The sequence below is a fragment of the Ambystoma mexicanum genome, chromosome 2p (assembly GCF_040938575.1).
Source record: "Ambystoma mexicanum isolate Mex_15411 chromosome 2p, UKY_AmexF1_1, whole genome shotgun sequence".
Taxonomy (NCBI): Eukaryota; Metazoa; Chordata; class Amphibia; order Caudata; family Ambystomatidae; genus Ambystoma; species Ambystoma mexicanum.
Window position 1 is genome coordinate 51,484,299 of NC_090923.1, and position 144,179 is coordinate 51,628,477.

The 144,179-nt window shown below is 47.0% G+C and overlaps 1 protein-coding gene across 1 annotated transcript; it reads left to right on the forward strand.

The window, feature by feature from the left end:
* Nucleotides 1-3,734: 3,734 nt before the first annotated feature.
* On the forward strand, nt 3,735-120,627 carry LOC138566191 (probable peptidyl-tRNA hydrolase 2). The gene is made up of 7 exons (XM_069643233.1): nt 3,735-3,945; nt 14,381-14,503; nt 21,122-21,199; nt 21,641-21,715; nt 72,524-72,621; nt 105,970-106,084; nt 119,259-120,627. Exons 2-7 carry the CDS (start codon nt 14,390-14,392, stop codon nt 119,346-119,348), a joined length of 570 nt encoding a protein of 189 aa, XP_069499334.1. The 5' UTR covers nt 3,735-3,945; nt 14,381-14,389; the 3' UTR covers nt 119,349-120,627.
* The last annotated feature ends 23,552 nt before the right edge of the window (nt 120,628-144,179 follow it).

Genomic DNA, 144,179 nt, shown 5'->3' on the forward strand with positions numbered 1-144,179 from the left:
ATTTTTAGTGGAGCAAAATATGCATTCAATGAGTCAATAATTCCTTGGAATGTGTTTGTCTCACTGTCAGGCATCTCAAACACGATGTCCAGTACAATGGCCCCTAGGGAGTGCATTGATTTTCCTCTTAGGCATCTTTCTTCCCTGACACCAGGGCGTCAATGTAGATATTGAGTTCCTTTAGCCATCTGTTCCAGCGTGGTGCCATGCTGCTGGTATCTGATATGTCAAAGGGTGGGACGGCCTTTAGTTGGAGGGATTCATGCCCTCCCTGTTCCTTCTGTGCGAAACCAGATGATGATGTGGATGGGGTGGCCCGTGGAACTAATGTCTTCATTCTCAGACATTATGGAGGTGCACTATTGCCTGACCCCTGTGGAATGTAGCTGCTGTAATGTGAGTTTTTATGGCAACCCACAGGTGTTTCTGTGCGTACACTTGTTTGTTGACCATGGACCTTTTGTCCCAGGTAAATCACTTGCCCCGGCTTAACACAGATGATCTGGGCTTTCAAACCCATAAGGTGTAGCACTGATGACCCACTGTACCTTATGTATGCATTTGAAGACACGCTGGTAGAGGAGCGGGCAAATTGCTGCCCTTGTGTCTTGTGCCAGATGATTTCTAAATGATGCAAGGCCTGTCTTCCCTCTCCTGGCTGCCGTTTTGAGCGTCATCCGCTATAGGGCCTGGCAGCAGAGTGTGTGGCGCACGCTCTCTGCAGTGCCTGCAGGTGGCGGGATGCACTCTCTTCACCCGTTCCTGCTCCCGGCATGGAGCGAAACTGTCAGTGTGGGCCCACCAGGCCAGGGACTGAGGGACGGTCCAGTGGAGACCTCACGACCCCCGTGGAGTCATCACTCACTCATCGCTAATGGTATATACTCAATCACAGCAAATGTCATCATGCATCAGACATACTAATAGACACTTCAATAAGGCGAGAGACACGGAGCACTTGAATGTATGTCTCTTTACTATAAGTGTAGGCGCAAACTGCTGTGACTTCGCCCTGTCACCTGACCTGCTTTTCTGCAGCAAACTTGAGCACTGACATCAACAATGGACAGGGCATATGGACTGCACAGACATAGAAACAGGACATTACATCAAGTGTTTCAGAATGTTGGCATGTATGTGAAGGCACCTGTAGATGTCGATACTGATTGGTCTATCAGTGAGTGGTACCTTAGAATCCCTCTCCATTGCCTGTGTGTAGTGGCCTTTAATGTATACAGGACACCATGGGGTAGGAAGAGGTGTTTATTTTGGCACCTGGCACATAAAGGGCAGAAGGATATGTATGTATGTCCATGGATGGGGACTGGGGCATGCATTGCTCACAGCTCAGTTCCTGTGCCCCATGCAGTTAGCTTCACTGGACAGTATGTATGCTGAGGCATTGATGTCCCCTGCCGGCTGGAGATCCCATGAGACTGCCCTCAGCTATAGATTTACCCTCAGCTGGTGTGCAGGTGTCTGTACACGGGACAGACTTCATAGGGAGGCTCTTATCCTTCAAACAGGAGGAGCGCCGAGGCCCGACCGTATTTTGGTGCCTCGCTCCAGTTCTCACGCGTATCGTGTCCCTCACGCCGTGCCGAGATCTTCATAGCTCTCAACTCACACGCTTTTGGCGGGTGTCACCCGCCTTGTAAAGGGCTGACTCACCCGCCAAGCCTCCTGCACGCCCATTCATTCCAATGGGCGTTTCACCCGCCAAAAACAAAATCGGGTGATTTCACCCGCCTTTGCAGCACAAATGGTTGAGAGCTTTGGATCTTGCATGATGAATCCCCACACCGAGTTTATGCAAATTAGTTCAATGCTGGGTTCACCCTGTTTGCATGCCTGCATAACCTCCGTGCTTATCCCGGAGACTTTGGGTTTTCACGCTCTTCCCTGGGTCTCTGGGGAAGAGCGTGGAGTCTCTGGGTTTTCTGCCGCAGACCCAGTGTTTAAATAACACTACACATCTTCAGGCATTTTGTGTTAATTCTTAGTTGGGGCTCGATTTGCTGTGGTGTGGAGATGGGCAAAGAGCAGGTGGACCGTGTTTCAAGAGATAGAAATCTGCAACATCCTGTGATTAAAAGCAGCTGCCAGACACAAGGACCTGTGATTATCTGTCCATTAACATAGAAAACAGATGCCAGCGACGGACACAGCAAAGAGACGTCTGTGACCCCATGCACTCAACTAATCTAACCAACTTGAACCACATCGAGTCAAAGCACACACCGCACCAAAATGAGGACAAGCGCATTGAAATTAGAAGTGAAATGCTGCAAGTGCAGTGACAAACAGCGCATACCCATTATAAAAAATATACATTCGTTTTTTTCTTTTTTTATACGTGCCAAATATACACATGTAATTCACTTCAGTGTGACAAAATTAAGATCCAGGAAACCAGGGAGTCCTTTTGCGGCTTCTATTTACATTTCACCAGTCCGTTTGCCTCAGCAGTCATACGGGTTCATCAGGAGTTGGCCAGTAACCCTTAAATGTGGCGGTAATGCTACTGCCGCCGCATTTAAGGGTCCACCAAATCACGGGTTTGGCAGTATTTACCCCCAGCTCTGAGCGGGGGGGAATCCACCAGGAATTTTCAGCGCTATTACTGCGCGGCAATACTGCCGGCGGTAATAGCGCTGAAAATTCCCTGTTGGGTCCATTGGGGAATGGAGAATTCCTGAATGGGCCCATTGGGGAATGGAGAATTCCTGAATGGGCCCAATGGGGAATGGGGAACTACCGTTCCGTCAAATCTGTGATCCGGCACTAATAGCGCTGGACTGGTTGGCGGTAGCACTATTAGCGCGGGTGGTATCCCGGCAGGAATAGCCCCAGGATACCATCCAACTCGTGATGAGGCCCATAGTGTTTCCAAAAAATTTACAAACTACGGACTGGACCTTAACAATAGGTAGATACGCCTTGGAGAGCAAATGCCTGGCCCCCACCTTGGGAGTTTCCCCCACATGGCTGCCTGTTTCAAAGAAGTTAGTGATGTTGATGAGCTGAACCTGCTTGCAGCGTGTGTGTTTGTTGTGTGTTCTGCTTTAGCATCTGTGGTGGAGTAGTGTAAGGTTTCCAAATGCAAAAGGGCACTCCAAGAATTGTAAAGGCGTTTTTTGAGGGCACGGTTTCATTTAGTGCATTTTTGTGCACATAGCCATAGCTCTCAACTCACACGCTTTTGGCGGGTGTCACCGGCCTTGTAAACAACTGACTCACCCGCCAGCACGCCCATTCGTTTCAATGGGCCTCTCACCCGCCAAAAATAAAATCAGGTGTTTTCACCCGCCTTTGCGACACAAATGGTTGAGAGCTATGCATAGCCAATCACACAATCAATATAGTTTAAGGAACTGAAAGAATGAATAAAGTGCAACATAGGCAAATAACTTTCTTTTGGGGAAGCAGCTGTGTGGTGCATAGTCATAGAGCATAATAGAAATAGGGTTTCTAATACTGCAAACATGTTTCTATGGCAGCTACAATCACTGAGTTTACCTTTTGGACACGTGGGCGGAGCCTTGTACAATTGGTGGAGTCTTGTGTGGCTATGGGTGGGGCTTAAATCTCAGGGTGTTTGATTTTCAAACGTAGGCAGGCATGCCTGTTTGTTATATGGAGGGAGAAGCAAGTTCATTGCACAAGCTCTGAGTAGACCCTAACATTTCAAACGCGAATGAGTGACTGATATAGGGAACATGGATCTGCTAGGCAGTGAACACGCGACTGATCCGAGCAATATGGCGCCGCACTTTGACACGGGCGGCGCTCCCGTTAATAGAAGTTAGCATTCTAGTGCCTGATGGAAGCGCTCTGAGCCAATCAGGGACGCGTGTGCGCGCCTGCGCTGTGGACTGCTGGCGCCGCAGGCCGGCCGGAGGAGGGAAATAACTAAGCCCGGGGACGTGGAGCTGCTTTGCATCGGTAAGGACCGGCGCGCTCCTGTCTCGGGGGGGAGGAGAAGTGGGTGCTGCTCCCCCAACCCCCTTCATCTCGTCCGTACCGTCAAAGCGTGCGGGCGGTGGCCGCCTTTCCAACGGTTCTCCCAGAAGCGGCACCCTCCCCTCCAACGGGAGCAACTAAAATGTGCCGCCGCCAAAGCTCACGCTTTTCATTGCATTCTAACCTTATTTGGAATAATTGCCACTGATTTCCTAAAATAAAAGGGGCGCTCCTTTTATCCAGCACCCACGTTGCCGCCTCGTTAAATGAACCAGCATTGGCAATGCCAGCAGAGCCTTTGTGCAGGCTCTGGAAAGGCACTGCCAGGCCCTGCTGTAGTCATAGTCACTGGCCATCGATGAGAGCAGGTGCAGCATGGAGCGGGGACCTGGGCAGCTGATGGCAGTGCCTGCCATTGCCTAATACTTATACACAAGCCAGACCGGTTCCCTTTGCCAAAGCTTGTTAACAGGACTTCTGACATGGTTAAGACACTCGCATTACACCAGCACCTCGTTTACAACTCCGATTAGGTCATTAACTTGCACAAGAGAGAAAACACTGGGAGGCACTTCAAGCACGTTTGATGTTGGGGCTTGATTGACTCAAGCTCAGACAGTTCCCACGAGGAGGTGTTTTGGGCGGCAATGGCCATATGGATTTGCATGGCCATGGGCAGACAGTGGTTGGGCAAACAACACCTACACGTTGTGTGTCCCTCCTCATATGCCATTCCTCCTTATCTGTACTTTAATTGATGTTATCGTTTCGGCTTATAGGTGTCGCAAGCGACGCAATAGCCGAAACAAAAAATCACATTTATTGGGAGTCATTCCCCATCATTATATTATGCATACAGTCCTTGGTAAAGGCAAATAGTTTAGTTTACCATTTGAAATCAATGCGACCGGCGTTGTATGTTGCTATCGGATGTTTTTGTTAATGTATGTGATATTTATGCCTGTCAGGTGCATCTTAACACATTTCGGCACCCGTGAGCCCTCCACTCTCTCTGTCTCGTCTCGCCGTAAGCATGGGTGATAGTAGCCTCTCTGCGCTCTCCATTCTCTCTGCAGTCGGAATAATAGCTGGCATTTCAATGGCAAAGTTACCAGTTCGCGACCTGGGTAATGTGTTCATACAGGACAATAGCAGCCAAAAGCAAGACATGACGGCATGTAGTATCGATACAGGACACATATCAGTAGATGCATGAAACAAACATTGGCAATGCCAACAGTTTGTGCTTTCACGTAGGCATGGAGAAAGAGACTTCATAGGCACTACTGGTATTAATTGGCAATTGATGACTTGCATATATTGCGAATCTTAATAGCAGTGCCTGCCTTATACTTCTACACAAGCTTAAACTGTTGGCTTTGCCAATGCTTGTTTTTAACAGGTCTTCAGTAAAGGACACTCCCTAGTGCTTATAAATTGAGTGGTTGAAGGAAGACCTGGTGAAGACATTGATATTGCACCTGTAGTAGGTTTACAGTTCTAATTGAACCATGAACTCCTAGATGATTGTTTTAAAAAAATACTGGCAGGCACTTTGAGTGCAACATTTGATGTAAGGCTTGATTAAAGGGAGCTCAAAGAGTTCCAATGAGGTGTTTTGGGCGGGGAGGCGCACGAGTTGGGAGGGTTGGCAATAGTGTTTAGCATGGCCATGGGCAGTCAATAGGTGGGCAAAAAATCAAGCAACACCGTCAAGCTTTGTGACCCTCATCATATGTGGTTTCTCCTTATCCTGTACTCTCCTAAAATAGTTTCGGCTTATGGGTGGCTATGCCACCTAATAGCCCAAACTGAAATGTCATACCTAGGCGTAGACCCAGAACTCTGATTAAAAACCCCTAAAGTGTTCAAGTATGGGTACAGGACACTTGCTATTGAAAGCATCAAGAAAGCTACACATGCCGTAGGATAGATAGTGGCTGCGGATTAGAAGCTACCTGGAAGGCGTGTCCATATACAGGAAATTGTAGTGTGGCTTAGCACACCTAATTTATGTTGGCGTGGGTAAATAGGACTCAATTCCGATTGTATTTTAACCTGAATTGTAACTAATCTTATGTACTTAAAACATGAGGTATACTGTAACATGAGGTAACTACTACACACACCAAGTAATATTCCATAAAGTGTATTGTTTGAAGAAACATTTTATTATCTATACAAGACATATTGAATAACTGACTGAAGCGGAGTGCATGGGGCGGGAGTGTCCATAGGTTGTGGTGCACAGTTTATTTTCAGGCATGTCCGTATAGATGGAATTGTGAATGTTAGCATGTCCGCACCTAGATGGAATTGTGAAAGTTAGCTTGCCCACTCTTAGATGGAATTGAGAAAGTTAGCATGCCCACTCTTAGATGGAATTGAGAAAGTTAGCATGCCCACTCTTAGATGGAATTGTTAGCATGTCCACACCTAGATAGAAATGTGAAATATTAGCATGTCCACTCTTAAATGGAATTGTGAATGTTAGCATGTCCGCACCTAGATGGAATTGTGAAAGTTAGCTTGCCCACTCTTAGATGGAATTGAGAAAGTTAGCATGCCCACTCTTAGATGGAATTGTTAGCATGTCCACACCTAGATAGAAATGTGAAATATTAGCATGTCCACTCTTAGATGGAATTGTGAATGTTAGCATGTCCGCACCTAGATGGAATTGAGAAATGTTAGCATGCCCACTCTTAGATGGAATTGTGAAAGTTAGCATGTCCGCACCTAGATGGAATTGAGAAATGTTAGCATGCCCACTCTTAGATGGAATTGTGAAAGTTAGCATGTCCGCACCTAGATGGAATTGAGAAATGTTAGCATGTCCACTCTTAGATGGAATTGAGAAAGTTAGCATGCCCACTCTTAGATGGAATTGTTAGCATGTCCACACCTAGATAGAAATGTGAAATATTAGCATGTCCACTCTTAGATGGAGTTGTGAATGTTAGCATGTCCACTCCTAGATGGAATTGTGAATATTGGCCTGCGCCGCATCTAGATGGAATTGTGAATGTTAGCATGTGAAAGTTGCATTTAGAAAGTGTGCCCAATAGACACTCTCGAAAGTTGCATTTTGAAGTATGCCCAATAAGCTCGCTGTGAATTTAGCAGTGTCCACAATAACCACTCTGTGAAAGTTGCACTTAGAAGGGCGCCCAATACCCCCTCTGTGAAATTTAGAAGTGTACCCAATTACCCAATAACCTCTGTGAGAGTTACATTTAGAAGTGTGCCCAATAGCCCCTCTGGTAAATTGAATTTAGAAATGTTCCCAATAGCCTCACTGGAAAATTGATTTTAATAGTGCGCCCAATAGCCTCTCTGTGGAAAATTGAATTTAGATATGGGCCCAATATCCTCTGTGAAAGCTGCATTTAGAAAGTATGCCCAATAGCCACGCTTTGAAAGTTGTATTTAGAAGTGCTACCAATAGCATCTGTGAAAGTTGATTATAGAAGTGTATCCAATAGACACTCTGGAAAGTTGCATTTAGAAGTTTGACCAATAGCTTCTCTGAAAACTTGAATTTAGAAGTATGCCCAGTAGATGCTCCCGTGAAAATTGCATTTAGAAGTGTACCCAATAGCCTCTGTGAGAGTTACATTTAGAAGTGTGCCAAATAGCCTCTCTGATAAATTGAATTTAGAAGTGTACCCAATTGCCTCTGTGTGGAAAATTGCACTTAGAAGTTTGCACATTGAAAAAGCATACAACCCATCATATCACACCACCACGCTTACTCTCTCCTTTACATCACCACTCAACTAGAACACAGAGATACTATGACACCATTCGGTATAACTGTTCTCATACGAACATCCGCCGCTTACTCCACATCATTCTATGTAAACACTGCTGGTCTCACACCCCCAGCCAGGCGTTTTCCTCAGGCCTAACGCAGCCACATCCGTTCCGGATAAATCCTGCCAGAACGAACACATTCTCCTGATCTCTCAACCACCACACCTACCGATAAGAAGCAGCTATTACACAAGTACCGCACGAGCTGCACACATATCCGGTGCTCACACGCACCTTTTGACTCTCCCTACTCTCTCTACTGATCTGAACTGCGGTTCCCAAGGGCGTTCAACCTACCAGCGCCTTCAGACCATACCAATGGTATATAAGGCGCTATATAAGTGCAAAATAACATAACATATCCGTACATATATTGAGACTAATAGAGGGACATCGTTTTGAAGTGGGATTTATGATATGGCATTTATAACGTGCCTATACACAAGTGTTTCAAGTCGCGACGAGGCAAGGGAGGGAGAACAGAGGGAAGACAGACAACGATCTTACTAGGAAGGTGACATTGCGATCGCGCAAGTGCCGGGGAAAAGGGGACGGGGCAGTGCAGTACATGGGATTGACAGTAAAAAAATAAATAAAGCACTAAATAAAAGTGTGGCCAGCTGGTGGCAAGGGTAAGTGCAGATATCGGGTGTCTCGTGCTGGTAGGGAACTATAGGTAAACAGAAAACAGTCCCCAAGTGCGGGGGTTGCCAGGGAGGCAGTGCAGGTGTGCAACTGGTGGTGGAAGGGACCTGAGCCCGAGATATAGGGTGACCACAGCAGTTTCAATTACAGCTAGGAGTTCAGTAGGGGAGAGGAGGAGAGAAAGCAGAAGCAAAGAGGAAGGTTTTGAGGTGCTTCCGGAACCAGTGGTGTTTCTCCCCAAGTTTCAGGGAGGCTGTTCCAGAGAGAGAGGCCCCAGCTGAAGAAAGAGATCTACCACCAACGCTGCTTGGAGAAGCGACTGACCCAGAGGACGGTGGCTGAGCGAAGAGCTCGAGAAAGAAGCTATTTAGTAAGAGAGATTTGAAGGTATTCAGGCGCCGGGCCCAGAAGGCCTTGTGGACAATGCAGAGTTTTCAGTCCTGGAGAGATACGATCCTTGGGCTTGAAGCCAAGGACAAGTCTTGCACATATACTGACTCTAATAGTGGGACATTGTTTTGAAGTGGGATTGGGCTTTATTAAGCAAAGAAACAAATTACTTGTGGTGTGGAATGTCATTGGTCACTATTATTAAATATAATGTAAAGCTATCGGTGGTTAAACTAGGAGTCGATTTTTTTTTTAAGAATTCCATTGCAACTAAGTCACTTATGGGTGCTGACAATTTTGAAATATTTAGGGACAAACTAGTTTAATAGCACAGTTTAGAAGCCCAGGATCACACACTCAGTTTAATAGTTTAAACTGGGATTTCTGCACTTGACCAAACTGTTTTCTGGTTCTTGATGTATAGCAAGGTGAACATATTTATGAATGTTTGGTGTTGTGGAAGTAAAATAACCTGTTTCCTGGACCTGACTTGGAAAGGTCACACATCCCATAACAACTCAGCATGCTAGTATTTGAAAAAAAATAGACGCTTGTTATGCTGAAAGGAAATGATTGTAGCTTAACTTTCTCCATCATCAAGGGAAAATGTCCTAGTACCAGAATGCTAATTGATTTGAGCTTAAATAAATCTCATCTGGGGTTTTCTGTTGTATTGGATTTTACAGCTGTACATAATGACAACACACATGTGTGGACTGTGCATGTGATGTGCAGATGAATATTTATATATTCATGTTGTCAAATAAGCAGACCTGAAAATAAGCTTGCCATAAGCCTTACTGAATGTTCTGCCATACTCCTCCTTTGCCGCTCAAGCAATCAATATATTGCCCACAAAGAGGAGAAAATGCCACAGGAGTTTCAATGTAATAAACCCATAACCCTGTGTATACTACTGTAAGCATTACTCGTTGATATGAATGCAATATACTTGTCAATAGCCATGCAGCAGGTTTAGACCCTCAGATCCTCCCAATAAAATATTCTGACGTGTTATGTATATTTTGTCAAAGAAAAATGGGCCAAGACTTTTTCGTAAAAGGCTGCCAGGTGGTGGTCCCTTCTGTCCACCCAAAAAAGACGTGTCTAATGTTATCCATATGTGCTTTCAAGGACTGTGCAGCTATTTCCTTTGGGATGCTGCTTCCTAGAATCCAGGCAAGGAAGAGGGCACATGCTTTCGCATCTCACAGTAAAGGCTGCTTTTGTTTTGGAATACAGGGTGTAAACACTTCATTATAAACTAAGTCGTCGGGGGCAGGGTCGGCTGATGGATTGAAGGGGACAATTTCAAAATGAAGTATGACGCAGACTATACGTGGGTATAGGTACTGCCCCGCTACCTGTGGATACCCAAAATAAGAACAGCAAAGGCAGCAGTGAATGTTTTAACACCATACACTTGACTGTTTTCAGCCTTCTTTGCTCGTATTTTGCGCCTGTATTGCTTATGGCAGTACTCCAAATAAATGGGAGACTCAAGAGGTAGCACGAGAAACGAAATGTTGGTTAGAAAATGATTTCTTAAAATGAAGAAATCGAAGGCCTCGGGACCGAATGGACACCCTAGCGCGGCTCTAGTACCATGCAGGCCTATGGGCTTGGTTTCTTACACCGTTGTATAAAAAACGCATTGCAGAGTTCTTGGAAAACAGCGTTAATCATTTCTATTTCTATCTACAAAAAGGGAGAAAGAACCGATCCAACTACAGACTAATCTCCCTCCTTGATAGCGTGTCGGCAAAATTATTGCCTCAACTGATCTAAAAAAAGGGTCCAAGGAGACAACATATTTTCCTCTGAACCAAATAGGCATACAAGAGCAATATTCTACAGCCCAAAACATATTTATATTTCCACCAGTTTTTGTGGCTTTTGTAGACTTCTCCACTGCTTTCAATACTATTTGCTGAGAAGCTCCATAGCAGAGGATAGCACGATACATGGGTTGAATATTACCTACAGTACTACACCACTGTTCAAGTACGGCTAAATAGACTGGGTAATTTTACTCGAGGGTATTAAAACGGTTAAGGATTTGAGACTTGGGTGTGTATTAGCCCCTTTCCTGTTTAATGTATATCTGGCGGAACTACATGGTGAACTGATAAAGGCTACAACTGTACAGCACAAGATAGGTGACACTCATGTGCACTAGATATCCTATGTAGACGATGTAATATACTGCGATCACTCAGATTGAGGACTTCAAGCTGCCCTAAAACCATCTCGTTATTAAGCAACAATATCTTCCAATAAAAAAATGAAGCAAATATACGTGGTACTTAAACTCTGTAAAACTAGATTTAGGATCTTAATACCACCTACAGGAAATGACCGGCAATCAAAGTAATCTGTGGGACAAGAGAGGTCATAGAGGTGTGGTAATGAGAGGGCTGGATAAAATATTTAGTGGCTTCTCGCTTGCCCCGCTAAAAAGGCTTTACAAGAATGAATGAATTCTGTCCATATGACGTGGACTTGAAAGTATCTCAAATATTCACTTAAGAGAATCAATCAACTTGAAGCCCGTTTTTGAAGATCCAGTTTAGGGGTCCTAAATAGCACAACCCCAAGCTCCAATTAATTGGATGTGATCTAGGTTTATTATCCCTGAGTAAGCTATCCAGATAACCAATTTAACAATGAAAATGAAAATCCAAGCATCAAATGATTGCAATATTCTGTACATTGTAAAAGGGGCTTTGCTAAGGGAAAACATCTGGAAACAAAGAAATGCAAGGAATCGAATACACAATTCCTGTCACATTTTTGCCTAATGAGGAAGCCACTCTGGAAATTAATCTAACAAAAGAGATAACAGATTATGGGATTGGAGTAGCAACATTGACTACTTGCAATTGTTTAAGCTAAGTGTAGAATATTTAAAACACTTGCCAAATATGTATGGCGAATTACCTTATTTGGCCAACTTTCGATATGAAATTCAGATTAAACCTATTTGGGTCTATGGAGATTATAGGGCCTATAACGAAAATCATGACCAAGTCTGCTGACTCCAACAAATGCCCCAAAGCATTGAATTGTGAAAGCATCTGTTTCTTAAATGCCCTTTTGCGATTCAGCTCAGTATTGTTTACTTTGGTCAGATTGTTTGTAAACATGAAGCTTTAGGGAGAAAGTCTTCCTGGAATTGTTGCATTTATTTTTATTTATTTATTTGGATTAATAAAGTGCCCGGCGGCCCGGAGGCATCGTGGCGCTGTTGCAGAATGTTCACTTAGCAGGTTTTAGGGCAAACATTAGAAAGCAATAGTACAAAAAACAGAGACACAGAAGTAATGAACATTGTAAAAGGGTGTTCCGAGGTTACAGAGGAACAGAGTTTGAGACCATATGCTCGGCGTTCTAGTTGAAAAGTTCAGTCTTTAGCATTTTTCTGAACACTTTGAGAGATTCTACGTTTCTTAAGCTGCGCTGGAGGGTGTTCCAGGCTTTTGAGGCTAGAACTTTAAAGCTAGTGCTGCCAGCTTTGGCTCTGTTAAAAGCTGGGACTGAGAGTAGGTGAGAGTATTGGTCTTGTTTTGGTCTGTGAGCTGGTGCCTGGTGTATTCTTTCTGCTAGGTAGGCTGGGGCAGTCAGAGAGAGCCACCTGTGAGTGATCGTGAGGGCCTTGAATGTTATGCGTTCTTTGATGGGGGAGCCAGTGGGCATCTTTTTTCGCCTGGGAGATGTGATCTCTCTTTGGGATACTGAGGGCATTGTTTTGCGCAGTTTGAAGTCTGATGATGTTATTTACAGGAGTGCCTAGAAGTACAATGTTGCAATAGTCTTAAGTTTGCACCAATGGTGGCTCTGGCAATGTTGTTTTTGAATGTGTTGATGTAAAGTGTAATTGTTCATATATAGTTGACAAAGTTAACGGTTGCATCTTTTATAGGAGTTATATTAGCAGAACACTAGCAGCTCCTGGTTAGCTCTTGCTTACTGACTGTCACCGAATACCCATGAGCTGCTTTTAGCTCCTGCTAGTCAAATCTTTATTTCGATCCCTTTGTTACCATAAGCATCTTTCATATTTGGTGCAATGCTACCACACAGTGGCCAGCCAGCCATGCACAGTGAAAATAAAGTTTGTTTGCAGTAAATGTCAAATAAGTTTCAAACATCCTCATACTCACCAGCAAGCTCTAGTACCATGCAAATGGTACTCGCCCTTCATAAAATCTCCTCACCAATGTGAGTGGGCTAGTAGATTTTGTGATCCCAGCAATGGGTCGACCAAAATCCATAAAATAAGGCATAACCATCTTGCGATGAGGGCAATACAAATTGCACATTCCATAAAAGGACCTCTATCAGACCGCAGTGAGATAATAAGCCACTACTTTCAACACTTTTGTCCAGGGTTCACAGTTTGCACCTGCCTCTAGCCATTGGTCAGTTATATTTGACTCTTGGCAAGTAAAAATGGGGATGGGGTGCTTTGTGGATGTATAGGATTGAGGTAGCGTGTGACTTTTTTTTATGGCTAGCTAGTCGCTTGCACTTTGAATTTGCTCCCCCTTCTCTAGACTTTGATGGATGCGCAGTACTCGCAGTCCATTCTTTGACCTAAAAAGGAATAGGAGCTTATTCCACCTACCATCCGCAATAATGCAACCTTAAGAGTAAGACCTGCACTGTGATCTTGAGTATTATTTCCACTTTCAGAGTCTGCCCCTAGGTGCCTTGCTCCCCTTCGCAGTTAGCCCAGAGGAAGGCATCACAATCTAATCTGCATGTAGACATTCTAGCCCTCCTTTTTGTACGTCTCCATCCCCAATATGTTGTTATTTTTCAAATGCCAGGATGGAATGTTTGTGCTGGTTACCCAACACTGCCTCTCTTTTGGCCTTCCTAAATCTCTCCCGCACTTTCTCATGTTAAACTCTAGTATAGTGGCAGGAGACACCCACAGGTTTCCAGAGCTCAATTCATTCAAACAAACATTTCTTTGCCCAGTTCAGCTACGGAATCTTCATGCAAGCACCCACGCCTAAAATGTCTGCGTGTGGCTTGGTATACTCTGGCTACAGGGTTCCCCTATAGCCTCATTCACTTTGCAATCGGTAAGGGGCTGATACGATCAGTGATGGGACACATCCTTTGACAATGAAAAATAGGCTTTTCCGCCTATATTCCGTGTGGAACATGATGAATAGACCCAGACTTCCACCCCATATATCGCTGCAAGGACAGAATCCTGTTGGACCGCAAGTGTTTGTGGAGGGGAATTTCTCCCCCTTCCCCTTCCCCCCAATACCCTCCAACCCTTCAGATATCCTATTGAACCCCAGAACTTCGTCGGCTAATTGGCACTTTGTTATGCTGAACCAACCTCCAAAGGCTGGATAGGGTGTTGTGTGTGTGTGTGTGTAGTATTTCCATGTTTTGCAACTGGGGGCATCACTTGTTTGGAGGACTTGAGGTATCCATGCAACTTGATCTTTTTTAAGTGTGAAACCTGCGCAAATACTGAGGATTCAGTGAAATTTCCCATTAGGCTGACTCCTAAGTGCTCCGTCTATCCCCCTCTCTGTAGGTGCTGATCATGGACCCGTGCAATCAAACAGCAACTACTGAGGTGCCAAGAAGGATTGAGGCAAACCCTGAATATCTGCAGCAGCTGAAGGACTTGGATATCCCGGAAGAAGAAGCAAAAAAGGTATAACAATAATAGCCCTTTCAGAAGCAGAGAGGCAGGAAAGGTGGAATATTTCTGCTGCTTTTACAGTCGCATATGTATATTTAAACATTGCTTTCTTTTCTCACGTGTCTCTTTATGTATTTGTTCAATCTTTGTAGTATGCTCATTGCATCCCATCTTTTAGAAGACTCCTGGTTTATACTTTATTGTAATAAAGTATTTGGTTTTAATCAGTATGGCATAATTCCGATTGTACTGTGCATAATCTGAATTTGTGCTAGAAAGACGGGCATACAGCAACCTTGCCGCAGCGTTGGGATGACAGCCAAGGAGCAGGCGGATTATGAAGAGGAGGCCAGTGCTCTAGCTTGCAGGTGGAATGGGGGCAAACATAATAAGTAGCGATAGGAAGTGCAGAGCATCGCAGGCCGAGAGATCAACCGGGGACTCAAATCCAGGTTGAGTTGAACATTTATTTTATAACCGCAGAAACTAAGGGATCAGAGTTAACTCAATTTACTAAACGAGAATTCAACGTTGCACTCCAGTGAATATTTTTGAGATTGACTTGATTCACATCTAGAGGGATCAGTGTGATAGCACTGTGAGAATTAGCCTTCTCTGCACTGTGACAGGTCTGTGATTGCTAATCTGCACCGCGCCCTGGAGATCTGTTCATACTAACTGGATTCATATATAGAAGTTACCACTCATTGTTATAATACTACGAATGCAAGCCGGCTCCACACTGTGCTAGCACTGTGAGTGTTAGCCTGCTCCACACTGTGATGGTATTGTGACTACTGCTTGCGTCGCGCACTTTGGAACACTGTCTGAAGCCTAGGCCTCTCTCCCGATCTCAAGAGCCTCAATCTTAAACGTCCCAAATACTGCCTGCCACTGTCTGAAGCCTAGGCCCCTCCCGCTGTCTGGTCGCCTCAGATCTGGGTATTATACTGCTGACTGCCCCCCTCTGAAACCTAGACCTCCTCGAGTTATCAAGATGTCTCAAATCTAGCTATTCAAACTACTACTTGCGACCGCTTGAAACATGGACCTCCCTCTTGCCATTTAGATCCCCAATTGAAGCTTTAAGTACTGCATGCCATTCTTTATTATAACATCAGTGAAACCTAGGCACCACCACCGTGTCACCCGAACCTCTGAGAACCCCATCGATAGCTACCTTAACTGAGTCCTAGACCACCCAACAATCAAACACCAGTACTCCCCATCTCCCCCTCCCCAGACAGTGCATCTGCAGGAAAACACCTAACCCACCGACAGAAGTATAGACGGCACCCGAAAGCACCTAAGGATATCAACATCAGAGGAAACACCAATACTGCCCTAGCGCAAGACATTGCACCGAGAACCAAAATGCCCTGACGCAGGCATGGATGCTGAGAAAGGGAGCTGATTCATGCAACAATGGACACGGATACACAAATCCAACTGGCCCCAAATGCGGAAAACTCCACTCCAAACACTATCATCAGAACAAAAACAATAAGAGAAAAATCCTTATCTTACACCATACCTCTCGACAACCACAGAGCCTCGATTCCTCAACGACACTGACATCTCGAGACAAGCGAAGAATCCACCCAAACAGCCAGAAAAAAGAAGGGAGTACCCAAGAAGAGCGTGGGAAGATTCCAACCCCCTCACACATACATCACAAGAACAGAAGGGCACTATCCATACCCACAACATGCCATACAGGACGACAAAGCTCTAGTAATCAACAACCCAACCATTAACCTAACAGACTGATTCAATGAAGAAGAAGCTTTCGCTGATCTTCATCCAATCAACGTCAATACGGAAGCACCCTGATTGAACAACTACAAACCAAAACGAGGAACAACTAATAAAACAAAACACCAAAAAGATCCACTGCAATCTAATCAATGCAAGGTCAATGTCCAAACATGCCACCGAAATATACAACATCTTATGTGACAGAGGTGTCGACATCCTATTTGTAACTGAAACATGGCTAGACGACAACTACAAGATCAACCTCAACAATTGCCTGCCTGAAAACCTCAAATGCGTCAAAGCAAACAGAAAAACCAAAAGAGGTGGGGGACTGGCAATCATCCACAAGGAACTCCTGGCAATCAAATAGGAATACCCATTAAACATCGATAAATGTGAATCCTTAATCCTACACCTATCGGTAAACCCCAAAACAAACCTGAAATTCATACTGATGTACAGACCGCCAACCTACGATGCAAACTTCGTAGACGCCTTCACGGACAAAATCGCCATCCTAGCCATCAAGCATAATCATCTGATCGTCCTCAGAGATTTCAACATCTGGTATGATGAAGAAACCACAACCACACAAAAATCTCTAACCAGCCAACTAGCGGCAATGAATCTACAACTAGTCAAAGGAGCAACCCACTTGGCAGGGCATACACTTAACGCAATCTTTGCCAATAAAAAACTCGCACCCCCAATTCAAATACTCTGGAGCGACCACCTCATCATTCCCTTCGTAATCACACTGATCACTCCAATAAACAAGCAACAAGAAAAAACACCATCACCATGAATGAAAAGAAATTGTAGAACCATCAAAAACTCCAACCTAACTGAACTACTAGAACTCAGCAAACCACAGGCAGCAATTATGGAAGAAGCTAACTTGGACAAAAAAGTAGCTCTACTCCACAACTGGATCACAATAACGATCGACGAAATTGAAGACCAATGGCAAAATGTTACACCCCACTACTCAGCGCCATGAAAAGAAAAAAATAAACTAGAATGGAGGATCAAAAGCGACACTGGAAACAAATTGAAATTTCAACAACATATCCACTCATACAAAAAGTAAATACTATGACGACCAAATCTTCAAAGCACCAAATACCCAAAAAGAACTCTTTAAAATTATAAATAAAATCCACCTGGCTGCAGCAACACGCCAATACCATTGATGAAACTATGCAACAACCTAGCAGACCACTTCAAAAACGAAATCATTACCATCCAACAAAACAGACCATGCGATCAGACTACAGAACCCACCTATCCCTACGAGGAACACCCGAACAAGCTACGAATCTTCCCCGAGATATCAGTGGAGACTTTCGTCAAACTGGTAAATCAAAGCAACATAACGGGTTCTTCTGAGGATCCCTGCCCCACAGACATATCAAATCAATCCTCAAACAAGGAACTCACATGGAATACCACAGGAATGCCCTCAACCTTTAATCCCAACAGGGAAAGTGCCACAATCCTTCAAATCGGCGTACATCAGGCCGCTACTCAAAGATACAGCAGGAAACGTAGAGGACCTCCAACTCCATCTCCAACATCCCGTACACAGCCAAACTGCTTGAAACGTACATTTACAAAACAACCCAAGAATTCATAGAAGAGCACTGCCTACTAGATCAGGCACAAGTAGGTTTCAGACCAATGAGAGGAACAGAATCTGCACTCCTCTCAATATGGGACGACCTAAAAGCAAACACAGACTCCGACAACCGTACTGCCTTGATACTTCTAGACCTCTGCGGCATTCAACACAGTTAACCACAACATCCTCATCACAAGATTAGAAGAACTGGGAATAACAGACACCGCCCTACTGTGGATCAAATCCTTCCTAACAAACGGAACAGAAACCATATGGATGAAACCTTTCAAATTCAACCAAAGGGAATGCACATGCCGAGTAGCACAAGGATCACCCTTCTCCCAGTTATTATTCAACATCTACCTATCTCAACTAATCAAAATCATCAAAAGGCACAGCCTCACTTGCTACAACTACGCCGACGACACACAAATAGTCTTCAAAATACAAGACACTCAAGAAGAAAACACAACACTGCAGAACTGCCTTTGTGATGTATTCAACTGGATGAACTTGAATTACCTCAAAATCAACCCAGGCAAAACAGAAAGAATGATCATCACAAAAAACAGAGGAGACAACTACATCTCTTGGCCAAGGGAACTTGGTACAACCGCAGCCCCATCATGGACAACAAACTTACTCTAGAGCCACAAGTAAACGCTCTACTCAAGAAATGCTTCTTTCTCCTGCAAGCGGCAAAAAGGGTCCACCCGTTCCTGTCATTCGCCAACAAAACACTTACCATCATTGCTCTCGTCATGTCCAGAGTAGATAACGCCAATAGCCTAGTATGCCTAAACGACTTCTAAAAAAAAAAAAAAAATACAACCATACAAAATGCGGCAGCCAGATTGCTTCTCAAACTACTTCGAAGAGAACAAATCACACCTAAAAACACTACATTGGCTACCAATAAAACAACTTATCAAATTCAAATCAATGTGCATCACACAGAGAGCAATCCAAAACCAAGGCGCATAGTTCCTGAGAGACACACTACGCTTACATCAACCAACAAGAACGCTCAGATCAAGCAACAACATCCGCCTGGAACCGAAACCCTACAACAAAAGAAAACTCAGAGGATTTTCATCTCACCTCGCACCAAAAACCTGGAACGGCTTACCTAAGAACATACGTAACGCAACAAACCACTGAACACCCACAGGAGCACACACATTGCTGAAACAATGAGTGAAGATACCGATCCTGCCAAGCAATCAACTACAAACAAAATCTAAGGTAGACGGTCCACGACGTACCAAACTACAAACCGAGAGATAGCTATGATAGGATGACACTAAAGACTGAATACGTAGTCAAACCAAGGCGGAAGGACAAGGACGATTCATCAATCGCACCCTGGTCCCTGAACTACACCCAAAGTGCAACAGACCTCCGTTAAAATAGATAGCTAGGGAATAGGGGGCGGCCAATCCACAGCCCCAACACCAGAGGGGTAGGGGGACTAGACTCTTGTTGTAGACAGATTGTGCATTCAATAGAGCAATATAAAGAGTGAGATGTAGAAGTACACTGATGCTGAGTCTGCAAGATAGCGAGGCGCTGGCGGTAGATGCGATAAGAGAAAGTGTGATGAAAGTAAGGCTTTGAGTTTTTGTCAAGACCGGGAGTAGGCCAGTGCGAAGAGGGGTGACGCCAAGGAATAGAGATGATGGGGATAGGAAGAGAGATGAAATGGTTTTGAGCAAAGGAGAATTGAGAGAAGTAGAAGAGAAAGGAAGAGATTGTAAGAGCAGTTGATTGTGAGATCGGGGGCTGAACAAAGACGTAATTGGTACTCGCAAGCAAGGAGCAGGACACAGCAAAGCAATAGCTCAAAGACAGAGGCCTGAGATAACGCGGGAGGTTTGCCCTTAGCTGTTTGCCCATACCTTATTCCCTGCAGCTGATTCCCCGTCGCTGTTTGCCCGTAGCTGTTGGCCCGTAGCTGAGTCGCCTCAAATCAAGGAGTCAAGTACTGGAAGTGGTGAGGAGCATCCAATGGCGGGAAGAGGAGGTGGAACGACCAGCCTGCGGCTACAGAGCAGAGGAGTCTGGGAAATTAAGTTCAGGCGTTGCCGCCCTATTCGTCAGTTGATGGTGATGCAGGGGGCTGATGAGAGTGGACTGGATGTAGGATGCTGTGCTCAGAATAGCATCAGCGGCCAGGTGCACATCACGTGACTAGGCCTTATGGCAGAACAATGATTTCAGTAACCTAGCCAATCACCTAACAGCAACCCAAGGTGAAGAGCTGATCGAAACCCACATCTGAAGAAGTTGGAGTCGAAGGGGATGTGGCCAATGAACTGGGGGCTCATATGTAATCAGTAGTATGTATATAGGTGGCAGCCTATGAGGGTGGGGGATGAACACTGTATATCGTGTGTGTCACAGATGACGATTGCTGTTTGCTTTGAAGAAGAGAGAGAGCTCTTATATACAAATAAAGCTCTTGTTCTTCTTAACAAACCGGTGCACCAAGTCTTTATCTTCAGAGGATTGTCATTTATCTGTCTGAGGTTTACTTTACAATACAATCTTATGCGCTGTCTCAGGTGTCTGCAACTCTATACGTTGCTGCAGGCATCTGGCTTACAGAAGAACCTGAAGGCCTTTCTGCTAAAACTCCACTGGCAGTCGGCTTTCTAGGTGCTCCACCTATGTGTGTATCGTAGAAGGGAGAGGGGGTGATATTATTACAGCGGTTTTAATACATTGGAGGCAAGTGAATGTCGGAGTCATGCGAGATGGCTTGTTTGAAGAAGCTTGGAAGTTATGTTAGGATGGCCTTCTTCATAGAAAGTATGATACATTCATTGAACAGCCTTCTTGCTGCAAAATCAATGGGTGGCAGCCACAAGGGAGTAATTAATCATAAATGATGAGCGCAAATAACAAGAGACTTAAGAACTGACTATGACTTTACAGCAGGTGGGTAAATGTGCCTGTCCGTCTTCTTCGCTAATCAATATCGATGTATTTATGGAATGGGGTAAAACAAAAATGATCCTGGTCTTTCATTGCTCCAATCTCCATTGTATCATTGGATGCATTTGTACCGATTGTAGTAGTGTAATCAGTGAGAATTGTTCTATTACTTCCTGCTCTTGTTCTTCAATACAGCACAATGAGTTCTACGTTGAAATAGGTTAAATGCTGAATTTTGTGTGCTTGAAGTACACACAAGCAGTACACAAGACTTTAGCAGTCCTTTATTTTCTCTTGTCTGTTTTTCCCCACAGGCCTTAATTTTGACGGGAAACGTGTCTGCAGAGGAGGCTGCAATCTTCTACTTTGACAGTCTAGAAAACCAAAACCTGGTAAGCCAGTGACACCCATTCTCCTTTAGTTACAGGCATCTCAGGCAGAAGAGTCTGGGCCTTGGATTCAGAGAACGCTAGGACTTCTTTTAGAGTCCATGTGCCTTGTATAATATGTCAAACAAAAGGGGTGACGGCTGGAAAGTGTAGAATGAATCCTAACCTCTGGCATTGCTCTGGGCAAACTTCCAGAGCATCGTCTTTCGCCGGCTATGCCATTACAAAAGGGAAAACACCATATGCAAATCAGGCTTGGTCCCACCCCAAAAGGAGGCCGTCTAGCCCAATCTGGGCTAGACGGCCTGACATCCCTTCTGCACGAGACCACAAGCATCCCCAGACATGTTGTTTTGCACTTGTATAATATGTGCCACTGACCTGGCGGAAAGATGGTTTTCTCTTTTTAGGAGTTCTTGTTGTCATAGTTTGTTTTCTTTTTAGGAAGATGACGAAGACCAGAACTACTACAAAATGGTGTTTGTGGTGAACATGGAACTCTCTATGGGTGTTGGCAAGGTAAGGTTTGGTTTGATGATTCTGTGAGATTGGTGCTTGTGACTATTGATATTGACAATAATATTGACCATATGGAAGGTGCATGAGATCAACTGGGCACTCGTACCTATGTGACAGCTACATTTTGTATAGGATGCTTCAGAGTTATATTTATCAAAATATAAGGATAGCCTTCTGTTGAGATGGATTTCTAGAATCTGGCATGGTGGACAGATTTCAGGAGGCCCGCCCTACTTCTAGTAAACAAAGGGGAACTCTTGAGAGGTTAGCGGTAAGCGTGGAGAGGGATCAAGGCTCAGTATCAGGAGTGAGTGAGTGAGTGTGGTCAGGGGTCCACAATGAATCCACACAGTGAAGCACACAATTCTTCTTAGACAGGTAAGTACAAACATATATGTATGTATTATAGGCCCAAAACACACTAGAAAAGAAAAATGAATCAATCGGGTAATATCACACATTAGTCAGTTGTCAAACATATATGCAGTCTCCTTTGGTTTGTAGAAATGCACGCACTTCACTTAGGCACCTAAAAGGAAGGTAAGGAAAGCCAGTTCACAAGAGGGGAGGCTGAATGTATTGCAAGTACTCACCTCCCTGACTCGCAGGTCGACTGGGAGTCGCTGGAGGTAGGTTTTTACGCAGTTGGATCCAGTAGAAGATGCCCAGGAGCTGTGGGTGCAAGGCAGATTCCGGTTGGGTCACCCTTTCTGATGATGAAATGCAGCAGACACCGATGTAGGCCTCTTCAGGACACACTACCAGATGGAGGAAAGCTGGTTCCAGCGTCGGTTCCCGCACAGCAGGCTTCTCTCCAGTCGCGGTCAAAGACCCTCCAGGACAGGAACTCTTGATTCTGGGAAGCTAAAACTTAGCAAGAAGGCGACCTGTTGCTTGAGCTGGCAGCCACCGAAGTTCCAGACAGAAACGCAGAATTGTGACGCTTCTGATGAGGTAGACCAAAATGGAGCTGGTCATTCCACTGGGTGGTCCAGAGCCGATTCCGAAGGCTCCCGACTGCAGGATCTTGAGATGGCATCGAGGCTGATTGGTCCCATCAGTCCAAGGGTTGAAGCACTGCAGAGGGCCTTCGCAGATCAGGTAGTCCAGCAGGAACGCAGGAAGGGTCGTCAGGCCTCTTTGGGAGTCGTCCACGGATATTCAGTCAGTCGTCTGCTCTTCTACACCAATACTTGGCTCCTACCCTGATCTGAAGAAATGGCTGCAGGAGTCCTCTTCTTATCTTAAATCCTGACTGGAAGCAAGTCCAAGCCGACCAACATTAAGCATCTGTACCATTCAAACAGCCAGCAGTGGTCCAATCTGGGATCACTGCAAGTTTCACTCATGCACACGCCCCAGACTCTCTGGTACCACAGATGTTGAGTGGAACCAGCCAGTCCCACCAACTTCATGAGTCCACACACAAATGGCATGCTCTAGCCTGCGAAAACTGCAGTATTCGCGTGCAAATGCATGTCCATATTAGGGATTTCCTGAGAATACAGGAGGAAGGCCTGTAAAAAACATGGCCAAAGAATAAGCAAAAGGTCTTGTGGCACTGCCATTGTAGGGTACTAGCCACGTTTAGTAGACAGACAAGGTAAACGCGAATGTGCACACTAGAATACTGCAAACATGGTAAACATGTTTCTGATGCTTGTTAATCTTCCTAGAATCAAATGCTGTGCATATAGTCCAACATCTAGTGGTAAACGCAGAGTATTGCATCTTGTCTTTTCGAGGATCGAAAGGGGACGTCGACATATGCGTGCCTGTAACACCTGTGACGTGTAGTGTACCCAAAATCCCTCGTGCGTCAAGTTCCCTCAAATTGTTTTTTTATGCCCAGCTAGCTGGTCGCCTTATGCGGAGCTCGTCCAAATAATTGCAATGTTATTTCCCGACCTCCGGCCGTTTCCTCTCATCATCCTCCCCCCCCCCCCCCTTTAACGACTGATTCCAGTACCCCTGCCGAAGACTGCTGAGGACTGAATTTTCGCTGGCTGGGGCTCCGGTCGGTGCCGACGACCAAGGCTCCACTTTGGACGCCATTGACCTTACTCGGGAGCGTTCTCGCTCCACGCCGTCCGTCCCCGGCCCAATAGGCGCAATGAGAGTCCAGCTATGGGGAATAAACTTCCAGGTGGCAGGGATGCACACGATCCCCACACAAAGGACACAACCCCCAGTTCTGATTCGACAGTTTAGTCAAAGCGCTCCAAGGTGCCAACGGGTACGTCAGCCAGTTCGGCAGTACCCGCCGGTCCCCGTGATCAGCAGCCCTCCCTGCAACCACGTCATCGGCATGCGTCCGGGCAGTCCAAGAGTAAGGGCGCAAGCACCAAAAGCCATGTGGCCGTCGAAACGCCAAGTGCGCCTAAATTGACCGTGCAACCGCCTACACAGTCCGTACACCTCCCTGTGCCGCCGAGCATCGGCGATAGTATCGCAAAGATCATTTCGGCGGTGAAACACTAAGAACAGGGGAAAAACGTGTCGAAGGACACGTTGGAAGGCCAGGAGGGACAAAAAGATTACTCTGAGAGCCCTGTATCCTTATCTCAGGCTCTAGGTGAGAAATCTCGACGTTCTAGGGAAGGAGAGCGTCCTGAAGAGCCCTTTCCTCCTCTAGGCCCATCTGGTTCCTCTTCATGGACCAGAGAGACGTTTGAGGGGTGCATGAACTGACTAGAATAGTTTGTTGAGTTTTCTGAAAAGATTGCTGGAAGGAGGCCTCGTGAAGAGAGACCTTATACGCCTGTGGCCAAATTTCAAAGGACTTTTGATCCACATCATGAAGAAGCCATTTTGGACATCACTGAAGATGAATTCCATGTTGACACATATGTACAGGATAATGCCCCCTTTTGGTGATCTTGCTGATGACCCTTCTGATCCCAATCCGGTATGGGACAATGAACATCCAGTTGATGATCAGCCTTGAGCGTCCCCTACCCCGGAACACCAAAGCCTTGTGCATGGACTCCCCTCCCTCCCTCCCGATCAGTACGTCAGGCATCACCAGTTGACAACCAGATGGCATCTAACGCTATCTTAAAGACGTCAGCGGAACACTTCCAAATTGCCGCACAGGAGGCAGTGCCAGATTCAGACTTTGTTGAGGACAGTCCTAGATAGAGGGCATTGCAATAGACAATTTTAGATATGATCAAGGTTCGAGCCAGAGTCGCGCAGTTGGCAGTGGTGAGAAAAGGGCGACGGGCTGTGATGAGTTCATGTGTAGCCCAAAGCAGAAGTTACGTCGTTTGTTTGTCTGGAGAGTGAAAGGGTAGAGTCCAGATAGATGCCAAGTGTTTTGGTGTCATTAGATACCTTAATAGTATTGCCATCGATGACTAAGGATTTGAAGGATGGGTCAAGTCTGATAAGTCTGTGGTGGGATCCCAAGATGAGTAGCTCTGTCTTCTCATCATTGAGGCAAAGTTCGTGTTGGGCCATCCAAGCCTGAATGACCTGGTAGATATCATTTAACGCTTTTGTTTCAATCGTGTGGTCCCCGGTGATGGGGATGAGAATCTGGGTGTCATCATCGTAATTCTTATAGGTGACACCCAGATAGTCAAGGATATCAAAGTTGTTTTATAAACACGTTCTATTGTTCAGGAAGGAACTGATCCAGGTGGTCTCTTTGTCTGAGAAATGAGCGGCAAGATTGAGGTGTCGGCATAGTATTTGGTGATTTACCAAATCAAGTGCTGCCGATGGGTCACGTAACAGAGCCAGCTTCCCGTTGTCCTTAAGATCCTCAATTTGAGTTTTAAGGTCAAGGATGGCTGTTCGGTTCCGTGCCTGGGTCGGAAGCCCGATTGTCTGCAGCCCAGGAATTTGTTGGAATTCAAGTAGTCTTAAATAGGATTGTATACGAATTGTTCGTTTTACAACTGTTCGAATGACAATTGACCTTTTCACAATTGACCGAATTGTGAAGGTCAATTGTACCATATATGTGGGGGGAAACCCCCCACAACGCCAAACCCCCCAACACATACATATATATATAATGAAGAAATCAGGAGGACTGATTTGATTGCTCTGTGTACCAGGTGGATGAGCGAAGGTCTATTGGAGGATGATCTGGTTAAATTTCTTACTCCCTCATGCTACACGATACCTACCATCTACTTCCTCCCAAAAACGCACAAATGCCTCAGTAATCCCCCAGGTAGGCCCATTGTTACTCTTTGTGGCTCATTACTGGAACATCTAGCCCAATTCATCGATGAAACACTGGTTAAATTTGTCAGTGTTACCTTCCTACCTGAGGGATACTAAGGACTTTCTGCAGCACGTCTCTAATACACCCTGGGAGGAGGGTTTACTTTTGGCCACTTTAGAGGTAGTTTCTTTGTACACATCTATTAGTCACACCATTGGTATATCTGCATGTAAACACTTTTTGGACACGGACACCCGCTCGCTAAACTATCTCAGACACAGTTCTATGATTTTGGACATGCTTTCATTCTGTCTACACAACAATGTTTTTCTTTTTGAAGGACACTTTGTTCGACAAGTAAGGGGGACTGCGATGGGGAGCACCTTTGCACCATCCTATGCCAATCTCACAATGGGGTGGCAGGAGGGTACTTTCCTTTCTGATTTATTACTATCTTGCTTTCCGACACAGATCATCTCTTGGTGGCGGTATATAGATGATGTTTTTATCATTTGGAAGGGCACCGAAAGGGACTGGTTATTATTTGTACAGAGTATCAACAAAAACCAGGTCAATCTCAGTTTTACTGAATGCCACAGTCGCTCCAAAATTGTTTATCTGGATGTGACTGTCATGATGGATGACTCGGGGATTAACACTGCATTGTACAAGAAATCTACCAACACTGGGTTACCACTTTATGCTAACAGCTGTCATCCGACTCCTTGCAAAAAATCCATCCCTTATGGCGAATGTATTCGATATCGCCGTAACTGTTCCAACATTGCTTGCTTTGATCACTATTGTGCACAGGCAGCCATGGACACATGAAACAAGGTTATCATAAAAGAACGATTGAAACGGCATATCTTCGGGCCCGAGGCATGTCTAGGGATGCCTTACTTTATGATACCGGTCCCAAATCTGTGTCCAATGAGGATCCCAGACTCATCATCACGTTTGATACCTCATCTAATGATATTTGAAAATTGTGGCTAGACATTGGCATGTTCTTACTCTTGATAATGATTTGAAGCCCATTTTGGGCAATCGTCCCACTGTGACTTATAAACGTGTCCCTTCCTTGAGGGATAAACTTGTATCCAGTTTCTTATCCCCTGTGGGTAAGACACAGTGTCCTAATACATGGCTTCCAGCTTCGCATACGGGATTCACCAAGTGCATGAAATGTAAAGCATGTGCCCATGCTACTGCTAAGAAATCTTTTTTGCATCCCATCACGCAAACGCAGCAGCTGGTTTGCCATTCAATTAATTGTGACACCCACTTTCGTTGTTTATGTACTCTCGTGTCCATGTATGCGTTGGTATGTTGGCAGTACTACCTGCAACATTTTAGGGCTATTAAGAATTCTGATCCAACATACCACATGGCCAAACATTTTAAATTTGAACATAACAACGATGTGAAAATGTTAACTGTTTTTGCTGTGACGCATGTACCCCTGCATCCAAGGGGTGGTGATCGCGTTTTGAGGCTGAGACAACTGGAAACCAGATTCATTTTGGATCTTGACACAAAATTTCCTAGGGGGCACAATGTAGATGAGCTGTATACTTTTTTGGGTACTTAAGCCTGTGCCCAAGCCCATTTATTTGTATATATTCTCCTTGTCCTTCCTGCCATCTATGCTCTGTTTTTCTCCGCCCGGAGTTCTTACTTTCCTGATAGGATGCTTTCTCTAGTTGGTTTTCTTGCTTCACATTTGTTGGTTTGGTGCAGGTAATTTTTGATTCTAATTTGTTTTTTCTAAAAAAAATTATTTTTTTCCTTTTTTTGCTTCTTCTTTTTTTACCTGCTTGTCTTAGCTGATTATTCTGCAATATAGGGGGAGTGTGGTCCAATCTATGTCTTGCTGACTTTGGTTACTTACATGTGGCCTCTTGTTGTACACATTAGTGTTTTTTCCTTTATAATTGTGATATTGTTCCTAATCATTTTCCCATGTTTGGATCTTACTGGTCTGAGCCGATTTTGTGTTCTAGATTTGTCATATTGCCTTTTAGCTTTTGGCCTTATGTACCTTTTCATTATGGTCTGCTATTATTGCTTTAGCACTTGCACTTTGACGACTAGGCAGCTATCTTAACTAACTTTGCACAGTCATATTGATGCACTTGCACTTTAAACTATCCTCTTATTCTGAGGTTAGTTCAGGCACATTGATGCCTTGCTGCTCCGCCCCCTTTTTTGTGCCTATTTTCACTGTACTATTAACATCTTACGATCTAGCTGCTATCCTTGCATTTTTGATGCACTTGCACTTTAAACTATCCTCTTATTCTGAGGTTAGTTCAGGCACATTGATGCCTTGCTGCTTTCCCCAAACCCCCCCCTCCACCCCCCTTTTTTTTGCCTATTTGCACTGTACTATTAACATCTTACGATCTAGCTGCTATCCTTGCATTTTGCACATATGACCATGCTGGCTGTATTTTTATGCAGTATTTTTTTAACATTTCAATCCAGTTCATTGGTTTTAACCTCCCTTTTTTTCATCTTATTGTGGTCGACCAGTTTTTATTACCATCTGAGTGTTATTGGGAATAATTTATTTTCTTATGAGGTTCCTTGTTTATTTACATGGGGTGTTCTCCAATGTTGTTTTTTTTTTTTAGTGTGATCTGTCATTCTTTCTATGTTATATGGCCGTTTTACTATAATTGTATGCACTGTGCAAGTATTTCAAGTATGGCCAAGCACATAGAAATGTGTTTATTGAAATCAAGTGGTGGGTTTTCATTTGTACGTCTGACTATTAGCAGAGATTTTGGTTTTGGCACTGTGCCTCCATTCCTCTGTTATAACATGGACTTACACTCCTTTCCAACATGGCCACTCTTATTCCTACATGTTCTGTGTGAAGTATTGCCATAGACACAGTTAAGGGACTTCATGTTAGTGTGTGTACATAGCACTGTCTAATCTCCTCCCCCTCACGTGATCAAGCGCTCAGTATAGCGCGAAACGCGTTGTTTGCAGGCTGCCCTGCCTAGGCGTCCTGCTGTTTTGTCCTGTATGTATGTGCTGCTTTGTACGTTTTTGTGCCTTGCATTTTGCATTTGGCCTTTTAATAATTTTTTGGATTAATATTAAAAGACACCAGTAACTTTCAATGCTGTGTCTCTGGTGTTTTTTTTCGACCCCCCCACAGAACCTGGCACTTGTTTTGCTGTGCTTGCGGCGAGTGCGTTTTCATCTCCTCCCTCCCCTTTTTCCCTATATATATATATATATATATATATATATATATATTTCGGTCAATTGTGACCCTTTAAATAGGGTCAATTGTTCATTCGAACAATTGTAAACAAACAATTTGGGTAATACCTTAGACTGCACGGTCGAGAATTGTAAGCAGAAAGGGCACGGTAGTGATGGGTCTATAATTGGTGGGTATGCTAGCATCCAGGGTGGGCTTTTTAAGAAGGGGGGATAACCAAAAATCTTCAAGATTGTCGGGGACAATGCCTGTGTTGAACGATGCGTTTATACGGGCAGTGATGAAAGGTGCAAGTTCGTGTGAGGCCTCCTTGATGATGGGAGCTGGGCATGAGTCACCCAGGGATTTGGAGGGCTTGAGTTTATTGATGATACTTTCAACCTCAGGGATAGTTATTGCCGTGAAACTAAAGGGTTTGTGTGTGTGTGAGTGATGGGGCTGGCATTACCATACAGGGATTGAGATGTGGGTTAATCTGAAGGCAGATTTTTTTTTTTTGTCATTCATTTTGGCTTGGAGTGTGGAGATCTTAACAAGGAGCGCTTTTTGGATATTGGCACACCAAGCGCTGTCTTTGCTACAGGTGTCCGGGGGGGGCTGAGGGAGATTCAAGTTCTTTTCAGATCTCGAAAAGCTCTTTAGTGTTGGATTCCGCTTGTACAATACGCTTATTGTACGTATATTTGTTTAAATTGCATCTTTGTAGTTGAGAGATGCAAGGAAGAGGCTATCCTTATTAGTGTCAGTGGGGTGACTTTTCCAATGAGCTTCTGAGTTGGGTTTTTCTTTGTGTAGCGCTCTCAGGTGTGGTGTGAACCATGAGTTGAGGTGTGCATTTCCTGGATTTAATAGGTGCAATAGCGTCCAATGCTTTCACCATGGTCTGATTGAAGGTATCCACTAGGACAGTAGGGTCTGTGCAAGAAAGTGATATTTCGTTCAGAGTTGGAAGGAGGAGGGGGAGCGGTTTTTCACACGTTATGTCTCTCTTGTTTCTTGTGCAGATAGCAGGTGTAGTATCCTGTTGGACACAGAGGTCATTAGCTTTGATGTTGAAGGTAATTAAGTGGTGATCTGACCACGCGCAAGGTTGGTTAGAAGCAGTATTGATGCTGCAGTTTAGGTCAGCCACCCAGTCAAGAGTTCTCCCCTTTTTGTGGGTAGGTTCCTTGATACGGTGGGTGAAGCCTAGGTCGGACAGGGTATTAGAGATGTCTAGTGCTTTAAGGTCATTGGGGCCTTGGAAACCAAGGTTCAAGTCACCAAGTAATATAATTTGAGATTTAACCTTAGTTTTGTCAGCTAGGATGGAGGTAATGTCGTCAATGAAAGTGGTCATAGGTCCTGGGGTTCTGTATATGACATGTAAGGTGATAGTTTGGTTAGGTGAGATAGCTAGTTTGACCGATGGTAGTTCCGCCGAAGGGATCTGTTGACTATTTATGACTCTGAGGCCTAGGGAGTTTTTGTGAATGAAGGCGATCCCACCACCTTTAGATTGATTAGTGTTACGGTCGCATCTAATGATGGCGTATCCTGAGGGAATGGCAAGGGAGAGTAATGGACCTGAAGCTGCATGCAGCCAGGTCTCAGTGATGGCGAGGAAGTCTAGGTCATGTATGTATTTATTTATTTATTTATTTATTTATTTGGATTTGTAGAGCGCACATCTGCCTGGGGGCATCGTGGCGCTAAGAAGTCTTACTTGTTACAGGCATACATGGTGAATATACAGATATACAGATTAGCATAGACACGTTTTTTCATACATTTGCTGTTATTTCCATAATTACAGTGGTGAGAATACAGGTGAGGCGGGGTTAGTGGAACAGCGTGGTTTTGAGTAGTCTACGGAAGACATGGTATGATTTTTCGCTTCTTAAGGCGGTGGGGAGTGCGTTCCAATTTTTGGGTGCTAGGTGTTGGAAGCTGGACCCTCTGGCTTTGCTTCTTTTGAAAGTGGGTACATAGGTCTGGTTGGTCAGGTGTGACCTGGTAGGTCTAGTGGAGGTATGGAGGGTGATCCTTTCAGAAAGATAGGGTGGGGCATTGGCAGAGAGGCATCTGTGTGTGATGGCCATGGATTTAAATAGTATGCGTTCTTTTATAGGTAGCCAGTGTGCTTCTTTTCTGGCTTGGGAGATGTGCTCCCTTTTTGGAATGCTTAGGGCTGCTCTTAGAGCATTGTTTTGTGTGACTTGCATTTTTTTAATGTTTTGTGCAGATGTGCCCAGGAAGAGGGCGTTGCAGTAGTCCAATGTATGGTATTCAGGTCTGCGATATCCAGTGCATGAGCTGGTAAGGACCTGACATTGAACAGGGCGCCCTTCACCACGGTATCTTTGGGAGTGTGATAGGGTTGGTGTTCACGGTGCTAGGAGACAAGGGGGTCGAGGTGACATTAGTTGTGTGCAGTATGTCTTTCATGGTGATGATGTTGTTAGGGGCGTGACGGGTAACGCAAGGGAGTCTAGAGCCCAATCTATGGTTCCTAGCTTGTAATATGCATGGTTGGTTCAGGTAGGTTTGGTGGGAAAGTGTTCTAGCCAAAGGGCTGGGGAGTTAAGGTAGGGGTTGGTAGTAGGTGTGGAGGACATCAATGGTGAGCTATTACAAGGCTGCATGGTAGAGGGCAGGGTTGGTTTGTGTGATTGTTCACTCTGGGTAAAAGTCAAGTTGTAACCAAAGTAGGTGTTAGTGTGCATAATCAAGCAAACGGGGTATCTCAGTAGGAGTAAGCAGGAAATGTTGGACGGGTGGGAAGATGCAGTGTAGTGTAAGTAACCAAGCAAGGGATAGTAGCTTGATGCTTAGCCATTGAGTGCGGTCTGCAGCGTGGCATGAGGTGTGCAGCAAGGGGCATAGTGAGGTAGATAGCGTGGAGTGTTGGAGTGGGCCGAGCCGAGGACGCGTGGGATCTAAGGTACAGATTGGTGCATCCTGAGTGCTTAGGTATCCACTATACCCACAGTCTTACTAGTTAGTGCAGGGTGGGGTGACTAGGGAGCAATCTCAATTTGTATTTGCATGTGAACAAGGGCCACAGTCGTGGGATGACATGTGGTAGTGTGAAAGTATACCATCAATCGAGGGCAGGCATACATAACAACATGGTGGCCATTGTAATCAGTAGCGATAGCTAGAATAGACAAAAGGTAGGCAGACGAAAATAATCGGCAGGCAGGCAGGCGTAACAACAAAGGTAACCATAATAATGTATTGTGATCAATCGAGATAGGTTGGTAGCGTACGTGTTAGAATGATAACCGATAATATGAACCACTGAACACTGCCACAGGGAGTGGGAGATCTCGGTGGCAGGATAAGGAACAAGATAAAATAATATACAGTATTGTAGACATAGAAATACACAGTAATATGTGAAGGAAGTAGGCTACAGTGGGAGGTATGAGATGTTTGGGAGGTTGCAGCATGTGTTTGAACCTATGGGTACTTCTCCTTCCCTGTGAAAGAACAGTTCATATGTTTCTTGATGATGGATCTTGATTGTTTTTTCGAGGGCTATGACCCATGTCAGCTTTGTGATGTGTTGGGACCATGTTTGGGCACATGTATCTTCCATCCATTGCAGTCTTTCATCCGATAATCCGCATAGTGAACCATGTTGCACCTTCACATTTCTTTTTACACATGCTCTCATCGGGAGGAAGCAGTTGTAGTCTTAGTGTGTGTGCCTGGAAGGCACTCCTGATTCTACATAGTGCCAGATGAATCGGACATTGGGCTACTAGAGGAGTTTCCTGAGGTATTAAAACCTTGTGTTCCTGACGCATGAGGTATCGGTGAACACACATAGTAGCTACCATTCGTGGCCTGTCTCCCAGTGGCACTCATATCAGAGTACCTTTTGTTAGACTGGTCCGGATGACGGAGGTCTTCTACCTTATCCAACCCCAATCCATGAAACGTATCGTACTTGTACTGTTGAACTTGCCTTTTCCTTCTGGGGACCAATTGATTTTTAACATTAGCAAATGACCTTTTGGACCGTCTATCTGTGATACCTGGGAGTCTGTGTGCATTCATAATTTTCTGGCGGTATATTTGAAAAATACCAGTGTCCATATTTACTCTTGTGTCAATATTAAGCTGACAATATTGAGTACTTGGGAGGGTACTTGGCATAAAAGTGGGGAACATAGTGTGCACATTATCAACATTGGCGGTGGCTCCTCTGTTGGTTGTGAGACAGTTTGTGGCATTGTAATAATTGTTGGAGTGGACAATTCATAATTTCCATAATTTTGTACATATTACTCTTTCATTTTCATTATTTACTACTAAACCAGGCAATGGGATTACTTCTGTGCGATTATTGTGCAAGGTAGTGAGATTTGGTGGTACGTTGTGATCCCATATTAGTTTTACCCCATCCCATATTAGTTGTCCCCTCCCCCCCCTTCTTTTATGTCTCCCACAATAAAAGATATACTCAAATACATTCCAGTTGTGCCTTCCCATCCCGAGCAGGAGCTTGGGCCGAATCTCGCGCTGCAGGAGCAGCCCCTCCCACCGCCGTGGAGGTAAGGCATCTGCAGCTGTTGTAGCTGTCTAGATCCCCACTTGCAATGGCACCCCTCACCGCAGGATCCGAGTAGCTGCCCGCTACATTTACTCTCCGCATCTGCCCACCATCCTGACCTATCCGGACGCTTTCGGTACCCACGCGGCATCCCTCACAGCTTAATGGAGGAGCGATCGCCGAATTGACCGCACTTCAGCATTTGGTTACAGCTGTGCTGCAAACTCCATTTATCCAACCAGCATCAGCCGGAAGGCGCAGCCGGCTTCACGACCCAAGGCCGTAGACCAAGGCTGCTGACCGAGCTGAGCCTCTTCAGTTGTGCCTTCCCATCCCGAGCAGGAGCTCGGCCGCATCTCGCGCTGCAGGAGCAGCCCACCTCCCTCCCACCGCCGTGGAGTTAAGGCCTCTGCAGCTGTTGTAGCTGCCTAGATCCCCACTTGCAATGGCACCCCTCACTGTAGAACCCGAGTAGCTGCCTGCTACATTTACTCTGCCACACTCCGTTGCCCAGCTGGAACCTGCTATCCGCATCTGCCCACCATCCTGCCTGATCCGGACGCCATCGGCACCCACGCGGCATCCTACACAGCTTAATGGAGGTGTGATCGCCGAATTGACCGCACTTCCGGAATTTCGGCATTTGGTTAAAGCTGATTGGCTGCTGCGAACTCAATTTATCCAACCGGCATCAGCCGGAAGGTGAACCCGGCCTCACGACCCAAGGCCGTAGACCAAGGCTGCTGACAGAGCGCAACAGGCGCTAGGCACCGTTACGCTGCCCGCCACGCTCGCATTCTCTCTACTTCACAAGCCTTCCCTACTGGTGAGTCTGAACCATCAGTATACTCTCGCAGCCCATAACGCCTTCACTGTCCAGCCGCTGGGCTGTCCCTCATCTGATACCCAAAACTTTGCTGCGTAGTAAATCGGAACACCTCCACAGACCTGACCGGCAGATGCTACCCCCCCCCTCATAAATGAACGCTCCATTACCATGTTGTATGTACACTGCATGATATTATACCGCTCTTCTCCAGCGCCCCGTTGTTAGCATCTTTTTTCTCACAGGTGGTAAGTGACACGACCCCCAATAGATCATCCCACTGTATAATCTATCCACGTAATGTGTACCGTGCAATTTCATCAAATGTATATGTTGTTTGAATAACTATATCAGTGTCATGATCTCTGCTTCCAAAAGGTCAGGGTTTTCCCAACTCCCTTGAAAGCAGATCCATAACCCAGGTTCCGAGTGCCAACCAGTCCCAATTGGGACCTTTTGGACCCAGTCCTGGCGCCAGTGGCACCAGGCTCATAAATATGCCCAGTCCCAGCGCTGGAAGCGCCGGGCTCATAATGCTTGGGTGGACTTACCTGCAGCAGACCATGCTGCTTACTTGCCTGCCAGTTGAGTCTCTGATCCTCTTCTGTTTGGAACTACTTTTCCTGTTGGGTGGGGCAGGAGCCACTCCCTAGATTCAGAACACTGGAACTCTACTGGAAAGCAGGAACTCTTTTCTTAGGCGTGGCTGTGGAAGGAGACACCTAAGCACTACAGGAGGCTATTTAAACCACACCCGATGGATGAATCTTGCTTTGCGTTATTCTGCATCCTCAGCAGCAGAACGCTCATCGTGTCTTCTGCATCTGATCCTGGGCCTAAGGAAAAAGGCTTACCATTCTGAATCCAGTCTTCAGCAACACCTATAAAGACAGGAAAGAACAGGTTAGCATTACGGTCTTCAGTGACAGCTCTTCACTTACCTGGTCCATCGGCTGTCACCAACGCCTCGCGCTGCATTCCGGCATCTGAAAGACAAAGGCTTACCTACTCTTCGTGCGCTCAGGAGGTCTTCACACTGCATTCCGGCATCTGAAAGACAAAAGCTTACCAACTCTTTGCACGCTCCGGAGGCCTTCGGCGCTGCATCCCGCATCTGAAAGACAAAACAAGGTGCGTTTAAAGACATTGGGGAACTTTAATACTCACGTGCCATTACTCCTTTCCACATCTAACCCAGTGGGTATTCCGGCACCCTGCAGCCGCCCCGAACTTGTACCTGCAAAATAAAAAGACAGTTAGAGCGCATCGTGAAGCAGGCAACAAGCGCTTACTTACGTGCTTCCAGGCGCTTCTATTCATCACACGGGCTCCATCTTCAACTCACTTCAGCCCGCCATCCGCCATCGCCGGAACCCTGCAAAACAAGAGACATCATTACTAAAGACTTTAAAGACATTAGAATTACTCGAAACTCACCGTTCGTGCAGTAAACGACGGACAGCAGTCCTCTGAAGTCAAGAGGCCTGCTCCCCTTATCCAGTGAAGAAACTGGTTACAGCACCCAGCCTCGAGGCAGATGGAGAGCACGGCGTTCACTTACCTAAGACATCTTACCCTTCGAGCCAGACATACAGTGCACAGAGGTCCAGCCCAAAGAGCCATCCGTGTGTTACACATCACCTTTGAAGATACGGTATACGCCCAGTCAAGACCGGCGCCTCTACGGGAATCAGGTGAGCGTTACAGAACGCAAAGCCTACCACAAAACTCCCGTCCAGGCGCTATGGAAACCTCGGATACCGACCAGCTAGCCCAGTTACTTGGGGAACTAAGGGCAGAAGTGCATGCAGCCCGTCAGGAAACAAACGCTCTAAGAAGGGAACTGATTATTTCCAAGGACCGAACAGATGATCTCGCTAGACAATTGCTACAGTCACAAGCCAGACAGACCCCGTTACCCGCATCTGGGGGAAATCTTCCTTCTACATCCTCTATGAATCCAGTGCAGATCAACCTACCTGGGAATGTACCTCTGGCTCCGCGCGAACGATTTTCTGGTGACCCAAAGAGGTTTGCAGTATTTATCAATCAGTGCCGGTTGCATTTCTTATGCCGGCCAGCAGCCTTTCCAACTGATCAAGCTAAAGTAGCTTTCGTGCTTTCGTACCTTAGTGGCAATGCGGCAGACTGGTCGATCCCTCTAGTAAATCAAGATCCGGTCCTCCATGATTTTCAAGCTTTTCAGCTCAGTATGGAAAAACTGTTCGCAAGACATTCACAGGGGCAGGCCTTGGACAATGAGCTTCTTTCGTTGCGACAAGGTAATCAAGACCTTTTGGCTTATATTGCGTCTTTCAACAGACTGATAGTGGAAACTCACTGGCCTGAGGACAAAAGGATTACGCTGTTTTATAGAGGTCTACGCGGAGAGCTCGAAGATGTGTTAGCCCAAGTAGTGAATCCCCCACAAGATTGTTCGGACTATATAGACTTAGTCGTTCAAATAGATCACAGACTGCAGAACAGGAAGGCCGATCGTTCCAAGTTTGATGCTGGAGTATTTTCCAAACCGCCAACTCCTTCCAAAGGAGTAGACTCCGGGGAACCCATGAAAATAGGGGGTCTGAAAGGTCCTCTAACACAAAAGGAGCGGGAAAGGAGAAAACAGTTGCAATTATGCCTCTATTGCGGAAACTCAGGGCACTTTCTTCGAGACTGTCCGGTGAAACCTGCCAAGAAGGCAGTAGGAGCTGCAGTTACCAAAGTTACAAACTCTGAGCAGGGAAACAACCTCGCCCGACAAGAATAGAGGTCCTCTTCCCGAGCGTGAAAACCAGTTCCGTGACCTCGCATTTCGTGATACCTATGGTCCTCATTAGCCCTGATAATCCGGATCGATTACATGCAATTGAAGCTTACGTCGACAGCGGTGCCATCGGCAATTATGTGGATCATGAAATGGTTTTGAGGATGAATCTAACTCTTTGTCCCAAGGCTGTAAAGGACGTCATTACTACGGTGGATGGTACGGAGATAGCCTCCGGGCCAGTAACGCATACCACTCAAGAAGTGACGCTAGTAAGTCAAGATGGACACCATGAGAAGATCGTGTTCGATGTGATCAAGGCCCCTCAGTTTCAGATTATTCTAGGACTACCTTGGTTAGAGAAACACAATCCTCTGATCGATTGGCGAGCAAGAACGGTCCAGTTTCCAGAATGTGTCTCTACTTGTCACCCTCCACCTGGTGTTGCACTGGCAGCAATTTCTTCAGAGACTCCCGAGTTACCTCCCGAATACCTAGAATACCAAGATGTTTTCCGGAAGGATCAGGCTAACTCTCTACCCCCTCATAGGTCTTATGACTGCCAGATCGACCTGATACCTGGATCTACTCCTCCTTGTAGTAGAATGTATGCCCTCACCGAGTCTGAGAACCTTCACCTTCGACAATACCTGGATCAATACCTGGCAAATGGGTTTATTCGTCCTTCCAAGTCCCCTGCTTCTTCAGCTTTGTTCTTCGTTCCAAAAAAGGAAGGAGACCTTAGAACTTGTATAGATTATCGCTCCCTGAACCAGATCACCGTTAAGAATAGATATCCGTTACCTTTGATCCCTGAACTCCTGGACCAAGTCAGAAAAGCATGCATATATACAAAGCTGGATCTTAGAGGAGCTTACCACTTGGTACGAGTAAAAGAGGGCGATGAATGGAAGACGGCCTTCCGCACCAAGTATGGGCTATTTGAATATCAGGTCATGCCCTTCGGACTTTGCAATGCCCCGGCCGCCTTTCAATATTTTATGAACGATGTCCTCAGAGAGCTCATAGATGTGTGTGTTGTTGTTTACATTGACGACATCCTCGTTTATTCCTCATCGGAATCTGAACATCGGAAACACGTGAAAATGGTCCTCGAAAGATTGCGTCAACACAAACTTTTCGCTAAGTTGGAAAAATGTGTTTTCAACGTGACTGAAGTTGAATTCTTGAGATTCATATTATCACCTGGCGGAGTGTGTATGGATTCAAAGAAGGTCGATGCAGTTCTCAAATGGCCATCACCATCCTCCGTAAAAGGTGTGCAAAGCATGTTAGGCTTCGCTAACTTTTACCGCAGGTTTATCCCCGAATTCTCTCGAATAGTCCAGCCCATCACTGCCTTGTTAAAGAAAAACAAACGTTTTGAATGGTCTACCGAGGCGGAACAAGCTTTCCAGGATTTGAAGACTAAATTTATCTCTGCACCAATCTTAAAACACCCTCGCCCCGAACTCCCCTACATCGTGGAAACTGATGCTTCAAGCCTTGCCATGGGGGCAGTTCTATCACAAAAGGACCCGGTAACCAATCAGTTGCATCCCGTGGCATTTTGGTCCCGCAAATTCTCGCCTCCTGAAATCAATCACACGATTACTGACAAGGAACTTCTGCCTATCAAGTCTGCCTTTAAGGCTTGGCGGCATTTTCTGCTGGGGGCCCGACACACCGTTACTGTGATTACGGATCACCGAAACCTGCAATATTTGAATACCGCAAAAGCCCAATCCTCTAGACAACTCCGTTGGGCATTATTCTTTGCTGAGTTTGACTTCATAATTACCTATCGACCTGGTACAAAAAACGGTAAAGCTGATGCCCTTTCTCGGATGGGAGTGGAAGAACACTTGATCAACCCTAAACCTGTACCAATCATTCCCGAACAAAGAATTCTGGGTGTAATCGCCACAGAATCCATAGAGGAAGTTAAGGATAAAGCCAGGCAACTTGTAACTCCAGCAGACATACAGAATTGGCATCTGCAGGGAAAGGACTTTGCAGTAAAGGACAACTTATTGTATTTCCAAGAACGATTATACCTACCCAGCACAGATTTACAGAAAAAAGTAATCTCTTGTTATCACGATTCTTTAATGGAAGGACATCCCGGTATAGCCAAGACCTCAGAAAAGATCAAGCGCTACTTCTGGTGGCCGTCTTGGAAAAAAGATATCAGAGACTTTATAATGTCCTGTGGAGTATGCGCCCAAAACAAGAGTCAAAAGGAAAGACCAGCAGGCCTCTTACGCCCTATTGACATCCCACCTCGCCCTTGGCATACGCTTTCTATGGACTTCATCACCGATCTACCTCCATGCTCCAGATACAATACGATTCTAGTAATCGTGGACTTATTCTCCAAGATGGCGCATTTCATTCCACTCAAAGGCTTGCCAACAGCAGCAACTCTGGCCCGAGAATTTCTCGAAAACATCGTCCGACTGCACGGTTTTCCTTCAGTTCTAATTTCGGATCGAGGTAGTCAATTTATTTCGCATTTTTGGCGAAGTTGCTGTCGGTCGGCTCAAATTGATGTGAGACTATCGACCAGTCACCACCCTCAGACCGACGGACAAACCGAGAGGACCAATCAAACTCTGGAACAGTATTTACGCTGCATGCTGCAACAAACTGAAAAAACTTGGAAAGACATTCTTTGGATAGCCGAATATGCCTACAATAACTCTGTCCATTCGGGAACTGGGAAAACCCCGTTTTTTCTTTTGTACGGCAGTCACCCTCGAACCTCGGAGTTGGATCCCCTCCAAGATCTTGAAACACCAGCAGTAGACTACCTGCATTCTACAATCACCCAAGCCTTTAAAGAAGCTGTTTCTCACCTTCAAAGGGCTAAAGAACAATACAAGAAAGGAGCAGATCAACATCAGAAGGAAGCCCCTCAATATCAAGTAGGGGATAAAGTCTGGTTATCCACCAAATATCTACCTCTAAAAGGGCCACGCACATTCAACCCAAGATACCTTGGTCCCTATTCCATCACTACCATAGTAAACCCAGTAGCGGTCAAGTTGGACTTGCCCCCGCACATGAAGATACATCCGGTCTTCCACGTCTCTCTATTAAAACCCGTGCAACCTCAAACCCGACTAACCAAATCTCCAAAACCTATCCTACTTGATGGAGAACTCGAGTTTGAAGTCAAAAGCATTCTGGACTCCAAGATCTCCAAATCTAAACTATTCTACCTAATTGACTGGAAAGGCTACGGCCCCCAAGAGAGATCCTGGGAACCTGCTGAATATGTCCACGCTCCTCGCCTAATCAAAAGATTTCACCGAACATTTCCTGACAAGCCAAAACCCCCGGAGAAGCCCGGTTTGGGAGGGGCCTTGAGGGGGGGTACTGTCATGATCTCTGCTTCCAAAAGGTCAGGGTTTTCCCAACTCCCTTGGAAGCAGATCCATAACCCAGGTTCCGAGTGCCAACCAGTCCCAATGGGGACCTTTTGGACCCAGTCCTGGCGCCAGTGGCACCAGGCTCATAAATATGCCCAGTCCCAGCGCTGGAAGCGCCGGGCTCATAATGCTTGGGTGGACTTACCTGCAGCAGACCATGCTGCTTACTTGCCTGCCAGTTGAGTCTCTGATCCTCTTCTGTTTGGAACTACTTTTCCTGTTGGGTGGGGCAGGAGCCACTCCCTAGATTCAGAACACTGGAACTCTACTGGAAAGCAGGAACTCTTTTCTTAGGCGTGGCTGTGGAAGGAGAAACCTAAGCACTACAGGAGGCTATTTAAACCACACCCGATGGATGAATCTATCTTTGCGTTATTCTGCATCCTCAGCAGCAGAACGCTCATCGTGTCTTCTGCATCTGATCCTGGGCCTAAGGAAAAGGCTTACCATTCTGAATCCAGTCTTCAGCAACACCTATAAAGACAAGAAAGAACAGGTTAGCATTACGGTCTTCAGTGACAGCTCTTCACTTACCTGGTCCATCGGCTGTCACCAACGCCTCGCGCTGCATTCCGGCATCTGAAAGACAAAGGCTTACCTACTCTTCGTGCGCTCAGGAGGTCTTCACACTGCATTCCGGCATCTGAAAGACAAAAGCTTACCAACTCTTCGCACGCTCCGGAGGCCTTCGGCGCTGCATCCCGCATCTGAAAGACAAAACAAGGTGCGTTTAAAGACATTGGGGAACTTTAATACTCACGTGCCATTACTCCTTTCCACATCTAACCCAGTGGGTATTCCGGCACCCTGCAGCCGCCCCGAACTTGTACCTGCAAAATAAAAAGACAGTTAGAGCGCATCGTGAAGCAGGCAACAAGCGCTTACTTACGTGCTTCCAGGCGCTTCTATTCATCACACGGGCTCCATCTTCAACTCACTTCAGCCCGCCATCCGCCATCGCCGGAACCCTGCAAAACAAGAGACATCATTACTAAAGACTTTAAAGACATTAGAATTACTCGAAACTCACCGTTCGTGCAGTAAACGACGGACAGCAGTCCTCTGAAGTCAAGAGGCCTGCTCCCCTTATCCAGTGAAGAAACTGGTTACAGCACCCAGCCTCGAGGCAGATGGAGAGCACAGCGTTCACTTACCTAAGACATCTTACCCTTCGAGCCAGACATACAGTGCACAGAGGTCCAGCCCAAAGAGCCAGCCGTGTGTTACACATCACCTTTGAAGATACGGTATACGCCCAGTCAAGACCGGCGCCTCTACGGGAATCAGGTGAGCGTTACAATCAGTTTGTGTACTTAGATTCATGCAATTCACAAAAATGCTATTTTGACTGTACTACTACAATGCACTAGTATTTCCACTCTCACAATCACGCATGGCACTGCCAATAGCCAATTAGGTACACAACTACATTAGGTATCCAATCCCAACTCGGGGGCATTACCCTCCTGGTAACTGTCCTATACATTAAGTTACTTGAACATCTCTGTATAACTGCACCTATACCGCCACTGTGGTCACAACCACTCTTCTGAATACTGTACTTATCTGCTGTATCACTGTTGGATTAACGTCTGCATCACTCCACATCACAACAGCCCACAACTCTTCCTCTACGCACCACACTACACCTCACCTTCCTCTCTATTATGCTTACAACACTCTCCCTCTGGCCAAGCAATAACATGCCCACCACGTTCTCAGACCAAGACCAATTGGGGAGAGCCACTTCTACACCGAGCCTGTACACCACCAACCCTAAGGTCCAAACCTTACTTCACCCCAGGCTCCTCAGACTCAGAGCTCGCACCAAAGCACACTCCCTACACTGCAGCACTCCACATACTACGCACATGAGGAAATACAGACTCGGCTCTCGAACCACCACCCCCCCTTACACACACAGGTCGTCCCTCCCACCCCAAACAACATCCTCTCAGCCTCCAGGTGATACACAGCTCCACTCTTTCCCCTCCTCACAGTCAACTGCCTGCCACATACCACATGCCCAACAATACCAAACAAGCACATTGTTCACCCAATACACCCCACAATGATCTCAATGGTGCACTCATCAATGCTCGCCCCCTTCCTGCTCATGCACTTGAGATCAATGACCTCATCACCTCACACAACCTAGACCTACTGGCCATCTCAGAAACTTGGCTACATGAAGCCTCGGGCCCATACATCTCCCTTGCTCTCCCTAAAGGTTACACCATCCTCAGACAGGACCGCAAGTCAACTAAAGGCAGTGGCGTAGCCCTCATCTTCAAGGATACCCTCACCATTACGACTATGCAACCAAGAATGGAATAATAACGCCGACCTCCTCACTGCCAAACTGTCTCTCTCACACAACTGCACCATCAACATATTCATCACATACAGGCCACCAGGCTCCTCACCTGATGTTCAGAAGCAGCTCCTTCAAGCCCTAGGGAACAACCTAAAAAGCGCAACCAAAACCATTCTGTTCGGTGATCTCAACCTAGGCCTGCATGACCCAAAGGACAAAGCAGCTGCCTCACTAGCCTAGGAACTATCCAACATTGGTTTTGACCATAAAGTCACTGAAGCCACCCACTGCAAAGGTAGATCCATTGACTGGATCGCAGACCACAACTGTTCATCCACCATCACCAATATAAATGCCCTCCCATGGTCTGATCACCACTGTATTCACTTCTCTATTCCTACCACCCTCACTCGAAAGCTACTATTATATGCCCCACCGGCTAAAGTCAGAAGCTCAAAATAATTCACCAAAATCAACCTCGCACCACTCCTCAACATCCAAGAATTAAACCTCCCCTTCTCCAATGATCCCATATCGCTGGCTAACATCTATGCCCAAGCCCTCAATCAAGCTATTGACTCCATAGCTCCTCTAGAAGGAAAAAAAAGAAAAAAAATCTATGCACTCCAACGCATGGTTCACTATGCACTCCAATGCATGGTTCACTGAGGAACTTTCTATACTGCGCACCAATAAACGCAGAGCTCTAGCAAAATGGCAATCCACCCCCAATCAATCCTCACTGAAAGAATTCAAAGATTTCGCCTCGGCAGACAAAAAAGCCATATTCACAGCCAAATCGGAATCCTTCAACCATAGGATCTCAAAAGCCACCTCCAAATCCAATGAATTATTCTCGATCTATAAAGACCTCACCACCCCAGCACCCAGCCCTGATAAAATTATCAAGGACGAAACCTGGTGCTCCAACATTCAGGCAGCACTGTTAGACAAAGTGAAACTGCTGCAAAAAAAAAATACTAGTCCAGCGCAACTCCCTTCCCTACCAAAGCCCACCACGCTCCCCACCCAATCCTACTAATCAAATCCCTCCCTTTCTATTCAGGAATGTCACTGAGAAGGAAGTCACTGACATCCTCAAACACATCAAACCTTCCATATGTAAAGGGGACATCTGTCCCCTGACCATCATTAAAGAATGCGCAGAATCCCTGGTCCCTATCATTACAGCATTCATCAATGCGGAATTCTCGGCTGGAATTGTACCACAAAGCCTGAAAGAAGCCTGGGTTCGCCCACTCTTAAAAAAACGTACTGTAGATCCTGCCTGCCCCAACTACTACCGCCTAATCACCACAGTCCCTTTTCTCCTCATGATCCTCGACATAGCAGCGCACGTCCAAATCCAACGCTACCTAGAATCCAACGCCATTCTCGGCAGAAGACAGTCCGGGTTCCGCAAAGGACATGGCACAGAAACTGCACTCCTAGATCTAAAGAACCAAATCACTAAAATAATGGACAAAGGCAACCCTGAACGCCTTCTCCTCCTTGACCTCTCTGCAGCGTTTGACCTCGTCGATCACAACATTCTTACATCCCACTTATCTAGCGCAGTCCACTTCTCAAGTAAAGCTTCCTCATGGATCTCATCCTTCTTGGAAGGAAGAGCCATGAAAGTTTACTCTGAACAAGCTAATGCAGCCCCACCCACGATCAACTGTGGAGTCCCCCAAGGCTCATGCACAGAACCTACTCTCTACAACCTGTTCACCAAACCCCTCTTTGACATGCTGGACGCGCTCGGCATAGCTTACACCAACTATGCCGACGATATCCAAGTACTCCTCCCTCTCACTGGTGATTATGACAAAGATGCAGAAGCCTTATTCCAGATTGACTCCACCATACAATACAAACCTGGATGGCAATTAATGGTCTCTGCCTCAACGGGGACAAAACCGAGATGATCATTCTAGGCCCCAAGGAAACCCTCTCTAAACTCGACCCCAAATACTGACTATTCAGCAACAATACAAACATCCCAGTCTCTACCTCTGTAAAGACTCTCGGAGTCCACATAGATGCTACCCTCTCTGTTCATAGTGATAGTTTCGAAAGTAAAACTTTCGAAATGCAAAAGTTCCGACACAAAAGCATCGAAAAAAAGTTTTGAATGCTTTTTTTTTAAACCTCCATAACCCCCCATTTAAAAAAAAAAAAAAAGTAGTAGTATTAGGAATTTTTTTTCGATGCTTTTTATTCAGAACATTTGCATGTCGAAGTATTCATTCGAAAGTATGACTGGACACCACCCTCTCAATGACAAGACAGGTCAGCGCTATCTCTTCTGCATCAGCCCTCACCACCAAACTGATTTATGCTATAAAACTCTTCCTTGCCGCCCAGAACTGCTTCTCCATCGCAAGAGCAACCATAGGAGCAAGACTCGACTACTGCAATGCCCTCTTGCAGGCACCTCCACTAAAAACATCAATAGGCTACAAGTAGTACGAACAATCCACTCCGCACTGCACTAAATATCCCTTAAAATGAACACAAATCCCAGGCCAGACGAGAAGCCCATTGGCTCCCAGTTAAAGAAGGGATCAAATTCAAAATCCTCTCTCTCGCGCACAAATCCATCAATATTGACGCCCCCTCCTACCTTTCAGAAACCATAACCAAGAGCACCTCTGTCCGCCCCAAAAGAAGTCATCACGCCAACCAACTCTGCGTACCTGTCATAAAAAGAGCCAACGCTGGTGGCATCAGCTTCCCTTACTTAGCTCCTAAACTCTGGAATGCCCTACTCAACACACTCCGAGCAGAACAGTTGCTACTCTCTTTTCGCAAATCCCTCAAAACCACGCTATTCACATAGCATCTCCCCACACCTCAGTCTACACTGCTACTCAATGATGAAATCCCACGACAAATCAGAACTGCAACCTTTTTTGTAACATGTAGAAAGAACCAAATGCATAATCTTATGTAACCTTAAGAAAGAACCAATTGTATAATCACTGTAACCTCAAGAAAGAACCAATTGTATCATCTGTGTAACTGCAATGCTTTTTCCTCCCTTGTAACCAATAAGCCTACCTGTAACACCGCCACGATGCCCAAGGGCTGGTTTGCGCTTTAAAAATACAAATAAATAAATAAACCTAGCATAAAAGAAAAAACAATGGCTCTGAAATACAGCCCACATTTGTAAGAATTTGCCCTAATGGCACTTATTTCATTCCTACTGCAATCTGAGTAACAGTCGCAAGTGGTGTTCTCTCCACCATCGTAGCACCTACAGAAAGGAACATAACTTGGGCGAGAGTTAATAAAGTTCGAGTTTGAATAAGATATGAGAAGAGTAGAGGAACGGAGGAAAGCATGGAAACTGGGTGTAAAGAGACAAAGAAATGACTTTTCACATTATAATATAGTGTTCAGTTTATATACATATTGCTTTAAATACAGCATTTATCTTTGTGCCTTTATTTTCTCTGTATGTCTCAATTTTTTCGGCATTTTCTAACTCCCTAAGGCACTGCTGCTTCTCGTTCATTTTCTTGTGTATTCTCTGGTGCTACACTATCATGGGCCTTTCTGACAGGTGGACCCAATACTTCCTTTTACATTAACTGCTAGAGGGGTGCAACACACAACCTCATAGTGGCTGTGAAATCTTGGTGAGTTCCACCTTCTTACAAAACTGCGAACGTACACCAGTTCACCAGGCATTAGAGGTTTTGTTTGGCTGTCAGCTGAGGCAGTGGTGGTATCTGTTTCACTTTCCCTTGTAAATGGTGGGGCGACTTGCTCTGCAATGCTTCTTGCTGCTCTTGTGAGTTGTGTGAGGTACTCCTTGAATTCCTCACCCAGCACTGTCGCTGTTCTATGTGCATCTGACATTCTCCTCACCGGTGACAGTGGCGTTTGCAGATGTCTGCCCGTCACCATTTCATGGTGGGAGAAGTGGTGGTACTTGCTGGGCTGTGTGCGCAACTGATATGAGGCCAATGGTAAACAATAGACCCAGTTATTTTTGAGAGTGTGAGAGAGTTTGGACAATCTTTAAGGAGGCCGTTGATTTTCTCGACCATCCCATTCGTTTCTGGGTGGTAAATTGAACACATTTTATGTTTTATTCCTAGTGACGTTGTTACTTCCTTTAAGAGGTCATTTGCAAAATGGGTTCCATTGTCAGATCGTATGACATCACATATTTCCCAACGCGGGAACACTTCTCTCACTAATAATTTCGCTGCACACTTAGCGTCTGGATGGGCGCACGGCCCTGCCTCCACCCAGCGTGAAAAGGGACGGACCACCACTATCAGGTATCTTGCTCCATTGCACCTCTCTCCCATATCTGCATAATCAATGTGCAGTTCACAGAATGGTCCTACCACTGATGGCTCAGCGAGTGCCTTGATTAATTCATTCAGCAACTCTGCATGTTGTACCGGGAACGCATCAGCCCTTCTGAACCCCCTCCTTCTCCAGCAGGACAATCCAGCATGTACCGTAGTGGTGGTGTATGCTGAGTCAGAATATATTGTTACTGCACACCCCTTTGCTGCATTCATGGCCTCAATGAGTGCTACCAATTCTGCTGCTTGGGCTGAATAGTGCATGGGTAGGAGATGTGTACCAGAATATCATACTCTCCCTCTTTCAGTCTCACTACTGCTGCGCCAACCTGTTTTTCGCCAGTTTCTGGGCAAATAGATGCTGACCCATCTACAAAGAACACTTCTCTGTCGTCTAAGGCGTTTTTATTGGCTTTGGGAATATCGTCCCCTTCTCCCTCATGTGGCACAATCCTGCTACTGCATGTCATCTACCGTGCATGGCTCTGTAATGAACGTGGCTATATTTACTGTTTTACAACGTATTACGTGAACATTAGGGCTCGAAATGATAATCTCATAGGCTGATGCTGTGTGTGGTGAGTGTGGACTTTGATCTTTCGAGTATGCAAATGGGGAGTGTTCAACGAACAATGTGACTGAGCATACCATCACAATTGTTGAGCTTTTTTCAATTGTGAAGGCAGCAGCTGCGAGAGCCTGTTGGCAAGCGAAGTGCCCCTGCATTACTGAGTCAAGAGTGACGCTGTAGTAGGTTAGTGGCTTGTGGCCCAAGGATGTTCTTTGTGTCAGTACTGCAGGCATCAATGTCCCATTTGAATGTGAGAACAGGAAAAATTCCTGTTCATAATCTGGTGTGGCTAAAATGGGAGCTGTGCATATTAGTTCTTTCAGTGTTGTGAAAGCAATGTGCATCTCAGGTGTCCAAGTAATCGCTGTCTTGCCTTTCTGAGTTTATTTTAATCCTTGCAATAGGGATGTGTGTAGGTGGCATACTCTTAATATCCATGCCCTGCAATAGTTACACATGACAAGGAATTTCTGCTTATCCTTAACAGTGTGGGGTCTGGCTGAGGCACGCACTGTCGCCACCCTGTCTGGTATTATTCTCAATATCTTTTGAGATCAATTGGCCTAAGTACAGGACTTTAGTCGGGCAATAATGCAATTTGTTCTTGTATACCCTGTGGGGCAGCAATTTGAGCAGGGCAACAGAGTCCCTCTGGCATCTCTCTTCCCCCTGACTACACATCAGGAGGTCATCAACGTATTGAATCAAAGTGCTTTGAACATCAATATTGCTGAGATCTTTGTGCAATATCCTGTTAAAAATGCTTGGACTTTGTAGCCGGCAGTATTAATATAGTCCTCCCCCCACCCCCTAGGGTGAAGGCTGTAAGGTATTGGGAGTCTGGATTGAGGGGTACTGAGAAAAGGGCGTTTTTCAGGTCCACCACAGTGAAGTGTGGCCTGCTTTGGAATACTGCACAAAATGGATGCCGGGTTTGGGATGAGAGGGAACTCCTTATGGACAATGTCATTAAGTGGGCAGAGGTCTTGGACCATACGCCACAACCCCACTTTCACTTTCTTGATGGGGTACACTGCGGTATTACATGGAGAATTAGACAGGTGTTTCAGTAGTGCATGTATTGTTTCTTTGATTCCTTCTTCTGCCTCCCTTGACAAGGGATACTGTCTTACTCTGGGCAGCACTGCACCTGGTTTGAGTTTTATTTTGATTGGGGTCACTTCTCTTAATAATCCTACATCCTGGGGGTTTGTGGTCCACAAATATAGCAGTACTTGTTGCAAGTCCGTATTTAAAAAAAAAAAGATGGCAGTGCACTGACAACGGCCATGAGGTGGTTTGTCACTCGTCTGTTTTGTACCATATCACAGGGCATGCATATTTCCATTATGATTTCCACATCAGTGTCGCTGTCAGTGAACAGCTCTTCATCTGTCAATTCATGCAAGGGTATGTTTGTGTCAATACACAGCACTTTCCTCCACTCGCACCCATGTGTGTCTATGCCAATTGCTACGATGTGCTTTGCTGAAACCTGCACTCCTTGCAAATCGAGAAAGGGAACAACAGTACTGTGCATTATATCGGGGGTAGCCACTGGGTGAAAAACAAAATCAGAGGCTCCTCTCCAGTGTTTTTGTTAATTTCTGGCACTACTCTAACTAACACTTCTATGCCATAAATAAACATGTCTGCATTGGTAGGTACCCCTCATATGGCTGTTTCGTTAGCTATTGTTTTAGCAACATTGCTCGAATCGAGCACATACGATGGGTGGAGCTTACTATACCCCTGTCTGTGATTGCTATGGTCATGTTTAACTTACTGAGTAAGTCTCATCCCAGTAAATTTACAGGTGAGCCTTCATGGTAAAGGAGGGGTGCTCGTACAGTTTTTTTCCCCCCCTATCATAACCTGTGTAAGGAACCGTGACCACAGGCCCAGAGAATCCTTGTGTCTCGAGACTTTTGCCAGATAGCAGGAAATCGCCTTCACATAGACATGATTTATCCGCCCCCGAGTCTACCATAAAGATGAACTGTTTGTTCCCTATCTCTGCCCCCACCAATGGTTCCTCACCTGGGTGTAAGGTAGTTGATAGGACTGGACACACATCCCACCTAATCTGGGTGGGTGTTGGTTCCAGGGTAAGAAAAAAAGTTTTCACCAAGCACACAAGTCCCCTGGTAAGGAGCTGGTGCACCATTGGTGGTGGTGACAAATGGGGTTGCGTGTGTATGCGCCATTTGATTTTGGCGGGTTAGGTGGGCATGCCTGAAGTGCAGGGGGTGCCTAAGGATATTATACCTCGGTATGGGTTCACTATCTGGCTGCCCATCTGGTTCATAATTTCCTATGGGCAGATCATGCAGGCTACTCGGGCGTGGGTGTCCGTACTGCTGTTGACTGTTATGTCTCTGGTTGTTTTGATAGTTGGCCACTGGTCGAATGTGACATTCCCTTGCAAAATGGCCCCACCTCCCGCATGACCAACGTGGTCCAGGTCCACCCCCCTTGGTCCCTGTCCTCCATATCCCCCTGCTCCTCCCCGTTGTCCTCAGTACCCACCTCTCCCGGGTCTTCCTTGCCATTGGGGTCCCATGTACCGTTCCTCTCCGCCCCACTGTTCCTGGCCATTGTCTGCCCAGGCTGCAGCCATCCTAGCATGTATGGCTACTGACACTTCCCCTTCTCCCTGCTGCTCTGGGGGCGGCACTGTGGTTACCGCCGCGGCCTTCACTAACTTGCTGTTCACAAGCTTCGCTTCTTCTGCTAATCTTCTCTGTGCTGTTTCTTTTTCCCCTCTCTTTGATCCTCCTGCAATCGTGTACTATGATGCATTGTATTTCTGGCCACCCTTTGGCTTCTATCCCAGCTATTTTATGAAGGGCCTTCCTATCTTATGAAGGGCCTTCTGTACTTCTTTCGGGAGGCCTCTTTTAATGATGAAGTAAAATAGGGAGGTGGATTGGTCCCTGGCCGTGCAAGTTTCGGCACGCCGCATCCCCTGCACCCGAAGAATGAACGGCACACCATCTTCCTCGTCCCCAATAGTGCATTGCAATTGTAAGGTGTAAATCTGGGGTGTCGGGGAAGGTTCTCTGCAGTGCATCAGATACTTGAGCTCTCACATTATTAAAGGACGCCCCATCATGCATATAGTTACTGATGGTAACTCCCGGGAACTCCGCCTTCACCCACACTGAGTCTGCTTGGTCTACCACGGCTGATACTAAAAGTCTTTTGATGTCTCATATCGCTAGACGAATTCCTGCAGTGTTCTTTTCAAATGCATAGATCCATTTTCCCGCACCCACTGAAAGTGGTGGGAGGGCTTTAAGGAGATTATTCTTGTCCATCAGTGTCCAAGGCACATAGTGGGGTTGTCCTGCTCCTTTATGAATAAGTGGCATTTGTAATTTTGACTGTCTTCCCTCTGGTCATCTTTGTGCCTTACTTTTTTTTCCACCAATGCTATTCTCCCCATTCTATTCCAGAGCCTTCCCTCCCATCCTTCGTCCTCCTCTGTTACTCGTGGGGTGGCCCACTGAACCTGCTGTAAAGTCACTCTAGCATTCCTCATTTCTTTCTGAGACCACGGTATCGTATCCCACACTTTCGATCTCCCCTTCTCGTTCTACTCGTGCTCTTTTGATTGGTGCACTGTTCCCTGGTTTCCATTCATCCTCTGGCAACAAGCAAGAGATTTTCAGTGGGGTTGTAATGGCGGTTGCCTTCCCCCGGGTAGTGGCAGTGTTTCGCGCAAGGTTCGTAATCGGGCCAATTCTGCCTTGGTGGATGTCAGTACTATTTCTAAATCTCGGGTGGTCGGCCCTGTGGGGGCGGAGTCATGGTTTAATGGAACATAAGGAGGGGGTGATGCAGTGAATGGTGTGGTTGGCACACTTCCCCCTGGTACGTACACTGGGTCAGCGTATCCCTCTGAGGGTCTTGTGAGCAATGGGCAGATTTTCTTAGGCTCTTCGTTCCCCTTCTCTGTCTCCCCCCCCACACCCTCATTTGGTATTACCGGGGGCCCCGCCTCCTTTTCCTTGTTATTTGTAGTGGGTGTGTTCTCGAACATCCTCCACAAATCTAGCACCTCATCTATTTTGGAGTTGCTTCCCCTTGTATTTGCCCATTAAATAAGTTGCTACGTGGTCCAGTATCTTCTGTCAAAAGATCCTTCTTTAGGCAAGGCATGGGGTGATCCTTCCCCCTTTGTTTCTACTATCCACCGACTATGGTACTTCTTGATTCGGTCAGTGTACATGGGGAGGTGCTTACAAATATGTGACAGTGGTGTATCCATTCCCATGTTCGTTAAGGAGCCTCTTTCTCCCGCCCTTTCTCACCTTTACCTTTAGATCTTAATCTCTGGTGTAACAACAACGATCTGATATTTTTCACTTCAAAACATTACTTGTAGATTGTCATGACGGACACATAAAACATTAGCCATTGAACATGTTGACACAACAGACCAACAAATATACTGACAACTCCGAACAAATAAAAGATAAACCTTAAAATATTCCCTTATAACCTTGACCCCTTCTGGTTAGACCATACCCCCCTTCTCACACATTCAACATTCACATCACCTCCGTCCCCTCTAGGCCTACCTCCACAAGGCTTATAAGAATACTAAAATAATAAACTAATACAAGAAGCTAAAACAATAACTACTAATTATTCCCGAGTCTACTAATTATGCGAGGCTCCTACTTTTATCCTCTTTTCCACTTATTCATTGCACTGGTCGGGACAGTGCACTGGGCCACCGCCTTCTACCCCTTTGCAGAGCTAGGTTCCTGTTTCTCCTCTATTCTTCAACTTATTCTGCCATAAAAAGAAAGCACTTATTTTCATACTCTCAACCTACTCATTCATACCCTAATCGTGTGTGTTCCCTTCCCTTATTATACTCCAAAAACAAATTTCCCCGATTTGTTTTCCCTTGCAATTAATACTCACATGCCCGTGTTCTTCCAATTGCCTCTGTTCATGGCCTATCCACAATGTCTGGGCCACCCCGTTGTGACCTCACCCGGCTCTGGCGAGCAGTTGGGTATTCGCAAAGCTGGGACCCACAACACCTTCTCTTCTGCATACGTGTTTTGTTTGGGGACTGGTCAGCTGTAGGTGGGGGGCGGTCCTTCCGGGGCAAGCCATGGATCTCACCGCAAGTACGGGGGTATCTTGAGGAATATCACGCAAGAGGGGTCACCAAATGAAGGCTCACACCAAACATTGCACGTATACCTGAGACTAAATAATGGGCACACCCTGCTAGGGAATGAGACCAGGAGAATAATTGCAAGTAAAACACATTTATGTAAGATGAATGCCTGAGGCGCTCTGCCAAACAATACACGGGCAGCACATTAAAAGGACACACATCGTCAGTCATGAGGTTTCAAAATAGGGTATATTCTTGGCAATTGATTGGGGGAAGGCCTGTGCCATACTGGATAGTATAGGGGAGGTTGGATGCTAATTGGATGTTGCTCCCCTTCGCTCCGGGCACATGTGGCTCTAATGGCCTCATCACCGCGGTGTGAAGGTCGGTTCAGAGGAGCGCTACATTTCTATCAATCTAGACGACAACAGGAACTGTTGGTATACAACAAATGGTGAGCATAAAATCATTAAATGAATAGGGGTACTATCAGAGACCATTGGCAGATATATCGACATTCCAACTCCTGTACCCAGGCGTCCATAAACCACAGTGTCCCAGACACAGGTGCCTGCCCTATGGGTTTTGATCTACCTGATGCCTCATGATACAGGTGGACATGTGTTGTGTTTAGAGACGATATATTGGTGCAGAGGGTTAGGGGTATGGTGGGTGTCCTCATCTGGTCCCTTTGAGGGGTCAGATGTGTATCTATATCAAAGAGCAGAGGGGCATGGGCACAGTGGACCCATGGCCTGGTGGGGCGGGGGTCGAGGGAGCACAGGCAGGTTAGTGGAGATGGATGCGCACACTGGCTGGGCCTGATCTTGTCTCACACAGTGCAGTGAGCTCATCTGTCCTGAGATGATACTAAATGTTGCAACAATGAGTGTCTGGACTTCCGTGAGAGCAGGGCTTATGCAGAGCTGGCGGGAGGCAGAGGTAGCCTGGGCTGTCTGTGCGAGGTGCTGGGCGAGGGCGAGGCCGTGTTTAGGGATACTTTTCGAGCCTACTAAAAGATGGCGTCTGGTGTGTCACAAAATGGAGTCTCTAGGCAACAATAAAGGATTGGTTATTTGTTTGTTTACTAATATTTGTTAGTGTGGGTAATAGGAGAGTGGGGGCGCCTCCCCCCTTTAGCATACACAGGATCCATTCAGTGCGGGAATGGTAAGGGGGGGGGGGTGGAAAAAGACCACCTCTCTGCTAACAAAGGCTAGGGCAAAAAATGTAAAACAAGTTTACATGCCTTCTCTAGCTTAATCCAAGGCACTGTAAATAGATTACGCTGGTTAGATTTTAAGGATTGCATGTGTTTTTTAACGTGCACCCTTTGTTTAAGGTAACCGTATGTTTCCCAAAAAGACATTTGTGGGACATTGTAAGTATCCTAAAACATAGATGTTTTTTCACTGGTAGCCAATGCAGTACTCTGCGAGCTGCAGTAACATGTGGTCTACCCTTAAGGCGGGCCACGATCTTAACAGCATAGCATAACTCCCCCCATATTACTGTGTGAATTGCAGACGAGCAAGCTACCGCAGTAATCTATTTTAGCTTTGTTTCTTGTCCAAGCAAGCGTGGCATAGGGCATAGTTTTCTCAGATATAAGGCCGGATCCGGCATAACAATTTAAGATATGCAGATGAAGAGATCGCCGCATTGACATGATCTTTCATCGAGAGTATGGGGTCCAAGTAAGCGTCCAGTGTTTCAACCTTGAAAAGAGCATCAATGGGCCAGCTAGTAGTAATAAAACATTTGTAGAAAGCAGAAAGTTTAGCGATCCTTTGTTGCATCCAAACCTGTACCAGTTCGGTTTTTGGCCTCATTTGTTTTGAACCCGTTATGTGCCATTCATCTTTGAATAAGTTCAATTGATCCTAGCAGAGTCTACTTCGTAGTCGCCTGAAAGTTGTAACCGTATTTGAGTGTTGTTCACATAGTTTGTATACAAGATATTCCTGTCGTCCAACAACTGAAAAAACAGTGTTGTAAAAATATTGAACAAAGTGGGTGACCGGCAGCAGCACTGCGGGACCCCGCAGATGAGCTCAGCCGGGGAGACCATCGACTCCTTAGAAAACACTGTGGATTTTATTTGTTTAATTTTGTATATCAGCCAATAGGCCGCCTTTGTAGAGGACAACGCTGCAGACTGAACTCTGTTAAAAAGAATAGTAAAATCAGCAAGATCAAAGGCAGCTGACCGATCTAATAAGCGATACATGGCCACTATTTATATTTTGGGACAGGCTTGCTATATGATCTAAGAGAGCAGATTCAGTGCCATGATGGGCTCTAAAGCCAGATTATTTGGGACCCAAAAGGTTGTGCTTCTTTAAGTGATCCTGTATCTAGAAGTAGGCTAACAGTTCTAATATTTTCAAAACGAACGGCACATTAGTAACAGGATGATCATTTGTAGCAAAATCAAGATCAAGAGTTGCTTTCTTTAGTAAGGGAGTGATCCATGCTTGCTTAATACATTCAGAAACTGAGGCTGCTTGAAAGGAAGCATTCGCGAATCCTGTGATTGCTGCAGCAAGTATTGATGTACAGGTATTTACCACCTTGGAAGGACATGGATCACCTGGACAGCTGGTAGGTTTGGGAAACTGCATCACTTTCAGGACTTCTGATTCAGAGACCTCCCTAAAGAAGAAAAGAGGTGTTACAGACACCGATGGAGATGGCTGACCACAGGTGCAGGCACGTATTACTGCACAAAGGAGATGGTCTTTTTAAGCATAGTCACCTTGTCAAGAGCCTGTATTATATTAACAGGTAAAAAGTAAAAGGACAAAAGGGGAAACCAAGTTTCCCCAGTACTGGATAGTCTGTAGGGCTTATCAGTGTCTCCATGACAAATGAGCAAAAGGCCAGGGGAATGAAGCTGGAGTCGTCATTTGCCTATAAAAAAAAAAAAAATCAAGGCAGGTTTAAAAACAAAAGCACAGCCTTTGGGGGTCCATAGAATATGGAGGGAAAGTTGCCTAAAACAGAAATCCTTCCTAACACCTTCCTTTGTTAGATCCCTTTTTGTATAAGGTTTAAACGCAGTGATTGCACCTTTCACGTGCTGCGACCTCCAATGCTATGTACTGTTTTAAAGTTGCATTGTGTGTGAGAAGATTTAGTGGAGACACTGTCTTGCCAATGAGTGAGCATGTGGGTGTTACATGGTGCATACCCATGAGCCGATCTTCTGTGGTACGAAACCTTTAAGTAATATGAGTCCCCATTTTCACCCATCCTCAAAAAGCCATCTCTAACCTCCCCCCGCATACTCCCCGAAAATGACCACCCCATCGCTATCCTGCCATACCGCGCCAGAATCATGGAACACTTTGTCACTAACCAACTGCAACTATACATCACTACACCTCTTCCAATCTGGCTTTCGATCAAGAGACAGCACTGAGACCGCTACACTTTGAATCCTCTGACCTCGATAACATCACCAACAAAGGACCCACAGCACTACCTGTACTCCTTGACCTCTCTGCAGCCTTCAACACCTTCGATCACACCATTCTACTCCATATTCTATTACACAGATGAAACGCACAGGAACTGTCTTAAACTGGTTCACATCATTCCTTGCTACAGGACACGCTTTGTCTCCATGCTCCCTTTTCATTCCGTTCCGACCCCACCCCAATCAAGTATTTGGCCCCGCAAGGCTGCTCCCTGTCTCTACTCCTCTTCAACCTATATGTTGGATCTGTTGGACCAGACACTTACCAAACACAATGTCCAATACGGAGATGACAAATATACTTTGAAATCTCATCCCCTTCACAGCTCGACTCCATATCCTCGAGCTGTCTCTCCGCTATCACTACCTGGATGGCCACCTCCTTCCTCAGGCTCAACCCTTCCAAAACTGAGCACTCATCTGCCCGTCCCCCCGCCTCCACCCCAGCCATTCCCCCCCTGACACATCTCGCCACGGACAACCCACACATCTCGGACTGACTCTATTCATTTCTCCCTCTTGCCCTGTCTGCTAGCTGTCCAATCTTGGATGTATTCTCACTATTTACACCTTAATCCATTCAAAACGAACTTCCTTTCCTTCTTTCACCGCCCCCCCTCTTCCTCCATCTTCTAGCTCTTTCACCCCTTCTTTACTCCCGATCTCTAGCGTAGATCATAATCTTGGAGTCATTTTTGACTCCTCCCTTTCATTCTCATCTCATATTTCTTCTATCTCACGGTCCTGCCCACAAGGGCAGTCCAGCACCGAAATGCCCCCCAATTCTGCTCTGAACAAGGTTTCCATCAGCAACCACAAACACATGTTTTGGCCTAGTCGGGCCTCATAAGTGAGGTGAAGCTGAGCCTCTTTAAGACACAGTGAGCAAGGGGTCCACGTCTTCATTACCCTGGATCACTTGGGGTGAAAGCCCAAGCTTTACAACGTTACAAAGGAGTCATATACCCTGTTCTATGGAATTTCTTCCACTCAGGAGGGTCTACAACTATGTTTTAACTCGCTGCACCCTCCACAGAGGAGAAATTCACATTTGCATATCAGTCTTTGTCCCACCTACAAGGGCAGACCAGCCGCGAAACACTCAGCAATTCTCCTCTGGGTTTCCATCAGCAACCCCAGACACATGTTTCGGCATAGTCGGGCCTCACCAGTGACGTGGACCCCTTGCTCACTATGTCAGAGAGGCTCAGCTTCTCGAGCCCTGCTGCAACTGTCAGCATTGTGATAATATTATTAAGGGGGACACCTTTACACACCCACACTTAAGGGGGGGGGAGATAAATCCAGTTAAAACACTCTTGGAGATGTGACTCTGTAAATGTGATATATGCTTTAAAATGCCCATGTGGGGTTTTCATATGTGGGTATGACCACTAGAAAAGCTAAGGTCTGTTGTACCGAACACAAGACATAACATAGCTCAAATGAAAGGCACCATCTTGAGCAAGTTATCCTATCCCACTAGGAAGGGGAGGTGATTTAATAAAAAGACTATTGCAAAACGAAATAGTATGGATATAACGTTTGGACTCCATGACGTCTAGGGGTATGAACTGTGACTGGGATCTGGCATGCATGTAGTCTGCAGTCCATGTCACAGTTTGAGTGGATCTGATTCACTTTGAGATCACATTGATTAATAAAGGTTGTCATAATTGGGTATTGATCATCTATCTTATTTAGTACTGGCATTAGTTGCAATTGAGTCTGGGGTCCGCTTCTCATGCGTGACATCAGCAACTACTTTGTCCAGAATGTGAGCAGGCTTGCTTGTGGGGGGTCTGCCCACATGCTAGTGGCCTTTAACTAGTCATGGTTGCTGTTAGTGGAAGACTAATATTTACATGCATGCTACCCGGGAGGTTTGCCACAGTGTTAGGGAGAATTCTCATAAATGTGCTAATTCCCTTCACCTTAGAGACCCCCAGCAACTTTGCTGGATTTCGAGGACATGATTGTTTTTTTACCTGGAGAGAGTGTGACCCTTTTTCCCACTCTCTCATGTCTTTTGAAATGTGTTTTTACTCATGTGTTCATGTGTTTCTCTTGGTTATGGAGTCTAACTTACTCCATAGGCATCATCTTTTCATTTGTGTCACACAGCACCCTCAGTGCAGTGGCACAGGGAAACGTTTTTAGGCTTTCCCAAGGTTTAAATGCCTTTTCTGGGATAAACTACTGTTTCCCAGAGTAAGTAAAGTGAAATTGAGTTTACTAGTCTTTTAAATTCCTAGACCCAGTACACCCTATCTTATAATAGAGTGCTGGAGGGGTTACTTAGTATCCCCTTTGTCTTTATACTCATGTAGCAGTCCAATGCTACCCTTTCCTTCCAGAATGGCTGGTAGCAGTGGTTTTACAACGAACTACCATGATTTTTTTCCGACTGCGAACACCGGTAGCGTTAAATCGCGGAAGCCATGTTTATCAAGATGGCGCCTGTGCCCTCTCTGTAAAAACAGGTCCCGGTCTTCTTTTTTCGCCATTTCTTTGTGGAAATGTCCTTCTAGAGTTTTGCTCTGCGCGCCAAACCAGGTTTGGTCTCTTTGTTCATTTGCCTTTGGCGGGTGGGCTGGGCAGGAAGTGAGGGAGGTGCCCGAAACTCGCTGTGCTTTCTCTCCTAGGAAACCTAAATCCACTCTGTGGTGATTGGCTGGATGACTATCCGGCAAGGACAGCCACCCTGCTGGGTGAGTGACAGCTACTCTGGAATGAATGGGAGAGAACTGAATAAAAGGCGAGTCTCTTGGCTTGGAAGGCAGAGGGGACCACTGGAACGAAAGAACCAAAGACGAGCTTGAAGATGACGGCTGCTGCAACTCCTGGACTGTTGATTTGCCTGCTGAGGCCCTGCTGCAGGTCCGAATTGCCAAGTTCATCTCGACAGAGAAGCCCCTGCAAGGACGACTTCTCCCTTTGAGTTGGTGGGACCAATCAACTCGAAAGTAAGCCACCTGGATACCAATCTCAGAGCTGGTTGCATTTTCCTCCGAGTAATGCAGGAATCCGTATAACCAGGGAGAGGGACACCAGTTTGTGTGCCTTACTCACAGCCACCGGAATTGAACATTTGCCAAGTGCCAGCTTTTTGAGCAGTCCCAGTGCAGGAGTCCCACGACTGAGGCCCAGGAACCGCGAGATCTGCAAGAACTGCTAGGAACAGAAGTCACCAGCTGCATCTTTTTCTTCATTGCAAGGTATTGTGGAAATAAGACGGAGAGCACTTACCACTCGCGGTGAAAGTGCTTGAAACTTTTGCAACTCGCAGACCTAATCAGCTTGTGACCTAACATATGATTATTCTTGCTACAATCAATTCCTAAGAACTTTTGCAGAGACTCTTCCGTTTATCTACCAGAACTGCTTTATCCTATCCAAGACTTTAGCCCATTGACTTTGGCCTAGCCTATTGAATTGAATTGACTCTTCTGGTGAACTCTAAATATTTGCACTGTCTAAGAATAACTGTAACCATTCATGTTCTAATAATCTTTGCCTTTTACTCCTCTTGAAGAGTATTCTGAAATAGTATTGGAGTATATTTGTGTATGGTTATATTGCCTCCTTATGAATGTTTTATAACTGACAAATTAAAGTATTTATCAAAGAAACCTTGAGTGTAAGAGTTTACCTGAACACTTGTAATTGTAGACCTCTGTGTAACATCATTACTGCTCACATTCCCCTCGAGATGAGCCTGGCTGCTCAGCTCTGCCACCAAAACTGTGTAGTACAGACTTATACCAAAGGTTGGTTTTGCTTACACCTGTAGTCCTAGTTGTGTGTAGTGGTCCCAAAGGGTACTGCATACAAGCTTTGCCTAAAACACCTTCCCCATCACAACAAGTACAATTGTCAATTGACAAGTACAAGCCCTCTTTGCGTTTGTGTTATTCAATCACAGAACAAAGGAACAATACCTTCTGTTAAAGAGAAACTACTAAGGCAACCAAAGTGTAATCAAAAATATATTTATTATTTTGTTTTTTCATATTTATATGATGTAACCATCCTCATCGTAAAAGTGTGTACTCACAAAGACAGTCGATAATTAAGTCGTTAAAATCTGATTATATAAACAACACTGCATCAACCTGTGACCTCATATGTCGATACATTCATCTCATACTCTTTCATCCCCATTCGTACCAATACCATTCATACCTGTGCAAACAACGCAATGTCTAATATCTGTTCAAAATTAGAAACAAATGGTCTAACCCATAGACCATAATATGCCGGACAATATTTGTCACCCGAGAAAGTGCATCAACCCATATTCTAGAAGTAGCATATATTATTAAATTGCTTTGAATATACTCAATTGCCACACTATTTTTTAGTATGAAACCAATTTACCTTAGAGAGAGAACTATGATTGTGTCACACCTTCCCGGTCAGGATATTCTACGCCATGCAGAGTGATCGCTTAGAGATATTACCTGTCATTGACCTAAAGAATGTGATAAGGTACGCCTGAGAGGAGCTAGTTTACATTACATTTATGGATTGGTGAGATCAGAAATCATGATGGTTTGCAGTTCGAGATATGCATGTGATTTTCTTATGATATGAGACACTTTATACGATGGAAAGAGTGGTATGCAGAACACTGCCATTCTGTTTTTATTTGTCACCAACATATATGGTATATCCCATGTCAATGTACGGTGACTGTATGCACACTGTCACAATTATGTGTATATAGATGGGGTTAGGGAATTTGAGTAAGACGTTATTGGAAAAAGACATAATCATCCATGCCTTGGAGTGGGTGCCCATTGCCCATATCCCTCGTGGGACTCTGTATCGTGCCCCACTTTGATGGCACGCATCAGTACAGAGTTGCTTTTACCAGAGGCTATCCTGTTTGGGTGTGCCTGGATACCGGTTTGGTTCGTTTTCTGAATTGTATTAGCTGATGGAAGTCTGGGTGAATTTTGAATGACGCTAGTGGTTTTGGTGACCACGACAACGTTATGATCAAAGTGGCTTCTTTTGGCCTGGTGTCACTTCAAAGTTAGCATTACTCACTTGTAATGCGCTTAATACCTTTTATTAAGCATTTACCTAATTTTCATGGGCAGAGCTTGCAATGCCGCAGTGTTTTCTGCATAGTCCTTAGCCATTCGAACCTGACCGCCGGATGTGACCTTTCATTCCTGCAGTCTGTCTGACATGAGTGCACATAGTGTAATTGACTACATAAAATGGACGCGGGGCACCCAACCAGTTTCGCTGGGCTGTTTCCCCGTGTTAGGACAGTTTTTTCAGAAGTCCAACTAAGGGCTTAGTAAAACCATTGAACTGAGGCAGTACAAGACTCCAATCTTAGTATAAGGCTGTACCGCCTCATTTCAGAGTAGCATATACAGAGCAGCCAGGCCTATTTTAGGAATGAGAGGGCTGTAGAATCAGTACAAAGAAATTATAAGAAACACTGATACACTATGTATTGTAAAAGAAAGTGGTTTATTTAAATACAAGAATGCCACATAAAACTTGGGGGGGGGGGGGGATAAGTACTATGACCGATATGAACACATTATACAAAACACAACACTATGATTGGAGGTACACAGACCAAAGCATATAAGCTTATTTGGAACACCTAACAGTAGTTATAAGGAAGTCAAACCCAATAGTTACTTTTGGATTACTTACAGTAATACAGGATAGTAGACCCTAGCAGTTGTACCGGCACTCAGCAAGAAATCACTTAGTAAACAAACTAGACAATACTAGTGGAACACTTATTCTAGTTACAGTTAAAACCTATAACTTCTTTTGTGATAACCCACAGTTGTACTCAGTGAGTAAAACCCAAGGAGGTAATATTATATTACAGGTGCTTTTGAGATCAGTAAAACACAGATTGAAATAAGCAATACCTCGTAACTGCCTCAAGGTAAGTAAAACCTATACCCTTTTTAACAGGGCCATTAGCAACCTAAAGGCAGGTATAAACCTCAGACTATTTTTGTGTCTGTCTAAAACAGACCTGGGAAAGCAAAACCGAGTGTAACACTTTATGAATGACTCAAGGTAATTCTAGGTAGGTAAAACCTAATGCAGACTTATTCTGGACAGGCTAACGGCAAGTCGGGAAGCAAGACCCAGTTGGCAAACTTATACACCTGTTCTCTGAAATAAATAGTTAATGAAGCCAACAGCATTACTTTTTAGGAAAGAGGCACAACCACTTCACAGGGGAGTAAAATAACCTTACATCTACTTTCTGTTAGAATGACAAAACAGTTTCTAAGGAAAGTGAGACTTTATATATACTTTTCAGAATGGCAGAACATTTCTAAGGTAAGTAATAACCTTGCTTATACTTTTCAGAATGGCAGAACATTTCTAAGGTAAGTAATAACCTTGCTTATACTTTTCAGAATGGCAGAACATTTCTAAGGTAAGTAATAACATTTGTAACTCTTCACCCTCAGAGTTAGTTACCAACCAACGTATTTTGCAAGTAAGTCCCTTTTAAACACATTCTCTTTTCTAGGTAAAATGCCCAATCCTTAGAAGTCTTTCCTTTAATCTTGGGCATGGGTGTTCAGTGGCAGAAGGGGGGTCACTAGGGTCTAGTGTCCTACATGCAGGTCAGGATAGATTCTTAAGTAGCAAAAGTCAGAGTTCCTAAGGAAGACTGTTAGAACAAGTAAGTACTTTACTTTTAGAATTAGTAGAGGGTTCAGGGCCTTCAGAGAAGACACCCTATGAGGATTCCAGAAGGGGCCTGGGTGCACTGGAAGAGAGGACTCCCAATAACAGAAAACACACTCAAGACTTAAGATAAGTAAATACCCAAGCCAGCACAGTACCACCACACAGAAGATTTTGCAGAAGGAGGACTTCAGGATCTGTAGTAAAAAAAACCTGGTTGTTGAATTCCTTCATCAAGACGACAGAACACCAAACACTAGAAGGACTTTTTCAGCAAGGATCACGGGGAAGGCTCTAGGCAAGGTTTTTCTCGCGGCTGGATGCGACTCTGGATTTGGAGCCTTTTTCAGGAGCACAGAAGAAGACAGAATATCGCCGTCCAGCATCCTGGTGAGTGGACTCTTTGGACTGGAATCTTGCCTCTGGAGATCCCACGAAGTTTCAGCGAGGTTCGGAATTTGGCAGACCGTGCACCGCACAATGGCACAAGTATTGGGGTATTGCAGCCCTGCAAGGGCGCATTACGGCGTGGGATGGCTCAAAATGCAGGTCTTCCTGAGTTTAGTGGGTCTCACCAGGCTCTGTGTCGTCATTTTCAGAACCCCAGGTTGATTGGAAGGAAGGGCTGCAGCAGGCTCCAGTTACACAGTAGCTTTGCAGCTGCAAATTCTTAATCTTCCTCTTCGATTTTGGTTCCAGTGGTCGACTACCTCTTCAGCTTCCAGGATCTGACTATTATGCAGGAATCCAGCCAATCAAACAGCCTTGCAAAATTCAAACTTTATTTGGGGTTGGCATTCCTTTCCGGACTGCCAGCCTCCCAGTCTGAACTAGATTCTCAGGCTGGTAGACAAAGCACTGCATAGTTTTGGACTCCTCCCTCACTTCCTGCCGTCACAGACACTCTGGAGCCTGGGCGGAGAGTCCACAGGACTCCCGCCATAGATAAATATCACACAAAGGAATTTCCCGCCCTGGAGGTCAGAGAAAAGAAGGGAGAAGGGACACTACAATGGCGAAGACAAGGGCAATTTTGATAAAATGAGCACCCATGGGTGCCTTTCCAGGGGCTGTACAAAGAGTCCACGGTAAAGGTGCACGGAATTAATAAAATGGTTCGCTGCCAGCATCCATTAAAGGTAAGTGTGTCCTTATAACATAAATGTTACATTTAAATGAGAAAGTATCTCCCCAGCACTCCACATAAGGTGCTGGTCTCACTTGGCCCATCTCTGGAATCGGCTGCAAGATCTTCATACCATAAAATTCCATTTCCACAGTCTCCGCGAGCCCCCTTTGGTGGTAGAGAAAAGTTTTTCTTTCCAAAATCTCCCCAAATCATGCTCGTTTCCTCCTCGTACTGTTGGAGCCTTTCTTCTTCTTCTCATCCATGGAAAATGCTTTCCTCACACGCAGCACAACAGCCATTGTTTATCTCTGTAACAGAATGACGCATTGTATCATTCCCTTTGATGTCTTGCAATATAGTCATGGGAATTGGCTCTCCAGAACAAATGTTTTCTGTAGCTTCTAATCTAGAATGGACTGGAAATTATGGAGACAGATCCCAGAGAAGCAGTGGGAATGCCTGCTAATAGGTCTTTTTGCCGCCAAGTCTAACATCCAGAGTCTGCAGTGTGCCTAGAATGTGATTGGATGACCCAATCTTTATGATGCTCTTCTGAACTACTCCATTGAATTCCCATATGCAGTCTGGGAGGATAGCTCAGGGGCAACGTGTTCGACTTGGAAGCAAGATGACGCGGAGCAACACAGGTTCGATCCCCGGGACCGCGCTTAGAGACCTCTGGGTATTAAGTGCGTTATAAATAACCAATTACAATTACAAAAGTCCTTCCACCCGTGGAGGTGCTTAGAATGCTTAAAAAGTTGAAGGGGCGTCAGAATTCAGACTTGACACTAATGCCTCTGTCCGGGCTTAGCAGATATGGTTGTCTGAGCTCATTCTCCTAATCAACAAATGTTATGTAATGGTTCCTTGGATCTGGATCTCTTAGTCCAGCAGCGACAATCGGTTCTTAATCACTCTCTACCATTGTTGAACTTGAGGGTCTGGATCTGGATCTCTTAGTCCAGCAGCGACGATCAGTTCTTAATCACTCTCTACCATTGTTGAACTTGAGGGTCTGGATCTGGATCTTAGTCCAGCAGCGACGATCAGTTCTTAATCACTCTCTACCATTGTTGAACTTGAGGGTCTGGATCTGGATCTCTTAGTCCAGCAGCGACAATCATTTCTTAATCACTCTACCATTGTTGAACTTGAGGGTCTGGCTCCTAAGAAGCCGAGGCACACTTGAGAACTTCGGAAAATGTGACGATTCTGTCATTGAACCTGATCAGTTCATTGCAAGCATCGTTGGTTGATTTTTTTTTTTTTTTAATACTTTAAGTTTTTGTTTTACTGCATAGTTATGTTATGTTACTTTGCATTTATATAGCGCCTTATGTACCATTGGTATGGTCTGAAGGCGCTGGTAGGTTGAACGCCCTCGGGAACCTAAGTTCAAGTCAGTAGAGAGAGTAGAGAGAATCAAAGGTCCTTGTGAGCACCGGATATGTGTGCCGCTGGTGTGGCATTCGTGTAATAGATGCTTCATAGCGGTAGGTGTGGTGGTTGAGAGATCAGGGGTATGTGTTCGTTCTGGCAGGTTTTATCCAGACCGGTTCTGGCTCCGTTAGGCTTGAGGAGAACGCCTGGCTGGGGGGGGGGGGGGTGAAACCAGCAGTGTTTAGTTAGTGATGTGGAGTCTGAGGCAGATGTTGGTTTGGGAACAGCTATACCGAATGGTGTCATAGTATCTCTGTGTTGTAGTTGAGTGGTGGTGTAAAGAGGAGAGGTAAGCATGGTGATGTGATAAGATGGTTTACATGCTCTTTCAAACGTTACATGCATTCCAAACCATTCATGTATGTCGCGCACTTCTATGCACTCTAGTCAGTCAGTTCCACGCACTTCGAAACCAGTTCCACGCACTCCAGACCATTCCACGCACTCCAGACCATTCCACGCACTCGGATCTGTTCATGTAATCCGATCATTTCCGTGAATTCTAAATTGTTTTATGCACCCTGTCCACATTTCATCTGTACCTTCCACATATTTCACCCGTACCTTTCACATGTTACATCAGTACCTTCCACTTATTTAATCCGTTCAATCCACATACGTCCACATTCAATCCACATACTTTGCCCGCTCCATCTGTTCTATGCACTCGTCCGTTCTGCGCACTCATCCATCCATATACGTCACTCATTGCATCCATATACGTCACCCATTCCATCCACTTTATGCACTCATCCGCTCTACATGCACTCGGCACTCATCTGCTCTACGCAACTCATCCGCTCTACGCAACTCGTCTTCTCTATTGACTCGTCCGCTCTACGCTCCCACCGGCTCTATACACTCACCCGCTCTATAGTCACAAAGTTAACCAGACAAATAGAGCTGGAAAATATGTTTTGAACACTTTCCTAAATCAACTTCTTAACTAAGAGGAGGGGTAACTTATTCCCGACGTTAGTACCTTGCACAACAAAACATCTGCCAGCAGCAGAGTTGAGCCTAAATCGGGGAGAAATCAGCTGATTGACTGAAGCTAACCGTAAAAGACGATTGGAAGCATAAAGAAACCGCTGTTTAGTAAGGTTTGCAGGCGCCCTTCCATGAAGACTCGTGTGTACCAGCTTGTCGATTTTAAAGTTAATCCTGGTGGGAACAGGGAACAAGTGTAGTAATATGTTTGCAATAAGGAATTTCCATAACAATTCTGGCTGTGTTCTGAAGCCTGCAGCAAAGCGATTTGGGAGAACTGACGTATAACGAATTACAATAATCCAGCTTTCAGGAGATTTTAGCACGGGCAGTGGTAGGCAGTGGATCAAGAGAAAGGAAGCAGCAAATCTGCTTTATTAGTTTGGTTAGTAGGAGGTGTTACTCCTCCGATTCGAGTGGTTAGAACACGCAAGGTACTGCAGGGATAGGGATGAACCAGCATGAAGCTCAGATTTCATGCTATTAAGACTGAGGCAATTACGCTGCATCCAGGTCTGTACTTGAGAGAGAATATCGGACAAGGTTAGGAGTTTGAAAAACTGGGTATCATCCGCAAAGCACTAAAAATACAACGTCCATTTTAATGAGTAGATCATGCAAGAGCTTCACGTAGATATTGAATAACAATGGTGACAGGGCGGGCTCCTGAGGAAATCAATATTTAGAAACCACAAAATCAGTGGCTTGGCCATCCTGGGTGTGACAAGCTATGACCCGTCATAAAAGATCCAAACCAGGCGAATGCTGTGTCGGAGAATCTGTCATCGGATGAAAGTCTCTATAGATCTACCTGATAATCTAGAGCATGGGTGCACAACATACGGCCCGCGGGCCAGTTGCGGCCCACCATGCTCTTTTGTCCGGCCCGTGAGGCACAAAGACTTTCCTAATGGAGGGCGGCCCGCGGCTGCCCTCCATTAGGAAAGTTTTTGTTGTCTTCCGGGCCGGACAAAACACTGGCCGTCATTGGCTCAGCACACATGCACCACGTTGCTCCTACGAGCCACGTAGTGTGTGTGTGCTGACCCAATGGAGGGCCAGCACTACGGCTGGCGTGGTCCATAAGGCTTGATGCCGGAAGGCATTTCAGCCTTGGACCACGCCAGCCGTAGTACGATTCCTGCTTACCTGCCTGCCTTCCAGCACGTCTCCGGTAAGTGGTCTGTTTGCGTTTGTGTGTCGGGTCTGTTTTACTTTGTGTGTGTATGTTGCGATGGGGGGTGGGGGGTGTCGGGTGTCGGATGTGTATGAATGTTGGAATTTAAATGTATTTTGTGTGTGTTGAGATGCGGGGATGGGTGTCGGATGTGTATGAATGTTGGAATTTGAATGCATTTTATGTGTATGTTGAGATGCGGGGGTGGGGGGTGTCGGATGTGTATGAATGTTGGAATTTGAATGCATTTTATGTGTATGTTGAGATGCGGGGGTGTCGGATGTGTATGAATGTTGGAATTTGAATGTATTTTGTGTGTTGAGATGCGGGGGTGGGTGTCGGATGTGTATGAATGTTGGAATTTGAATGCATTTTATGTGTATGTTGAGATGCGGGGGTGGGGGGGTGTCGGATGTGTATGAATGTTTTGATTTGAATGTATTTTGTGTGTACGTTGAGATGCGGAGGTGGGGGGTGTGTCTGATGTGTGTGAATGTTTGTATTTGAATGTATTTTGTGTGTGTGTTGAGATGCGGAGGTGGGTGTCGGATGTGTATGAATGTTGGAATTTGAATGCATTTTATGTGTATGTTGAGATGCGGGGGTGGGGGGGTGTCGGATGTGTATGAATGTTTTGATTTGAATGTTTTTTGTGTGCTGAGTTGGGGGGGGGTGGGGGTTCGGGTCTGTATGGGTGCATGTTTGTGTGTGTGCTGAGTTGGGGTTGGGGGGGGTTCGGGTCTGTGTGTGCTGATTTGGGGGGCGGGGGTTCGGGTCTGTATGGGTTCATGCTTGAGAATGTGTGTGCTGCGTTGGGGGCGGGGGTTCGGGTCTGTATGGGTGCATGCTTGAGTGTGTTTGGGGTATAGTGTTTGGTTGGGGGTGAGAGGGCCATGGGGCATAGTGTTTGATTTGGGTGAGGGGGCCATGGGGCATAGTGTTTGTTTGGGGGTGAGGGATAGGGGGCATAGTGTTTGGTTGGGGGGTGAGGGACAGGGGGCATAGTGTTTGGTTGGGGGTGAGGGACAGGGGGCATAGTGTTTCCTTGGTGGGTGAAGGACAGGGGGCATAGTGTTTGCTTGGTGGGTGAGGGACAGGGGGCATAGTGTTTGCTTGGTGGGTGAGGGACAGGGGGCATAGTGTTTGCTTGGTGGGTGAGGGACATGGGGCATAGTGTTTGCTTGGTGGGTGAGGGACAGGAGGCATAGTGTTAAGTTGGGGGTGGGAGCCATGGGGCATAGTGTTTGGTTGGGGGTGAGGGGGCCATGGGGCATAGTGTTTGGTTGGGGGTGAGGGACAGGGGGCATAGTGTTTGGTTGGGGGTGGGGGCCATGGGGCATAGTGTTTGGTTGGGGTGGGGGCCATGGGGCATAGTGTTTGGTTGGGGGTGAGGGGCCCATGGGGCATAGTGTTTGGTTGGGGGTTAGGGGGGTGAGGGGGCCATGGGGCATAGTGTTTGGTTGAGTGTGAGGGACAGGGGGCATAGTGTTTGCTTGGGGGTGAGGGACAGGGGGCATAGTGTTTGGTTGGGGTTGGGAGCCATGGGGCATAGTGTTTGGTTGGGGGTTAGGGGGGTGAGGGGGCCATGGGGCATAGTGTTTGGTTGGGGTGAGGGACAGGGGGGCATAGTGTTTGCTTGGGGGGGTGAGGGACAGGGGGCATAGTGTTTGGTTGGGGGTGGGGGCCATGGGGCATAGTGTTTGGTTGGGGTGGGGGTCATGGGGCATAGTGTTTGGTTGGGGGTGAGGGGCCCATGGGGCATAGTGTTTGGTTGGGGGTTAGGGGGGTGAGGGGGCCATGGGGCATAGTGTTTGGTTGGGGGTAGGGGCCATGGGGCATAGTGTTTGGTTGGGGGTGAGGGGGCCCATGGGGCATAGTGTTTGGTTGGGGGTGAGGGGGCCATGGGGCATAGTGTTTGGTTGGCGGTGAGAGACAGAGGGCATAGTGTTTGCTTGGGGGGTGAGGGACAGGGGGCATAGTGTTTGGTTGGAGGTGGGAGCCATGGGGCATAGTGTTTGGTTGGGGGTTAGGGGGGTGAGGGGGCCATGGGGCATAGTGTTTGGTTGGGGGTGAGGGACAGGGGGCATAGTGTTTGCTTGGGGGGTGAGGGACAGGGGGCATAGTGTTTGGTTGGGGGTGGGGGGCATAGTGTTTGGTTGGGGTGGGGGCCATGGGGCATAGTGTTTGGTTGGGGGTGGGGGGCCCATGGGGCATAGTGTTTGGTTGGGGGTGAGGGACAGGGGGCATAGTGTTTGATTGGGGGGTGAGGGACAGGGGGCATAGTGTTTGGTTGGGGGTGGGGGCCATGGGGCATAGTGTTTGGTTGGGGTGGGGGCCATGGGGCATAGTGTTTGGTTGGGGGTGAGGGGGCCCATGGGGCATAGTGTTTGGTTGGGGGTGAGGGGGCCATGGGGCATAGTGTTTGGTTGGGGATGGGAGCCATGGGGCATAGTGTTTGGTTGGGGGTGAGGGGACCATGGGGCATAGTGTTTGGTTGGGGATGGGAGCCATGGGGCATAGTGTTGCACTCCAAGAGTGAACTCAATAATAAAGGTAAAACAGGCACAGTTAGGAGATGTACATCCTTTGCTTTTTTGAGGAAACCTGACTCAACGAAGGCCATACTCCTCTTGGGTAACCCAAACAGCAAACTATAGCAGTCCAAAATAACGGAATGTCCAATCAAGGGTCAATAAAATATGTATAATTTAATTAAATAGACGATATACAATAACTAAATCGAAATAAATGATAGCAATGGAAAATGTGTAGTACAAAATGTAAGTTTGAAATGCAATAAAAATCGTTACCCCTCAAAAACATCTTTTTCCATGTGTTTAATACAAATTGGGGGTTGAAAAAGCCTCCTGACATGTCCCGCCTACCGCCCCGCCCACTTTTACTTTTCGGCCCACTATAGCCCTCATGTAAGGTACTTTCGGCCCTCTGTCAAAATCAGTTGTGCACCCCTGATCTAGAGTGTCCAATGCTGCCGAAAGGTCAAGCATTATTACAAACAATGTATGGTTATTATCCAAATTCTAGTCTCCCCTTTTACGTGCTTTAGTACCCATCTTGATGATACAGAGATCCTAGTTGAGTCCTGCAAACATGACCTTTTCATTAATGCACTCTGTTTTTTCTGTTTAAATAGCTGATGGTCTAGAGACAAGAGGAACTTTAAAGGTCTTTCATCTACACGCTCTGGTTAAGGGCCCAACATCTCAAGCGGATTGCAATCTGGTGCTTGATGCTATAATGTATCCTATAGAACCCTTGCTACACTTACTTCTTGCGATAGAAAAGGCGTTTTGGCCAGGTGCTCTGGAGATTTGGATGCTTTGTCATCTGAAGATCTTACCATATTTTGGTGGACCCGAGAACAGTTCCTTCCTTTATTCCAAACGTACTGACTGTGTTCGAACTAAGAAATAGTTATTCCAATTTTCCAACTTTGGTCACCTGCTTCTGTATAATACGTTCTTCACAATCTGGAGGTCTCCAAATATACATAAAACTAAGCCTTTCAGACAATCTGATTTTTTTTCTCTCACTTCTGGTGTATTGTTTCCTGGTAGAAAGACAGCTAAATACTGCTATTGTCATGTGGATTGCCTCCTGGCAAAACATGCAAGATAAGCTAGCTGTAAAAGTTCCACAGCAACTTCATGCTCAAGCCACCAGAGCGAAGACCACATTGGTAGCCTTTCAAAGATAGGAACCATTATAGGGCAGTTATGTGGGCCACTCCTCATACTTTCTGTAAGCATTTCTCCCTACATGTCTCCTCCATAATGGATACTGCATTTGGCATGGAAGTCCTAAGCAACCTTTTTGTTGGCTCTCTGGCCATGACACCGGCTGCTGTAGCCCACCAAGCTTTTTGGTCTGTACAAGCAAATTGTCAACCCGTTTGGAAGGAGGGAGAAAAGTATCAGCGTAAGGAAAGCAAACCTTCAGGGTGAATATGGTACTATTTTGTCCTTGCGCTTCCTCCTTCACAACGTCCTCCCTGTCCACACCTTGCATCATATGCTGTGTTGCAAGCTTGGTGGGAAGGAAGCAAATATAGGAACGGGGATTTGATGCATGGGTGTGGGCAAGAGCATATAGGTAAAGAGGGGAAATCCATGACAGCATTCCTTTGAAGAATCCTTCCACTCTTGTCTGCATGGCAGGCATTTCCAACAGGTTGTGATAAGAGAGTAAGGCCTAAGACTGTCTCGGGAGGATAGCTCACGGACAACGTGCTCGCCTTGGAAGCAAGACGACGCAGAGCAACACGGGTTCGATCCCCGGGACGCGCTTGGAAACCTCTGGGTATTAAGCATGATACAAATAACCAATTATATAATTATAAGACTACTGGAATCCCCAAGTGTTTCTTTTTCCTTTTTCCCGTTTAAAGTGTTACTAGAAGTAATCCCGTTTCGTGTTGAGCTTGTGCGAGCGTTGGTGGCTAAAACCTTGCTTTTCTCAAGCATTGAGAGCATGTCAAGACTACAGTTATATTTCCTGTTATATTTCCTGTTTCAGATAGCAGCACAGGTGGGGCACGCAGCAGTTGGCCTGTACCAGTTGATGCAAGAAGAAGCTAAACATCGGGAGATTGTGTGCCGATGGGATGAAAACGGGTAAGACGGCGGAAGAGAGATGTATGCTGATGTTTGCCAGATGGGGGACGTCTGTCAGAATGTACTTGATTGCTAGTCGGAACTCTGTCCCCTATTGAGTCATTTTAACTTGGGTTTTGGGGCTCTTCCATCTGTCACCGCTATAGTTGTATCCGAAAATTGAGAAATTACTCTGGGCAAAATGTAGTAATGGGACCTAGTTCTTCTGGTGTCATTCTTTACATGCTGTACAATAAGAGTGGTTTAAACTTGATATAGAATTTTGTTAAGCAATTGGATGTGGCAGAATTTAGCATAACAAAAGGGCTGCACTTGATTTGTGCCTCCATTTGCGATATGCGTTTTGTACAACTATTGAAGTCCTTCTGCAGTTTTTCACCAGCTTAGAAAACATAAGGTGTTTTGTTGTTTGTTACTGCCATCAAAGTCCTGAAGCCTATTCAGGCTGTTAGGCAAGATTGTATGCAGTACCCTGTGGGAGACTGCACCAGCCTTGTCCTCTTGGCAATATGTAACTCACCCTTTGGTATAAGCATGTACTACACAAGTTGGTAGAGTGACTGAGCAGCCAGGCTTATCTCAAGTGGGGTCAGTGTGAGCTGTAAGGTTGTGAAACAGAGTTTCACAGCGACAGTTATTCAAATAAACCCTTTCTCTCAAGGTTTCTTGATTAAACAATTACTTATTTACCAGTCGGTTATATAAGCCTTCTTCAGAAGGGAGCAAAACATGTAACATTTATTTATTCTTTAATGTGATATAGGTTGAAAATAAATTCATAATAAAAAAATAATAATAACAAATATTATATACATTAAATAGCCAGAGTTTAGCAAAAGGACTACGCTCGGACCATATTGGTATATCTTTTATAGTCTCTGCCATTTTTTTTTAGGGCACCCAACCTTGCTTCAATCTGTTGCCAGACGTTATAAAGTGCAATAAATAAATGCGTATTACATGAATTTGTACAATATAGCCAAAATGAGGTTTCACATATGGCTAAAGGATTGTGTACCAATTCACCCAGATATAACAATATTATACAGTTCAATGAATGGCATTCCGTCAAAAGATGTTTGGCAGTTTCCAGGGATTCTGTTGATTTGCACAGGCGACACACTCGTTTAAGCACCAGGACATTTTTCCTAGCTCCTAATTGCTCAAAGTGGGTAACTGTTCAAGTCTGAGCAAAATGATAAAACGTCTGAGCCTTTGTGTAGGGCAAAGATTGAGGTACGCTTGGGGTATCATGTAGGTATATAGTCTGAATTTTATATGAAATGATAGGACTTTAAAGTGCTCAGATGCGCAAAATTCTCGAGCCAGTCCCACAGGTCCACCCTTTTCCCAAGGACATTTAGGACTTGCTTGGAAAAGGTAACCCCTCTATGCGTCCAGCCTATATCTGCTAGGAAGTTTTCCATGTCTTTGACTAGAGGTGAAGTCGTGTGCTTTTTAGCCGTTTCTTGGTGGATCACCAACAATGGGGGATTAGTGGGCCTACTGGTCATCTTAAAATAAAGCCCCGCCCTCCTCTTTAATACCATGGCTTTCAATGATGGAAGACCCAATTCGAGTCTTATTAGGGCCATGGGGACTCCCGGGGACAGTCCCAACAACCGACGCCAGAATTTGCCCTCCATTACTTGAAGCCAAGTCAGATCGAAAGAGAGGAGGGACTCAAGGCCATATATAATCATGGGGGTAAATACTTGAAGGTATAGATGACGTGTCCCCCAGAGTGTAAAGCCCCCCCCTGTTTGTTAGTGAATGCAGATATAAATGCGGTGGCTTGCATTGCCCTAGTTTTGCGTCCTTGTCTACATTGAGGGTAGACGCCCTTAGGCTCAATATCTACTCACAAATAACGATAGGAGGGAGCATACAGTATATGATTAGAGTGCCCCATCAGATTTACTCTGGATGATCTTTTCCCAGTTAATCTAAGCACCTTGGTCTTATCTAAATTAATAGTGAGTCCATTGGTCTTGGCATATTCCCACAGAATAGTGGCAGAGCGCCGGAGCCCACTTATAGTGTTGTCAAATACAACCAAATCATCTGCATACGCTAGGACTACACAGGGTGCCTCGCCTATTTTTGGAGGGCAATTCTCTGCACCAGCCAGAGCTGCTGGAATATCATACACATACAAATTATAGATGAGTGGTGCAGTGTCACATCCCTGTTTTACCCCCCTATTTTGGATCACTTTTCTGGTTAACATACCTTCCTGATTGAGTCTGTCGGGCAGTGGTACCCTGGTGAAGAAGTCTCAGATAGTTAAGGAGACCAATGGGACAGCCCATTGCTTCCAGCTTCGCCCAAAGTCTAGCTCTGGGGATAGAATCAAAGGCAGCCTTAAAATCTATATATAAAACATACAATGGTGGCTGTCCCTTGTGATGCGCTCGGGTGCGGAGTATATCCATCACCAGAAGATTGTGAGGTAGAAAAGTCCCGCCGAAATCCACACTGAAATCTACTGAATATGTTTGCCTCCTCTACCCATTTCTGCAATTCACTTAGTAATAGGGAGGCAAAAAGTTTGCCTGAAATATCTAGCATGGAAAGGAGCCTGTAATTATTAGGGTCAGCGTGATTTCCCTTTTTAAATACCGGGATGAGAATAGCTGTTTGCCAAGATTGGGGAATTACCCCCTGAGCTAAAATCTTAGCAAAGAGCAGGCAGAGTAAATTGGCCCAGAGTTCGGGAAAGTTCTTGTTGACTACATTCGCCAGCCCGTTGGGACTGGGAGCTCTAGAAGACTTAAGACCTATTATTTTGTTTAGAACGGCCTCATAGGAAACATCAAAAGGAGGATAACAGGGTACTTTAATAAAAGATGTGATCAAGGGCGCTCCGTCTCCTCTGAATTACGACCAATTAGGAATTTTACCCACTCCTCCTCGCTAATGGGATTGACTCGCGGACCCCAGTCTCATTTAGAAGCGACCAGATAATGCGTGAGTTCCTAGAGCATATAGTCTGCACTAACCTTTGATAGGCAGTATTACTTTCTGTTTTTTTTTTTATGTTCTTGACTCTAGTTCTATATCTCTTTTTGGCTTGACTTGCTTTCTCGCAGTAAAGGACACCTGGCAGGTTCAAGGTCTTGATACCCCGGCTCTCCGCTCTCATTCCTCTCTTAGCATCCCTAATTCCTTCACTATAAGGAGGATTCCCACCCTCCGTTCTTACCATATAACCCATTTTCACTGTGGCATGCCTGGCCGAGACTGCCAGAATCCAATCCTCAATGGCATTGATGGTCATAGAGTTAAAGTCAGGGAGGCCACCAGGTAAAGTAGCTTTTAGGGCTTCAGTGACAGATCTTATATTCTGTTCCGACCAAGCTATTCTGGATCCTGCGGTTTTAAGATTAAGGCTACCAATATTCGATAATGGTGCGGGAGGGCTAGAGAGACATATTACACAATGAAGCATTACATGGTCACTCCAGTTGTTATTCACCACACTAATATCGATAACTTTGGACTGCATTTTGGGGCACATAAATATATAGTCCAGCGTGCTGGAGGAAGTACTATTAGACCAAGTGTGTTTCCCAGGCCTATCCCCGGGGGTGCGTCCATTAACCATCCCCAGGTCCCAGGAGTCGAACAGATGAAGCCATCCTAATCCTTCAGACTCCCTTTTATCATGGGTCATTAAACATGTTGCATGAAGTTTAGGGTTAGAAGCTACAAGTGTACTGTCTTTCATGTGGCAATTAAAATCCCCCATAACTACCACTGTATCATTCTCGGGGATCAGTGACCAAGAAGACAAGAGGTCCTGTAGAGCTTCTTGTAAGTGTTCTCTGACTACCGGCCCCGGTGTGTTATACAAATTAATAAGAAGGAACCTACAGACACTGTATTCCTCTGTCATGATCTCTGCTTCCAAAAGGTCAGGGTTTTCCCAACTCCCTTGGAAGCAGATTCATAACCCAGGTTCCGAGTGCCAACCAGTCCCAATTGGGACCTTTTGGACCCAGTCCTGGCGCAAGTGGCACCAGGCTCATAAATATGCCCAGTCCCAGCGCTGGAAGCGCCGGGCTCATAATGCTTGGGTGGACTTACCTGCAGCAGACCATGCTGCTTACTTGCCTGCCAGTTGAGCCTCTGATCCTCTTCTGTTTGGAACTACTTTTCCTGTTGGGTGGGGCTGGAGCCACTCCCTAGATTTAGAACACTGGAACTCTTCTGGAAGGCAGGAACTCTTTTCTTACCAGGAACTCTTTTCTTACTTAGGCGTGGCTGTGGAAGGAGACACCTAAGCACTACAGGAGGCTATTTAAACCACACCCGGTGGATGAATCTTGCTTTGCGTTATTCTGCACTCTCTGCAGCAGGACGCTCATCGTGTCTTCTAAGGCTTACCATCCTGAATCCAGTCTTCAGCAACACCTATAAAGACAAGAAAGAACAGGTTAGCATTCCGGCATCTGAAAGGCAAAGGCTTACCATCCAGAATCCAGTCTTCAGCAACACCTATAAAGACAAGAATGAACAGGTTAGCATTCCGGCATCGGAAAGGCAAAGGCTTACCAACTCTTTGCACGCTCCGGAGGCCTTCCGCGCTGCATCCGCATCTGAAAGACAAAACAAGGTGCGTTTAAAGACATTGGGGAACTTTAATACTCACGTGCCATTACTCCTTTCCACATCTAATCCAGTGGGTATTCCGGCACCCTGCAGCCGCTCCGAACTCGTACCTGCAAAATAAAAAGACAGTTAGAGTGCATCGTGAAGCAGGCAACAAGCGCTTACTCACGTGCTTCCAGGCGCTTCTATTCATCACACGGGCTCCATCTTCAACTCACTTCAGCCCGTCATCCGCCATCGCCGGAAACCTGCAAAACAAGAGACATCAATACTAAAGACTTTAAAAAGACATTTGGATGACTCGGAACTTACCGTTCGTGCAGTAAACGACGGACAGCAGTCCTCTGAAGTCAAGAGGCCTGCGCTACCTATCCAGTGAAGAAACTGGCTACAGCACCCTGCCCCGAGGCAGATGGAGAGCTCGGCATTCACTTACCTAAGGTGAGAGCGTTAACCTTTGGGGTCTACAGGAGAGGAGAAGAGGAAAGAGATAGGGACACTCCAATAACCCCAGTTCATTAACCCCATATTTTCTATCTGCAGACATCTTACTCTACACGTCAGGCATACAGTGCACAGAAGTCCAGCCCAAAGAGCCAACCGGGTGCTACACATCACCTTTGAAGATACGGTAGTCGCCCAGTCAAGACCGGCGCCTCTGCGAGAATCAGGTGAGCGTTACATCCTCATTGAGTTCCACCTCTACTGCCATGAGGTTCTCCTAGGATTTACACTGAATCCTACGGGATACCACTGTGTTGACCACCCCCACCAGTAAACCCCCAAATGGGCGGTCCTTAGTCCCTCGTTTTGCAAAAGATTGGTACATAACAAAACCATCTGATAGTAGAGGGTCCATTGGCCAATTCTCCTGAAGACAGATGCAGCTATACTTAGACAGTAAGTCAGCAGAGCCGTCAGGCCTTAATAGGTGAGCAAAGCCTCTACAGTTCCAAGTAAGTAGTGAGAAGGATAAAAGGTTCTGTAAGGCTCCAGGGAGGGATTCCAAAAGTGTTTTTAGGACTTGTTGTATTTCAGAAAGTACTAAGTTGTTTCCTGCCACAGGCTTGAGGTCCTTTGATGAGGGAATCGAGGTGATAATGTCCTCAGGGTTAATACCCTGCTCACTCTCATGGGGATCCACATCAATGTCAATGTCCACTGGCCTCAATTCCTCTTTATATTTCCTGATCAATCCCGCTGTTGATAGGAAAGTACAGTATAGGGCAGAGACGTAGGGATTAGGGCCATTCAAAGGCTCAACGTACAGGAAATCATCAGATTTCAGGACACGGAGTTGAGGAATGTGATAAGGTCTATGTAGTAGTTCCGAGCGGGCCAGCCAGGTGTTTTTGCCGCTCAAATATAAGTTCTTAATAAAGCAGATGCGGTTGTCATTAGGTTCGCTCTGCAAATCCGGCAATATAGTGACCAATGAGTCTTCCTCCTCCGTCGACCCCAAGTGTGGCTCAGATCGAATGGGCAGGCTTAATTCAAGCCCCTGTTCCGGGGCAGCTGAAAGGGGTTTGTCTGGGTCCATACTGATAGACTTCTCTTCAGCCACAAGCCAGTCAGTAAGGAGGCCTTTGGACGTTGCTGCCCGAGCTGTTGTCTCGCTAGTCTTTTCCTGGCTTTTTTAGAGCACGTCTCCAACGCTATCTGTGGCACCCCAAGGGGTGGAGAAATATTTGTTTTGGCTTTCTTATTTTTGAGTGCCTTTTTGGCCAATTTGCATTGTTCACGCGAAGGAAACACATAATCACTTATTTCTCGCTCAGGCTCATCTTCAATCTCGAGAGGTGCGTCATAGGCTACCCTGTAAGGAGTGGATTCAGGGGTTCCAGCGATAGCCCCTGCTGTGTTCCCCAAGTCCTCCGTCCCCTCTACTAAATGTATGGCAGCAGATAGATTGACTTCCGCCTCTTCACGGGTATGTTCCTTTAGGTCTAATGCCAATGTGAGAATGTTGGTATTTGCCAGAATACGTCCCACCATTTGCAACAGAATCTTAAGTGCAAATTGGAGGGCAGCAACTGATTGCAACTCTGCTATCTCCGTTGCGCCCACATGTGGACTAATATTCTCATCAACCTCTTTGTCCGGAGCATCCTCCATCGATGCCATAGCTAGATTGGGCGAAGCAGACAATCGGCCACTACTTCCCACTGAATTGTGCAGGGTGGGGGGAGTAGTCATGTTGTTTCCAGTCGAGAATGTAGTGCCACTAGTTGCCAATTGAAGGGGGTTTGTGCCAGCATCCCTCTTTGTACGTTCAGACAAAGATCTAGGAGGGAGTTATTGTCAATGTCGTCAAAATTTGTAGTGTTAAGAGAAATGCAATCGCTAGGTACGAGAGCTGCCGATTCCTCGATGGCAGTGGAATTGATTTCCGGTGGAGGATTCACAGGGAAAAACTCAGTGATGGCACCTTGCGCCACCGGCTTAGCATATTTTGCATTCTTTTTGGGTTTTGCACCATCCTTGTGAGTCTCCCTATTCTCCTTTGTGGGTTGGGGCTTAGGTTTCCTCAGATTATAGATAGAGTTGAAAGACCGTTTCCCCCGCTGCATAATGGTGCTGCAGACCTGTGGCCACCAAGAATTCACTATTCGAAAATAAGGAAACACTCCAATCAAGAATGCAGCGTAATTGCTAAGGTCCGGAAGGAAGGGGAGTAATTATTCCCCTAAAAGGGGGAAAGATGGTATAACAGCGTCCTCCCATGCAGATCATGCAGTGCGTCTAACCAAGCGACCATAAGTCAAATCAGCAATAAATAGCTGCAAACAATAGCCCCAGATCAAAGGCGGGAGCCCGCAGTCTCCGGGGCATAAACACCAGGTCTGAGGATTCTCCCTTCCTGCTCCAAAATCAATGGTCAAGTTTGGTGAAGAATGGTAAATCGCCTTAAAAGCCAGGAGGCTGTATATGTGCACCAATTGTGGACCAATTGTGCTTAGGGAGAGAATGGTGCAAGCAAGAAAGGAGGCAATTGGCAATCAGCCTACTCAACTCACCTCACCATCTTCTGGCTCAGTAAAGCACTAGATCAAAAAATGGGTAAAACTTATTCAGCCTCTCCGGGCAAAACCATACTATACTGCCCAGTCAGGATGTACTCCGAAAGGACCTAAGGCGTCCTCGTAAGCAGAAGCAGGAATCGTGAAGCGCACCCCGGAGCAGCGAGCACAGTTACAGACCCGGAAGTGCAAGTTGCAAGAGGCCGCTTCTGACGCAATCCCAGTTTCCTAGGCGCTCAGGGCTACCCTATGGGTACCCTCTGGCATTTTCCCACAAGCCTAGCGAGTCAAAGACTAGGCCCCCCCCCGCCTCCACACAGTACGCCGAGACCAACCTTGTATGGCTGCTCCAATTCCACTATCTAGGGCCGTACCGAGGTTAAAGCTCACCAGGCCGTAGTGCGGGGAAAGTTGCAGGGCTCGTCCACAATCGTCCAGCAACCTTCCGGCTCACGGCGCTTGGACGAGCCCTCTCCTTCGCGCTCGTGCTTGCAGCGTCTCGAGTCCCGGCTCGTTCCTTCGCGCTTGCAGGGTTTCGTCCCGGTGAGGAAAGGACCCTCGAGCCTCGTTCAGCATGTCAAGCCGCACCTCTCGGAAGAAACGGAGCTTGGTTGAGGCCGCTTCCGACACGATTTCCCTTGCCGTCTTTGGTTTGAACACTTAAAAGATACTTCAAAACACACTCTTGGTTTCTTTAAATCCGATGATACCCATTGGGGATGTCACACAGACACGTCCTACACCCTCAGGTGACTTAAATATCCAGGACACTGTGGACATTGATTTATCACCGGTACATTTAGAGCAATGCAGAGTTTGGTGCAAAAGAATAGGTTTGTGAATAAAACAAAGGTTAACAAATAATTCATGAACTGTTTTAAGAAAGGTAGCGGGTGCTCCTCTCCAGAAAGAACATGGTATAATAACCTGTTCTGAGATGAGAGTTTGCATCACATGCTTTTTGCTCGCTGTACCTTTCACAGATGGGGAAATAACCATTTGCATATCAGTCTTTGTCCCGCCCACATGGACAGTCCAGCACCGAAATGCTATGGCAATTCCTCTCTGAACAAGAGTACCAAAAGCAACCCCATGCACGTGTTTCTGCCTTGTTGGGCCTCATCAGTGAGGTGAAGCTTTGTCTCTCTGAGCACAGTTGTTGGGCCTCATCAACCTTTGTTTTATTTTTATTCACAAACCTATTCTTTTGCACCAAACTCTGCATTGCTCTAAATGTACCAGTGATAAATCAATGTCCACAGTGTCCTGGATATTTAAGTCACCTGAGGGTGTAGGACGTGTCTGTGTGACATCCCCAATGGGTATCATCGGATTTAAAGAAACCAAGAGTGTGTTTTGAAACAAACAAACAAAACAAACAGTGAGCAGGGAGTCCACGTCTGGATGCCCCCAGGTAACTCAGAGTGACCAACCCCAAGTTCCTTTCAAATATATCAAAAAAGTAGCAGGCGCTCCTCTCCAGAAAGAAAAATGGCATGATAACCTGTTCTGAGATGAGTTTGCAGCCATCTGCTTTTTGCTCACTGTACCTGTCACAGATGGGGAAATAACCATTTGCATATCAGTCTTTGTCCCGCCCACATGGACAGTCCAGCATCGAAATGCTATGGCAATTCCTCTCTAAACAAGAGTACCAACAGCAACTCCATACACATGTTTCAGCCTTGTAGGGCCTCATCAGTGAGGTGAAGCTGTGCCAAAGTCTCTAATGGTTTGCTGTCATAACAATCTTTTGTTCCACAAATTAAACATCTAAATGTGGGTAAAAACAATAACAAATCCCTAGGCATTAGAAGAAATAAAAACCCTTCCAAAATCCTGGAGACTTATAAAGCTAAAAACTCACTTCACTCTCAAAGGTACAGTGAAAGGAAATCTGCGAGTAATAACGACTTAAGCTCTAAAAAACGGTATTCCTCTTTACAATCAAGTCTGGTGACTGATTCTTATGATATTTCTTTAAAGAATATTATGGGGAACAGACATGAGTTTAAGAATGAAAATCAACCCAGAAAAAAAAAGACGTTTGCCATAGTCCCATAATTCCCAAAGTACTGGGACGAATAAGAGGGCTAAAGAGGAACAATGCTGCAGAAGTGGTCAAATTGATAATAGAAATGACCCACACCTGAGGGAGACTGGGAGGCTTAAAAGAGCCCCTCAGGTGCAAGCTGTTGTCTAGCAGGAAGAGCAGTGTGATCCGTGTATGCAGCCGACACGGAAACTGTAGGAGGGAAGAAGACGCTGGGACCACTGTTAAGCGGAAAACAGTAGCCTGTCCTGAGAGGGTCTATGCCTCCAGAAGCTTTAAATGCAGAGGTCGCGCAGCAGGAAGCTTGAAAGTGAGAAGTTTGCCCTCTGAAGACCTGTTTTGCAGAGGCTGCATAGCAGGAAACTAAAGCGAGGGAAGCATTCTTTCCCAAGAGGCTGTCTCCGGTGGCTGGGTAGCACCAGGGAGCCTCTAGAGCAAAAAGTAAGGTCCTTTTTCCAAGTGGCGTGGGCAACGGTGGACCAGCAGTTGCAGTTTGCTGGGTCGCGAGGAGACACAGAAGCAGAACACCTGCGAGCAGCGGGGGATCGGACTAGCACGCCTTACCCAGTGAGTTCACCAGCTGATAGTAACCCCGGAGCGATTACAGACCGCTTGCATGCTCAAGGCAGGCTTTTACCAAGTAGCAAACACTCACGCATGAGTGGAAGTAATACAAAGTAATTTTGAATATCGAACTAGCAGAAAACAGCGAAAACAGTATTTTGTCAAAACCAAAAGATCCAAAACTATTTATATTTTTATTTCTGAGGCTTATGGAATCTGCTTAGATCACATGCTGTGCATAGGCCGATATCTAGTGGAAGCTGCGAGTATTACAGTTTGTTTTTCGAAATGCTGGTCGGAAGCACTGAGCGGAGTTCCCTGATTTAGTCAGATTTTGCAAATATTGTTATATATTTCCCCGTTTATTCCACCTATACGTCGAGTCTCCGAACATCGACAGTCGACGCCGGATCGGAGAAAAGTCAACCGTCGAACTACAGCGACGGATTTGGGCCTCGGAAGGCCTCTGGCCTCGGCAGTCCTCTGGACTCGGCCCTGCAAGTAGGGAGAGTGGGGGGTGGCACATATCATACACTCTGATTAATATAGGTACATTACTTATATTCCTACACTCCCAGCCTGCTGCCACATGGTGCGTATGGAGGGTACCCCTTTTCAATTTTGCCCCAAGTGCAATCGCAAGTATCCTTGGGTTGACAGACACCACGTGTAACCTCTGCTTGCCGAGGGACCACCCCGAGGCGAATTGCAGAGCGTGCAGTCGATTCAAACCGAAGACCCTTAAGGACCGTTCGACAAAGCGTTGGGCCCACCACGCCAGGCGACAAGAGGCCATGGCCGCGGAGGGTGCCTTCAGCGATGGCAGCGACGCCATACTTTCGGACGGCGAGGGCAATGTGGCGTCGATGGACAGCCAAGCGCAAGTCCCCGACCTCGGAAGGTTGTCAGGCAGGGCAGCTATGGGGAAGACACCCGGCGACACGAGCGCTACCCACACCACTTCCAGCAAACAAAGGTCCAACCGAGACTCGATGCGCACGTCGAGTTCTCGGAAAGAGAGACGTAGAGAACGGTCCACCGAGTCAGTGTCATCTGGGCGTTTGTGTTCGAGATCGCCTCATGACACCAGGCAACCCTCCACTGTTGCTAAGAGTGCCTCGCTCCCCTTAGTGACTGAGGTTCGGTCGTCGGAGGACGACGCCGACCTCTAGCCCCAGGCCGCACTCCAGGAGTCGGCGTCTGCCGGTAGCGCGAAGGCTGCTACCGTATACCTTACACTCTCCAGAGACAGGGACTCGACCCCCGAATCTCGGCACCAGGCATCGAAAAGCTCTGATAGGGCCCAAAAATCGGGGAAACACTCTTCCACCCGCGGGGAGGGGGGAAAACAACGAAGTAAGCAGTCCCAGCCTCCTTCCACTCCTAAACTACATTCTACTCTACCTAAACAGACGGACAAGTCTCAGTCTCTTGTCCCTAAGGCCCCTGTTCAGGCCAGTAGGTCTAGTCAGGACAAATCTCAGTCTGTTGTCCCCAAGACCCCTGTTCAAACCAGTAGGTCTAGTCAGGATAAAAAAGGGAAAGCACTCCAGAAAGGAGTTATTCCCAGTTCAAGGGAATGGTCCAGTGATGACATAGACAGAGTAATGTCAAGGATGTCATCATTGGCAGATTTCTACGGCAAAAACCCAGAACACTTTCTCTCTTATACCCCAGAAGGGTCAACTCCCTCAGGCTCTAAGGATCCAATACCCCCAAGTAAGAAGTCCTGGGGTGAAGCACCAACTCAGTCTTCAGACCCCTTCTATATACAGCCCTATTCTCAATATCAGGAAGATCCATCCTTTGGTGAGGATCCAGACGTGGGCATGTTCGAAGAACAAACTAGGACGGGCTATTATGGGGATGATGAGGACCAAGAGAAGGAGGAGGAGGACGACCCAGACACATACAGGGTAGATTCCCCGGTAGAGAAAGAACCCGCGGTTAACGACTCCCCTGTCGACAACCAGCCTCTCCTGAATGAGGTCCTGTCCAGAGCGGCACAGCACATCCACATTGACACCCAGGGTGCTCAGGAAGAGAGGGACTTTGCAGAGGAATTGGTGGGAGAAAAGAGACCTGTTGCTCAGGCCATCCCTAGTCAATACAAAGGAGGATGGACCCTTCCCTTGTTAACCCCAACCTCACTAGGGCAGTATACCCCAGAATTGAAAAGCTTTTCAGGGCAGCCCAATTTGACCCACTGTACATAAGGGGGCATCTCAAACCGGACTCCCTGGTTGTTAGACACCCTTAAGAGGGCGGGAACACCCTTGTCATCGTCCGAAGCTCCCCCCGACAAGGAGAGTAAGACGATTTATGGCTTGGGCAGGAAAGTAGCCTCCACTTCCGCCTACCAGGCAAGGATTGCCAACTCCACCCCCCTGCTGGCTAGTTACAACTGCCACCAGTGGGAAGAAGTCGCAGCTCTCACAGACTCCGCCCCAGAACCCTTAAAAAGCCAATTGGCACAAGTTTCGGCAAATGGGAAAGCCGTGTCGGGTTGCATTTTAAAATCAAACTTTGATGCCGCGGATAACGCCGGCAGATTAATTGCTGAAAGCACGGTCATCAAGAGGCACGTTTGGCTACGGCAGTCTGGTTTCAAGGCCGAGACCCAAGCATCATTGATAGATAAGCCGGTGGAGCCGGATCTATTGTTTGGAAAGGCGGTCGAGGACGCGCTGAAGAATGCCAAGGGCGAGTACGAGACACTCCAGTCTCTAGGGCAACTAACCAACAAACCCCCTAACCAGAGAGGGTATGGCAATTTTCGTCTGCCTCGAGACACAACTCCCAAAGAGGCTCAAACTATTCCCAAGGCCAGGGTACTCCATGGAACACTAACCAGCAGTCTACCCAGAGTTATGGCAGGGGTAACAAGAGGTTGTGGTAGGGATAGAGGCAGTCCCAATAAAGGAGGGGGCACGCCTCCACCAAAACACTGACGCTCCGTTCAGGGTCCCTTCTCACGCATCCCCAGTAGGGGGACGCATTTCCATCTTCACCCAAGCTTGGGAAGGGATCACATCAGACAGATGGGTGCTGTCCACATTGTCCGCAGGATACTGCATAGAACTACTAGAGCGTCCCCGAAACCACCCTCCACGACAAAGAATACACTCCTTAGACCACCAGAAGATCCTACTCGAAGAGATCGAAAATCTTCTCGCAAAGGACGCGATGTAACTCGTCCCGGGACACCAGGTAAACAAGGGTATTTATTCAACTTACTTCCTTGTGCCAAAAAAAGATTTGACAATGCGCTCAGTATTGGACTTACGGCCTGCAAACAAGTATGTCAAGCCCCAAAATTTTCGCATGACTACTCTCTAAGAGGTAATTCCCCTCCTAAAAAAGGGGGATTACATGGCAACATTGGATATGAAAGACGCCTATTTTCATATTTCCATGTTCCCAGCGCACAGTAAATATCTGCGCTTCAAGGTGGACAGTCAGCACTACCAGTTCAAGGTACTGCCCTTCGGGATAGCCTCGGCTCCAAGGGTATTCACTAAGGTACTGGCGGTTGCGGCGGCACACCTATGCAGGCAGGCAATCCCAGTGTACCCTTATCTGGACGACTGGCTCATCACGGGGGAGACCCCAGTAATTTGCAGGACGAACATTCAAAGAACTATCGACCTCCTCTTCGAATTGGGCTTCTCCATAAACGAGAAAAAATCAAGTCTGGTGCCCAGCACCTCCAAGCTGTTCTAAATACTCAAGAGGGGTTGGCTTTTCCTTCAGAGGAAAGAATTCGGAATATACTACTGCAAATTCCACAATATCAAACCTGTCGCCAGTTAACAGTACACAAAGCAATGCGTTTGCTGGGCATGATGGCGTCCATGCATTTACCTGGTCGCCCACGCGCGTCCCATGCAAGAATGGTTGGTGAAACTGTGGTCTCAGGCAAGTGGTCAGTGGGACGATTTAGTGGTCGTTTCGCCAACACTTGTACAAAGCCTCCACTAGTGGACAAGAGACAATCTATCCAAGGGGAAACCCTTTTACGATCCCGAGATACAGGCGGTAGTCACGACGGACGCATGCCTGACAGGATGGGGAGCTCACCATCTCCACCACACAGCTCAGGGTCTCTGGTCTCGCACAGTGGCCAAGAATCACATCAACCTGCTAGAGCTTCTGGCAGTTTTCAGAGCACTTAAAGCGTTCGAGCCCCACCTGCTGAACCTGTCGGTGCAGATCCGGATGGACAGCACGACAGCCATGTTCTACCTGAACAAGCAAGGAGGGACTCGTTCGCCAAATCTGTCCAGACTTGCCCAGAAAATTTAGATATGAGCACTCATACGGAACATCTTTCTGTCATCTCAACATGTTCCAGGGGATCTCAATTCTCTAGCAGACGCTTTGAGCAGAGATCCCCTTCCAGAGGAACACGAATGGTGTCTACACAGAGAAATCGTACAAGATCTCTTCTCTCAGTGGGGTTTCCCCACTATAGACCTATTCGCCACAAGCGAAAAACAGACAGTGCCCGACACCCTGGGGAACGCCCTGTGGATGAACTGGTCAGGGATGTTTGCGTACGCTTTTCCACCAACTCCTCATCAGGAAGGTGGTGAACAAGATGAACAGAGACTCGATGACGCTCGTCCTAGTTGCTCCCATGTGGGCGAGACAACCGTGGTTTCCACACCGGTGTGCGATCCCATCAAACTCCCGGGCTGGTGCAATCTTTTGTCCCAGCACCAAGGTCAGAAGGTGCATCAACAACCCAACTCCATGAACCTAGCAGCATGGCTCCTGAGGTCATAGAGTTTGGACATCTCAATTTACCACAGAGGTGTATGGACATCCTAAAAGAGTCTAGGAAACCTAACACGAGGCATTGCTACTTCGACAAATGGAAGAGATTCGTTATCTGGTGCCAGAATAAACAAATCAACCCAGTTGATTGCACTCCTTCCACAATCGTGACATACATGCTCCACTTACTGGATGCAGGGTTGGTTTTCAACTCACTAAAGGTACACCTGGCAGCACTGGCAGCGTACACCACCTCACATAGCAAGGTGTCATGGTGGAAGGTACCCGTGGTTAAAGCCTTCATGGAGGGAGTAAAGAGACTTCATCCTCCTCTATCTAACCCACCACCAGGATGGGACCTGAACATGCTGCTATCTAAACTCATGGGCCCCCCATTCGAGCCCATGCATTAGACAAGTCTCACCTGACCTATAAGACTGCCTTCTTAGTAGCCATTACATCCATAAGAAGGGTCAGTGAAATTCAGGCTCTGTCAGTGCAGGATCCTTTCTTTACTATTCATAAGGATAAGCTGGTTTTACGGACACACCCTAGGTTCTCACCTAAGTTTATTTCTAAATTCCATGTAAACCAGTCCATCGAGCGTCCGGCTTTCTTCCAAAACCCACAAAGCTCGGTTGAGGTTAAACTACACACCCTAGATGTGCGTAGGGCGGTCCTTTACTACGTAAACGAGACCAGACCGCTTAGGAAAAAAGATCAACTGTTTGTCTCCCTAGCCACAGGCAAAGAGGGAGATCGCGTCTCTAAGGGTGCCATCTCCAAGTGGATTGTCAACTGTATCCAGTTGTGTTACTCTTTCTGACAAAACTTTGCCTTTTACGCCCAGAGCCCACTCGACAAGGGGCATTGGGGCCACTCTGGCTTTCATTGCAAATGTTCCCCTTGACACCATTTGCAAAGCAGCTACTTTGTCATGATGCCTACCCCGGAGCACCAGGCCAGGCCCAGCACTCCTGGGAGCAGGCATCATGCCCCCGGGTAAAAGCCTAGCGGCCCCTTATAGGGGCTCTTTGGACTCTGTCCTGGCGCCGTTGGCGCCAGGCTCATATTGGACATCAGTCCTGGCGCCATAGGCGCCAGGCTCATAAAGGAAGCTGTATTGTGCACTTACCTGATGCTACCATGCTGCAAGATTCAGGCCTCCCTGAGACCTGAAAGGGACTATTTTTTTCATTGGGACTATTTTGCCACTCGGGCGTGGCCAGGGAAGGATACTTACATGGAACTACTTTGGGCCCTATTTAAGCCACGCACAGACAGTAGCTCACGCTTCGCGTTGTTCTGCATCCAAGCAGCTGAACGCTCACCGTGTCTGCTCCTGCATCTGGTCTCCAGCCACGCCCGCCTCGATCCTGGAACACCTGTAAGGAAAGAAGAGAAGAGAAAGGTGAAAACCAAGAATTTTACCAAACTTCTTACCTGCATCCTGAACCTCCACGCCAGCGTTCCTGAGAAAAGACTTTCATTTAAAAGCACTGCGTTGCTCGCTGCAGCGCCGCGCTTCACTCACCTGTCCTCGGGAGTTCTTCTGGCTCCACCACAACTGTCTGCACCGGTCGCCACATCTCTGCGCCTAGGGGAGAGAAGAAGAGACAAAAGGTGAGCAGAAGGAACATATGAGGAAAGCCTAATTTTCTGCCATAACACTTACCGGTCTTCTTTTGGTGGACCATTCCTCATTTCGGGTCGGCGCTGCTTCGTTAGCAGGTACCGCACCCCGGCCCCTATGGGGAAAGGACAAAAGACATTACTGGAGGAATATAAAGACATTAAGAGGGATCGCCCCCATCGCTAACTCACCTGAGTTTACCATCGGCAATCCAATCCCTCAACGCATCGCCTTCATTCTGCACCTGAAATAAAGGACAGATCATAGGTTAGGAAGGCAACAGAAAAGGAGGCTCAACACTTGAACTTTTGTAATCTTCATACTTACGGTGTTCCGCTCGGAAAAGTCAAGTGGATTTTGCCAGCGCCATTCTGAAAACCAGTGAAGTAACTGGACTAACACGCGCCCCTGCACCAGAAGCAGGATGGAGAGTTCATCCTTTCAAACCATAAGGTGAGCTTCAACCGGGGATTTCGGAGGAAGTTAGAGAAGAACAAAGGGGGAAGGGGGGAGCAAGCACACTATTCTGCAGACTGTTGATCCCCTTTCTCATCTGCAGAAGGATATTCCTACTGGCCAGGCAAGCAAGATTTGAGGGTCCTGTTCAGTCGGTGTTCCGAGTTCTGCGCATCACGCTCGAAGAGGCCACAGCAACCCAGACTAGACCAGCGCCTCCGTGGGAGTCAGGTGAGTGTTACATACTTGGAGCTCTATTCACACTTTTACTCAGCACTACTGCATTGACACCCATTCCAAGACAGATACTCAAGTGGGACAAGCGGTTCTAAGACATTTATTTGCTCATGACCCTTCTCAAATCCCACCTCCTTCTAACACTGCTCGCTAATCTATGCACAGCATGTGATCTAAGCAGATTCCACAAGCCTCAGAAGGGATACATTACTCACCGTAATCGTATTTCTGATGCTTGTATCTGCTTAGATTGACATGCAACCCACCCTTCCTCCCCTCTGAGAGCATGGATGCTTGTAGTCTTATCTTATCTATCTTCTATCTGCTTGGATCATTTGTACTTGCGCTACTCCTCATGCTACCTCATGTCAGAAAAAATACAATCTGAGGATCCTAGACGCGTGAGGGATCATGGGTACAGTGGATGTCACACTAGGGATAGTATTACTGGCACGCCCTGTGTCGACGCCCATTTTTGAGTTTCGAAAAACAAACTGTAATACTCCGCAGCTTCCACTAGATGTCGGCCTATGCACAGCATGTGAATCTAAGCAGATACAAGCATCAGAAATACGATTACGGTGAGTAATGTATCCCTTATATTATTTGTAACGCACTTAGAGACTAGCCCAGAGGCATGGTAGCACCAACATGACAAACAACCCATAACAAAGAGTATCCGATGGGGTGCAGAGGGAGAAGAAGCCTCAGATTGGTAGACAGAAGTTACTCAAATAGATTGGGTTTCGACCCACTCTTAAAGTACTGGAAATTCATGCATGCCCTCAAATCTGTAGGCAGAGAGTTCTGTATCTGCGGGGCAGCATGTGGAAAGGATCTATGCTCCACATTGGACAGATGCGTTCTGGGAGTTTCTAGAAGACCAGTATTATTTAATCTCAGCACTCGAGACTGGCCAAATACTTGGGGGCTTGCCCTGTGATGCAATTGTGCATAGTGCACATCACGCGGTAGGTAATACAGCTATGAATGGGGAGCCAATGTAATGCTCTCCTAACCATTGTAACGTGGTCTCTCCTTTGCAGACCTGTAACAATACGCACCGCGTTATTCTGGATCACCTGCAGCCTGGTCATATCTTGTTAAGAGATTCCTAGCAGTAGACTGGAGCTATAATCAATTTTAGCTCCAATAATGGCACAGGCCCCTGTAGCACAATTGGCTGTCGACAGGAAGGGCCGTAGCTGAGCTAAGAGCTTCAGATGATAACGCCTGCTGAAGAGGTAACCTGGTTTTTCATAGTCAATTCTTGGTCAAAGACCACACTAAGTGTCTTGACCTTATTCTGGGGATTTATATGACAATCTGCAATTTTAAAAGATACATATTTCGCATTAAGCTTCTTCAGCTGTGTTGCAGTTCCCAGCATCTTGAGTTCAGTCGTAACTATTTATGGCCAAGTTATTTGCTTGCATCCATGATTGAAAATTTCGTAGACGGAATTTAACGAAACCGAGTCGAGCATGTGATTGATCACCAGTCGTGGGCACAAGGCGCTCTGTATCATCCGCATAGTTAGCGTACACCACACCAAGTGTTGGGGAGAATTCTTAGAAACTTGCTATTTTCCTTCTACCTTAGAGACCCCCCCAGAACTTTTGATGGACTTTTTAGGACTTTTCATTTTTATCCTGGAGAGAGTGAGACCTTTTCCCACTCGCTCATGCATTTTTCTTTAATCTGAACAGTGTGTTTGTTTTGGTTTTGGTGTCTGACAAACTCCATAGGCATCATCTTTTTGCATTATGTCGCACAGCACCTTCAGTCTCTTCAAGTCTCTTAGATTTCCCAAAGGTTTAAATACCTTCTCTTGGTGAAACTACTGTTTCCAAGAGCAGTGAAGTGAAATTGACTTTACTTACATTTTGTAACTTTCTTGACCCACCAACCACTATCTTACAATAGGGTGATGGAGGGGTTACTTAGTATCCCTTTTGTCTAGTTTCTCATGTAACATTTTTATGTTACCCTTTCTACAATTAATGGCTGGTGGCAGTGGTTTACTTTTTACTACCATTGTGTGTTTTTACCGCGGGCTGCAATTGCAGGCTCAGTAAAGCCCCCATGGGTGCCCCTTTTGTCAGAATTTCATGATCTTTTTCGTCATTTCTTGTTGGAAAGGTCCTTCTTGAGAAATACTCTGCGCGCCAAACCAGGTTTGGTCCCTTTGTTCGTTTTGTCTTTGGCGGGTTTCACTGCTGAAGCCCGCCTCTGGCTCCAATGTGTCTGGCAGGGGCAGGAAGTGAGGGAGGTGCCTGAAACTCCCTGTGCTTGATCCCCTAGGTGATAGGAATGCACTCTTAGGTGATTGGCTGGCTGGCTGTCCTTGGAGGACAGCCACCCTGCTGTGTAAGTGACAGCTAGGCTGCGAATTAATGGGAGAAACCTGCAGAAAAGGCGAGGTCTTTTGCTTGGACGGTGCCATAGCTGCAGGAGTAAATTTGCAGGTGTTTCTAAAAAATAACCCTGTGACCCTCTCTAAGAATTATTTGGACTGGAGAGATGGTCATATTCCAATGCAAGAGATGATGGTCCGACCGTGGGCATTGACCATTATGCGCATCCGCAATAGAGATATTTTGAGAGAAGACCCAATCCAAGGCTTTACCTTTTTCATGGGTGGATGATGTAATATGCTGGTCAAACCCAAGGCATTTCAATAGCATAGCTGACGCATCCAAAAGATTCAAACAGCCAAAATTAAAATCCCCAAGGATCAAAGTTTTAGTTTTAGACTTTAACATGGGGGCTAAAAAGTCACTGAAGTTTGTGACTAAATCCTCGGTGCTGTGTGATGGTCTGTGAACGATTACAATATTAATCGTGGTGTTGGGTTTAACTTGATACTTAGTCCAGAGTACTTCACAGTCCGGGATCTGGGGAGTATCAATTTTCCGTAAATTAAAGGCTTGATTATAGATTAAGGCAACCCCACCACCTCTGGCGTTTGCCCGGTCACACCCGAGAATATTATAACCATTGGGAACTGCAAGAGTATGGGTCCGGCTGCATCATGCAGCCATGACTCTGTGATCGCACCGAGATCTATTTAGTGATCCACAATACAATCCGCAACCTCGGTGCCATGCCTAATCAGAGACCTAGTGTTGAGTAGCATGCATTTCACTTTGCCCCTAACCATGCTCTTTTTATTTTCCCTGCATAGTAGCTCCAACTTAAGGTGTATAGAGGGCATAGATGTATCAATTTGGCAAGATCCAAGTGACCTACCTCCAGAAGATATTACTCCTTGACCCATACCCAGTACATCCTGGGCTGTTTGAACAGGGTAAGAGGCACGGTGGGCACCATGTGAATGACAGTGGTCTCCTCTTCTACTTTGTTCCCATAAGTGCTGGGAAATTGTCCCTCTGAGCTGCCCTCACACTTGCTAAAAATGCCCACGTCTCAGAAGCCAGAAAACACTCCCATTGGCACGCGATCCGAGAGCGGATCAACTTCATGATCCTCTCCATCGTTCACAAGTGCCTCTCCGAAACTGCACCTGCCTACCTTTCTCAGTGCATGGGAAAATACACCCCCTCTGGCCCCTATGATCCTCACACGACCACCTGGTCAAAGTGCCCAGGTTCAATCACCAATCTGCAGGTGGGTCGAGCTTCCTCGTCATGCCGCCAAGCTGTGGGACAATCTCCCCTTGTTCTTGAGAATGGAACCCACCTATTGGACCTTTAGGAGAAACTAAAAAACCTGGCTTTTCACCTAAGCCCCTCGGAGCCAAGACACTATATTACGCTTCCTACTTTCCCTTTGTACCTGTACACCCCTTCCCCTTATTTAACTAGCGCATAGAACTTGAGGGTTCAGCGCGCTGCTGCAAATGCAAAAATAAATGAATAACTTTTAAGTGTGCGAGTTTATTGAGAACCCAGCAACCTGATGGAGAAATATTCTTGAAAGCTAATGCATACAGCCATTGCCCAAGGCAAGAGAAAAAGGCAAATCAAATCCAACAGATATTGCCAAAGGCAGAAGGGGACTAATGAAAGACCCAAAGGTTGTGAAGCTTGTTGCCCATGTTTTTAGAAGCGTATAACAAGAGCTGGTATAAACCCACACTGCCAAAGCCAAGGAAGAAGCAGAATAAGCCCTTATCCTTGTCATTATTTGGGTACCTATTCAGTGGGTAAGTGAGAGTGGCAAGAAGGCTGCCTTTCTGGAAAATGTTATTCAGAGGGAGAGGAGCATAACTTGCAGAGAAATATTAAAGAGCACCAATGTGAATCTTGTTTTCGCTGAAGAGTTGCAGAAAGTCTGATGTTGCAAATGAATGAATATTGTGAAGCTGTTGTAAAGCTGATGATCTTAACCACAGAAGCACTTGCTGTTTGCGAATCGCTGTTTGGGCAGGGGAGTATTAGTAGGCCTGGCTTGATAGTAAACCAGGTGTTATTGAAGTACTAGGTCTGGTATGGAAGTAGTAATTGGGTAGAAGTTGATGAAGTGCTGTAAACTGTTGCTGACAGACAATTGATATTACTTGTGGTACTAAATAAAGAACTGTACAAAGATCCTGTAGAGGAGTTTTATTTCTCCAGAAATACCCAGTTGTGGCAAACATCCTGACAAAGACACATTGTTTCTTGTGCTGCTGAAGGAAAATCTATATAAAACTGCTGTAGAGGAGTTGGATTTCTTCAAAAATACCCAGTTGTGGCAAATATCCCGATGGAGACAATCATTGTTGCTATTGACGAACTAAGAAAATATTATTTGTGAAGAGGATGATTCTGAATCTTACTCTTGGTCAAGGAAGAGAAAGAACCTTCTATTTTCTTTGTTAAATCATTGGAGTGTTGGAACTTTCTGCTATCAAGTTGGAGTCACAAAGAACTGTGTTTGAACTTTGTTATAAACCAGCATTTCCTTAAGTAAGAGAACCTTTTATATGTATATATAGTAAAGCTTTTACAGTTGTAACTCAATTCAATGGTAAACCTTAAGTTGGAAAGCAGGAAAGTGAAAAAGTTTATTCTCGTTAGCAAAAGTATTCATCAACCAACAATCCTACTGATAATACTGGTAAGTAAAATAACTTGTTAAACACTTGTATTTTAGTTGGAAGCAATTCAGGATAAATAAAGCACATGCCAAATAATAATTGGAATCCCTGGTTGAAGGAAGAATATATGAATCGAGACCAACACAGAGCAGGTAAGATTTGCATTTAAATTCAGAGGCCTTAGGCTTTAGCAGTCCATCCCTATCTAGATTTCGGATTCCCAGATTCCGATTGGGGGCACAGATATAAGTAAGGCACAGGCTGTAGAAGGTCGAGCGTTCCAGAAGAAGACTTCTAGCAAGAAAGTACGATTTCTTTGTTGGGAAAACGGGTCAGGGGCTTCGGAGAAGGTCAAATTTAGGCACACAGGCGTTGGGTCTGGGCGAAGGTTTATCGGCAAACTGGGCAAATCCCAAACGTACGAATTAGCACTGCAGGAGCAGCAAAGCAACTCTAGGAAAGTTCTACCAAGAGTCTCACAGTACCTTTAAGCATGAAGATGATGCATCATGATGCTTCCACGATGCAGCAGCAGCAGATGGGGTGACCGGATTCTTGGTAAGGCAGACAGAAGAAGGGACACTGGATGGATCTTCTTAGCAGCTGTCGAGTGGAGAGGCTCTCAGCAAAGGAATCTTCGTGGTTCTGTGGCTTCGGTACCCTTTTCAAAGCACCATTGAACAACGGTTACAGCCCAGTCAATTCAGCCCTCTCTCTAGGCCCTGCCTTTGGATGAGGGGGCTTCAAGGAGCAGAATCTTGCCTCTGCAGGTCCAGAAGGAGTCCAACAAAGTTTCGGGAGGATTCAATCTTCGGTAGTCGATGCACTGCACACTGGGCGTAGATCCCAGAGTATTGGTGGTTTGTAGCCGGTGGAGGTCACAGTACGTCGAGGAATGGCCCAAAATGTAGGTCTTCTTGAGACTGGTTGGTCCCACCAGTCTAAAGGAGGAAGTCGTCTGGATCAGAGCTTTCCTGGCACTTGGAAAAAAGGGCTGGCGCAGCAACGGTCACTCAGATGCCTTTGGCTTCAGCATCGAGACCCTCACCTTTTATGCAGGAACCCAGCCATTCAACATGCATGTTGTCAGTCACAGTTGGGGTCGATCATGTCCTTCTAGGACAGCCAGCCTCCCAGTTAGAACTGGATCTAAGCAGGCCCACTGGAGGACAAAGACCTGTGGAGTTTCCGAATCCGTCCAGCTTTCTGTCCTCCCAGACATACTGGCAGCTTCAGGCTGTCTTCACAAAGGGATCCTGGCAAAGACGAAGGACAAGCAAGGGCCTCCCCCATATAGCACGGCAGAGGGACCAAGAAAAAAGAAACCATTGTGAGTTGGCGAAAAAAGGCGACCTTGGAACCATTTTGTATCAATGGTGCCCCTTGTAAGCCTTACCGCAGCAGCGAATGCAGCCTTAGTAAGTTTCACAAAATTGGTAGAAAAAATACCCACTGCCACCAGCCACTGAATTGATTTGTTACTGTTACTAAAATGTTACAGGAGAAGGGAGAAAAGAGATACAAAGTGTCTCCTCGGCACTCCACATAAAGGGTGGGTGGGGTGCTGGGCTCAAAAGAAAAGTGTAGGTAGGATAAAAACTACCCTCCTATCCGTGGGAACAGTAGTTCTCACAAGGAATTAAAATAAAACCAAAGAGGGAAGCTCAAGGAGCTTGCAGTAACACTGCACATAAGGTGCTGGAGCTACAATAGGAAATTACAGATGCCATAGAAAAAGATGGAGGAAAGTTACTTCATCAAAATGAACTCAAAAAAGGTGTACCCAGAGTACCAAAATAAGAATGGGTGAGTGAGAAAAAAGATTCCCACTCACAAATGAGTCAGAACAAAAAACAATAGCCCTCACACACAATGGAAATTCTACCTGACACCCTCTGCCTTGGCCGCTTTTTATGATTGGCCACTTCCAAAGAGGTATTTAGGTTCTGTCCTGCCCCTAACTCCCTCTTGCTGCTGTGTTCCTGGACTTTTGTGATGGCAGGTCTGTTGACCTACTGAAGTTGTCCTGCCGTTTATAAAGCCCTCGCTTGGCAACACTTGCTAGGTGCAATGGTTTGGTCATATGGCGGTTTGGTGTTTTTGTCCCGTGCTGATTTCTTTGCAACTTTAGGTGACTCCCCACATCTGCTGGGATGAACTATTAACTTTGAGGCTGTTTCTGTGCCATTTACTGCTGCATCCCACTGTTTACCATGATGACATTCTGCTTTACTGTGGAAAGCTTCAGGAGTCCAGAGGGGTACTGATTGTTTACCACTTGTGAGGAACCGGGGGGCATCTCTTTTGCATCCTGACCCTGGGAGTGGATATTCGAGGAAGGATCACCTGGTAGAAGGCAATTTGGGGAGAGGACGTCCTTAGGTGAGACGTGGTATTCCCCATTCACTTTCCAAAATACACCTTCTATCCCTCAAGCCTTTATAGGCTACTGTTGGCCCTTTCCCTTTTCCCTCCAAAATGTCCCCCGAAAATACTACCTCCACACTGGGACGAGGAAAAGACCAACTAGGACGACGCATCCTGATTTGGGTGAGATAAACACACATCATTCTTATAATATTAATGCAAACGCACATCAGTCAAATACCAAGACGAGTAGCAGACAACAGTTATGCACACTTCCTTTAATGCAAACCTCCACAACACCACCCTGGTACTGAGACGAGGAAGAGGGCTATGGAGGATTTAAGATGGAACAGCCAGGCATGTCCAGGCAATGAGTTTTACCAGGGTCAGGCAATTGGACTGAATGACCCACACCTGTGGTCATTTAACAATCCCAATGGATATAAAAATGGTGGCAGCACAGCACCTAGGAGGAGCAGCAGGATAGCCGGCTGACAGGAGCAGGCTGGTGGCAAAGTGGGCTGGAGAGAAGCGGACTGGAGAGAGAGGTGCGGGAGACAACGGTGCCAGGAGCCGTGTCGCGCAGGAGTGAGGGACGCTGAGGCCAAGGCTGGCCACAAGAGGTTCTGGAACGCAGCAAGCACTCCATGTCGGGTGCAAAACAGCGTGAGCTGTGGGTCGGCAAAGCACTTCAGTTGCTGTGGGACTCCAGGAGAGTGAGCGGTGCTCTCTATGGCCTCCGTGTTAGGTAAGAATTGGTGCAGTCACACTACACAACACTTACCTGCTTGGTATTAGGTAACCCACCTTTTGGTATAGGTCTGTACTAAACAAGTTGGTAGTGTGACTGAGCAGCCAGGCCTACCTCAAGAGGGGTAAATGTGAGCTGTACAAATGAAATCCGTAAATACAAGTAGCCAAGTAGCACTTACACTCAAGGTTTCAGTTATATAGTGGTTTATTTAACATCAATTTTTAAATACGCGTTCTTTAAAAAGCCAATTTGATATAACAAGGTATATATACATTAAAATTACTTTCCAGAATCAAAAACAAGTTAGTGGATAATCTTTGGATAAGTTTCTTACACAATTCGTACACCCTGAGGTGACTTCAATCATGAGGGCACTAATGGCATTTATATATCTCACTAGATTCTGAGGTTGCATAAAGGGAAGGTGAGGGAAGGAAAAAGGTTAGGACAAACCGTATCGGAGTCAATGGACTAGAAGAGTCTTCAGGGAGCCAGGACAGCCAAAGTCATTGGGCACACAGTCTAAGGATCTGATGCACTTCTTAGATCAAAGTCTTGCACAAAGTTAAAGAGTCTTTAGAAAAATCACTTGTAGGGCCACCAGCTGTTAAGCCTGTGAGAAGAGAGTTGAAATCAACTCTAAAAGGTAAGCCAATGCAATTCCCAACTTAGAAGAGCACGGCTAAAAGGCAGTGGGGTAAGTACCCCAAGTCTAAACAGTACCTCTGGTTTGAAGAAGAGTCGACCAGTTGGATTCTGTCTTGCTACACCGTTGCAGACCCTTGTTCCTGAGCCTCAGTCATGGGGACAAGTGGGAGGACGTCTGGAGGGCTCCTGCGGCTGAAGGGGCCCCTGAGGGACCCTCGGGTGTGGAAACAAGGCACAATCGCCACACACGAACTGATACGCCAGACACAAGGTTATGTTCCCAAAATCTAGGGTTTATTGCAAAGCAAATTAGTTGGCCAACTGGGTCCCACGTCCTGCAAAGGGTTTCCAAACCTCGGGGGACGCAAGAGAGCGAGAATCATACAACAGTTACATATATACAAATCAAGCATCTTGTAATCAGTAGTGACACATCCAGTACCGCCCCATATACATTTCCTTTGAATTGGGCACGATGATTGACAATGGTGACGAGTATGACACCTTCGAACATTCATTTAGCAACAGTTTGCAATTTTCGCGAACCTACAGACACAAGTCTTTGTTTAAAAGAACACAATGCTTCTGTTCTTGCAAGCAAGCTGCGTACAGGGGAGAAATACATTCCAGGCCTTGCGATCTCCTAGTTTCTATTTGTGTACTGGGGGTCAACTTGCTCTCCAGGGCTCAGGAAAGGGAGGCCGCAAAGAAGAGCATAATTCAAGTAATTTAATGTTTGTTTCTAGCATTTCTACTGTTTTCGAGACTAGCTGGCACCTGTGGACTAAAACCTGCAAAATCTAAAAAGCTAAGGTTCAAATTAAACATGTACCCAAGACACAAACGAAATCACATATCACAATACACAGAAAAAACCTAAATGTGTCAATAAAACCAATAAAACAACATATAATCCCAACATGTTTCTGTTCTTCAGAGCCCCTTTCAGGCGAACATTCTTCAGGGGAAACTTTAAAACATCCACTATTCTTCTCAACACTGTGGTGAATGGGTAGTTTCAAGCAAACAGCCTGCAGGGAAAAGAAACAGAGGAAACTAATCAGACCCACGGGGGGGGGGTGTTACCAAATGTAAAAGTGGAATCGGCTCAAAAAAGAGAGCAAATCCACATAAGGGTCTAAAAATCAAATTAAACCACTAAGATTTACCTTAATATGGTGAACCTTCAAAGCACGTCCGTGAATGACCAATAAGCTAATTTTTCTTCATTGAAAAACCAAAACTCTTCAACAGGTGTCCCAATCCACCGAGATATCGTCACACCTAGGTAGAGCAGAATAATATTTCAGCAAAGCAGTTTTAACAAAGCAAAAAGCAAATATTAGAGAGAAAACAAAATGGCGATTTCAGTCACCTTAAAATGGCTGCACTTTAGTCAAGCTTATGGCTATATATTTCTAATACTAAACACATGAGGCGGTTGGTCTTGGCCTTATGATTGAGGGGTGGCTATTTTTCCTGGACCGTCAAACCCTCCTTTTGGCCGTATGCCAAACGCCTCATCCATACATTGCATCCTCTTCTGACCAAGTATCTGATTCTTGTGCATTATTAGTTTCCCCTTCATTGTCATCAATATTGATTGACATGAATTCTTTAACTGTTTTTAATTTCTCATTACCCTAGGTACTTGATTTAATAGTGCTCTTTTTTTTCTATCATCTGTACACACTCTTCACTCATTTCAGTGCATGTTATGGGTAAGCAGTGTATGCAACAACAACATGTCATGACTATTCCTAGCACTGCTGCTAGGATCGCAAATAATTTCCAGCCCCATGAATATAATATCTCCCAGAACCAGGAGCCTATATCCCAACCCCCTTCTTGGGTATGGAGTTCAGAGCTCAAGACGTGCAATTTTCTTATCACCTCAAAAATCGTAGGGGAGGAGTCATTTACAAATACACAGCACGCTGATCCCGCGATTTTTCAAACACCGCCACGATCAACCAGGATTACATCAAGAGCCATTCTATTTTGAAGTGTCATTAATCTAATCCCTTTCTCCTCTGTCATGTTGTACAATATATCTGTTGTTCCGTTTATTGTTTTCTCTAAGATTCTGGATAGTTGTCGTATATTATAGTAGTTTATTGCTTGGGCCATAAATGGTATTAATGATTTTGCTACGTCTTCTACTATCAATCCTTCTTCATTACTCCTCCGTGGCCTAGATCTAGATAGTGTGGCTATATCTGTTGTTTTTAAAAGAAACACTCCTGGGAACAAAAGTCCTAAATAGCAAGTACCTCCCCAGTTTCTAGGCAACCAGGGATACGCTTTATCGCCACATATAAAATATACGGGATCACCTACATACACTGGTTCTACTTCCCTATCAAGAATAGCTATATTCATGCATCTAGTGAATGTCCCTACTGAATAGGAGCCTTTCTTTTCGAAGCAAAAAGGCACAGAACGTGGGCTGTAATTTACTGTATAGGAGGGGGACACTGCTTCGTTATTTCCTTCTAGTCTCATATGAAACGTGATTACAGATGATTTATATGGTGCAGACAATCTATCTTGTGGCATAAGTGTGAAAGGTGTAACATTTGGTGTCATTATTTGTGCTCTATGAAATATGGAGCAACCTACAGGTTTCATGATTATCTCTTCAAATGTATTCATGTTTGTGCTATCTAATTGATCCGTTTCACTCTTATTCCATTTCCCATAATATAATGTACTCAGAGATGCACTGCATGCAGTACTCAAGGTCAGTGGCTGCACATACCAACCAATCCCCTTACCACCATGCTGTGGCAAGTGGGCACACACCCAACAATTATTCTTTCTCAGGATTGTGTCATATTCATTATTTGCAGTAATGTATTGTTACCAACCCGGAAACCCTCCCAACCTTGGCTTACTCCTCAACTCCTCTCCATGCAACGCTTTCTCCGTCGTCTCGAGAGACTTTCACTCAAAATTCCCTCGCTTTCTAACCAAACCTCTACTTCTCTTACCATGCACTCTACGACTCTTGTCTTGCTTCGGCTAAATCCTCTTGATTCTCTAACCTACTCCAATCTCAAGCCACTCGCCCTCGCCGTAACTTCCAAACTCTGTCGACTTCTCTCTCCCCCACTCCTGATCCCTCCTCCAATTCTACACTCTCCCCTTCTGACTTCGCCAAGTTCTTTTCCTTTAAGATTCTTACCCTTTGTCAAAAAATCCACACCCCCTCTGACTTCATTTCTACTCCTCCGCCCCCCTCCCTCATCCCACATGTCCATCTTCTCTCCCGTCTCCCCTTCTGAAGTCTCCACCCTACTATCCAAAGCCCACCCCACGTCTGACCCTCTCCCTTCCCATCCCTAAGATTTACCCTCTTCTTATCCCCTCCCTCACCTCCTTCTTCAACGTCTGTCTCTCCTCAGCTACTTTTCCCTCTGCTTTCAAGCATGCTACGATCATCCCTATTTTGAAGAAACCTTCTGCTGATCCTCTTCTCACCTCTAACTTTAGACCCATCTCTCTTCTCCCATTCCTCTCCAAGCTTCTCGAACGCCTTGCCTACTCCCAGCTCTCATCCTTTGTTACTAACTCCTCTCTCCTACCACCCTACCAATCAGGCTTCCGTCCCAAACATTCCACAGAAACTGCTCTCACCTCTATTCTCAACTCCCTTCTCTCTGCTTGTCACGCCAAACAATCCTCTATACTTATTCTCCTAGACCTCTCTGCAGCCTTTGACACTGTCGATCATCCCCTCCTTATTCACACTCTTTCTTCCTTTGGTTTCAAAGGCTCTGTCCTCAACTGGCTATCCTCTTACCTCTCTTCACGCTCCTTTACTGTCTCCTGGGGTGGTCGCTCCTCTCCTACCTATCCTCTTGAATACGATGTACCTCAAGGGTTGATACTTGGTCCTTTCCTCTTTTCTTTACACCTCCCTCGTTGCCCCTGTTAACTCCTCGTTTGGTTTCTCCCATCACTTTTATGCCGACGACACTCAACTCTTTCTCTCTTTCTCCTCCTTCTCATATGACCTTCACCAAAAACTCTCCCCCTGCCTTACTGCTATTAAAAACTGGATGTCTTCCCGATTTCTCTCTCTTAACACGGACAAAACCAAAGTTGTATTCTTTCCCTCTAACTCTCTTCACCCCCGCCCCTCCCCCATTCGTTCACTTTCCTCCCTCCAATCTTCCTCTCTCTTCAAGCTTGTAATTTAGGGATTGACTCCTCTCTTTCCTTCTCCCAACATATTTCCCTCACTTCCCGCACCTGTCGCTACCACCTCTTCAATATCCGCAAAACCGTCCTTCTCTCACCTTCCACGCTACTAAACTCCCTCCTCTTCTCTTGCCTCTTCTACTGCTCCTCCCTACTCTTTGGGCTTCCTACTTCTCACCTTGCCCCTCTTAAATCCATCTACCACTCTCCTGTTTGTACCCTCTGTCTACTTACCACCCGTGACTCCATCCCTACCTCTCTCTCTTCCCTTGGCTGGCTTCCTTTCCACTCCCAACTTAAATTTCAATTTCTCTGCCTTGTCTTTAAAACTCTCTATAGTCTTGCTCCCCCTTATCTCTCCTCCCTTCTCTCCTTCTACTCTCCCTCCCATTCCCTTCGGTCAGCTGACCACTTCCTTCTCACTGTACCTCCCTCCTCCTATGCCTCCTCCCGCTTCCAGCTCCTAGCACCTCTGCACTGGAACTCCCTTCCGTCTTAAAGTAGAAGTTGCTTACTTGTAATTGAGTTGGTGACTGTCGCTCGGAAATAGGAGCAGTTACAAGAGTTCGTCCGTTCCTTTGAATGTGTTTTGCCATTCTTAAAAGTATATAGGGTTACATTTACCTGCCTGTGAATTGGTTGGCCAAAAGTAATGCTGTTGGCTTCACTTTATTATTTCTATTAGGACATGAATGTATAAGTTCCCCTAACTTGCTGTATAGCCTGTTAGAATAAGTCTGCCTTAGGTCTTACTGACCTTGAATAGCAGTGTGTGATTCTTAAAAGTGGTATTGTGGGTTTTACTAAGCTTGGTCTGCCTTGTGCCATCCTAAAATAAGTTAGTTATTGCTTACCTTACTTAGTCTGTGTTCCACTGATCTGAAAAGCCACTGTAATGATTATTACAACATTGGGTCTTACTCACCTAGTATAACTGAAGCTTATCCTAAATGTAGCAGGGTTTGAAATTGAGATTCGATGAGCAGGAGCTAAAACCAGCTCCTGTATGTCGACCTCACCCTGTAGGCAGGAGCTACCGCAGGGGTTTGTGTCCCTGATTTTCTTAGAGCATTCTAAAATGATTGGTGTGTGTTAATACTTGCCAATGAGTAGCTTAAGGCCCCTCCAGAAGGAATGAGTTTTACTCACTCTGAATCGAGTTCTAAAAAGTAATGTTGTACGGAGTATACTTGTAACGGCGTTTTTTTTATTCTGTGATTTCATAACTGAGTGTCACTGTATGACTGACAGGGTCTACTACCCTTGAAATACTTAAAATACTGACTGTATTCAAAAAGTATACACAACCTGGTTTTACTCCCCAAGAATAGCTGGTTGCATTCTGAATGTGTATTAGGTTTGACTTAGTAGGTTTTTACAGTTGTGTTTAAATAAACCATTTGTTTTTACAATAGTGTTTCTTTGGACCATATGTATGCTACAATTTCTTTGTACCAAGCTACAGCCCTCTCTCCCTCCTAAAATAAGCCTGGCTGCTCTGTCTACGCTATCAAATACTCCGGTGGTATAGCCTTATAAGAGTAGAGTTTTGTACTGTCTCAGTTGTATATTTTTACTAACCACTTAGTTGGACTTCAGAAAAAAAGATCCAACACGGAGGTGTAGAGTATAAAAGGGAGAGGACCCAAGACAGCACCTAGTAGAACACCAACAGTTAGAGGAGTGAGTTTGAGAGGTGGTGTTGTTTCAGGAGAGAGAGAATTGGCGAGGATTCAGTGGCAAATCCCAAGAAATGAGAGTATCAAGGAGATCCGAGTGATATCGAAGCGGACAGGTCAAGGAGAATTAGGATAAAGTTATCATCGCCTGCTACATAACTTAGGTGTTCTCGACAACGTGGCAGTCCTCTCTTCATCATGCCATACGTTTTAAAAGGAGCAAAGTCCTCTCCCTTGCCTGACGGCGGCGCTTGGAGTTCTGGACAAGCATCCCCCCTGGGCTTCACATTAGGTGGTGGGATTGGGAGAGGAATTGTGCTTCCTTTTTGTTCTTACTACCCAAGACGCTAACTGCCTGTTGGCCTTGCCTATACTTGTTCAGTCTACTTAAGACTCCTAGCTCCCTCCAAAGAGCTCAATTGTGACTTTTTAAGGTGCTAGGCTCCATCTGTTCTAAGAAAGGGAAAGACCTTTAAAGTGTGGGGTCTTATTTTTATAAGCTTGTGTATGATGTTTTTAACTCTTTCACTTGTTCTCAAATTGCTCGATAACTTACCATTTTCTTTTCTTTACTATATTGCAGTGTTCTAATATTCTTATCCTACTGTTATTAAAGTGACGTATTTGTGCTCTGTAGCCATAGCACCCCAAGTTGAGGGTTAATATGTTAGTTGTTTATGCTTAGTGATTTACTTGCCTGTGATTATTTTATCTATAAGCGTCTGTCGAAGGCCTAGTAAAATTGTATTTTTATCCATTCTGGCTGACTTGTTTAAGAACACTTCACTGCCCCACACACAAAGCTTTACTATTTAGTCACACAAGCTTGATAAGAGTTTGGTTAGACATGGGTATCTTTTCATGTTCGCCTGAATTCATGGCATTTCTGAACCTGTCCATTCTAAAATCTAGCAGTTGACAAATGCAGAAGATTGCAAAAATCTGTATCGAGGGCTGACGTTCCCTTGCATCACTAGTAATAGGTTTTCAGCTGTTGCGCTCCTTAGAGTTTGTGTTCAGTTGATTTCCCTTTCATCTTTTGATTTATTCTCCTTTGCGTGGCTTTTCTTGTTTCTCTTTTTTTACTGTTTTAGCATATATTTATTCCGACAGGAAAGACATTTTTCATGTGTTTGCATTTTGTCTTTAGGGCAGATTACTTTAACCAAACATCACTAATACTGGTAGATATCATTTACCCCGGAGTTGGACTGCAACTCCAATGTTCGGTTTTGAAGTGTGAGACTACATACATTGAGAATAGTGCTGACCAGTTGTGTTTCATTTTTTAAAGTGCAAAGAAGGTTGTTCTTCAGGGATCTGGCACCACCCACCTGATGGAGCTGCAAGCGATGGCGCTGAGCCTTGGGTTACCTACCTATATAGTCCAGGATGCAGGGAGAACGCAGGTAAGCACTGCTTTTTAAGATGGCTGCACTCTTCCATGGCTTTAACTTGGTGCAATTTGGAGGGAGGTTGAGGCGGGAATTATTTAGATAAGGGGAATTTAGGCACAGTTGCAATTCATGAAGGGAGAGACCAGAACATGAACTAGGAAGCAAGTTATTTGATTTATACTGAGACGCCACTCCAGAGTTTCAGAACTAACCTCCCTCGTCCTTTTCCTCTACTGTGCGCTCTGTTCAGTAGAAAAATGCAGATGCACCCCCTGTTCACTGACAGGTGAGGTGCTATGTGGGAAGGTGTTGGGAAAGGGCTCTGCAATCTCCTACTCTTCAGGTGTTTTTAACTACAGCTCCCATTATCCCACACCATTGACTGTACTGCCAGCAGCTATGGGGAGTTGCATTCCACCACATCGGGAGCCAAAGGTTACAGACCCCTAATTTTAGGAGTATCCTCCATTCAGGATGTGTAAAGCTCCTACCCACAACTAGGCAGCAGAGTGGCCTCCGAGACACTCTTTCTCTCCTAGCGATGAATGTCCCTACTCTGGGCACTCACTACCTTATACATGCAAACATCCTGAATAGCATGCCATGGAAAGATAGACACATTACAACAAAGCATTAATTGTGGCACAATGAAATCAAGGGCCAATTTATGTGCTATGGTCAAACATTTCTACACTGTACACAGGCATTTAGGCACAAAATTTTTTTGTCAAGTGACCGAGCGAGGACAATGGGATGGAATGTCTTGTGATGATTGTAAAGGTGACAACAGCATAACTGCAACTTGCGAAAAACAAAATACATAGTCCGAAATGGATGCTTATTCTACTGGAAATGCTTTTAGAACGTTTTTGTCTGCATTGTGAATTTGAGGTGTTTACTAAATCAGTGACCCACCCCCTGAAGTGTGCCTGAAATAAACCTGAGTCTAGCAATTATTGTAAAAAATTCCAGAAAGACATATTATTTGTCATTCCTATTCTTTCTTGTTTAGGGTCACTGCTCAAAGTTTTACACTTGTGGAACCCATGTTTTTTTAAGGGGCCTTAACAAGAAAGCCAGCCACTCCGGGAACAAAGAGCCACATGGTATTGGCCACAGTCCAGGAGGTTCCATAAAAGAATATATACTTTTTTTTTCTTTTTTTAGGGCTAACAAAGGAGGCCCCAGGGGACGCAGGTGCGATCCCCCAATGACTATCCTGGCCATTGTCTCAGTGGAGGCGTTTGCTGCTTTTTCTGCACCTCCTAAGCCTGTGGCTGACTCACACTCTGACACAGCCCTCTCTAACCTGCATCTTTTTATCTGCAACACTTTGGATGTCCTTGCCCCTGACATTAGACTCCATCTGAAACCTACCGCCAACTGCAACTCTTGGTATGACTCCAACCTCGCCACCCTGAAAGGCAAGTGTAGGGTGGCTGAGAGGAAGTGGCAGGCATCGGGCGCATCCACTGACAAACTTGCTTGATAAACTTGGTTGCCACCTGCTCCAAAGGCAATACAGACTGTCTGCTCCAAGAAGAGAGCCCACAACCAAGCCTGTATCTCTGCCGCCTCTAACAACACAGCTGAACTCTTAAAAAGGTGGTCAATCCTTCTGCAGTCTCCACCTCTCCTATTCCCTGCCAGGCCCTCTGTATGGTTCTGGCTTCTCACCACCACAAAAACTCAGGACATCCTATCCTCTCCTCTCTCTCTTTTGGCCCCCCTTCTGGCCGCCTCTCTCTCGACTCCCCATTTCTCCTCTTTCTCCCCGACCACTCCTGACAATGTTTCTACACCTGTCTAATCCATGAAAGTGTTGTCCCAGCAGGCGCTGCACTGCTCCTCCAAAACCATTAAGGACCGCATTGACACCCTAGCTCCAACCTTGGCTGATTTATGCAATCACTCTTTTGCCACTGGAACCTTCCCCTCTCCCCTCAAGCACTCCCTTGGGCACCCACTCCCGAAAAAGCCTCTGCAGATCCTTCCTGTCCGGCAAACTACCGTCTGATCTCTATCACTTCTTTCCTGGGTAAACTCCCGGAAAAGCTGGCCATCTCCCAGCTTACTCTCCACACTGAATCTGTTGGTTGTCTCCTATCCTATGCCCTGGTTTTTCAACCTCTACTTGGCCCCTTTGGTCCACCTGATCTCTACCTTCTCCTCTAACTTCGTGTTATGCAGAAGATACTCAGCTTTCCTTCAGGTTCCCCTCCTCTCTCGCTCCTTCCTGACGGTCTATCCGCGATTCAGGATTATGTGTGCGCTTCCAACGATCTCTGACTTAATGCCAGTAAGATGGAGATCCTTCTCATTGGGACCCCTGCCTTGCTTTCCCTCTATCACCCTGGCAGCCCACCTTGGGTCCTCTTCCTTCGCCTTCCTGCGAGGCAAAAAACCTTGGTGGCATCTTCGACTCCACTCTTTCTGTCCTCATATCTCGGATGTCGCCATGAAGTCCCTCTACCAACTGCACCTCATCAAAAGGACTCTTCCCTTTCTCACTTACCCCCAGAAGCTCATTGTCACCAGAGCTCTGGTTCTCTCTAGGCTGGACTACAGCAACAGCCTCTTTCTCAATCTGCCTTCCTCTACTCTCTGCAACTAATCCAGAACAGGACAGCAAGACTTATCCTTGACCTCAAGCCCAAGTACTATATCTCTCCAGCCCTGAAATCTCTCCACTGGCTCCCGGTGTCTGCAAGGATCAAGTTCAAGACCCTTTGCATTGTCCACAAAGTTTTCTGGGGCGGCGGCCCGCACTACATCCAACATTCTTCCAAAATACCTTCCTTCTTGAGCCCTTTGCTCAGCTACCTCCAACTCTCTAAGCTTTAGACGCTTCTCTACGCAGAGAGCTGGGTAGGGTGGTAGATCTCTCTCTCTCTCTCTCCTCTACAGGTGCATCCTACTGGAATGGACTCCATGCCCCTCTCAAATTTGAGCCAGACCACCTGAAGTTCCGGAAGCAGCTCAAAACCTTCCTCTTCCCCTCTGCTTTCTCTCTCTCTCCCTCCCCTGTTGACCTACCCGTCTGCTGTACTGACAGGTTGCTTGGCTACCCTCAGAGTCTCACTGGGTACCAGGCTCTTGCTTGATCAGTCATCCTTGCACTGCCTCTGTGCCTACCACACACATAGGTGCTGTAACTGTAACCTTACAGTCCCTTGTTCTCCTTGCACTACCCAGCTGCGCTCCCCTGGCTGCACTTACTTGGAGCATTGCTGCCATGTTTTCCTCTATCTCCTTGCACTTCCCCAACTCCCTTTCCCCGTTCAATTCTCGTTCTCGCATTTGCACAAATGAATGAAACAAGGCCTAGTAAGATCGTTTGTCTTGTCCACCCTTGTCTTGCGGCGCCTAGAAACAATTGTGTACAGTAAATGACATCTCATATCATGACCATCAGTCTGGCTTCAGAATAGCCAGAGGCACAGTAACTGCTCTCCTGAACACCTGTGAAGTTCTGCTCACCAATCTCGATTCTAGCCTTCAATCTGTCCTCATCCTCCTTGATCTCTCCTCTGCATTTGATCTGGTCAATCATGCCATCCTAATCGACCGTCTCTGTGAGAAACTGGGCATCACGGATCTGGCCCTGGCTTGGTTGACCTCCTTCCTCCTGTCCCGACCCTCTCGGGAACAATTTGGGTCCTTTTTCTGTACCACCTCTGTCCCCATGCAGTGTTCCCCAGGGCTCTAACCTCTCAACCTGACTCCTCAATGTCTACTTGGCCCCACCTTATCTCTACCTTCTCCCTCTAACCTTCAGTGTTATGCTGATAACACTCTGCTTCCCTTCAGCCTCCCTTCAGCAGCCTCTCCTCTCGCACTCATTCCTGACAGTCTATCCGCAATTCAGGAGTGGTGCGCCTCCAACGATCTCTGCCTTAATACCAGCAAGACTGAGATGCTTCTCATTGGGACCCCTGCTATTGCTTTCCCCTCTCTCACTCTGGCCACCCTCCTTGAGCCCTCTTTCTTCACCTTCCTGTAAGTCAAAAAACCTTGGTGTCATTTTCGACTCCACTCTCTCCTTCTCTACTCATATCACAGACTTTGCCAAGAAGACCCACTACCAGCTGCACCTCATCAGAGGTATTCTTCCTTTTTGGATTTGGGTTGTTTGAACAAAGTAAAATGATTTGCAGCAGAATTTACCGTAGTCCATTTTGCCACATATCGCTTTTTGTTTCAGCCAAAAAAATCAAATGTTGCCTTATACAACCCACTGCCCCCTACTTACCTGTTTGTTAGCCGCTGCCGCCACTTCACCTGCACCCCTGCGGCATCATATCCGTCCCTCTAACAGGGGTCGGATCTGACGCCACAGGGTCCCTTTTTGTTTTGTTTTTGGGCCCCCCGCTTCCATTATCAAGGAAGCGGGGGACGACACCCCTGCATCCCCCAAAGCCCAAAAATGCCATATATATGGAGCGGCGGAAACACCCGCAACCTCCTCGCCACATGTATGTTATTTTTGGCATTGATCGAATGATCCTGGCCGAAATCTGTCAAAAGTACCAGATCGATTGTTTTCGATCAACTTGGATAATTTGTCACTTCCCCCAGAAGCTCACTGTCTTCAGAGCTCTGGCTTTCTCTAGGATGGACTACTGCAACAGCCTCTTTCTTATTCTGACTTCCTCTACTCTCTGCCCTCTGTAAATAATCCAGAACTGGTCTGCGAGACTTGTCCTTGACCTTATCTCCCCAGCCCTGAAATCTCTCCACTGGTTCCCATTGGCTGCAAGGAAAGTCCAAGACCCTCTGCGTCATCCACAAGGATTTCTGGGGCAAGGTCCCACACTACATCCAACTCTCTCTTCCTAAACACCTTCCTTCTCGTGCCTTTTGCTCCGCCACCTCCAACCCTCTGACGGTCAGACGCTGCTCCAGGCAGAGAGTGGTCGGTAGCTCTCTCTCCTCTGCAGGTGCCTACCTCTGGAATGGCCACCCAGACGCTGCTCCAGGCAGAGAGTGGGGGGTAGCTCTCTCTCCTCTGCAGGTGCCTACCTCTGGAATGGCCACCCTGCCCCTCTCAAACTTGAGCCCGACCACCTGAAGTTCCGGAAGCAGCTCAAGACCTTCTTTATCGCTTCTGCTTTCTCTCTCTCTCTCCCCTGCTGACCTACCTGTCTGCTGCGCTGACTGGTTGCCTGGCTGCCCTCAGAGTCTCACTGGGTACCAGGCTCCTCCACGACCAGTAGGCCCTGCACTGCCTCTGAACCTACCGCGCACTTAGGGGCTGTATCTGGAACCACTGTTCCTTGCCTCCTTGCATTTACCCAGAGCCGTGCTGCACTTGAAGCAATGCTGCACTGTCCCTTCCCTCCCCCTTGCACTTCCCCTCCACCCCTGCACTTTGCGACATGAATGACATAAATCCTAAGAAGGTTGTTTGTTCTATCCTCCCTCTGTCTTCCTCCCTTTTCTTGTCGTGCCTAGAAACACTTGTGTACAGGCGCGTTATAAATGACTTTTCTGATGCTTGTGAATCTGCTTAGAATCACATGTTGTGCACATAGTCTGACATTTAGTGGAAATTGCAGTATTGCATCTTTCTTTCGAAGATCGAGAGGGGACGTCGACATGAAGAGGTTGAAAGACAGGCGGCCTAACCGGTGGGCGGCCTACGCTATGCAGGCCGAAAACTGTTCCACTGTCAGCGCAGTCGCTACGGACGAAGAATCGGATGTCAGCCATGGCTCCGAATTAGAAGGCATCGACCTCTCAGCGGAGCCTGCCTGCTCCAAGATGCCCGTCCTCAGCCCAAACAGACAGGCCACTGGCACTGTAATGGGGAAATCGCAACCCAACAACAAGGGCGCCCACACACCACATGTACACAAGCACACAAAACCTAAGGCCTCTTAGAGTTCGTCGAGGAAGCGCTCCACGCCCACAGGACTGCCAAAAAATGTCGACATCACTTGCCGAACCTCACGGTTCGACACCCTCCACCCAACCACATTCATGGCATGCGACTGGGCATCCTTCTGGAACGGGCGATCCCACTGAAAAATCCTGTCGTCGACCCGCCATCCAAGAGCACACAGGGAGAGACACTACACCCATGCCTTCATGGACCTGGTGGAGTCACCGACCATGACTGCGCCTTCAGGCGCGCCAAGACCCTCTATAAAGCCGATGAAGCTTAGCGAAAGCCTTTCAGAAATCGTTTTGGCGGCCAAAAAGTACAAGGGCACCCCCTCCCATTGAGAGGACTATTCTGAAGCCCCTGATCTCTAAGGCCTTATTAGGAAAATCTCCCCCTTCTGGGCAGCCCTTCCCTCCTCCTGAACATTCAGCTTCTTCTTTATGGACTAGGGAAATGTTTGAGCAATACAGGGAAAAATGTCCCATTTCATTGACTTTTCAGACCGATATATTATACCCAAGAGACTTAGGGAAGTGGACTCTTGCCCCATGCCCTCCAAATTGCAGAAACTACCCACTTCTGCACAGGAACACCAAGAAGACATCTTGCAGGTCCCAGATGACCCAACTCTGGAGGATTCTTATGAAGAACCTAGCCCCTTTGATCAAGACCCAGAGGATAAGACCCAGACTGGGACCAGGGTCCTTGGCTTACACCGACACATGCCGCCGACCCAGACCTCATCTGCCTGGATCCCCCTTCTACTCCTCCACAAAGTGGTTGTCACCTGTTGAAGACCAGATGTTGTTCAACTCCATTTTAAAAAAAGCAGCTGACCATTTTAAAATTGCAACGCACAAAGCCGGTCCAGACTCAGGATTAACAAGCCAGTGGAGGATTACAACCTTTTTGGCAAAGCTGTTAACGACGCCCTAGAGACGACAAAGAAAGAACACGAGACGCTAAAGTCACTTAGCTAGATCACGGCTAAACCCTTTAACCAGTGTGGAGGCTCTAACGCATGCCGGTCCTTTCGTGGCCAATCCTTCACCCCCTCGCCCCAGGGGAAAATACGGCTCAGGAAATAACTCCTGGTCCTCCGGTCAAGGCTTCTCTGGTAATTTCCAATACCAGCAAAGAGGCTTCTGTAAGGGCAAGGGTAGAGGCAGAAACTCTACTCCCAGAGACTCCCCGGACTCCACCTCAAAGTGACTTTCCGGTTCAGGTCCCCTTCCACGGTCGGGGGTTGCCGGTCTTCATTCATCCATGCCTCAGATCAGTGGGTACTAAAGACCGTTGCCTGTGGGTATTGTATCGAGATTCTCCGACCACCTCGCTACCACCCACCAAGAAGCAGACGCCTATCGCCAGAACACCTGCGCATCCTGCTGGAAGAAGTTCATGTCCTACTGGAAAAAGGCACCATCAAAGTGACCCTCCTCCCCCCCCCTCTCCCTTCTCCAGGTAAACAAGGGTATTTATTCAGTGTACTTCCTTTGTACCCAAAATGGATCTCATCATGCGCCATGTTTTAGACCTTTAGTATGTCATACCTCTTAAGTTCAGGATGACACTTCCGGAGGTAATCCCACTGCTGCAGCAGACATGGCCACAAAGATGCATACTTCCAAATGTCAATGTTGCCAGCACACAGAATGTATCTAATGTTCATGATCGAGGACACCCACTTTCAGTTCAAGGTTCTCCCCTTCGGCATTGCCTCAGCCCCAAGGGTATTCATAAAGGTGCTGGCTGTAGTAGCGGCTCACCTGCGCAGGCAGTCCATCCCAGTCTATAATTACCTCGGCAACTGGCTCATAACAGGGGATTCGTACGGAACATGCCAGACAAATACCCAGAAGACGGTAGACCTCTTCAACGAGAAATAAATCCAGTCTAACCCCAAGCCAAGTCAAACAGTTTCTGGGGGCCCCAATTCGGACCAAAGCCTGGCTCGTCTTTCCCTCTAACCAGATCCCTCCTATGGCCTATGTAGCCAGTCACCAAGTGACCATACGCAAAGCCATGTGACTGATGGGATGATGGCTTCCTGCGTCTAACTAGTTCCTCATGCAAGAGTGGCTCTCAAGCCAATAGTGGGACGATCTAGTGGTTGTCTCGGCAGCCCACATTCAGTCTCTGTAGTGGTGGCCAAGGGAAAACCTTCTGCATGGGAAAACCTTCACCACCCCCGTAGTAGAAGCCACTCTCGCCACAGACTCTTCTCTGACGGGGTGGGCTCACCTCCTTCAACAGACAGCACACAGCGTGTGATCTCTAGCAGTAACATCTAATCACATCAGCCGTTTGGAACTGCTAGCAGTGTTCAAGGCCCTGAAGGCCCTCCGAACACACCAGGGGAAAACGGTTCTAGTCCTCACAGAAAGTACTACGGCCATGTAGTACTTAAACAAGGGGGTACTCACACTCTAGGGCTGTCCAAACTGTCCCAAAACATTTGGAAGTGGGCACTCAAACACATGTTCCTCCTTTCACAACATGTTCCAGGGGAACTCCATCTTCTGGCAGACGTACTCAGCAGAGACTTCCCCCTACCCCTAGAGCACGAGTGGCGGCTATGGGAGTACATTTTACTCAGCGTTTTCGCAGAATGGGGCTTGCCAGAGATCGACTTATAGCCACTCTGGAGAACGCCCAATGCCCAGATTACGCCTCCAGGTAACCACAGAACCGCTCCAAGTGGAACGGTCTTTGGATAACATGGTCCGGGAGATTTGTCTACGCTTCCCCAACTCCCCCCTCGATCCCCCTCCCCTCTGATTCCCCTGCTCAACAGAATAGTGCACAAGGTGCACCAAGAACCAGTAGACGATAATCCTGGTGGCCCCTATGTGGGCCTGCCAACCTTGGTTCTCCCGTCATGGCAATTTTAAGTTTCCCCTCCCAGGAAGCTGCTGCGCCCGTACAACATGCTGTCTCAAGATCAGGGAGAAACACTACACCCATGCCCTCAAACTCTCAATTTAGCAGCCTGGCTCCTGAGGTCATAGAGTTCGGGCATCTTCAGCTTCCTCAGAGATGCATGGACATACTCGGAGAGGCACGGAAACCTACCACCAGACATTGCTACTCCAGCAAATGGAAGCGCTTTATCTGGAGTAATGTCAAGGGCATTGTTGGGGAGAATTCTCAGAAATTTGCTAATTCACTCCACCTTAGAGACCCCCAGCAACTTTGCTGGATTTTGAGGACTTGCATTTTTAACCTGGAGAGATTGAGACCCTTTTTCCCACTCTCTCGTGTATTTTAATCTTTTTTTGGTGACTTTCCACAGCCAGCTGGTAGAGAAGGGGGACCCTGTCTCTAAATCAGTTATTTCAAAGTGGATCGTAAACTGAATCACATTGTGTTTCACTCTTGCAAAGAGAGATCTACCCTTCACGCCTAGACCGCACTCGACTCGGGGCACAAGGGCTACCATAGCATTCATTGCAAATGTTCCTCTAGATTCCATTTGCAAAGCAGAAACCTGGAGTTCTGTACACCCCTTTACACAACACTACTGCCTAGATACACACTCTAGGTCTGATTCTTAGGTGGTACAAGCAGTGCTGAGACATCTCTTTGCTACTGTTCCTTCACATATCCACCACCATCTCTGGGAACTACTCGCCAGTCTATGCACATCATATGATTCTAAGCATATACACAAGCATCAGAAGACATGCATTAATCACCGTAACAGCATTTCTGATGATTGCATCTGCTTAGATTCACATGCGCCCTCCCTTCCTTTCCTCGTGGAGTGGAAGGAACATGGACTTCTTACACCTTCTCTCTTCTGTACTTGCTCACGCTGACTTGAAAGCTCCCTCATGGCAGAATAAATACAACCAGAGGGACCTCGGCACGTGAGGGTTTTGGGTACACTAATCGTCACATTAGGGATAGTGTTACAGTCACGCCCATGTCGACGTCCCCTTTCGATCTTCAAAAGGAAGATGCAGTACTCCGCGATTTCCACTAGATGTCGGACTATATGCACAGCATGTGAATCTAAGCAGATACAATTATCAGAAATGCTATTACAGTGAGAAAATGCTATTACGGTGAGAAATGCATGTCATGTCATATATACATTCACCATAGGCTCTTAAAATGCATTCAAATGACTTAGAAAACAGAGGAGGCAAGTAAATGAATGCAGTAAAGATGGAACCAAGTCACAAGTGAATTCTCCTAACTTCAGCAGTCCAATCCCTAAGAGGAATGGGGCCTTGTACTCAAAAGTCACAGGTGGCACAATGCTGCTCCCCAGAATGTAGTCTCTGTAGGTATGTTCTAATTTTACTTGTGTCTGTGATTGTTTCAAGAAGATATTCAACATGGTGAGAAGCTAGTTAAATTGTGGTGTTCTCTTTCTATATATAGTACCCAGGTCCAACGACCAAAAACAGTGGAATGGAAGGTTAGGATACAAAGGGACTGATTCCCAATATTATCATATGGAGGACAGACGAGGGCAAATGCTTTGCGTTTACTTATCCCCCCTGACTCTGATTTTCTCAGATAACTTGATGGGGTCTGCTGGGGTCGCGCGAGGTTGGATTTCCTGCCATTGTGTCTGGGGAGAGGTGCCCAGGTGTGGGTGCAAGGATTCTGCCGGTTTGGTCCGGATACTAAATGCAACCCCTGGTGATTAAGAAATGCCAAATTCACTGATTCAGGACACTTCGCAGGATGGGGGAAGGCAAGTTCCAGCGACAGCCACCGCACACAGACAACAGCAGGCGTCCTTCCAGTCGTGGTTGAAGTAGCTTCTCTAGGACACGATCCATTGATGCTGGGATGCTGACATTCAGTGAATTGTTGCGCAAGCTGGCAACTACTAATGTTCGGGGTGCAACCATGAAATGGCGGCACTTCTGGTGAAGTTTGCCACGAGAGAGCTGGTCAGTCCACTGAGTTGTCCTTTGACACTTCTGAAGGTTCGAAACTAGTTGGTCCCACTAGTCCAAGGGCTGAATCACCACTCGGGGTCTTTGGAGATCAGATAGCCCAACAGGGATTCACCGGGCTAGACGCAGGAAGGGATGCCAGGCTTTTTAGGAGTCTTCTTCGTATTTACAGGTGGCTGTTAGTCTACGAAGGATTCTTGGCTCCAATGCAGATATGCCGGAATGGCTTCAGGAGTCTTCTCTTAACCAAAGTCCAAGCCCACCAATGGTAAGGCTTTGCACCATTAAACCAGCCAGTAGTTGTCCAATCACGGACTACTATTTGTTTCCTTCCTGACCCACAGCTAAACGCTCTGGCTCCACAGATGTGTAATGGGACAAGACGGTCCCACCCACTTTCTGGGCCACACACAAAGGCAGCTGCCAATGAAAGTAGCCGCCTTCCCGGCCAAATTAATCACCTTGTATTGTCTTTCCTGACCTGGCAAGACTGGAAGAAGACACTTGCAAATTAATCAGGGCCTGCAGACCATACCTATCCCCAACTAGCTGCATTACCCTTGCAAATGCCCTCATACTCTCAAGATTGGACTATTGTAATGCTCTCTACCTGGGGGCTAACAAGTACATCTTAAACAAAATCCAAACGTTACAAAATAATGCCCTAAGAACGGCACTAAATATCCAAAATAAAGATCACATATCTGTGATTAGAAGACAACACCACTGGCTGTCAATTAAAGACAGAATTATGCTAAAAACGGCCTCCTTGACCCACAAATGCCTCAACAATGCCGCACCACGGAACCTCTCCGACCGAATAGCTAAGAAAACTGCCAATCAACTAACTAGGTCCTCTAACTCATGCTACCTTAGCGTACCACGCTTCAACCTAGCCAAATATGGCGGCAGAAGCTTCCCAGTCATGGCAGCCCAATCATGGAACTCACTCCCTTACACACTCTGAGCTGATCGAACTTACCCTAGTTTCAGACGATACATACAGAAATGGATTAGAACCAATGACGCTCGCCCCATAACTTGGTGTCAACAATGCCATTCTTATAAGTTTGCAATTTCACTCTGTTGGTCCCTGAATGTAACTGTATATAATGTAATGTAACTGTATATATCTTTAACTGCTCACCTGTAACTTGTGAACCATAACTTGGGAACTAAGTATCACCACTTGTTTTTGTAATGCTATGTCTGTAATTCTATGTATCATCAAGTCTAAAGTCTCCTTGTATTGCTTGCGCCCAGTTACCTTCGGGTTTGGTGCGACATATAAAAAACAATAAACAAACAAACAAGAACATGGCCAAAGAACAAGCAAAGATCTCATGGCATGGCTTTTTTAAAGCACTAGCCATATGCAGTAAACGTGAAATGGAACACTAAAAAGAATGCAATTTTTTTAAAAATGTAACAGTGTAAAAAAAACTAGGGTCATATAAAAGTATCCCCATTGCACTGCACTGTAAGATTTTGTGTGCAATGTTAACAAGTAACAAAATGCAAAATGCAAACATAGTTTCCTAGTACTGATGTCTGGTCAGTTTCCCCATAATAAGTTAGCAAAAGGCCAGGGGAGTGAAGCGGAAGGCTTTGTTTCCCCTTAAGAAGTCAGAACACCTAGAGAAAAAGAAATGGGGTCCATAGAACCTGTGAAGGGAAAGTTGCCAAAAGAGAAATCTTTCAACACCATTACATTTACATTATCCTAAGCAGTGAGTTAAGTGCATGTCCCTGGTAGTCGTGGGCTTTGTCTCTAGGACGCACTGCTGATTTTTCTCCCGAAAGGGTTGTCATCTAGCAGACAATCTTCCTTCCATTATTCTGTTTCATCGCTCTGCTATGTACGGATGTTGCTCCATGCTTGGACATCAAATTTAACAGTTTAGTAGATTAGTAAATCAGATTCTCTTTGTAAATTAAGAAGTCTTTCTAATGGATTGTTTTGCTTCACAGCAGAAGCTAGCTTTACAGATAGTGTTCATGCATTGAGATATGCGAGCTCTTGAGAGGGATTGAGCGCTTGCGAGAGATTGAGCGTGCGCTTGAGAGAGAGTGCTTGCAAGAGAGCGACCACGAGAGAGCTCGAGAGAGTGAGCGCTTGCGAGAGAGTGAGCGCTTGCGAGAGAGTGAGCACGCGAGAGCTCAAGTGAGTGAGCGCTTGCGAGAGAGCGAGCACGAGAGAGCTTGAGAGAGAGCGAGCGCTTGAGAGAACGCTGGAGAGCGCAAGCGAGCACACGCGCTTGAGGTAGGGAGAGATTTATTTTGCTTCAAACTTAGTTTAATCTGCAATAATTAAGATTTATAATTTGCTTCTCTCAAGCAAATGAATACTCTACTCATATGTGCATCTTTCTTTTTTCAGATCGCTGCTGGATCGCACACTGTCCTTTCCATCATGGGAGAAGAGGAAATGGTGGACAAAGTAACAGGAAAGCTGAGGCTTCTGAACTGAGACGCGATGTGGAACAGGTCCTTTCATGTGTGAGGACTATAGAGCGCAATGCTGGTGGTACCTTGCGTGCAACATCATCACTCGCCTTCCTCCGGAACTGAAAAGTTGCGCAGAAATATATACAGTTGTGTGCGCACGTTGGGGGCTTGAGGCAGGGCTTGTCCTTTGTTCATTCAGTTTTTGTTCCTAATGCCTCTGCAGAATAAAGCATGTGCAGAGACGCTGTGGGCAGTGCCTTGCAGGCAATATTTGCAGTGGCTGATGTCGAGTATTCCAATGCTTCTGAATACGAAACCCACATATGTACAACGGGACGAGTCCTGCTGTTATCGGCATAGATGCGAGTTGTAAGAAACTGTATAGTATGGGGACTCTGGAGAAAAAGAACATAGCATAAGAACATCTGTATTTTATGTTCACTTGGCTGAAACCTTTAGCGATGTTGAATGGCAGGCTGAACTGAAGAGCTTTGTGATAGGGCCCGATCTCATACGTTGTGTAGGAGATGCTCGTCCATCGGAGCATAGAGGCTCTGCTGTATAGACCTGGGACCCCTTGGCCTCGCCTTGGTCCCTTGCCTGCGCAAGAACTTTGCAAATGTTTTAAAGGCGCTTCTGCCATTGAATGCCTAAACCAGCTGGATGCAGAATGGCACAATTGTGTTTTTAAAGGAACAGAGCTAAAAGGAAACCATTGCTGTTGCCTTGTGTGAATTTTCAGCAAACAATAATGCATGGTTATAGAGTGGATTCAGCGCCCGGGATACAGGATTCAACATCTTTTTTTTTTAATTACATGCTCAGTATTTCGCAAACCTGATTGAATGTTTTAGCTTTCTTACATGTCTTTCTCATCTCCCAAAATTCTAAGTTTAGGAGACACAAGACAGACTGGAAAGTAGTCTCATTGTGCACGCATACAGTATTCAGTGCGAAGCGTACAATATTATAAACGTCTGTACATGTCTAGTAGGTGGGCACTGCCCTGTACTGCAGATGCCTTGTCTCCCCAGAATGCCCCATCCACTTTTGCACCTGTTGGTACAGCGTCCTCTTATCCTGTAGTGGACCGCCCTGAGTCCCTTGGGCGCCCTAATGGTCAGATAGTGCTGTGGATTTGGTATATGATTACACACATGTTCCTTTTCTGACTGTTCTTGTTAAACACGATATATTGTTTTAACCACACAAAGGACTGTATGTGATTTGAATTGGCAGGTTTATTCACATCTTCTGGGTTTACAAGGTTTCCGAACTAAAACAACTTTTTATTTTAATAACTTTGTCTGTTCGCTTTTTGGGTGGTCTTTTTAATATATTTTGGGAGGACTGAGGAGCCTGCTGTGTTGGTTCTTTGAATGATTCCAGTCAGTCCCTGCTGCCGGCTATGGCAATGGGACACATTGGAAGGGAAGCCACCTTCTCTCACTTGCAGCCAGGTTGCCCCCTTTCTACCACCAGCGCAGAGTACGTCTGTGTAGCTTCCTGTGTGCCATTCTAGTTGTCTGCTGTGAATTGTCTTTTATAATGAATCTGTTTTTATAATCCTAAAAGGTATTCAAAATAAATACAAAACTATCTAGCCACATGCTAAAACAGTTTAAATATTTCACAGAATACACAGCCTACACTATCCCTTTTCTTACAGTACACTTAGCAATGGAACCTAATTAATCTGCATACAGCTGTTATGGCATTGGTTTATATGCAGTAGGGTTTCTGTAAATTGCAGCTCTCCATATGTTTGGGATTACGGTGCGGGCTAGGGTTGATGGGAGTTGTAGTAAACCTATTTGGTGACCCGCCGGTAGCCGAACTCTGATTTACAGTGTGTTCCAATTTACAACTCAACCTTGAGTAACCTAGCGCAAGCTGCTGACATGATTAAACTTGCCTTCCTAACACCACAAGCATTTGACGAAATCTGCAAACATATGCAGTTCTGAAATCTTTACAGTGGAATGTTGTCTCAATCTTTTTCTTTGAAACTGGCAATGATAATGCTTGTAGGATAGATGCAATGTTAAAGGTGTTCATACAAGTAAACCCATCTTGTTAAAATAATCAAGCAAACTCGATGAGAAGAAGACTTTTGGAATTCCCAAAGATGACAATGGGTCTGAACAAATCCACAATCCTAACTCTCCAAGCATTGTTGCTGTAACACAACTCTTTCACATATTCTCCACCTGTAGAAAAGGTTTTGGGAAAGCGGTGCTCATGCAGTCCCTAGCTCTCCACTCCCTTGGGATTCACTCCCTAGCCCAGGTATCAGTAACCCCAGTTAGTTTTTACAGCACGGTAACCTCCCGACTGTCTGTCTGCTAGCTTGTTCTAAACGGGAGTCCCTGGCTGTTTATCTCCCTCAGGGACGTCCTACATAATTCTACACTACCACAGATGTTCGTGCTCGATGACGGTGTATGTAATTCATGTTTACACAGATTCACGTGTAGTTGTTTTTGTCAACCGTATCCCCATCTTTGTAGATAGGAGTGATGGGCTGTATGGACCAAGTGCCTAGAAAGTGCTATGACAGATGGTTGAATGAAGCACAAAGTCTTGCTCCTATTTCACTGGTTTTATTTATTATTCTAGCACACAGTAGGATTGCAGGACAGGTAGGCATTGGTTGTAACACAAGGCGTACCGGCTGGAAAAGGAGATTGTGAAGGTGGCGCTAGGGCTGCCTCTCTCTCCGCTCCCCTGCAATTCCCTCCCTAGATCAGGCGTCTGTGGCCCTGGTTAGTTTCTACAGCATGGTAACCCCTACTGTCTCTTTGCAAACTTGTTTTAATCAGGAGTCCCTAAGGGACGCCCCAACGTTTCCATCTCCCCCAGGGACTTCCTACCTACTTCTACACTACTACAGATGATAGTTCTAGAGTGTGGTGGATATGTGCCTCCTGATCCTATCACCCCACACCTCCTTTACTACTCTACTCCTCCCCCCTCCGTCCTACTAACTCTGCCTACCCTTCTCAGCCCCAAATTTGTAGATATCAATACATTTTCTGCCTATCACACTCTCCTCACTACTATGAGTATTCCTGCTCTACTCCTATATCAAATACTTTCTGTATTATTACTATAACCACTCTAACTTACACAACCAAGGTATCTAATACTACTGTCCTGCTGCTACTATTTTCACTGCTCTTCTATTGATGAAACTCGGGGATATGGTACCCTGCTCACCCCTTCTCTACACCCGGCCCATGAAACTCATTGATCTGGGGCCATGCCCAGCCCTTCACTATACTCTATTCAGGAAACTGTGGGACATGGTGCCCTGCCCACCCCTTCACTATACTCTATTCAGGAAACTCAAGGACATGGTGCCCTGCTCACCCCTTCACTATACTCTATTCAGGAAACTGTGGGACATGGTGCCCTGCTCACCCCTTTACTATACTCTATTCAGGAAACTCAAGAACATGGTGCCCTGCTCACCCCTTCACTATACTCTATTCAGGAAACTGTGGGACATGGTGCCCTTCTCACCCCTTCAATATACTCTATTCAGGAAACTGTGGGACATGGTGCCCTGCTCACCCCTTTACTATACTCTATTCAGGAAACTCAGGGATATAGTGCCCTGCTCACCCCTTTACTATACTCTATCCGTGAATCAAAGAAATGGAGCCCTGCTCACCCCTTTCCTATACTCGATGCAGGAAACTCAGGGAGACAGTTTTGGTAGCTTGGTGAGCAGCCAGGATTATCTCAAGAGGAGAAATGTGAGCTGTAGTGGAGTTACATAAAGATTCACAGTCACAGGTATTCAAATAAACTCTTATTCTCAAGGTTTCTTGCATAAACAATTATTAATTTATCAGTCGGTTATAAGGCCTTCTTTACAAGGGAGAAAAAGAATAGTAGTAAAGACCCTTTTATGATGGCCCACAGACGCAACCCACACGTGACTTCAATAACAAGGATGCTGGGGACATTAATCTTACTGTTGGCATTTAGAATACTCTTAAAAGTTGGTAAAAGGCAAAGGTTATTAGAACAACAAGAGACCACAAATATTCCTAAGCAGGTAAGTACTTTTAGATTTTCGTAGAAGTCATTCAGTTTAATAGGCTAAGCCAAAGTCAATGGGGAAAAGTCTTGGATAGGATGAAGCACTTCTGGTAAGTAAATGGAAAAGTCTTTGCACAAGTTCTTAGGAGTCTTTGAAAAGAAGAATCAAATGTAGAGTCACAAGCTGATTAGACTTGTGAGTTGTAGAAGTTACAAGCCCTCTACAGTAAGAGGTTAGTACTCGCAGACTTTGTTACAGTACATTAGAAATGAAGAAAAAGATGCAGCTGATGACGTCTGTTCCTGTGCAGCTCTGTAGATCTCACTGTTCCTGGGCTTCAGTCGTGGGGACAAGAGGGAGGACGTCGGGGGACTCCTGCAATGCACTGGGACTTTCGAAGGGATTGTGTCCTCCGACGTATTCAACATCTATGACAGGTAATCACCACAGCTGTGCTGCTTCAGAAAACTTTCTGCGTCGATACACTGTCCCTCGACGGCCTCTGTCGAGCCAACGTCACTGGATGTTATAAGTAGGACGCACAACGTCCGTAGCCTCATTTCCGTTTTTTCTGCAAACATGTTCGCTTCGGAAACTCAGCACGCCTCGGTTCTTCTCCTGATTGAATCGGTTCTTCGAACTTGGTTGTTTGTGAAGTATCATGTCTTTGTCTTCTACCCCGTGGTCGGGCTTCAAGAAGTGTCGGGACTGCGGTTCCAAGATGTCGCTTACAGACCCGCACGACGTCTGCCTCTGGTGCCTCGGTGAGGACCACGCCACCGATGACTGTGATAATGCCAGTCTTTGACGTCGAAGGCCTTGCAGGAGTGTAAGAAGAAGCTGACTGTAGGTAAGGTTTCCAAACCCCGAAAGTCGAAATCCGCTGGGCTTTCGACCGACGATTCGAGGGGCAACTCTCTGCATCAGTGTAAATCCAGGGGGTCTCGGTCCCGGAGTCGTTCCCGCCATTCCTCTGCCTCTTCTAGGCACTCTTGGAAGCGCCGTCACCGGCCGCCTTCCTCTTCCGAGGACTCTGCCAGACGGCAGGTAGCTTGTCCCAACAAGCATTCATCTCCGGCAGAATGGGACGCATTTCGCAAGGAGATGATGGTGATTTTTGAATCACAGGGCTCTGTTCCGTCCACGCCTTTGAGAGAAGCCGGCAAGGAACGCGCTAGGGCCACTGCTTGCACGCCTTCGGGCTAAGGTGGTCGGCGCATACATCGGGAGCCGTCGAGGTCCCGATCGGACAAGGTAGATCACTCTAGCCATGCCCGCTCCAGGTCCCGGTCCTCGACGCCCTCGAGACCGCTGGAGCCTGGGAGGCCTTCTAAGAAGTCGACGCCATCAGCGCCATGTCCGTTGAGGGGCTCTCTCGAGGCTCCGCCTCCGAGGAAGTAATCGGTGCCGAGGCCATAAGGACACGCTCGGGGCTCCGGCCTCAAAGCCGTTGTCGAAGCCATCGGCGCCGCGCTCGGTGTTGACGCCGATTCTGTCGACGCCTTTTTGAGGAGGTTTTATCGGAGGTGCCCCGGAGACCGGTGGAAACCCTGAGGAAGGCACTGAGTAACTCAGTGAGGCCTGTGTTTGAGCCTTTTTCTGTACCCTCAGGTAGGGATTTATTCCAGCCTTTGGATTATATCTCAGAGGTGGATGAAGGATGTTCTGTCTTGATGGTCGTGCAGATAGTAGGAACCTCCGTCCCCAAGTACCACACGAGTAGAAGGAAAACCACTACTCATGCAATCTTTGAGGCCACAGGTGTAGAGTGTCGTCAGCCTGGAACCGGGAACGCCGGAAGAACCCTCCGACCTATGCAAGGCAATGAATGGTTATATTACACAGTGACAGTGAGAAGTACTTCAGTGTGATAAGGGTTAATACCAGGAGCTTACCTAGTGGGAACGGGAAGGGACTCTGAAGAAATGGAAGCAGGAAAGTAACCGGCGGCAGCAGCAGGCTGGCGAAGATCTTGTGGCACTCTGAGAACACACCTGAGCCAATTATAGAGCAAGATTGTTGATTCGTGATCAGTCCAGAACACAATCCGAGGTCGAAAACCAAAACATAAACTAGAGTCGGGGAAGTCCAATTCAGTGTCTAGTATACAGGCCAGAGGTCGATTCCAGAAAACCAAAAGTTGCGCCTAAATCCAAGGATGAATCAAAGACAGTCCAGGTAAACGTTCCATGGTCGTGATAAGGGAGGAATTGCAGGAGAAAACCAAAACGCCAAACAGTCCTCCGAGGATGCAGCTGTGAAGCGTTGCTTCCGCGTCTGCTCAATCCATTTGAATGCGAGGAAAATCACATGACGCGGGTCACGCCACCGTGGGCAGCGTGTCACGTGTCCCGCGATGTAGACAGGGATTGGTGTTGCCTCACGTGATGCTGCTGTGGTTTCCTGATCACGTGGCGCGAGGATTCCCAAAAGCCTGTGTAGTGCCGCTGAGCACGGGGGAATCGCCACGGCAACAGCCAATGTAGAAAAGGCTGCAATGATCCCGGTCTACCAGCTGGAAAACCCTATTTCTGGCTGAGCCGCTGCCGTTGGGTACGTACGTGAGTGAGACTGGGGACACAAGGGACTGGGCGAGTGGTGGATGTGTGATCGGACATGACAAAGGGTTTGTCCCTCCTGAGGTTCCTGACAAACTGTTGTCTGGTCATAGCCAGATGGAATACCTGTGTCAATCCTTGCATGATGCCAGTGGTCTGGACACCTCCCCGGAGGTTGAATTTGGCAGGCCTGAGCCTGGTACACAGGCCAAGTCTTCGTACAGATGTCGAGGGTGACTGAGTACTTGGGTGGTCTGCTCCACCTGTGGATTTTCTGCAGGATGACGTGACAGATATTTTGGACCAAGGTCCACCCACAGACCTGGTGTTGCCATTTCATATGGCCTTACAAAGAAGGGTGGCGGCGGCTTGGACTGCTCCGGAGAGTCTCCCGCCAGTGAATAAGTCTTTGCCGAACAAATACTGTCCAGCCAGTGGCAACCCCGGCTACTTGTCTTTGCACCCCACTCCGGAGAGTTTGGTGATGCAGGCGGCTACGGCCCCAGCAAAGCAGGGGGCGTACCCTACCCTACCATCCCTCCTGATAGGGACGACAAGCGCTTCGACGGTTGAGTGAAGAAAGTATTTTCATCTGGGGGTAGGAACTACATTTGTGCCTTGGCAAGATTCACTCACACTTTGTGTATCTTTGGCGGCTGAACATATTCCCGAACGGGATGTTTTTTTTTGCCCTCGTTCAGGATGCCAACGATGCCATGTGTGAATCCGTTCAGGCGGGTCTGGACATGGCAGACTTATGTCAGCCGGTCCATGGCGGTGAGCACTGTGATGCGCAGGTTTGCGTGGTTGCGGAAGTCGGGGTTTGCTCCTGATGTACAGTCCCGGCTTCTCAACATGCCCTTTGATGGTGACCAACTTTTTGGCAGCAAGGCAAAAAAAGGCCTTGAGAGGTTGCAGACCTCCAAAGCTGCAGCAAAGTCGTTGAGCGCTGCAGTTCGCCAACCTCCGCCTTTTCGTCCTAGGGGACAGCAATGGAGGGGAGGTTCCTTTCAATACTACTCGTCTTCTCCAGCATGGGGTCTGGCATGGATTCACATGCTCATGAATATTCCCCGTCGTCAGGCTGGGAATCCTCGGTATAGAAAAAAAATCAGTATCAGTTTCGTTTCTGATCTGTCTTTCTCAGTAGTAACCAATCACTGGTCTCTGGGTCATACTGCCCGCAGCCAATGACTGCCCTCTCCCTAAGCCCCGCCCCTGGCAGCCATCCTCAGATTTTTGCCACACGTTCAAGTGTTGGGAGTCCTTGTGCTGTAGCTCTCGAGCTTTTGCTGCGTTTTCGTGCTTTTTTCAGGAGATTTTCTCATTTTTTTCGGTTAAATAGAACCTCAAGCTCCACCGTGTCTACATCCGATCAACGGGGATCCGTTTCGGAGTTTCTACGCCCCTCAAGGGTGAAGATTTTGTCGAGTTACGCTTTTGGAGGATTCCAGAAGTTCCGAGGCCTACCCCGGTCATGTCCCAGGAGAAAGGAAGCTCGACGCCCGGGAAGCTGTTCAGGACCTGCCCTGGATGCCAGCTTCAGAACGTTTTCAAGGAGGACGAGCATTCGTTATGCCTCTACTGTCTCCATGAGGACAAGACGCACAAGGAAAAGGACTGCGCGTTTTGTGAGAACATGTCGGAGCGGACCATGAAGGATCGCCACCTCCGTCTCGCCAACTGGCTGAAAGGTAAGAGCCCGCCAGGCGAGAAGAAGAAAAAGAAGTCCGAGCGGTCTTCTAATTCCTGTGAGGGTGCCCCGGCGACGGGGGCCCAACAAAAGGCTAAGCACCGCGAGTCCACGGGCACCGGGAGCGGCGAACGGTCGGGCTCCTTGGCTGCCAGGCAAGGCGCATCCTCCCCGGCGCCATCAACCACGAGCCAACGCTCTGGCTCAGGTAAGAGGAAGTCCGAGAACCCGGCGAAGCTACTGGAGAGGCCACGGTCGATCTCGAAGATTCCGGCAGAGGGGGAGCGAGGCTCGGACCCTCCCCCCAAGGTGAAGGCCCCAGGCGTACAGAAGGTGACGTTGGCCTTAATTCACCCTGCTAAGACCTCGATTGAGGATGTCACCGCGGCCCTGGCTCAGCCTGTGGAGGCTACACCAGTGGAGGCGCCCTCAGGAACCAGTCTCTCCCTGCCACCGCGGAGGGAGTAGTCTTTCAGGCCCATCGAGAAGACCCCCAGGAAGTCCTCGTTGGAAAGGGTGGGGGAGGGGCTGGTGGCTATCGTGGATACGGACATGACCTCTGAGGAGGAGCTCATCCAAGTCGTGGAAGAGGCCCAGCCCATCGGGAGGGATCCCGACAAGGGCGACGACAAGAGCGACGGTGTCGCAGACAAGGCTCCTCAAGAGCGCTCGCTCCCGTCGTTTCTGGCGCCGCAGGACACCTCGGTGGCCATTTTGTCAGCCATTCACTCCTTATGCTCGGAGATGAGGACTAGGTTGCCCCTTCCCCCGACGGAGGTACCTGAGCCAGACCCGACGGGGGAACCGGAGCCAGGACCTTCGGAGAGCCCACCACTTAAGAGGAGGACGACGCATCCTAGGCCTCCTCTCCCGCCTCTGCAGCCTTCTCTGCCTTCTCCCCGGTCTACTACCCACGGGGATGATACAGGCATGGACACGACGGGTACGGATGACGACGTGTCCCCCGTCGCCCCCTGACCGGGCGTCCCCGCCCGACGAGATTGGATCCTTCCATGCCATGATTTCCAGGGCATCCGAGCTCTTCCAGCTCTGCCCCGAAGAAAAGAAGGAAGGGTTCCTTTACCAAAGGCGCGAGGCTAAAAGGAAGACGGTCCTTGCCGTACTGCTTCTTGATGACATCTGGGATGAGGGGCTCGCCCTCCTCGAGAACCCTGCCACGGCTCCTGCAAAGAGGGACCGGTACGAGAAGAAGTACCGGGTCCCCGACGCTGCCCCCTTGTGCCTTAGGGCGCAACCTACCCCGGATTCGGTCGTTTCGGCGGTGGCCAAGAAGAAAGCGGGGGGGGGGCAATCTGCCTCGACTTCAACCTCCCCGCCGGACGGCGAGGGTAGGAAGCCGGATGCGATGGGACGACGGGTCATCTCATCTGCAGCGACGACCATCAGACCATCAAGGCGGCCAACGCCCCATCGTAGCCCGCTACGACAGGGAGTTGTGGTTCAAGATCGCCCCTCTGTTGGACTTCCTTCCGGACGCCAAGAGGGCTGCGGCCCTGGAAATCTTACAGGAAGGTGAGATTGCCTCGGACCACGCCATTACGGTGGCTACGGACATCGCCGACACCAGTTTCCGTCAGTTGGGCAACGGCGTTTGCCTGAGACGAGGATGGCTCAAGGTGACGGATTTCCGCCAGGATGTACAGACCAAGGTTTTGGACATGCCCTTCGATGGGAACAACCTTTTTGGCAAGGCGGTTGATGAGCCCCTTCAGGCGATAAAGACGGAGACGGCCTGTGCACTGGGTGTGCTCCAACAGCGACGGCCGTCCTTTCGGAGCTCCGGAGGCAGACAGGGTGCCTCCAAGGGAGCCGGCAGCAGCTCCTCTACGTACCGTCAAGCGGCAAGATCTTCGTCGCAGGAGGCCTACAGGGGACGCGGCAAGTCAGGTGGATCCCGCCGTTGTCGCCAAGGTGGTCAAGGAGGCAAAGCGGCCTCCAAGCAAGATTGAACCGACCGTCGGGTCGGGCCCCCGCCGAAGCACCCCGGTGGGAGGCCGGCTGACGAAGTTCGTCGGCGTGTGGGAGTCCATCTCCCCCGACCGTTGGGTGCTGGACGCCCTGGCCCTGGGGCACGCCCTCGAGTTCCAGAAGTGCCCCCGCATTCCTCCCGTGGCCAGGAAGGAAAATCACATCCCTCAACTGCTGTTGGAAGTAAGGGCGATACTCAGGAAAGGTGCCATCGAGCTCGTTCCAAAGAGGCTTCGGGGCTCCGGAGTTTACTCAAGATACTTCCTCGTAAAGAAGACAGGAGGATGGCGTCCCATCCTGGACCTGCGACGACTGAACAAATACATCAAGGCACAGAAGTTCCGGATGGTCACCCTCCAGCATGTACTGGGACAGCTGGAGGAGGGCGATTTCCTGTCGTCGTTTGACTTGGAGGATGCATACTTCCACATCCCTATTCTAAAGAGACACCGAAAGTTCCTCAGGTTCGTGGTCAAAGGGCGGCACTACCAGTTCAAGGCCCTCCCGTTCGGATTAAAATCGGCGCCCAGGGTGTTCACCAAGTGCCTAGCACAGGTGGCGGCGTGGCTGCGCCTGCAGGGGATCCACGTCTACCCCTACCTGGACGACTGGCTCATAAGGACAAGGGAGCTCGCCGTGGAACACACTGCGAAGACCGTCCAGCTGCTCACGGACCTGGGGTTCTCCATCAACTTTCCAAAATCCCACCTGGTCCTGTCGCAAGTCGCCCTGTTTCTGGGAGCACAGCTCGACACAGTGGCGCGGCTGGCCTCACCGTCGGAGGAAAGAATAAGGACCATCCTGGGAAAGGTGCAACGTCTGCTGGCCACCGACGTGGCCAGAGTGAGGTCTATCGAGTCACTCCTCGGAATGATGTCCTCCTGCATTTATCTGGTGCGCCACTGCAGAGTTCGGATGCGGCCCTTGCAAGAATTCCTCGATGCCCACTGGACCCAGCCGACGGGCAGCTTCGAGGACAGGATCCCGCTCGACGAAGCGTTCCGTCAGGCGATACGATGGTGGGGTATCCGCTCTCATCTGGCGGTGGGAACAGGTTTCCTGCACCCGGCCACCAGATGACGGTGACGACGGATGCCTCCCTGGAAGGTAGGGGAGCGCACACCGGGGGTCTCCACGCGAGAGGCCTTTGGCTCCCGGAGGAGAAGACACTCCACATCAACATCTTGGAGCTCCGTGCAGTGTTCTGGGCCCTCAGGTCCGTCCGTCCCGTCCGTCAAGGGCAAGGTGGTGAGGATCTTCACCGACAACACCACCACGATGTTTTACATTCGGAAGCAGGGCGGAACCAGATCCCCCTGCCCTATCCAAGGAAGCCCAGGATCTGTGGCATTGGGCCGTCGCCCAAGGGATGTTTCTGGTACCCTTTCATCTGGCAGGGATAAAAAACACCATCTCCGACTCACTCAGCAGAGAGCTGCGCTCGTGCCACGAGTGGGAACTGCGCCAGGATCAAGTGGACTGACTCTTCCGACGATGGGGCGAACCCCAGATCGAACTCTACGTGACGGCGGCGAACTCCAAGTGCCGGAGGTTCGCCAGCAGGTTTCCCCAACCGAGGAGCATGGGCGATGCTTTCTCGTTCCCCTGGGACGGCCTGTTCCTTTATGTTCTCCCGCCGTTGCTACTCTGGCTCGTCAACCAGCTCAAGAGGTCCCGGTGCAGGATGATCCTCGTCGCACCGGCGTGGCCGAGGCAGATCTGGTTCCCGGACCTTCTGGACTTGTCAGCGTCCACACCAGTCAAGCTGCCGACGGACGCGGATCTTCTCTCCAGAGAAGGAGGCGCCATTCTTCATCACGAACCAGAGTCGCTGAACTTGCAGGCCTGGCTCCTGCAGCACTAGAGTTTGGAGGATACGACATCCCGGCCGACTGCAGAGAGGTTCTTGCAAAGGCCAGGGCATCCTCAACTCTCAAGTGCTACGTACATAAATGTAAAAGGTTCTCTGTCTGGTGCCGTGCACAGAAGATTAACCCTCTGCGGATTACGGCCCCTCAAGTATTGCCGTACCTACTGTCTTTGGCCAAGGCTGGCTTATCTCACGCTTCCATCAAGGTACATCTGGCTGCCGTCTCACGTTACACCAGAATTACAGGACGGGCGTCCTTGTGGTCTCATCGACTGGTGAAGGAATTTATGAAAGGACTGTGATCATTCACGCCGGTGAAGGCCCCTGCCCCGGCGTGGGAGCTCAATGTGGTGCTAACTAGGCTCATGGGGCCCCCCATTCAAGCCTATTCATTCAGTGCCGTTGACATTTCTGTCGTGGAAGACAGCATTCCTCGTGGCCATAACCTCTGCACGACGAGTGGGAGAGATCCAGGCCCTGTCTTGCAAGCCTCCATACTTGACTTTTCATGACACGAGGGTGGTGCTGAGGACGCACCCCTCCTTCATGCCCAAGGTGCCGTCGGACTTCCACCTCAACGAGCCCTTGGTGTTGCCAGTTTTCTTCCCGTCGCCTTCATCGCCGGCTGAGAGGACTCTGCACTCGCTGGATGTAGCTAGAGCGCTGAAGTTCTACATGGACCGCACAAAGAGTTTTCGGAAGACATCACAGCTGTTTGTGAACTTTGGACCTGTGAATCAAGAGAAGGCTCTCTCGAAGACTTCCATTTCCAGATGGCTCTCCGGCTGCATCATGCACTGTCACCGGTTGGCAAACCGACCGTTGCCAGGCCGTCCGAGGGCCCATTCGACCAGAGCGATCGCTGCTACTACGGCGTTCCTGTCTGGTGTGCCCCTGCTCGACATCTGCAGGGCTGCTACGTGGAGGTCGACGTACACCTTCACGAGATTCTACTGCGTCGACCGGGATTCCAGGGAGGCGTCCAGAGTCGGCCAGGCAGTGCTGCGCAACCTGTTCGCCTAAGGTGAGCCTGGTGAGGAGGTAAGAGTTGCTTAATCTTGAGTTGTTGTATTGCTTGATATTGAGCCTTTTGCCACCTCCCGTGGTTGTGCATGTGTATGTTGTTCTCCAGCATGGATTCACATGCGAACCCTCCCGCCTACCCCTCTGCGGCTCTTCACTTGGTCATACTGCCACTTCACGTGCTACCAAATCTGAGGATGGCTGCCAGGGGTGGGGCTTAGGGAGAGGGCAGTCATTGGCTGGGGGCAGTATGACCCAGAGACCAGTGATTGGTTACTACTGAGAAAGACAGATCAGAAACGAAACTGATACTGATTTTTTTTCTAGACCGAGGATTCCCGGCCTGACGACGGGGAATATTCATGAGCATGTGAATCCATGCCAGACCCATGCTGGAGAACAACAGTTACAGGTAAGTAACTTGTTCCCTTTGGTAGATCGAGGGGAGCTGCCAGTCAAAGGGGCCAACGTAAGAGTACCAGAGGTGGAAAACAAGGTACTCGAGGTGCCAAGGCCGCTCGGGCAGTTGCCTCTTTGCCCTCAGGCACAGCCGCTTCAGCTCGGTCATGAGGCCATGTCCCATGGTTCGCCAGTTGGGGGAAGGCTGGCGCAGCATCTTGTAGAATGGCGTGCCATTACTTCAGATGTGTGGGTTCTGGAGATCATAGCCCACGGCTACTGTCTTTCTTCCCGGCAGAGGTCTCAAGACAATCCACCAGGATGAAAAGTCCGGATCTGCTCCTTGTGCAGGAAATCAAATCCCTGCTGGAGAAAGGCGCCATAGAACTGGTGCCTGTAGCCGAGAGGAACAAGGGATGGTATTCCCCATATTTTCTGATTCCGAAAAAAGATGGGGAATTGAGACCCATCATGTACTTGCATGGTTTGAACAAGCTCCTCGGGAAGGACAAGTTCAAGATGGTTACTCTCTCTCAAGCCCTCCAGGCCCTTCAACTTCAGGACTGTTTGGTGTCTCTCGACCTGAAGGATGCTTACTTTCATGTGCCGATTCACCCAAGCACAGGAAGTACCTGAGGTTCGCGGTAGGCGACTCGCATTTTCAGTTTCGGGTCCTGCCGTTTGGATTGACCTCCGTCCCGAGGGTCTTCACCAAGCTCATGGTGGTGGTGGCAGCATATCTCAGGAAAGGGGGGATTCACGTCTACCCCTACCTGGACGATTGGTTGATCAGGGCACGCTCTCCAGAGCAAGTCCTGGATCATCTGTCAGTCACCTGCCACTCCCTTCACAGGCTGGGCTTCCCCCTCAACTTAAGGAAGTCCCACTTGACACCTACCCAGCGGCTCCAGTACATCGGAGCAGTGCTCGACACATCCCTTGGGGCAGTGTTCGCCTCCCCAGGTGAGGGCTCATCACATTCTGCAGATGGTGGACAAATTTCAACGTGCCCAGAGTCTCCCAGCGTTCGAGTTCTTGAGGTTGCTCGGCCTCATGGCATCCTGCATTCTACTTGTGCCAGAGGCCAGGTTGCGAATGAGATCTCTGCAATGGACTCTCAGTCCTCAGGCAGGATGTCGGATCCCGTTCAGGTGCCGCCCTCGGTTGCCCAGGATCTTCTGTGGTGGGCCGTCGAAGGCAATCTGATGAAGGGGGGCTTCATTTTGGCTACCGTGGCCGGAGGTAACGATCGTGACTGACGCATCCCTCACGGGATGGGGAGCTCATGCCAACGAGTTGACAGTCTGTGGTCGTTGGTCTCCGTCGGAGTCCAGACTCCATATCAATCTGTTGGAGCTGAGGGCCATCAGGCTAGCTCTGAAGGCTTTTCTGCCGTCTATGCGGGGGAAGAATGTCCTGATTCTGACGGACAATACAGTGGCCATGCACTACCTCAACAAAAATTGGGGTTGGGGGTAGGGTCTCTCCCACTGTGCAGAGAGGTGATGCAGCTCTGGTTCTGGGCCACTCAGCAGGAAATGTCGATCTCGGCAGTTCATCTGGCCGCAGACGAAAACGAGGCGGCGGACGCTCTGAGCAGGCAGAGCACAGTCTCTCACGAGTGGGAGCTGGCTCAGGAGGTTCTCTTGGAGGTCTTCGCCCTTTGGGGGACCCCACAAGTGGATCTCTTCGCCACCAGTGTCAACCGGAAGTGCAAAAGATTCTGTTTGCAGGAATTTCCTACAAGAGGGGCCTTGGGGGACGCGCTCATAGTGGAGTGGTCCTTCCCACTGCTGTATGCGTTTCCTCCAGTCCCCGTCATTCCGCAAGTGCTACGGAGGTTCGGTTCCCGAATGATCCTCATTGTTCCGGCGTGGGCCAGGAGAGCGTGGTACCCGGACCTTCTCGACATGTCCATCTGCCCTCCACGCCGTCTTCCCTACCGAGACGATTTGCTCTCACGGGAGGGGGGTCGGGTTCTCCATCCAGTGGTCAAGTCTCTCAACCTTCATGCTTGATTTCTGAAAGGTTGAGGTACAAAGATTGGGACCTCCCTGAAGACGTGAGGGAGGTGTTGCTTTCGGCCAGAAGGCCTGCAACAAAGTCCCTGTACCGTTGCCGTTGGAGAAAGTTCTGCGACTGGTGCAGGGTAAAGAATGTGGATCCTTTTTCATGTGCCATTTTTGTGGTTCTGTCTTTTTTGCTTTCGTTAGCCCACAAGTGGGTACCATTAAGGGTTACCTGGCGGCGCTGTCCATATTTAAGCACTCGTCTGAGGAGTGTTCTTATTTTAAGATTCCTTTGATTTCTCAGTTTCTGAAAGGGCTAACTAATGTGTTCCCACCGTCACCTTTGCAGGTTCTCGGTTGGGATTTGAACCTAGTTCTGAAATGCCTAATGGGAGCTCCGTTTGAGCCCTTACATTCTTGTCCTTTGAGACTGTTGACCTTTAAAACTGTATTTTTGGTTGCGGTTACTTCCGCTCGCAGAGTGAGTGAGTTGCAGGCACTATCCACCAAGCCACCTTTCACGGTGTTCCATAAGGACAGGGTTGTCCTTAGGGTCCGTCCTTCTTTTCTTCCGAAGGTTGTGTCGGACTTTCATTTGAGCCAGAAGGTCATTCTTCCTGCGTTCTATCCTCCTCCGCATCCTGGTAAGGAAGAGGAGAGGCTCCATAGGTTGGATCCTAGGTGAGCTTTAAGTTTCTACATCTCACGCATGTCCCGGGTCAGAGTGGACGATCAGCTCTTTGTAGGATACGCTGGAAGGCGTTTGGGTCAAGCTGTTACTAAGCAGACCTTGTCCAGATGGATTATCTTCACATTCTCTGAATGCTACCGTCTGGCGGGTAAGGACCCTCCGGTAGGCTTACGGGCCCATTCTACTAGGGGTGTGGCTGCCTCTACTGCCCTGCAGAGGGGTGTTACCATTTGTAACATTTGTGAAGCAGCCACATGGGCCTCTGTCCATACGTTTGTAAAACACTACTCCCTGGATTCTATCCATGGGCAAGATTTGGCCTCTGGCAAGGCGGTCCTCTATTCTGAAATTTAATTGGGCATTCTAAAATTCTAAATTCTTTTCCCGCCTCCATACGTTGGTACTGCTTTGGAAGTCTGTCATAGATGTGGAATACGTCGGAGGACACAATCCCTCCGAAGAACAAGTTACTGTCTTACCTGGTAACGTTCTTTTGATGGGATGTTCCTCCGACGTATTCCACATCGCACCCTCCCAGCTTACCCCTCTACAGAATTTCTTATGTGATTGCAACTTACGTTTCCGCAAGGCTTTCTGTAGTCATACTGGCATAAGATTGGTGCCACACGTTCTGGGAAAAAACTACAACTGAGGCTACGGGCGTCGTGCGTCCTACTTATAACATCCGGTGACGTTGGCTCGATGGACAGTGTATCGACGTCATCGATACACTGTCGCAGGATGCAGACGCTGAAAATGTTCCGAAGCAGCACAGCTGTGGTGATTACCTGTCATAGATGGGGAATACGTCGGAGGAACATCCCATCGAAAGAACGTTACCAGGTAAGACAGTAACTTGTTCTTCAGTGGCTGTTAAGTGTTGCAGCTCCTCGCGGCTCCCACAAATAGCAACACTGCGGTTCCTGGATATCGAGATGGACTTTCCTTTCCTTGCTTCTGGGGTCCCACACTGTGTTGAGAGGACTCGGGCTTTGTCAGTCCTGCTTCCTGGGAGTCCAGAGGATCTTCCTAAAGCTCTAGGCCAGCTTACAATACACACAATCTGGCTATACAGTTTCCAGCAGCAAGTCTGTGGAAATGCAACCAGCTCTGAGATGGATGTACAGGTGAATTCCTTTGGAGTTGATTGGTCCCATCAACTCAAGGGGAGAAGTCGTCCTTGCAGGGGCTTCTCTGTCGATGCGAACTTGGCATTTTGGCACTGCAGCAAGGCTTCACCGGGCAAACCAACGGTCCAGGAGTTGCAGCAGGCGTCCTCTTCACGCTCTTCTTCCGTTCTTCGTCCAGTGGTTGACTCTGCCTTCCAAGCCAAAGGACTAGCCTTTTATTCAGTTCTCTCCAGCCTAGCTGTCAGTCACCCAGCAGGGGGGCTGTCCTTGCCGGACAGCAGCCAGCCAATCGCCACAGAGTGCATTTAGGTCTCCTGGGAGACTAAGCACAGGGAGATTTGGGCACCTCCCTCACTTCCTGCCTACCCCCGACACAGGTTTCACTCCTGAACCCTGCCAAAGGCGAAATGAACAAAGAGACCAAACCTGGTTTAGCAGGCAGAGAAAATCTCAAGAAGGACCTTTCCACAAAGAAATGGCGAAAAAAACAAGACCGGGCGCCATTTTGACAAAGATGGCTCCCGTGTGCGCTTTACTATAGCTGCGAATGCAGCTCGCAGTAAAAACACACAATGGTAGTTCGAATGAAACCACTGCCACCAGCCATTCAGTGAGGAAAGGGTAACATTAAACATGTTACATGAGAAACTAGTCAAAGGGGATACTGAGTAACCCCTCCAGCACATTGAAAGATCGTGTGTGCTGGGTCCAGTAAGTTACAATGGTAAGTAAAGTCAATTTCACTATACTGCTCTAGGAAGCAGTAGTTTATCCCAGAGAAGGTAGTCAAACCTTTGGGAAATCTGAAAGGCTTTCCTGTGTCACTGCACTGAAGGTGCTCTGTGACGCAATTTAAAATATGATGCCTGTGGAGTTTGTCAGACTCCATAAACAAAAGAAACACAGTGTATAAAATCACAATAAAATACGAGAGAGTGGGGAAAAAGGGTCACACTCTCTCCAGGTTAAAAAAATCAAGTCCTCAAAATCCAGCAAAGTTGTGGTGAAGGGAATAAGCACATTTATGAGAATTCTCCCTAACGCTACTCTATTCGGGAAACTCAGATATGGAGCCCTGCTCACCCCTTCACTATACTCTATCCGTGAATCAAAGATATGGTGCCCTGCTGCTCACCTCTTTACGATGCTCTGTCCATGAAACACAGGGATATGGTGTGCTGTTCACCCCTTCACTATACCTGCTCTCACTACTCTTACCCCCACCCAAATTTTATAATGCACCGTGCTCCTTAGGCCCCACTTCAACTCCCCATCACTACTATCCTCATCTCTCCTAACCCTTACTCCCTCGCACACTACTACAGTCGCTACTCTACTACTTCTATGTCCCCACTATTCCATCTTCCGCTCTCACCTTCTAGGCTCCCCACATTACAATACACTAGACACCACTGATACCACTCTCGCAAATAACTCACTTTTTCAAAATCTCTGTCTCCAACACTCTGCTCTTTCGGCCTTCCTCTGACTGGTCTCTTGGTCTCTCTCCAACTCCACCTGCAACCTCACTATGCTTTCTATGCTGTTCCCAAGTGGATTCCAGGAGTTGTGGTCCTGAAAAACGGAGAACTGCGGCCAGCAGCTGTTTTGGGAGGCATAAAGAGCATAGGAGAGGCATCAGTGTTGGCAATATTGGCCCAAAGGTGGCCTTTTTTGGGGACCGATGACCCCAACAACGCCCACTTCGCAAGACCTTGACCCGGTCACAGTGCCCAGATTCTATAATGGTATTGAACAGTTGCACCAGTGCTTCTTGGGTTTGGTATGAGTTCCGCTTGAGCATTTTATCTGAGATTCTGTTTTTTTAAAAAACTTTTTGCATGCCTTTAAATTCCTCTATTGTTATAGGTTTGACTTTGGGATTTTGCTGGTCTTTAATATCCCCCCCCCCCCCCCAGCCGGTCAAATAGCCCAGCGAGTAGAGCGCTCCCTTTGGTATCTGTGCAGAGCCTGCTGACCCAATTTCGAATCCCAGCAGGGCCAAACTCAGCCTTTTATCCTTCCGAGGTCGATAAATGAGCACCACAAACCGTTGGTAATAATAAGCAGCGCTCAGATACCTGAGGGTTCATAGCGCTATATAAATGCTAAATTATTTTATTATTATTATTGAGAGATACCGCTTTGTCATGACATTCTTATGATGCTTTGTGAGATTTTTAGTGGTAATGTCTTTCTATAATTATAATTGGTCATTTATAACACGCTTAATACCAGGAATGGTTTCTAAGCGTGGGATTGGGATTCAAACCGATTTGGCGCTGCGCTGTCTTGCTTCCAAGACACACTAATTGACATGAGCGATCCTGCCTCCTATAGGTTTCTAAAGTGTCTGTCCATGTTTGGCCAGTCCTTATAGCTGTATTGTTTCTCTTGATGTTTGTAGCGTTCCCCAGAGTTCCCAGGAGGAGTTGCTGCCGATTGCAGCCTCTATCGAGCCAGTTTCCTGTACTTTACTCTTTTCCCGTTACTATTTCATCTATCGTAGAGCTTTGTTTGTGTGGGCCCTTGTCTAGTTGTTGGTTTTATTACGGAAGGGGCTGGTCACATTTCTTAGTTCGTTGTAATAGAGAGCAGAGATGAATTTCTCACTTCTATCCAGCAAAATATGTGTTGAGGGGGACATTGTAGAGTTTCTTTGGAGGGGGTGGTCTTGTTTGGGTGAACCATGTTGTTATGTATAATACCAGTTGGCAATGGTCTTAGAGTGGCGATTGTGATTTGAAATCACGCCAGAGTTAGTTGAGTGTGTGATAACTTGATCGATTACGCTGCTGCCCTGAGTTGAATTGAAAGTAAATTGTCTGAAGGTATCGCCTTTTGTCCTCCCATTCAGGATTTGAAATGTACAGTTTTGCAACAACTTGCCATTGGAGTTAGTGGTGTGCTGAAGGTATTTATGCGTGGTATTTGGTTAACCAGTCAGAGGTAAACCCAGAGACCAGTCTCCTTGGTTTGAGATTAACCACAGTTCTGAACCTATATGTGGGTTCGTATCCCTACAAAAGGCGTTTTTCCCTTGTCTTAGAAACAGCACTGAACCAACAATACAACAGACAACCCAAAAGGAAAATCAAAGTAACTACACTGCAGCCTTCTCAACGTTAGATCCATGGCATAACACTCAATAGAAATCCATGACATTCTAAGCCAGAGGTATTCAAAGTGTCGGGCGCGTCCCCATCTGAGGGAGGGAGGCGCGAAAGCCCAGCATAAAATGTAATTTTTTTAAATACTTTTTTTTTTTGATTGGAGAAATGGGCAGGGGAGGCTCAAATGGTCGGACTGGAGCATAAAACCGTCTCGGGGACCAATTAAAAAGTGGCTGCAGTTGTAAATGAATATTCATTTCTTTAGTCACTGACTGATGGTAACCAAAGGGGTGTTTTTTGTTAAAATGTAAGCAAATTGTGATATTTAAAGAATATTTATTCAGCAACGACAGTCAAAACTACTAGAAGCCTAGTAAAGTAACTGACTAAACTGGCCCCCATTGGCCAAAAAAGCGGCCCATTTTGACTGGCCCACACTAGAATTCTGCATTATTGGTATGGGCATTGCCTGACGGCACATCCATAATGGGCTAGGGGGCATCCACCCAGTGGCCCCCTCGCCAATTATGGAGGACCCAAGGGGCCAGCCCAGTGAAACACTGAGCACCCCTTCAGCTGCTTTTTCCAGCTGAAGGAGTGCTCCTGGGCTGGCTGAAATATCAAAGGGAAACATTGTTTCCCTTTGACTGTTCAGTTCCCCAGCCGCACATGCTCACTGAGCCATGTAAAGCTGGGGATGTTTTGCTTCGACATCCTTGCATTGCTCATTGTAAATTCTGGCTGGGGCACTGCATGTCTGTATGTGTGAGGGGGAGCTCCTGTGCCTCCTTGCAAATATGGACAGCAGCCTGGAGTGGGGCGTTTCAGCACCCACGCGCAGGCCCCTGCAGAAGGTACTTTTATGTTCCTTTATTTTGTGTGTGTTTGTTTTTTGGTCTGTTGAGCTGGTTTTGGCGAGTGGGCGTTTGAGGGGGGGTGGAGGGTTGTACAAAATGCTTTGTTGCACAATCCCCCCTACCCACTTGCCAAAATCAGCTCTCCTTCTGAGGTGCTGTGGAGCCCAGGGATGTTCTTTTTTTTTTTTTTACTGGATATCTATCATAGATGTCCAGTCAGAAATACCATGCTGCACACCCCTTAGCTCCACCAGCGCCTTGCATACACACATAATCAAAGTGATTGTGTTGGGCACTGAGGGGCCCATGGGATAGGGATGGTATCTATTTACTGGCCATCTATCATAGATGTCCAGTAAAAAAAATATGCCTGCTCCCTGCACCAATTGCAAATTGTTTGGCTTTTTACCCATTTTTGTTTTAAGTATGCTCTAAAATGCAACATTCTAACTCATTATTTATTTTTGTTATAAATCCCGGGGAGATAACCCCCTGAACTCTCATCATTGGTTGGGCTCCCTCACTGCGCTCAATCGCTATGGCATAACTGGTGGAAATATTTATGCCCGTTCACCATTGGCCCTGGGACTGTGGTGGGAGCAGGATGGGCAGGTGCGATGGGATAGTGGTGCAAGCAGGGTTTGGAGAGCCCAGGGTCTGTGGTGGGGTGGGAGAGCACAGGGACTGGGCTAGGAGCAGGATGAGGGAGGCCAGAGACTGTGATGGGAGCAGGTGGGGTAGCCCAGGGACTATACTGGGAGTAGGGTGCGGTGCTGGCGCGCTTGAGTTCATAGCCATTTGGACTTAATGTCCATTTGGCATTTTTGGGGGGCCCCAGCCTGCCCACATTTTACTGAGGGGTAGTGGGGGCGGACACGCCTAAAAGGTTTGAAGACCACTGTTCTAAGCGAAGGAGGCACAGACATGCTCTGTTTTACAGAAACCTGGTTATCAGACAACTACAAAGCTATCGCTGAAAACTTTAAATTAATACACGCAAACAGAGAAAACCGAAGAGGAGGCGGAATCGCAATCATACACAAAGAACACATCCAAGCATCTCAACCGACATTGAAAACTGTGAATCCCACCTCATCAAGATTGCAACTCAACGACCAAACCAACATAGTATTCAACCTGATCTGCAGACTACCAACTTACAACCCCAACTCTGCAACAAAATGAGTGGACGCGGCTACCGTTTTATCAACCTACCATGACCACCTAGTCATACTGGGAGACTTCAACATCTGGTTCAAAAAACAAAACAAATCCAAGACAAACTCTCTCTGCGCACTCCTGGAACCATTGCATTTCAAGCAAATAGTAAATGGACTCTCCCACACCCTAGATGCAATTCTGCAGAGAAGGACTATGCACATCTGTGCAACTACACCAATGGTATGAAGCGACCACTACTTTATACCATTCTACATCACATCTCAAACCCGGAAAGGAACTACTCCATGGCAGCAAGAAAAGAAACTGGAAGAAACTAGACTTAGAGGCCCTAACAGGCCTTCTGGACTCGACCCTCCAGAACAGAACTCGCCGAAACAACTGTAGGAACACCAGAAAACGGACAGTTGGATCACCAAGGCACCAGCAAAAACCTTCAAAGCGGTGCCAAAAACTGGTAGCAAAATGGTTCACAGAAGAAGGGAAAGAACTATTTAAAAAAAAGACCGCAAAATGGACAGAACAATAAAACCGACAAGATAAACTAAAATACCAAAAACAACTCAAACTATACAAATCAACAGTCCTCAAGGCAATGAAATACTTTTATGCCGCAAGAATCGAATCAGCAAATGATCCACTGTAAGAACTCTTCAAAATCATCAGAGATTAAAAACTCTTCTTGCAAGAATTCCATCATCCTGACACAAGCACTTTGTTTCATCACCAACCACCTGAGATCAAAAATAGACACAATCCAGGAGACCATCAACATAGCCTAGGAAAATACAACCACAACTGCCGGACCACAGACACTGGGCCGACTACTGCAAAACTCACCTGCCTAGAACCAATCACAGAAGAAACCTTTGCCACACTGATCAAGAACACCAATCTTGCAGGATCCTCAAGGACCCCCGCCCACCTGATATCTTCAAAGGAATCCTCTACAACAGAACCCCAGCGACACACTTCCAGAGCCTATCACTCAAAAGAGGAATGGTACCGTCTGCCTTCAAATCAGCATACATTAAACCACTGAGGAAAAAGGAATTGGAAAGCGCAGTAGACGCGAGCAACTACAGACCTATTTCCAACCTGCCTTACCCAGAAAAGATCCTGGAGAACCACGTGTACAAGATCCTACTTAAATACGCCGAAACAAATAGAATACTTGACTGCTCACAACCGAAAGAACCTACCTACCACTGTTCACCAGAAATGTATCCTGCGGAGTCGCTCATGGATCCAGCCCCCTCTCCTCTTCAACATCTACCTCTACTTGTGCCTACTGATAAAAGGCAGACGACACAACTGATTTGTTATTTTGTTCCTGTGTTCTGTAAACAACTCCCTCACAGACATCTACAGTTGGATAACAACCAACAACCTTAAACTGAACCCTGCCAAAATGAAAATAATGCTCTCACATGCAGAATTTGACAGAGGGAACCAACAACTGGACTGGCCGGCCAGCCGGCATGGGAACGCAACCAGAGACTACCAATGTAAATAACCTAGGAATACTAATGATCAACGGACTATCCCGAAAACTGCAAATCTACGCAATAACCAAAAAATGCTTCTTCCTACTAAGACTACTCAGAGGATTACGCCCCTACCTCTCCTTCCCTCAAAATCATATCCCTTATACTAACAGGAATTTACTACCTAACCAGCCTCAACCTAGGAATGCCAGAAACACTTGCCAAGAATCTCCTAAGGGTGCAAAATACAGCAGCTAGGATCCTATTAAGACTAAACAGAAGAGACCACATGGCTCCAGTACTGAAAAGCCTACACTGGTTACAAGTACAAAAAATGCATCAAATTCAAAGCACACTGCATCGCTCACAAAGCCTTGCACAGACAAGGTGCTGAATTCCTCCAAGACAAGATTAGCCTGTACCACTCAAGAAGGAACCTAAGCTGCAGCAACGACCTACACATGGAGGCAAAACAGTATGAAAAAAGGAAATTCGGCGGTACAGCTGCCTCACGTCTAATTGCTAACCTCTGGAACACCATGCACAAAGAAATTAGAACCTTAGAAGACCACATCACCTTCAGGAAACAACACAAAACCTGGCTATTCAACAGGACAATAACAACCGCAAAAGAGACACCAGCAGCAATAACTTCTCAGACCAACATTTAGAGAGGAGGCAAGATGGCCTGATGAGCCACAACCGAGAACCTGGCTAGTTACCATCAAGCGGAGCCACAAACGAGAACATGGCTGGTTACCATCAAGCGGCAGCTAAAGAGTTACACCAGATGCTCCAACAAAC

Coding starts and splice junctions, on each gene's coding strand:
- LOC138566191 (XM_069643233.1), top strand. CDS start 14,390: ATGGACCCGTGCAATCAAACAGCAACTACTGAGGTGCCAAGAAGGATT. Junction 21,716..72,523: donor TCTCTATGGGTGTTGGCAAG/GTAAGGTTTGGT, acceptor TTCCTGTTTCAG/ATAGCAGCACAGGTGGGGCA. Junction 72,622..105,969: donor TGCCGATGGGATGAAAACGG/GTAAGACGGCGG, acceptor CATTTTTTAAAG/TGCAAAGAAGGTTGTTCTTC.